The 117,272-nt window shown below is 42.4% G+C and overlaps 5 protein-coding genes across 6 annotated transcripts; 3 read left to right on the top strand and 2 right to left on the bottom strand.

Moving 5' to 3' along the window:
* The first annotated feature begins 2,467 nt into the window (after positions 1-2,467).
* On the top strand, positions 2,468-7,269 carry LOC306915488 (somatostatin receptor type 5). Its single transcript, XM_079492831.1, has 3 exons — positions 2,468-2,538; positions 3,918-4,563; positions 4,824-7,269. The coding sequence occupies exons 2-3, from the start codon at positions 3,919-3,921 to the stop codon at positions 5,220-5,222; spliced, it is 1,044 nt and encodes a 347-aa protein (XP_079348957.1). The 5' UTR covers positions 2,468-2,538; position 3,918; the 3' UTR covers positions 5,223-7,269.
* Positions 7,270-29,092: 21,823 nt separating this feature from the next.
* LOC306915487 (somatostatin receptor type 2-like) lies at positions 29,093-32,131 on the top strand (the record flags this gene model as incomplete). Its single annotated transcript, XM_079492830.1, has 3 exons — positions 29,093-29,495; positions 30,757-31,082; positions 31,685-32,131. The coding sequence occupies 3 exons, from the start codon at positions 29,093-29,095 to the stop codon at positions 32,129-32,131; spliced, it is 1,176 nt and encodes a 391-aa protein (XP_079348956.1).
* A 21,351-nt stretch (positions 32,132-53,482) lies between these two features.
* usp22 (ubiquitin specific peptidase 22) lies at positions 53,483-83,475 on the bottom strand. 2 transcript variants are annotated; one of them, XM_079492827.1, is made up of 13 exons: positions 83,016-83,475; positions 78,862-78,994; positions 69,306-69,419; positions 68,951-69,058; positions 66,115-66,281; positions 65,422-65,569; positions 63,837-63,951; positions 61,882-62,040; positions 60,537-60,663; positions 60,126-60,217; positions 59,629-59,688; positions 58,984-59,133; positions 53,483-55,324 (listed from the first exon to the last, which is right to left on the bottom strand). In XM_079492827.1, exons 1-13 carry the CDS (start codon positions 83,136-83,138, stop codon positions 55,282-55,284), a joined length of 1,539 nt encoding a protein of 512 aa, XP_079348953.1. In that variant the 5' UTR covers positions 83,139-83,475; the 3' UTR covers positions 53,483-55,281. The 2 variants fall into 2 exon arrangements, with proteins under 2 accessions (XP_079348953.1, XP_079348954.1); XM_079492828.1 differs by having other exon boundaries at positions 68,951-69,052.
* Positions 83,476-83,765: 290 nt separating this feature from the next.
* On the bottom strand, positions 83,766-96,305 carry cops3 (COP9 signalosome subunit 3). Its single transcript, XM_079492829.1, has 12 exons — positions 96,116-96,305; positions 94,017-94,146; positions 91,729-91,841; positions 89,415-89,464; positions 89,064-89,156; positions 87,736-87,915; positions 87,499-87,639; positions 86,800-86,973; positions 86,262-86,348; positions 85,681-85,794; positions 85,296-85,376; positions 83,766-84,639 (listed from the first exon to the last, which is right to left on the bottom strand). Exons 1-12 carry the CDS (start codon positions 96,168-96,170, stop codon positions 84,586-84,588), a joined length of 1,272 nt encoding a protein of 423 aa, XP_079348955.1. The 5' UTR covers positions 96,171-96,305; the 3' UTR covers positions 83,766-84,585.
* A 159-nt stretch (positions 96,306-96,464) lies between these two features.
* nt5m (5',3'-nucleotidase, mitochondrial) lies at positions 96,465-104,048 on the top strand. The gene is made up of 5 exons (XM_079492841.1): positions 96,465-97,596; positions 98,206-98,306; positions 99,486-99,546; positions 99,790-99,904; positions 101,005-104,048. The coding sequence occupies exons 1-5, from the start codon at positions 97,330-97,332 to the stop codon at positions 101,145-101,147; spliced, it is 687 nt and encodes a 228-aa protein (XP_079348967.1). The 5' UTR covers positions 96,465-97,329; the 3' UTR covers positions 101,148-104,048.
* The last annotated feature ends 13,224 nt before the right edge of the window (positions 104,049-117,272 follow it).

The raw sequence follows: 117,272 nt of genomic DNA, 5'->3' as shown, positions 1-117,272 counted from the left end.
ATCATCTTGCTAACTATCCACCAATGGCGAATCAAGAACCCCAAAACCAAGAGTCCTTCTAGGTTAATGGTCACGAATCTCAAAGATATGTAGATCGGGGTCATCAGATCCAATGCTACCCAGATCAGGACAGTTAACCTGGCCAGTGCATCGAGTATCCATGTCACCTGACGCTTAGGACTTTTTCCCAGCTCAGTTTCAAATTTCATCCTTCCTAAGATAAAGCTCATAAATAATGTAACCGTATGGATATGCGCCGGCGGTTGTCCGCTGTCTAGCGCATCTGTTGTAGTGATCCAGAAATTTAGGCCAGTTTTAATCAGGCCTGCTATCAATGTGCATGATCGCAATCCGCGATTGACCACCCATGGTCCCATGGCACAATACATGATCCATGCGAATTGTATCATGCAAAACTCATAATGTGGGGAGACGTATCTCCTAAACCAGGGTAGACTCACCTGGCCTGGGGCTCCGCCAACGTCAGCTGGTGAGCCTGGCCCTGGATTTACTTCTGTGACCCCGTCCATTCTCGGGCCTTGGTGGTGCATAATAGAATACAAGTTTTATTATCCATTCTTTATTTCTATCATCAGTCAGATACCGCGTTGTTCTGACGGCCCCATACCCCCTGATCCCCTTAACTAGTTCTATTGTTGTATGCTAAGCAGGTGAGCAGTAGCCATGCTGGCTTCCGCACCCTGCAGTGTAAACAGGTGATCTCCAGGACTATCTATCTCTCCGTTGATTTTACATAGACATAGGGATATGGTGGTATTTGCAGCCGTCGCCCTTCGGTCTTCATACCCTGGTTTTAGCCTAGTCCCGAGGGTGACTGTACCCGTCGCTCCATGGGTATGGTTTCACACAGAATATGCTGGTCTCACTGGTTCGTAGCCAGTGGTCGCACCTGCGGTAGTAGTAATCTAACAGGCCTCTCACATATATATTCTGTAAATCTCGAAGGGTCTGATACGTGGGTTTGTTAGTCAAGCTGTCTGTACATGGTATATCGCTAATCCATACTTGCTGCTGATTCTGATTAAGTCCGTATATACACCCACATTTGTCTGTAAAATACCATGTGGGCGCTTCAAGTTTCGCTATTGACCTTTCCTCGTTTTCATTTAGGTTTCTGAAGGATGCGAAACGACGTTCGCTTTCCCCTAGGCCTTGGCTTAGTTTTACCCTCTCGGACATCTTTCATGTACACTATGAGTGCCTTCTCAGTCTGGGTTCCCACGTCAATGCCCTGTTTCTTAGTGTCCCGTGCCAGGGGCACGGTTCGTCCGGATACCTTAATTCTCAGTCCATAGATTATTATTATATTATATTATTATATTAAGGGAAAAGAAACATATACAGTGAGGGGAAAAGGGGGTGGGGGGGGGGGGGGGGGGGCAGCACTAGCAGCAACAACTCCACCAGTCTCATCAACACTGGACTTGATCAAACACAGTGGGCCAAACACAGATGACTATGGCACCCAAAAGAAAAAAATTCACTGTCAGTGAAAATGTCACACTGGTGTCAACACGGCCATTTACCAGAAGATGTTAGAGCACTTGATAAGCTTAAGGAGATTCTGATGCCACAGACTGATCCCTGCCACGCCCATTGATGAAAGAATTTGTTTAAAAGTAGCCCAGAACAAGTATTGAGTGCATAAATTAACGTACTTTTCAGATGGTCGACATTTCTGTATTTTAAATCTATAAATCTATGGCAATACCAGTCTTGGATTCAGTGGACCCCTCTGAACTGAGCTTGTGAAAAACAAAAAAGACTCTTGTAACCTGGAATGTACACTAACAGTCATGTCAAGACGGCGGTGTACTTGTTTGTCTTACTTTTTCTTTCTTTTTTATGTAATGTCTGTATTGTGGTACTTGTTTTTCTATATTGTGTTTAAAATAAAATGGGTGGTTCTATATGCACTGTATACTGCAATTGAACAAATCTCAGTACCTCAATAAAAATATTGCAAAATCTAAAAATCTTATGTAATATAAGCAAATATTTTGAGATGTTTTTGGATTTTCACAAGCTGTATGCAATAACTGTCACGTTCCGTGACATGTGTTGTTTTCTAGTGTTCCTTGTTCTTAGTTTTAGTTGGTGTTTTACTTTTCTGTTGTGCTCCTGTGATTTTTGAAGTATTGTGTGTTCTTGGTTTCCTAGTTCCAGTTTGAGTTTTACCTTACCCTTGTGTGCTTTTATTTTGTTCCTAGTGTTTCCTGTCTGCCCTGTTACTGTTTGCCTGCTTTGTCTAACCTGTACTGTATTAGTTTTTGTTCTCCACCTGTGTCCTCTTAGTCCCCCAGCCAATCCCTGTGTTGATTTTCAGTTGAGTTCACCTGTGTCCTCTTAGTCCCCCAGCCAATCCCTGTGTTGATTTTCAGTTGAATTCACCTGTGTCCTCTTAGTCCCCCAGCCAATCCCTGTGTTGATTTTCAGTTGAGTTCACCTGTGTCCTTATATATTTATACTCCCCTGGTTTTTCAGTTCTTTTGTCAGTTCATCAATCATCAAATCAATGTAAGTTGTTTATTCCTTCTCTCCTCGTGTATTCTTGCTGCTTAAAACCTCTTGCATTGTACTTAGCCTCCGTTTGTCTGTCCTGCACTTGGGTCCTATCTCTCCTTGTCTCAAACCATGACAATAACTGGTTTAAATATTTCACTTTAATAATGCACAATATCGAGAAAGTTTCACTTTCTGAATTATAATACGGAAAGAAAAGGAACTTTTCCATGATATATATATATAGCATGGGTTCCCAAAGTGGGGTCTGGGGAACCCTGGGGGTACCTAGCTCAATTATAGATAGTTAAGAGTGTACAAATGTACAAATGGACCCTAACGGGTCCATTTGGTTCCATTTGTACACTCTCAGAGTTAAAAACAGTGGTTTTACAATATAAATTGGGGTACCAGAGATAGAAATGCCATTAAACCGGGGGTCCGTAGCATAATGCGTGTGAAACTGGGGGGTCCATGAAATTAATATGTTTCGGAATCACTGCTAGAGCCGTAAGAATCCCCCCTCATCGGGGTCACTGGCATATGTTTTCAAATGGGGGTCCATGGCCTAATAAATGTTGTTTTGGGGGTCCTTGACACAAAAGTTTGGGAACCACTGATATATATAGGATCTCTGTGTTTGTGTGTATGTCCCCTCTGACTGTTTGTGTGCTCAGAGTAGTGCCCCCCCGAGAGAGACTTTGTAGAAGAGTAGGGAGTTATGAAAACAAAAGTATTGTAGCAGATGGGGCCAGGCACTACCTTGGAAACAGCCCAGGGAGTGAAGAGCCATTGAAGGGAGTGTGTGCGTGTATGTGGGGGCGTGGAGAGTCAAGCTGGAGCTTTTCACACTGTCTGGAGCCTGACACGAGGGAATGTCCACACTTGCACACCATCCAGCAGACGCACTCCTAAAGATGTTTGTGGGGATATAAAAGGACTCCCAGGGGGAGAGAGAGCGCTCAGGCAGACGTCCATTCGACCTACCGACCACCCGTCCAGCTCATTTTCAGTTCTGCTGTGTGTGTGTGCGCGCACAGGAGTCAGCCGGAGTCGGCATGCTTCTCAACAGAACATCACAGGCATCAACTTTTGAGAGGTTTTTAAGAGTGAGGGGAAAACAGGGGCTGTATGGTGAGGAAGAGGGACTTTGAAGTTGGTCTGATTCTGAACCTGGAGTGGTGGTGATTCCTCACTCAGTTTTCTTCTAGGCTAGGATTGTTTGATCTGTTTATCCTCTCTTCCTGGATACATTTTTAGTGTCAAGAGTAGTCTGCGAGTAGTCTTTTTCCAATATAAGTTCCCTTTTCACAAAATATTTTAATCACCTTTTCACTTTCTTTTTACTTTTAAATTAAAATGAACTACTTGGATCACGACGTGGATAACTACAGCATGTCTGTAGCTCCGGCAGCTCCAGCTTGGATGGCCATCCCCCTGGATGGCTTCGGCATCACCATGACGATCATCTATCTGGCCGTGTGCACGGTGGGCTTGGCCGGGAACATCCTGGTGATGGTCGCCATCCTGAAGTTGGACAAGATGGCGTCCGCCACCACAGTGTACATCTTCAACTTGGCGCTGGCTGACGGGCTGTTCATGGTGAGCCTCCCCTTCGTCGCCATCCAGAACTTCCGCCACGAGTGGGTGTTTGGTGAGCTGTTCTGCAAGCTGTTCATGGTCCTGGACGCCATGAACCAGTTCACCAGCGTGTTCATTCTCACCGCGATGAGCGTGGACCGCTACATGGCCCTGGTGGACCCGTTGCGCTTTGCCCACTGGCGGACACCCCGCAATGCCAAGGTGGTGTCTGCTGTCCTCTGGCTGTTCTCGCTGGTGCCCGTCCTCCCCATGGCACTCCACGTCTCTGTCTACCAGGGGGCCTGCACGCTGACCCCGCCCCCGGGCTCTGACCCTAGGATCTGGATGCTGGCGTTTATCAGCTACACGTTCGTGCTGGGCTTCCTGCTGCCGTTCACGTTGATGAGTGCCTCCTACGCGTCTCTGGTGTACACCATGCGCTCCCAGCGGCTCCGCCAGGTAGGCATATCACTATTACATCATCTAATCAGTTATTTGAGAAACGACGTGCGTTGTAAGCTTGTAGATCAGCTATTTTCTTAAGTATACAATTGTTTATTGATAACGCTAATTCGTAAGTTATGTCATATCTGCCCTGTGCAATTTTTGATTACGAAGCCAAAAAGACAGATTAAAGAAATATAATCGTAAAGATTCGTATGACAAATCATGAAAATCATTTGATGAAATCATTACTTAAACTTTGTAATCTGTAACAGCGCTACCGGCAGGTGGGGGCCGGCACCAGTCCCAGCCTGGAGAGTCACCGTCTGGAGAAGCAGGTCACCAAGATGGTGGTAGCGGTGGTGGTGGTGTTTGGTGTGTGCTGGATTCCCTTCTACACCTTCAACTTCTACTCGGTGTTCGCGAATGACGTCGCGAACTTCGCCCGGGCTTTTGAGTTTGCGGTCCTGCTGTCGTACGCCTGGAGCTGTGCTAACCCCATCCTCTACGCCTGCTTCTCTGACACCTTCAGATGTTACTTCCGCACTTTGCTATTGCCTGCCCAGCCCAATGTAGACCATCACAGCAACGCTGCCGTGACAGAGCGATACAACCTGACGGATGCAGATGGCAGGGATGGCAGTGTGGTCATGCGGCAGAGCAGAAGCCACTAAAGATTTTTTTTTAAATATATATATATATATATATATATATATATATATATATATATCCCCTTGTTAAAATGGGATAAGTGCTTTTTGAATTAGGATGCTCTCTGTATCTCTCAAGCCTGGAGGTTGCTCATTAGGAGATTTGCTGCTTAAAGGAGAATTCCATGCTAGAAGGCTTTCTTACCTTTATTTGTAGTTGTTACGTCCCCACCAAAGAGGTCCAGGTGTTATTTTGTGCAAAAGCTCCTTATTGGCTATTTCCCCTACCATAAGCCCTAAATGAATTGAATGGGGCTATGGGGTGTTGTGCTAATTCGCTTATTTCCATCGCTCAAAATTATTCTTTTGTATATATCCTCTCTTCATAATGTAAATAATATCCCAAGCAGCACACTTTACTACTTATTTCGATGGAAATAAGTGAATTAGCACAACACCCCATAGCCCCATTCAATTTCCATTCAATGCAATTCATTGAGGGCTTATGGTAGGGGAAATAGCCAATAAGGAGTTTTTGCACAAAAAAAACACCTGGACCTCTTTGGTGGGGACGTAACAACTACAAAGAAAGGTAAGAAAGCATTCTAGCATGGAATTCTCCTTTAACGCAGTGGGAACGAAGAACATGTGACATTTCGTCCCATCCAGAATAAGCAGACACAGGATTTCTATTAAAGATTCAAAAAAAATAAGCCATGAAGGATAAAGAGGGAAAAACTTTCCTTTTTCAAATGGGATATTTTAATTAGTCTCTGGAAAACACTCTCCCTCACGCTCCCTCTCTCTCCAGCTGAAGGACTTCACCTAATACTTGGACCAGAAAATGGACCAGAGGCTTTGTTATCTCCTGGACTCTGACTCGCTGCGTAAGGATAACACTTGTGATTTTAGACAAATGGGACGTTTTGCTGCTCTATCGCAACCATAGCTGCTGGATGTTTTCCTGGAACAGATTAAATGAAGCACACAAAGAAAAACAAGACTGATGAGGTGCGGACAGGTGGCATGTAAACATGATAATGTTGAATCCCCTGTCTCTGCTGTGCCAATACAAAGACAACTCCAGGGTACAACCTCTCTCTCACACACACACACACAAAGAGCAGTTGACTCAAGGATGGCTCATTTGCTCTGTGCTCACCCCGCAGCCAAACGACATCTAAAAGGGGCTAAAGTGTAATGGGGGGGGGGGGGGGGGGGGGGTGTTCTGTGTGTTTACATAGTACTTGCGTGTGTGCATGCTCATGCATCCAAGAAAACCTGCACATCGGCGCAGACTTGCGTATACATTCCAGTGTGCAGCAGGCATGTGTGCGCAGTTGTGCATGTGTCTGTATGTGCGTCCAATGATGTAATGCCTGTTCTGACTCCCATACAAGCTGCCTCAACTCAACTGTGGACATTTTGTCATCGTTGCCATGGTAGCCCACCTGAATGAGATTAATTCTTTAAGGGGAATAATAATGAAACGCTTTCAACAAGTGAGAGAAGAATAAAGATAGGCAGAAGGTAATGTAAAGTTGTGTTGCTGCAAATGTTCACAGTATAGTAGCCAATGTCAGTGTTTATCCAGTGATGCAGATGACTTTTTTTTTTATTTTTTACATTGGATGATAGAACTAAATCAGTATAGTGTGAAATGTAGCTAGCGTTATGTCAAGCAATGAATTACCAGGCCATTTGCATACAGAGTAGAACAAACAAAAACATGTCTTCCTTAGTGTCTAATTATCCAATAAGTTATTGCTTCAATGGGACACTGGATATTTTTGCAGTGGCTTTTTTCCCAATTGGCTTATTTTTCATTACACATGACCATGTCCATGGCAGAATATAATGATGACTTTGAATTTGATAACAGCAGCCTCTATTATTGTTAGGCTACTATACCTGTATGCAGTAGCCTATGTGACATTTCATTTTTTTTTTTAAACTTTTTATTTCCTATGTGACATTTCAAATGTCTCTGTATTGCAAAATTATTGTTTGTATGGATTTTATTATTGTTCACATGTCTTCTCAATACCATAAAGGAATACTGAATCACAAATATGTTTGTTTATTTGATATGGACATAACAATTACATTGCTCATTGCACAGTTGTACAAATTGTAGATGCATTGTTTACAGTGTGTTAGCACATACTGTGCTAGTTTTCACCACTTAAAAAATACAGTGACACTATAGTTTAAAAAACACCCAATCAAATACAAGAAATTATACATTCTAATATTTACAGCAAAATTACAATACCCATTACATAATCACTCAGTCAGAAGCTATACATGTGAACACAGTTGCTTTGATTTCAACCATATACTGTAGTTTGAGTCCTCTGTAGAACACGTTACCATCCGTCTCTACTTTTAGAACCGTAGGCAAAGAGTTCCATAGGTTTGCTTCCTTTACTGTGATTTTCTCTGTTAACCTTTGGCATATTATGATAATCCATACAGTATACCAATATATTTCAGTGTAAAGTGGTGTTTATTGGATTTGTGAGTGGTTGTTATTATAACTGCATTCATAACCGATCTACAGTAACACTACCTTCTTGAACATATCCGTATATTACTGTAGACACATTGGACTCGAGGTGCAGCAGTATTGTGGCTCAAAGTGGAATTTCACAAACATGTCAAGTGCCCCCAGATTGATATGTATTTGGCTGCGGACCCACATCTGAAAATATTGTGTCAGGGACCCCACAAAAGATTTGTATTAAAGATTTTCAAAGTTTAAAAGATTGTCAAATGTTTCAAAAATGGCAGATCTAGAAGCTCATGTGACACATTTTGAGCTTGTAGATGTCAAAGTGGCAGTGTTGCCATGTCATATTATAAGCAACTTCGGGCTGGTTTTTCTGTACTGTCCCTTATAAATGTTGGTAGTTTAGTTTCTAAAGTCTATGTGCTCATTTGGGCTTTCTTTGACATTGTTTATATGTACAGACTATGTGCACACATGGGTACATGACACAAAAGGCAGGAGGATAAACAATAGTATAAAGATACAGCATTCAATGTACAATACATTTTAAATAATAGTAAAGATAAAGATAAAAACATTACAATTAAACAGGACTGGGGAAATCGAAACAAAAGATATTGATTATTATTTTTTATTTCACAGTATGTAGAATGGGTACATTTCAAATGAAAGCACAGGTCAATACAAAAACTATTACTCTGGAGTCTGAACACGCCATGATTAAACTTGTTTACAACAGGGTCCAGCAATTTCAATTCATTTAACATTTAGAGATGTACAAATATACACTTCTATAAAAACAGGAAATCATCATAAGGAAAGTAAAAAAGGGAGAAAAAAACATGTATAGTATGGGGAAAAAGGGGTGGGGGTGGGGGGAACTCAGACTATATTTCTTTTTACGGGGGCCAGTTTCGAATTGCAGACGTAGGTGCTCTTTGAGAGCAGAGATATGGGTAGGATGTATCCTGCATGCTTAGTCGCTGAGGTTTAAGTTTAAGTTAGATCCAACTGCTTCAGCCATTCAGGGATGACTTAAATGTGATAGGGGAGCTGATAGGTTTAAGCTTGTTTCCTAATGTTTATAAACCAGTGGTTCTTAAACATTTTCTATGAAATCGTACATTTGTCGTCTGTCAGTCAGTGTATCACTCAAAATCCCCATACATGGGAAAGCCCCCCATATATGGTGCCCAGGTCTCGTGACATCACGTGACATAAGGATGGAGATCCATGATGTCATAGTAAATGCGATCTGCTGTCGCAATTAAGCCCATATATGGAGATCCCTGATGTCATCAATATTGGCCAGCAACTCTACATCTGACCTCAAACCTCAAACCCTTAGATCATGTCAGAATGTCAGAACCTGTTCTGACATTCCATATGTTGATCCTGGGGATCCAGGGGGTCATCAGAGATATACTGTAAGGCAATATAATATGCATGAGAAGGAATTGGCCCTTTTAACCTTTGTGTAAAATACAACATTATCATTGCAGCATCTTCTCATCTGGTGTTACATGGAAAATAAATCATCGGGCCTGACAGATTGACTATGTTTGTCATGGAAAATAAATTGTCAGGCCTGACAGCTTGACCATGTTTTTCTCTAAGATATCTTTTTTTTTGTATGTGGCACTGGTGCGGCAGTAGCTAGAAGTTTCTTCAATTGTGTTCATTGTGTGTGCGTGTGTACTGTATGTGGAAAGTGAACAAGCAGAGAGTAAGGCAGAGCCGTATTGTGCGTATATACGTAGTTATGTCCTATGTCCTATATGAAAACATCTAATAAATGTAGCCATGTTTACGGAATGTTTTAAAGGGAGCTGCAGGTCTGCTGGCCAACATTTGTCTCTTGCCAGAACTCAGGGGCTCGTTTCAGCGCCACGCTGGGTCACGCTGATGTTCCACACTTGTGCCAACTGTGAAACAACGATAAAAACCCCTTTTTTTCATGTGGAATCTCCACTTATTAAACTTTATTGTAACAATCCGTTGCCCTGGTTTTTCCTTGCAGAATGACGTTAGCTCACATGAGGGTCAACTGGCTGACTGCTTTAATTGGATCATGTTTTGATCAGAGTTGGACAGGTGTGTGCGTGCCCATGCATGCACTCGCAGACCACAGTGAGAAGGTTGAGGTTAGTAAGGTGACAGGTGCCCAGGCGGTGGCGTAACCGTCTGGGCACCCGACTGGTAATCCAGTCGCAGTGTGCCGCGGGTTCGACTCCCGAGCCCGACACGGCCTTTACTGCATGTCTTCCCCCATCTCTCTCCCGTTTCCTGTCAGCCTACTGTCTGTCCCTTCAAAAAACCAATAAAAGGCATAAGCCGCAAAAAAATATCTAAGAAAAAAAAAAAGTAAGGTGACAGGTCATTGACTCACTGGTTATTCAGACCACGGTGAGAAGGTTGAGGTTAGTAAGGTGACAGGTCATTGACTGTGTGGTTATTCAGACCACAGTGAGAAGGTTGAGGTTAGTAAGGTGACAGGTCATTGGTTGAGGTTAGTAAGGTGACAGGTCATTGGTTGAGGTTAGTAAGGTGACAGGTCATTGGCTGTGTGGTTATTCAGACCACAGTGAGAAGGTTGAGGTTAGTAAGGTGACAGGTCATTGGTTATTCAGACCACTGTGAGAAGGTTGAGGTTAGTAAGGTGACAGGTCATTGGTTATTCAGACCACAGTGAGAAGGTTGAGGTTAGTAAGGTGACAGGTCATTGGTTATTCAGACCACAGTGAGAAGGTTGAGGTCAGTAAGGTGACAGGTCATTGGCTGTGTGGTTATTCAGACCACTGTGAGAAGGTTGAGGTTAGTAAGGTGACAGGTCATTGACTGTGTGGTTATTCAGACCACAGTGAGGAGGTTGAGGTTAGTAAGGTGACAGGTCATTGGCTGTGTGGTTATTCAGACCACGGTGAGAAGGTTGAGGTTAGTAAGGTGACAGGTCATTGGTTATTCAGACCACAGTGAGAAGGTTGAGCTGGTTATTAAGGTGACAGGTCATTGACTCACTGGTTATTCTATCTCTCACTCTCTCTCTTTCTAGATTTTCTTTTTCCCCTTCTTCGCACTCCTTGCCTCATTCACTCTCTTCCACCATCTCTCCTATAATCCTTCTGCTTTTCTTTCTTTCAAACAGCGAAAGAGTGGAAATAGCAACCCACTGCTCTATTGCGACACGGATGCACGTGCGCTCGCTCGCACGCACGCACGCACGCACGCACGCACGCACGCACGCACGCACGCACGCACGCACGCACGCACGCACGCACGCACACACACACACACACACACACACACACAGCCATGTTTGATCAATCACATGGGGTCATGTTTGCTTGACTGTGTCATAATCCTGTGGTCTCCTGTTCTGACAACTAAAGACATAAAAGCTCAATAAGGTCAATAGAGCAGACGAAATCTATGGAGGGACATAGATCTGAGATGAGAACATCCCCAAGGGCACATTAAAAATTTAAAACAGATCAGTGTGTGTGCACGCATGCACGTGCGTGCGTGCGACACACACACACACACACACACACACACACACACACACACACACACACACACACACACACACACACACACACACACACAATACAGATCGAGATGAAAGTCTCTTTTACAAGCCAGAACTGCATAAAACTTAAGATGACTTCATGCTTATAGAGGAGAGTACAATACAAAGCAAAACTACATAAAACACTGACTACCGACTACCGATATTACTCACATGACACTAGGTGACATTTTAATGATAAAACACACTTGAAGATAAAAAGATAAAACTTGAAACAGGAACAGGTGCTGGTGAGAGCTTCAGCTGTAATCTTTTTGAATCATTCTTTGAAAGAATGAAGTCAATTTTAGTCAGGTCTGAATTTCCTTCCAGGACCAAGGGCCAAAATGTATTAAACGTTTGTTAAAACGTGATCATGCTAAAAGGAGCTAAAACAGCAGCGAAAAAGTGCCCATGTACGTACATTACTTGTCAAACTACTTGTAGACGGAGCTCTGACCTTGTTCCCCCTAGATTTGACATAGAGAAAGGTCACGATTCCTGATCCAAATTTAAAACTGACCTAAAAACAGGACTGTTCTCAATTGGACTAAACTTTCCCCCCTAGGTGTTTGCCAACACACTTTACGGAGTACTCCCTCAGCGAGCTCTACGGAAGGAGCCCGTGTTGGTAGCATATACTTCTAAGTTTGACATGCTGTGTCGAACAACGGACAACAGGAGTGCAGAACTGTGTGGTCCACATACTGCAGCGTACATGTGGTACACAGAGTGCTTGAACTGACTACATGAATGTGAGCAGTAGGGTAGATGTGTGTGTGTGTGTGTGTGTGTGTGTGTGTGTGTGTGTGTGTGTGTGTGTGTGTGTGTGTGTGTGTGTGTGTGTGTGTGTGAGCGCACATGTCCATGTGTTTGCACACGTGTAGCCTTATTATGTCGTGCTCCTGTGTCTGCATACTTGTGAGTGTCTGCATGCCTGTGTGTGTGTGTGTGTGTGTGTGTGTGTGTGTGTGTGTGTGTGTGTGTGTGTGTGTGTGTGTGTGTGTGTGTGTGTGTGTGTGTGTGTGTGTGTGTGTGTGTGTGTGTGTGTGTGTGTGTGTGTGTGTGTGTGTGTGTGTGTGTGTGTGTGTGTGCGTGCGTGTGTGCGTGCGTGTGTGTCCTCTGAGAGACAGCTTCGTCTCTGATCTAACATTCACCTTCTACATGTAATTAAGACCAGCTGCTAACTGCTGCAGGGCTCAGCAGTAAAGATTTACAATACCCTAGGCACTCTGTGTGTGAGTGTGGGTCGATACAGGTCAGCGAGACAATTTACATGGTTAGCTAACTATCTTGTATAGCTTTCTTTTCCCTCTCTCATTCTCTTTCTTTCTGCACACTCTTCACGCTCTCTCTCATGCTATCACTTCCCTTCCCCAACAAACACACAGGCAGTCAGTAGTGATGGGAGATTAATCGGCAAACACATCGGTATCGGACGATTCTAGTTGTTTTTAGATTAATCGGCATCGGTTAATCACTTTACAGATAAACGAGCCCAAAGTAACAGCTGGCTTGAACAGATCTACAAGTTCACAATATTAAATATAAAAGGTATTAAAGTTAAATCTGACTAAACAAAACAAACTTTAATGTTTGTTTTGTCTGTGTTTGTTTTGTCCTCGATGTTGTAAGCAGGCGCGGAGCCAGGAATTCTTTATGAGTAAGGCATAGCCAATACGAGGTAGGCAGGCACCCTGCGTCGACACAGATTGATAGACAGAAGTTACCGAAAGTCCGAAATACAATGTATATTTATGTTGTAGCTGTAGCTTATATTCTTATAGGCTACAAATGCCTACAATAGTTAGATGATTGCTAAATGATTTGTTTGTGCTTTCATGAACCACAAGCACTGCACCAATCTAATGGAGCCTAAAAAGCGTCAAAACAGAGTCTTGTTAAAAAAGAATTGCTATATTGAAGCCAAGATACCGCAGCTGCTTGTTATGCGTGTAAATTCCCTTTGATTTCTAATTGATTTCAGTAGCTAGGAATGTTGTTAGCTGTGTTGTTGGCAGCTCCTCCATTGCTGATAGAAACCCTGTAGCTCTACCGACAGGCAACAAATCATGCAAAAGCAGCAACAGGGACGAACCTCTGGTTCTTCCCCAGCGCGAGTGGTGGTGGTGAGCGGGGCTGGTGTGATTGCTGCCGGTCAGCCGATGTAAGCAGTGCCGTGGTGGTAGCCTATATACCCTACCGCACAGCCACATGCAGGTTTAGGCGTCCTCGCGTCTAAAATAAGTTTGCAAACTTTTTTCTTTCTCCGGTGCTATTGCTGTATCTCTGCTCTGCTTTCTCAACAATCAAATAAAGAATGAGGTGACGTCGGTCGGGACTCAAACCTCAAACCCCTCCAGAGACGCTGCGACGCAGGACACACAGAGAATAGATGTGTATTCTTCTGTCTGATACACTGTCTGTCCGCCTTGAGTAGCGGCTATAGGCGGCATATAATTTTAAATAAACTGTAATCAGAGGGGAGGCAGAAACGTAGCCATTGGAGGCGGCCTCCTGCTCTTGCCTTTAGTAGATCCGCCACTGGTTGTAAGATAAGAACGCCCCTCACTTCACACGGGTGGGATTTTTTAATACAGAATGAGATCATAACGACATCGGTAATATCGGTTATCGGCCATAACAGCAATTAATATAGGCCAAAATGTCTCATCGGCACATCCCTAGTGCTCAGTGGTGCAGTCTAGTGTTTTGCAGAGGGTACACACTGCCCCTCGTTTTGGCCTATGCCCATAAGGCCACAGATGCCCAGTCCACACTGACCCTCGTTTTGGCCTATGCCCATAGGCCACAGATGCCCAGTCCACACTGACCCAGTGTGCCAGCTGATTTCAGTTTCATCTTTGCTTTTCTTTTAATAATTTTCTAAACATCAGTGTATTGTTGAAATTCTGAATTTTAAAATGTATTTATTTTGCTGATAGTTTTGCCGTGTATAAATTGACTACACCAAAGGCCAAATGACCGTGTCCCTAAAACGATTAAATTACAGGCCTGGTAAATACCATAGATAACACGTAACTACCATAGTAAGTACCACTATGTATCCATACTTCTATCCATACTAAGTACAAGTATAATTGATAATAGCTAACTAGTCAATCTAAGAGTGATATGGTCAAGCTTCTTAGTATTTGTTAACAATCTTGTGAGAGAGTTCTGATAGTTGTAGACGGGATAAAACGTTTTTGCTAAGGGTGGGATCGAGTTGCAGTAGTCTGTGTGAATCAATAAAAGATTTAATGAGTTTTTCAAGGTCTGCAAGTTACAGGAAGGACTTAGGACTTTGGTGATTTTACCAGAGGTGGCCAGTGTCATCATGAGGAGCTGAATTTAGGCCAAAAATAAAATCCTCAAATATACTTAGGCCATTACTTTAAGAAGGTGACGATGTGGGTCCCTAAATTATTTTGTCAGGTCCCCAGGTGAATATCAACAATACATCACAAAACGTATCACAAATTCAGTCAATAATCATCTCGAACTATGGCTTTCTGCTAATAAATTGATCAACAAAACAAAAAGTAACACTCATTTCATTTCAGAATCTTGCATCCAAAACCAAACGTATAATAATTGTCTTGATGGCACGCAACTGAATAGAGTTCATCAAATACCTTGGCATAATATGCCAAGGTATTTGATGAACTCTATTCATCAAATTGACAGTTTGACAGTTCTGAATCAAGCCATATTATGGCTTGATTCAGAACTGTCAAACTGTCAATGTCACATTGATAACATTGTTAAGAAAATAAACTATACAGTATATAGTGCTGGTGTTCTCTACCATAACAGAACATTTTTGAGGGGCGCTAGGCCTCCTATGCCCAGCTTTGAGTGTACACAAACATGGTGTATACACAAACATTGAAGACAAAAATGAGGATCCAAATTGTGATTGGTCGGCGTGATTGGGTGGGAGATGTGCCATTGGTTGAGAATGAGATGTTGTATGATGATAAGAGCGCCCTTCACTTCACACAGGTGTGATTTTTATTTATTTTACAGTCAGAAAGAATCTGGTTCTTGAATTCATACGACCTATCATGGATTATGCTGATGTAGTCTATCAGATCTGCACCTAAAAATATCCTTCTTCCACTCAATACAATACAGTTTATGCAAATGTATTCTTGGCTGTCCATATATGATGTGACTCATCATTACACCATAAATCAAAACTATGAAACCCTTAACTTGCCATCTCCCTCAGTAAAACTGGTTACAGTTTATTTTTAAACGTATTTATTCACAGTTACAGTATCTCAAACGGTATAAGGATCATTTCACTTCTAGACATCAACTGAGACATTATGCACTGTTCCAACTATATCTGCATCCGTCACCAAATAATTCTTTAGACATTACCTCTGGCATCCTTATTTTATGCAGATTTGTAAAACAAAAAAATGAAATTAAATGAAATAAAATAAAATAAAGCAGCTCTATAAGCTCACAACGCAGACATACACACAAAGCCACACGTTGGAGCTGTTAGCACCGCTACAAAATAACAGCTGTACAAGCTCGCAGAGTGGCACGAAGACATTTTTTTTAAAAATCTTGAAAGTGTGAGTACTACTGATTTAGAAGCCATTTGTAGATCTGCCATTTACCTGTTAATGAGTTACCGGTAAATGGTTCATCTTTTACATATTTACAACCCTACTGTACAGTACATCCAAACGCAACCAATATGTGATCTCTTTTTGTGTGGTCGTGGTCTCTCTCTCTCTCTCTCTCTCTCTCTCTCTCTCGGCTGGCACTATCCTCTTCACATGCATCATCATTCCTCCCACGGTCACATATTTAGCTTCACTTTGCATTCCAATTTCCGACCCAAACAAACACACACACATGGCACAAATGTTTATCACAAAGACAAGTAGTCTAGTGGCCAAAAAGTGAACCCGGACATGTTGAGTACACCAACGTTTTATGTTAGAAATGTTTAGTATGGGTCCCCAGCATGTAGAAACTGCCGGATGCTAACTTGCATATGTTGAGCAATTTTCATAATTGGCATAATATGTGACCATACCATTAACAACCTATAGAAGGCAAAATATTCAAAATTTCATCATGCTTTATCTAGCATGTGATGTGTCAAACTAGGGGGTTTTCATGATGCTGAATCCATTCCAAGCATTAGTTTTGCAAAAAAAACACTCATTGGGCTTAAAACGGCCATGCCCACTTGCCCAAATGTGCTGGCATCATCAATTTGTGATGACGGCATTGGCCGTTTTTTAGCCCAATGAGTGTTTTTTTGCAAAACTAATGCTTGGAATGGATTCAGCATCATGAAAACCCCCTAGTTTTACATGTCACATGCTACATAAAGCATGATGAAATTTTGAATATTTTGCCTTCTATAGGTTGTAATTGGTATGGTCACATATTACAGTATGCCAATTATGAAAATTGCTCAACATATGCAAGTTAGCATCCGGCAGTTTCTACATGCTGGGGACCCATACTAAACATTTCTAACATAAAACCTTGGTGTACTCAACATGTCCGGGTTCACAATGGGGCTCTATGGGCTGGCTACTAGACTAAAGGTTAAGCACACAGTGATTTACAATTCACCTTCCAGTGTCTGTCTGACTCTGACCTGGTCAAGGATCCCCAGGAATGGAGTTGAGAGTCTATAGACAACAACAAAGGTGTGTTACATCAGCTGAAAATGACTATAGCAACCACCATACAGTGGATATACTGTACTGTATGTCAGAAAACACATCCTGGAGAAAAACATTCTTTATTGACATGGGGTCTGTCTGTATTATCATATTTACTGGATCTTTGTGGCATGTTCTCTTTCTGTATGTTAGATAGCTGTTGAGTGTTTATTTTATACTTATCTGTCTCTCTCATCAGCTTCACCATAGGAGCTATAGTTACACTTTCCCATAGAAACTAAGGAACATTCTCTTGGCTTCTGTCCAGAGTTTGAGAGTCTTGGCTCAACAGGAAACTAGAAAATAAACAAAGCGGACCGAAGACACTATTTTTGCGTGATTGTTTTTCCTATTGTAGCCTACTTGATGTCCTTGCTCTGCTGCATAACCCCTAGGGGCAGCGGTGGCCGCACGGTTTGAGGAGCGGTCTTGTTATCGGAAGGTCGCCAGTTCGAATCCCCAGACCGGCACGTTAAAATTACCACCGCTGAAGTGCCCTTGAGCAAGGCATTGAACCCCTACCATGAAATGTTCTATGAGCAGGGTCTGGCTGTAAACAAGCATCTCGAGCATAGTCCATTCACCCTGGGTAAACAAAGAACTTTGCTTTGCTTTGCTTTTGACCGTGGTTCATATCCAACAGAGGTTCATACCCACCCTGATGGCTCCCCGTTACTCCTCACGATTTTTGCCACAGGCTGTGAAACAGCCAAAGGCGGATAAATAGGAAAGGTGAAGGAAAGGTGGCGTTTGCGCGATCCTTTGCGGATTGGCCGAGTGAAAGGATGTGACATTGTCCTTGAACAGGCCGTTCAGAGCATTTATAGGGAAAATCACTGAATTGCCATAAACACTGGAGGAATTAAGTGGGGAGAATGGGGTCTGTGTTAATCTCGTGGAAAAGGTGGCAATTGTATTCCATCGGGAGAGAGAACTCATACAGGATACATATTAATCAGGTGAAATTGGAAGTGGAACACTATAGCATTTAAGCTGATACAGTAAGTGCTCTCTCAGTCTCCTGATTTGCTAAAATTCCTTAGCAGACCCATCAGCACTTTCCTTGATGTTTCAACTTTTGGTGTTACAGTTTAACAACACACTTTCAGAGCTTGTCCTGCACACCTAATGCAACAAATACTGCAGGTATTTATTATTTTCTTCAATATCAATTTCTTAGATTAATTTATTGTGTATCGAAAAAGAAGACTGGTAATATGAATTATCCTATGGCCAAACACTACACCGAAGCTCAACATGGGAATGATACAACTCTAAGAGTGCATAGATTAAAGCAAAATAAAAACTCACGACTGAAAATGTTTGCACGACCAAGTCCTAAATGTGCAATTTGTGAGACAGCATGAAAGGAGCCGCCCCACACACTAGTTCTGATTCCTAAACAATCAACACAATGTGTAAATGAATGATGTTTTTTAGTAATATTGTCCCTGCTGTGAGTGCTGTCTGTTGTAAACTCTAATTACTGGACCCTCGTCTGGTTCTGACAGACAGGTAGTGTGTGCAGGCTGGGTGGTGTGTGATAATCCGGTTGAAGTATTCCTTCGGCGGTGGGCCCGGGAGAACAATAACGCGACACGAGACAGTATCACGCTAAAGGTTCACAAAGTTTATTACACAACAGGGAACATATATAATGCTGGAGCATAATGACGTGACAATAAGATATGAGACAAAATAAAGTATGCTACAGTTCAGGCAGTACACAATACATCAAGTACACTGTATCTCAAGTTCAAGTACACAGACTTAGATGTACATGGGCAACTCATGATTATAACACTGTCAACCAGGTTAAATAAATCACAGATCGAGGCTTTAATCTTTGGTTTAATATGAGATATCCGACCGAGACTATTACAGATTTTATGGAAGATGCTTCAGAACATTTTGCTAGTTTGACCACATCGAATGCTCTAAAATGATAACCGAAAAAAGACAATCTACAAGCTCTCAATGTGCGACACATTGAGAGCATGTTTTTGCTGTTCAACATGCCTCCAAAGAAGACATGATGATGGCTTCTGGAATCAAAAAGACTAAAATCAGAGACTGAGAACTTTAATCCATCCAATCCAGTGTCGATGACAAATTTTGCACACACACTCCGTGGATGCCAACGATGAACCTCTGCCCCAAATTTTCCAGAGCGGCTTGTTATAGCGCCACCAGGAGGCCGACTTTTGAAAAACACATTTGTTGATATTACTCCTCCAGATTCTGTCCAAAAATCCCGCAAATCGTTACACACTATCTCTATAGTCATGTGTTCACGCAAGATCTGTCCGATATTTCATATTCCATCCTAATTGGCTAACATTGGCTTTCAAAGTTTGCAGGATTGCCTCAAAAAGGCTCAAATCATGAACGCAGCGTGCAATTTACGTGAAATCTTTCACGAACTTTCCTACTAGGCTGAGGAATATATCCCACCCTTTTCACATTGGCCTGTTATAGTGCCACCAATAGGTGGATTTTTGCAAAACACATTTTTGGAACAAATTAAATGCCTCAATTACAATTTACAATTGAATTTAGGCATCCAGAGCGACTACATTAAGCAATAACAAAAAGCATGGCAATACATCACATACATAAAAAGTAGTTATCATGAAAAATACGTAAGCTAAGAACGTAACAGTGGAATAATGAAACTATACATATAAACTAGATACATATACTATATGCTATACATATACAGGTATACTATAAAGTGCTGTGACTACATACAATGCAATTCTAGTGCTGTCTATACATAACATGCTATAAATCTGTAAATGCTCTAAGTCTACAAAAGTGCTATCTAAGGGTAGGTGCTACGGGCCATGATGGAGTCTGAAAAGGTGGGTCTTATAAGCCATCCAAGGCGTAAGAAGAAATGGCACCCTTTTCACATTGGCCTATTATAGCGCCACCAGGAGGCCACAAACCTGACCTGCCCTGGTGGAGACCTGTGCCCCGAGGGGCACTTTATCTAGTTGGGTTTTCTTTTCAACCAGTGAAGACTGCAGCTCCTCACTGGGGGACACCTGTGTAGTACTACATCTATAATTAAGCCTACCCTGTGTCTTCCTCATCACACTCTGAAGAAGGCGCAAGACGACACATGGTCGTGTTTTTTAAATTTCTGTAGCCCATGAAGTTTAATAAAGGCTTTCCGCTTTTTACATCCACCTTTTGCCTGGACCTGGATTTTTTGTATGCCTTTTTTTGGCATAATTACTTTTCCTCTCTCTTGAACTACAGTTATACTTTTTGACTAATGCTACTGTAAGCTATAGCTACATTTCCAATTGCATACAAGATACCATATCAAAATGGGGAAATTGTCATTCCTCACTTATGCCATGGGTGGGAACCAATGCTATGGACTTCTACCTGGCTGCTTATGTGGAAATGTAATATAAATCAGACAACTTCATAAACCAAACTATCCTTATGGTATGCAGAAACTCAGGCCTGATTCCAAGTATTAAAATAATGGCAAGAATATTGCAATATGATTGGTTAATAAATCAGCCCCATTTGTAAATTAATGTTGATGGAATCATTCACCCCCGTGTCTGCACTGCAGTGAATGGGTCTCATGGGGTCAAATTCACAAAACTCTTAAATCCTTGAAAGGTAATTTGGTAAAGGGTTAGGGTCGATCATACCAAACTTTGATTCTGCCAGAATCTGTCAGGCAGCTGCAGTCTTTTCACTGGTTGAAAAGAAAACCCAACTAGATAAAGTGCCCCTCGGGGCACAGGTCTCCACCAGGGCAGGTCAGGTTTGTGGCCTCCTGGTGGCGCTGAAAAGGGTGATTCTGACAATGCCTTTCAATGGCAATGGAACGTCTTTTAGGCTGCACTGGTTGCACAAAACAGGCGGCGACAGTAAGCTACATTATCAGCCTGCAGCCATAGTTCGGTGTGACTGGCCGTAACCTAACGGTAAGGCCAGTATTAGTCAGAACACCCCCATGCATAAAAATTGTCAGTCAGGAACCAAGGTAATAAATTGGCCTTATTAGGTAAGGCTCTTACTTTCCCTCAGAATCACTTGACACCAAACTTTGTGTCACAGTTCGCTGTGCTTCGAGCAGCGAGTCTGAATCTGTCACAGGCAAGCCACTGTGTGCTTAGAAAGCCAGGGGGTGGCAATGGAAACGCTGCGTGGCTCTGTTTGAGGAGAATGCACAAGAACAGCTTGTGAGGACAGAAGAGAGCAGAGATGACAGCAGCCAGAAACATCTTTCCTCATGCATTTATTGCAATTCCCATTGCTTTGGATATGATATGGCCAAATGACAAACCCCTAGGATTACTATGTGGATGGAGATGCATGCTGACGCATCTCCATCCATCCCATTGCTTTGGATATGATATGGCCAAATGACAAACCCCCTAGGATTACTATGTGGATGGAGATGCATGCTGACGCATCTCCATCCATCCCATTGCTTTGGATATGATATGGCCAAATGACAAACCCCCTAGGATTACTATGTGGATGGAGATGCATGCTGACGCATCTCCATCCATCCCATTGCTTTGGATATGATATGGCCAAATGACAAACCCCTAGGATTACTATGTGGATGGAGATGCATGCTGACGCATCTCCATCCATCCCATTGCTTTGGATATGATATGGCCAAATGACAAACCCCTAGGATTACTATGTGGATGGAGATGCATGCTGACGCATCTCCATCCATCCCATTGCTTTGGATATGATATGGCCAAATGACAAACCCCTAGGATTACTATGTGGATGGAGATGCATGCTGACGCATCTCCATCCATCCCATTGCTTTGGATATGATATGGCCAAATGACAAACCCCTAGGATTACTATGTGGATGGAGATGCATGCTGACGCATCTCCATCCATCCCATTGCTTTGGATATGATATGGCCAAATGACAAACCCCTAGGATTACTATGTGGATGGAGATGCATGCTGACGCATCTCCATCCATTTTGTTAATGGAGCCATTACGGCTCCATTAACAAAATAGAAAAACAACCACTGAATGATTAAATAGTGTGTGTGTGTGTGTGTGTGTGTGTGTGTGTGTGTGTGTGTGTGTGTGTGTGTGTGTGTGTGTGTGTGTGTGTGTGTGTGTCTTTCAAATGTACATCATTTTTGTTTTGATTGTATTGCTGTATTGTTGTATTGTACTTTGGCAATGTAAACGTATGTTTTCTCATGCCAATAAAGCCCTTTGAATTGAATTGAATTTTGTGTATGTGTGTGTGTGTGTGTGTGTGTGTGTGTGTGTGTGTGTGTGTGTGTGTGTGTGTGTGTGTGTGTGTGTGTGTGTGTGTGTGTGTGTGTGTGTGTGTGTGTGTGTACGTGTCTGTGTGTGCGTGTGTGAGATAAATGGAGCACAGCGTTAGTTCATACAGGAACATGTTAAGTCTGCATAGTTACCTCAGCTGTAATCAGCTGTAAGTCAGCCGATTGTATCAATCAGCCCATCCTATTCCTCATTCACATCTCAGCTGATCATTACGTCACGCATCCATACTCCAATCAGAGCTCACGCTCAAACATACTGTATAGGTCCCTTTAAAATTGAAAGGGACCTATTTAAAGTTTAAATAGGGCTTTTACACGCGTCTTCCATGTGTGAGTGAGGTCTATGAGTCATGTTTGGAGCAAAAGTTGGAGGCTAATTGGATGGAAAGTCAGTCATGAAGGCTATACAGAAAAAGAACAAGTCGGTCTTAATTGCATCCCACCACGTCATAGTGAAGTGAAATTCGAATGGTGAACATGCAGACCTGCTGTCCCGAGGCTATTATAGGCCACCTATAGAAGAAAACATCGTTCATCATTATGTCCGTAAACAGGACTAGGCAATTAATCTTCTGCATGGACAGCACTTGAGATTTCTATGTTGGTATATTATGCTTTGGTGGGGAGGGGGGTATGTTCTCATGAGTTCCCACCGTCCCACCATCAGGCGCCAGCACGTGCACTCCTATAAAAACACGCTCCTTCCTTCTAATAAAGATGGAAGAGGTCTGCGGGGACATTCATTACTGCATGCCGGGATCGTCTCGTCCTTAATTAGACCTACAGTTGGGTGCCACCGATATTGTCCCTTATCATTTGACCCATTTAGGCCTGACCTCAAAACTTTTAAAAATCCTTCTAAATCCTGAAAAAATCCTTCTAAATTTTCACGATTTTTCAAAAATAGCAGACCTACAAGCTCATAGCGCGCCACTCGGTGGCGCGCTATGAGCTTGTAGATCTGCTATTTTTCAATAGCTAAATTATAACATAATGTTTAAAACACCAAAAGGGGTTCCCGCCCAAAAATGGGTTAACTGTCCTTTTGCGCAGATCACGCAAACCTCAGCAAAAAGAAAAGGACAATATCGATGGCCTCCAACTGTACGGCCTGAGTCTTGCTGTCTGGGTGGGTATAACCTATGGATCCACTCTGACTTCCATCCATCATAAAGGAGAATAAACTGCTACGCATTCAGGCCTACAGCTACAGACTATGAGGCATCACTCTGCATGCATGGAGGGGGGCGTGAAGGAGGCACGGAGAGAAGGAGGAAAGGACCAGCCATCTGCATGCATGAAGGAGGCACGGAGAGAAGGAGGAAAGGACCAGCCATCTGCATGCAACAAGGAGGCACGGAGAGAAGGAGGAAAGGACCAGCCATCTGCATGCATGAAGGAGGCACGGAGAGAAGGAGGAAAGGACCAGCCATCTGCATGCATGAAGGAGGCACGGAGAGAAGGAGGAAAGGACCAGCCATCTGCATGCAACAAGTGGCAAGTATAGCCTTCTATACCACTGGCCCTCACTCATCATGCATCCAACTCCACTGAACACACATGAGCATCACGCTGTGTGTAGCATACCAAACTGCAGTCAGTTTGTCTCTCTCCACCTGTGTGGCTGCGTCCCCTACTTATCTTTCATTACCTCACCAGTCGCTCGATCCCTCTACCCCCCCCCCCCCCCCCCCCCCACTCTCTCTCTCTAGCCCCCCCCTCTCTCTCTCTCTCGCCCCCTCTCTCTAGCCCCCTCTCTCTCTCTCGCCCCCTCTCTCTCTAGCCCCCCCCTCTCTCTCTCTCCCCCTCTGAGTCCTGGATGACTGGATCTGACAGTTTTCGCACGCTGCTGTGGCTTTTGGTCACCATTTCGTAGCACTTAAAAAAAAGCAGTTATTTTTTCACTTTCGATAATAGGCTACATTGTTTCGGATTATACTGTGGGTAAATGACATAAATACAAATATATATAGCAGCAACAAGCAGTTCTGATTAAAAGGGGCGGTAAAGTAACAGCGCATCGCGTGCGTAATGGGAGAGCAGGTTCAATGACAGAGACTCCACGTCTCCACGGCATGCACAATATGCAGCGTTCTGGAGGCTTTCAAATGCCGCTGCCCGCGGGCTGGACTCACCGGAATATGCTTGCCATGATGGATATAGGCTACTACTATATCTATATAATAATTAACTGAAGAGTTTTACGGTAAGTAACCATGTCGATTTCACACAGGTGTTTCTTTGTTAGCCCTATACCTGTCCGTCAGCTACAATTTGCACTGTTCCGCGACGACTTATCTAATCGAGACTTGATTTTACATGTGACATTGAAAAACAAACAAACAAACAGTTTGTTTTTTGTAGAAGAGATGACACGGCCGGGTGTCAGTCCTTCGCCTATTACGCAAACCGTGCCTTAGTCCATTTGTCATGATTTTTGCCCGGACAACATGGACAATTTTCATGATTACCTGGACCTCAACCCAAACTCGACGACAAGACATGGGTTATATTGGCGTGGAGGGTTTGTTTTGGATTCTAAATGTCTAATATGAAATGCAATCAAATCATCTTTTGTGGTGTTTAAATGGCGTGGTAAATGAATCTTAATCAATTAACTCGTCACCGCGCGCAGGGTGGCCGTTCGCCCTCTCTCCAGGAGACGCGTGGTGCGCACACAGCGCAAAGCCAATGTAGCTATACCGCTGCAGCAGCGCTCCTTACCTGGCACGAATTCACCTAAACACCCTGAGCGCAACAAGACTGCTGGGGGAAACATTCACTGGTAATCCACTCTCACATGATGACTCTCTTGCCATGTGAGATATAGGGGGCTTATATACCTCACAAGTAGCCAATTTGAATTTAACTTTCCATTTGAGGGCTTGAGACTATACTCCATGGCATAACGTATTACCATTTTATTTTCTAATTAAACTCCAAGGATTGGCGCGCGCACGCACACGCACACACACACACACACACACACACACACACACACACACACACACACACACACACACACACACACACACACACACACACACACACACACACACACACACACACACACACACACACACACTCCTGTGTGTGCCTCCTGCATATATTACTTATGTAAAGCATATTTGTATAAGCATTTAATCACTTGAACATGTAGGCAACAGGCCGCTATATACTGGTCCAATCAGTATATCTGCACAAAACAGATGCAAATACTGCCTATAGGGAACTGTATAATGTAGACCCCACATGTACAGTTTGTACGCTATAAGCTTATTAAGCAATTGATAATTGGTGTAGCCATCATTTCAAACATTGTGCTGATCACTACTTATGTATTACTGGATAATGAACAACAATGCAGCTATTTCTATTTCAATCAATCAATCAATCAATCAATCAATCAATCATAGTTGACACTTTTGCAGGGAGTGTATCCAAAAATGGATTACATTACAACTTATAAGATAACTATAAGACATATTATGAGTGAGCGTTATAGCCATAGTGTCCAGACAATGCTTCTGAATGAGAAATATAGGCTGATTTATACTTTGTTGTATGCCGTAGTAGATCACAAATCTCACATTCCAGACAGTGCCAGGCCTTGAAATAGGTCCAGCGTATACAACACAGCTAAGAAGAGTGCTACAGTTATTATTATTCAAATCAAGACAATTGTGCATGTTAATTGTATTATCAATAATAAAATGACACATTCCCTATCCATTAATTCATTATTATTGCACCAGCTGTGATAAAAGGGGTCAGTGTAGCCGTAACAATGTCCTATACCAGCTGTTTGACGCACAGATCAATTGAATAAACATTTCCCTTCAGCACATGCAGCACACTGCCCTCGTCCTTCCCTGTCAGCAGCAGCAGTGCACTCGACGCACAGCCTATTGCTGGAGAAGGTTCATTCATTTGACTCAGAGAACACAATAAACTTTGACAGAGGAAAGGTGTGGAAAGGAGAGGAGTTGAAAAGCAACGGAAGAGCAGGAAAGGATGGGAGAGATGTTGGGGTGAGAGGAATGAAAAGAAAGAAAGAAAGAAAGAAAGGACTAACTCAACATTTGAAGGTTAAAGCGCACAGCCTATTGCTGGAGAAGGTTCATTCATTTGACTCAGAGAACACAATAAACTTTGACAGAGGAAAGGTGTGGAAAGGAGAGGAGTTGAAAAGGAATGGAAAGAAAGTATAGGAGTGGAGAAAGAAAAGAGGAGAGGAAAGGACTCAACATTTGAAGGTTAAAGCGTGATGCCAATAGCCTCACAACTGTTGCCATGGTTCTCGAAGGAATGTACATATAGTAAGTATAAGTATAGCCATGCCGAGCCATGAGGCCCATAGGGCAGGAGCCTATCTCCTGTTTCTGTAGTGAGGCAGCTTGATGTACAAGTACACCCCCTGGACATGACGCTAGTATGTCGCAGGGACTTACCCCCAATCCAACCCTTGATGCTGAGTGTCAAGCAGGGAGGCACTGGGTCCCATTTGGTATGACCCGGCCGGGGATTGAACCCCGACCTCCCAGTCTCAGGGCGGACACTCTAACCACAAGGCCACTGAGCTGGTGTACATATACTGAACGTATTTGTCAAATGAGCAATACTTACTCGCTGTGTCATCCACGCTCATCCTTTTTTTTCCCCCACTCGCTCTCTCCCTCTGTCAAGTGGAGTATAAGATTCTCAAGATATAATCTCACGCACGCACGCACACACGCACGCACGCACGCGCACGCACACACGCACGCACGCGCACGCGCACGCACACACACACACACACACACACACACACACACACACACACACACACACACACACACACACACACACACACACACACACACACCTCTACTCTTATCTATCTACAGGTGGTATCAGTATGTGATACTGTTCTAAGACAAATTCTTCCAAACCAAGTCCCTTACTATACGCTTGGATCCAATACAACTAAATTCAAGTAACCCTCAAGCATTAAAGGGGAATTTCTCCCTAAACCTTTTTTTTACAAAAGTAAGTTGATAATTATGTATATTGACAAAAAATATATATTAAAAAAATAATAAAGATATAGGGGAGCTGGAGCTGGGGCTGGAGCTGGGGCTGCTGCTGGGGGGTCTAACATCAGCTCACGTAGACCAGGAAGAGTGCAGTGTCAACAATGCATGGAGTGTTGCTGTCACATCATCTAGAACAGATGTGAACAAAAAATAAAAACCAATTGCGCGATTGAATAGGAGTTCTAGCGTTAGACCCCTCCAGCCCCAGCTTCATCTCCAGCTGCAGCCCCAGCTCCCCTATATCTTTATTTTTATTTTATTTATTTTTTGGTCAATATACATAATTATCAACTTACTTTTGTAAAAAAAAAGTTTAGGGAGAAATTCCCCTTTAAGGTTACCCCAAACCCTCTAATCTCCCTCCCCTTCTCCCATTGATACCCCAAGACCTACAACCCTCAGCTGGAACCCCAAATTGTTTTCTTTACAACCTAGAACACTCAAATACTGTATGTATTTTGAGCCAAACAACATATCTGCCCTCAGTATAGGATTTTATTAGGTTCAAATTATTCTCTTAGAGAACCATAACTCAAACTATTCATGAATAAAATAACCATCCAGCACGTGAATGAAACTAAGCGGGCATCACCCTTGACAAATGAACAAACTGTCCTGGTCAAAACACATAGATTATGTTGTAAAGAAAATGTGTAAGTCATTAGCAGTGGTAAGGCGATGCAGAATCTGATCTAATTAAACTGCTACCAAACAGCTTGATTACTGCCAAATAATATGTTTGAATGCTCCAAAGAAAGATTTAAGCAAATTCCTGCTAGTGCAGAACAAGGCACCACGCCTTGTTATGTCCATGTATAACTAACTCTATGTCTTATAATCAACTCCATGAACTGTCATGAATGGCTAAAATTACTGCTGCATTTCTACTTTTACAATCCAAAACCCCCATAATTTTTTGTCAGCTAAAACACAATTTTGAGTCAGGGCCATTCCATTCCCTGTCAAATCTAGTTGGCAAATCATTTATTATAATTCATGCTTACAGGGAATGAATGAAATGGGACAGAGCCGCCACGGCCAAATATGCTTAAATATTTATGATCTATACATTTATGCTAAATAAATATATTTATTCAATCCAAGAGTCTGACTGAAATGTGTTAACTTTATTTGACATTCTCACTATGTGCACTAGATTGTTTTAATGCATTTAAATTTACGTACATGGACTATAAAGTGTAATGAAAATTATTGTAATTTATATATGTGGTCCCCAGGAAGACTAGCTGTACTTTAGGGCACAGCCAGTGGCGTGCACAGATAGACACTAGGGGGTGCTAGAGCACCCCCTGCCCTTTTGGCAATGTGCCCTTTTGAAAAAAAAGGGGAAGACCTACAAGCTCATAGCGCGCCACTCAGTGGCGCGCTATGAGCTTGTAGATCTGCTATTTTTCAATAGCTAAAGCATAACATAATGCTAACACCAAAAGGGGTTCCCGCCCAAAATGGATTAAGGCAACCGGCCGGTTCCACGCGCTGCACAAGGTGCCCTTTTTTAACTTGAGCACCTGCCCCTCTAAATGTCTGTGCACGCCACTGGGCACAGCTATGGGGATCCTAAAAAAATAAACAAATCATATGTCCATAACATTCCCCTAACTTGTGCTTTGACACCTAGAACCCTTGGATGAGTTTCTTGGACATCATTGTCTTGGAGTCCAGAGTCCATCAACACCTCCAGATCTCACCTTCCTATCATCATGGCACTGGATCAGTGGTCCTTCCTCCCAGCCCCTCCCAACTTCTCTGTCCCTGAGCCCCTGTCTTACGAAAGCTACTATCCCGGGTCGTTGATCGGGAACGAGTCGGACCCAGAACTCCAAAATGGCACAGTACCGAGCGAGCATCACCAGGACCACGCCAGCTCGGTGGTCATCACCATCATCTACTTCCTCGTGTGTGCTGTGGGACTGATTGGCAACACACTGGTCATCTACGTGATTCTGCGCTACGCCAAGATGAAGACAGTGACCAACATCTACATCCTGAACCTGGCCGTAGCTGATGTCCTGTGCATGATGAGTCTGCCATTCATTGCCATGCAGTTGGCTCTGGTCCACTGGCCCTTCGGACAGGCGCTGTGCAAGGTCATCTGGACCGTAGGTGGGTGGAGAAACCATTGCTAAAACCACTAATGATTATAGTATCGTATAGTTATCTAATATTGTGATAACAGAGGAAACTGGAGACATTTGGAGAGGTACGTACCATCCAGTGTCACTGTGACTGTACCTAGGGCTTGTGGACGACTAGGATCTGCACTGCATTCATTGCTACTATGTACAATAGGTCACAGGGAATTGGGTAAGTGTTAACAGACACTTTATTTTTTTTGCACTTTCAAAGGCTTGGAATTTGAGACGCAAAAACTGTGGAAATTCTGAGCACGACATCACTAGTGATCATGTTTAAATTGATTGAATTGATTTTATTTTTCCAGTGGTGGAAAAAGTACCGTATTAAAAATTTACTCAAGTAAAAGTACAAACGTATTGGCATAAAAATGTACTTAAGTAGGCTACCAAAAGCAGAAAGTACAATATGAAGATAAGGTTGCCTAATTGTCCCCAACTGTGACATTTAATTATTTTGAAGCAAGCAGCATATTAACCCACCATGCTAATGAATGCAGCGGTTCTCACTGGCAAATTAAGTTGAGCGATGGGGGGGAACGGAGCGGGGGGGTGGGGGATTGTGGGCGAATGAGTGAGCGAGACAACAGCCCCCTGGAGCGAGGAGCGTCGCCACGCGGCTCACATGCTCCGGTCATAATGTTCTCACAAACCCAGGAGAGGCATTAAACAAACCCATAAAAAAACCAAATCACACTTCAGTTAATTGTTTTGGGATTTTATTGAGACTGGGGCAGCAATACATCGCTTAATTATTCTCTTCTTATTCCACCTTGCCCTCATTTCCATGTCTCCCCTCTGCTTCACTCCCCTCTCCTGTTTCCGCCCTCTCGTCTGCACGGTAACAGGTCAGGTCGCCCCAATTCCATCTCGCCGACAGCTCGGTGCGGCGGTTCTTGTATTCTTTATTTTGTTTTACTGAGAATAAGGTTAGAAATAAGTTTAGGGTTAGGCATAGTTTTACTGGGGTTAAGTTTAGGAATAGGGTTAGGTTTAGGCATAGTTTTACTGAGGTTAAGGTTAGGAATAAGGTTAGGTTTAACCGTTTAAGCATAATCTACTTAGATTACTTTAGGAATACCAGGCCGTGCTGTTCCGCCGGCTGTACGCCCGGGGCGAGTTGGTAAAGGGGCGAGCAGTCTCGCATTCGTCTACACTATGCTAACTTTCTCCGACCATTTTTTTTTCTCTCTCTCCTACATTCTGTCACTCTCTGCTTGTCATGCTCCCAGACTCCCTGAACCAGTTCACCAGCATCTTTTCTCTGACGGTAATGAGCATCGATCGATACCTGGCGGTGGTCCACCCAATCAAATCTACGAAATGGCGGAAGCCCCGGATGGCCAAGCTCACCAACCTCACGGTGTGGATTGTATCACTGCTCATCAACCTCCCCACCATGGTCTTCAGCGGCCTGAACCAGGTTCCCGTGTGTGGCATCATGTGGCCTGAGCCCGAGGAGGTCTACTACAAGGCCTTCATATTCTACACCTTCATCGTTGGATTCTTCATGCCCCTGGTTGTAATAATCCTGTGCTACCTGCTCATTATATTCAAGGTGAGCACATGTAAAATGTGTGCAATGGCAGCTCTAATGCGATGCGATCTGAGCTTGAAGATGTGCTATTTTCATTATTCATTGTACATAGTATGTAGGACTTATAACCACTTAAACCCTATACTGTATATTCTGAGTTGACCAAGAGTCCCCCAGGGCTTTATAGGACCGCTGATTTCTACCCCAAATCTCTTTGCAGAAAATATCTGATCTTTAAGCTCACTGAGCCGAGGTTGTGAATCTGTTATTTTTGAGTGGTGCAACCACTCCAAGGAACAGCAATGTCTGTGACTCGTGTTAACCTATGTGTGTGACTCATGAGTACCAGTAGGGGCGCCGTCGTGCCAGAAACAGAGAGAGAGAGATAGTGTTGCACTGTTGCCTGCTAATGAGAGAGAGAGGGGGGGGGGGGGGGGGGGGGGGGGGGGGGGGGGGTGTAAGGGGGGGAGTTGCACCACTCAGTTCACACCGGTGTGATTTTTAGTAAATGTACGCTTCTTCCATGATGTCCCACACAGTCTGGAATGTCTTGAATTCATTCAGTTCATCTGTCCCTTTTACACCACTGGACATAAAACCTGTTCCATTTCGCTCTCCTCCAGGTTAAGTCCTCAGGCATTCGAGTCGGCTCCAGCAAGCGCAAGCGCTCGGAGCGGAAGGTGACGCGCATGGTCTCCATCGTAGTGGCGGTGTTCGTGTTGTGCTGGCTGCCCTTCTACATCTTCAACGTGGCCTCCGTCACCAGCTCCATCAGGCCCACGCCCGCCTTGAAGAGCATGTTTGACTTCGTGGTGGTCCTGGGCTATGCCAACAGCTGTGCCAACCCCATCCTGTATGCCTTCCTGTCAAACAACTTCAAGAAGAGTTTCCAGAACGTCCTGTGTCTCCAGAAGGTGGCAGGCCTGGACGAGGTGGATCGCAGCGACAGCCGCGCCGACCGCACCAGGATGGTGCTCAACCACGACACCGGCGCTATGGGGGTCACCAATGACACCGTGGATGCGCACAACACTGCCTTGCTCAACGGCGAGCTGCAGACCAGCATATGATGAGAGGACGGATTTTTGGGGATGGAAATGCTGGAAGGAGCGGTTTGGGGTTTCAAGAACGAGAACAGCCAGTCTAGAATCCCACTGTCTGCTGTGTGAATGTGATGGAAGCCACATGGTGAAAAACCGGTGGTTGGACATCGTTTCTCCTGGAATGGTGACATGGAGACCTTGCGAGACCCAGTTAGACCAAAGGTGGACCTCAACTGAGCATGCTAATGGCCACCATTGAATCCCAACAATGACAGTGATGGAAAATGAACAAGAACACAGTTCACCCTTGCCAGACTGAGCGCTTGCTCCGGTCGAATTGGACCAGTGGTACATTTTTGTGTTGTTTCTTGCTACCCTGAGGCAGGGAACTGTCCCCCCCCCCCCCCTTCTATGGAAGCATGAAGGGGTTTTGGTAGATTGGCACTGCTTTTATTATTATTATTATTATTAGTCAAGCCCAAAGGGTGTAGACCCCTTATTGTTTATTATTAATTATAATTATTATTATGTAAGAATATTGTAATTATGTTATTGGGACAAACAATCTGACAACGCAGTATAAAATAGAGGGACCGTGGTTTCTCTTCAAAGCAGAACAAAATTGCTATTGAGCCCAGTAGATTAAATAAATAAATAAAATGAACTGCAAAGATACACTCATGTTTTATTTAAAGAGTGATACCGTGTTAAAATACACAAAAGAGCACTTTTTAGATACGAGGTGCTCTCCTGGCCACTGGACACTTGAATAACTGTCGATGAGGGCAGAAACAGCATTGCTTTCAAGCGCTCCTGGATTATCTATTCACAACTAGGATGGAAACATTGTATCTTCCCAAGGACTTTTCACACTTAAGAGTGGATATGTACAAATTGTTTAGTCTTTGTGTTTTTGTGACAAGCTGTCCTAATGTTTTTTTGTTTGTTTTGTAAACAGACTAAATGTCGCTCTGGACTCAAAAGATGTTATGTCAATTTATACAAAAGGTTTCACTCCGAAATGCTACTGTATGACCACATTCTTTGTAGTGGAAAATGCTTGCATGAAATTAACATTTGGAAAGGATTTAGGATTTGGAAAACACAATAATTAGAACACCAATTAACTATAATTGCGAGGAACAATTTACAGTAACTTAAGTAAGTTGTTTTCTTCATTCAACTTTTCTTCATTAGTATTTTGGAGTGGACTGTCTTTCCTAAAGATAAAAGACAACAGATGAGGCTCAGAATCAGAAATGCATCTCGACATATTGCAAGCTTGTAGATCAGCTATTTTTCAATAGGGTTTGAATATTCATGAATAGGGCTTAAAGATGGAATGTCGTGATCCCCCCAGACCTTAAAACAGGATCATCAGGTACTATGATTATACCAGGAGAAAGATCTTTTTCAAAAAAAGTGTAGTGTTAAAATTATGTTTTTATGGGGCCACACCAGTTCATTAAGTATGCATGGTTTTCAGGTGGGTGGTGATCCACCTGAACTGAAGCTGCACCCACAGCTGTAGTATGATAAAGACACCCCATTCGACTGGTATCATACCATCTTATAGGGCCAGTATGTCCCGTTATCATACCTTCTTATGGGGCCAGTATGGCCATACTGGCATACTCACTGTCTCAGTATGTCATTATCACCTATTGTCATTATCACTGATGTCCTGACGGAGGACCAGGCTATGGTGAGTATGCCAGTATGGACATACTGGCCCTATAAGATCGTATGATAACGGTCGAATCGGCTGATAAAGAAGGAGGGGATGATATTGTGATGTCACTAACGTGGTGTTTTTCACTTTTGACTCAAAGGAATAAACCAAAAATACACAGGGAAGACATTTAAATAGGTATTCTAACCACACCTGGGGGTCTATTAGAGCAATGTTAACTCCATAGACACGGCAAAAAATCATGGCACTCCATCTTTATTCTTTAACTGGTAAAAACCCTAGGTGAAACGAATCCCAGCAAGCAAAATTACATCATGACGACGTTATGATGACGTCCTCCGGTGACTCCGGTGATGTTCAGGACTAGGCCAGATCACAGCCCATATGGGGATGATCTTTACGTCATTTCCAGGACGTCTTCACCAGTTAAAATAAATAGCTTATTCTGGGCTAGATCTGACTAGTTATGATATGACTTAAGTTGATCTGGCCTCTATCGGACTCCCTCTGATTCATCCAGGGACGTCTGTCTTAGTGGGCAGAATTTATGTTCGTTGAAATAAGGTGATATTCTGGGCCAGATCAGACTAGTCTTGGTTTGACTTGATCTGGCCCCAATAGAGACGTCACTAATACACCCAGGTCCTGATCATGCTTGCTGGGATCCTTTACGTGTACTTTATGGAAATATGAACCTGTTGTTATCAATTCTGGTCCTGAGGACAAGACAATTGCAAATTGTCTACTCTACCGGGTAGATAAATACATCCAGCTGTTGTCCCAGTGTAAATTACTCCCTGAATACAGTAGATGGCTATGGAATGAACCCCGGAAGCAGTCGTGGGTCAGTGTTAATTATGACAGACAACTTTGATGTAGTTTTGATTTGTGTTTTAGTAATACTATCTCTTCTCACCTAGTCCCTCCTTAACAGGTTTTTGTCAATGAAAATAGGCAGACGAACATTTTTCGTCATAGTTTAGCCGACAAAAATAACACTGGTTTGGGTCCACAGTATCAAAGTTGAGAACCACTGTCTTATGGTGTCTTGGTCATAACATGACAACATAGCTTCTCACTGTATTGTACACATTTGTAACCAGTTCCAATTGGGCTATCTCCCATGCCGAGATGCTGTCACTGCCCCTGGACTCAAGGGGTCACTCAAAGGGTAGGTTCGCCAGCCCAGAATAACTACCGACGAAGAAGGAAAGAAGAGTGAGACAATAAAACTAACTCAATCACCATAGTAAAAATGCTACCATTGGACATTATGCAAACCACAGATATGTTGAATCTCATTGCCATCAGCGGTGGGCTTGAGCGCCCATGAGGCTAGCTTACACGAGGCGCTAGCCGAGTGAGTGCCTGTGCTGCTGAGCAGTGCGATTCCCGCTGCCGCCGACCGAATCACTGGATCCAATTGTAGTTATTTAGTCAAAAATTCGTTAATTATTTTCATTGGTTCAATATTTCTAAAACCCACAGACACATGTAACCACTTTACACATAGCAGATCGGCCGTTGTGACACACCACTATGACAAAGTAGCCTAGTATTAGGGAATTCACAAGATTAATTTATTTGACTTGGAAATCTAAGATTGAATTGAGATGGTCTGCATCTGGAAATGTTGATATCCAATATATATAATATTCAACATATCTTGTGGTTTAAATGGTTTAAAGTAATGCCAACTTTTTCACTGGAAACCAGGCTGAACAAAGAGAACATAGGGAGACAGCTCACAGAGAGGGCAACAGAATATAGATAACAGTATATTGAGTTCTAGTAGTAATAGTAGTGTGCGCGTGTGTGTGTGTGTGCGCGCGTTCGTGTGTGCGAGAAAGAGAGTGAGAGAGCATCACTGATCTCCATCATTCAGAAGTTTGAGAAACTTAAACCTTAAAATAGCGTGGCACGGTGGCACAGTCGGTAGTGCTGTCGCCTCACAGCTAGAAGGTCAGGTTTGCAGAGGAAGTGTAGCGCCCAGGATTACATTAGATTGACATAGAATTGACACTGGGTGATATCGTGATGAAATCGTGGGATAAATATATATAAAAAAATAAGAAGTTTGAGAACAAAGAGAACAGGGCATGTGTAGTTGGTACTTGGTAGCACATGCACAGATGTACGTCATTTTACTGTAGTATATGTGACACCTAAGAGGGCTAGAGAGAGGGGGGGATAGAGAGACAGACAGACAGACAGACAAACAGAGACAGTATGTGTGGGTGACATTAATGCAAATGAGTGTTACCATTGCATGCGCTGTGCTCAAACTGTCATAGCTTATTACAATACAAATCCTACATACTTTGTTGACCGGGGTCCCCCAGGGATCTATACTCAAGAGTCAGCCCTCAATTTTCACTCTACACCAAATTGATTGCATGTGTGTCGCAACACTGTGAGCTTGTAGATGGGCTATTTTCAGAGCAAGACACTGTTGTGCAAGAAAAATTGGGCTGTTCGGGATCTGCTGTAAAAAAATTACTTTTCCTCTTTCTCACATGTACACGTATGCGTGGGCATGCTTATACACAAATAGAGTGTGTATGTGGGAGGGCAAGCTGGGATGCTATGTGGGAAGACTCAGCACACATGGAGTGAACACACACACACACACACACACACACACACACACACACACACACACACACACACACACACACACACACACACACACACACACACACACACACACACACACACACACACACACACACACACACACACACACACACACACACACACACACACACACCATCAGTGTCGCCTGAAGAAAAGAACGTTATGTTTTCAGTGCATGACACCATTGGTCTCATCGCAAATCTTGTGTCTGACCTATAGGCTCCAGGGCAGTGGTTCTCAAACGTCCTCATAGGACCCCCAGATGAATATGTATTGGGCTACAGAACCAAGGACCCCCAGATGAATATGTATTGGGCTACAGAACCTCGTCTGAAAAACATTTAGCGCCAGGGACAACCCATACAACATTTGTGTTGTTAAAATGAGTAAAACAATCATGTACTTGTATATAGGAACTGATTTTGAAGCTATCAAATGTAGCTGGGGAACCAATGGTACCTATAAAGACAAATCTGGTCCACATACTGGGAGAACAGGCTCCACTGTTTTTATTATGCTCAACATTTTGATCAACAGACGAATCTACAGTATGTGCAACTGTTTATGTGTCATGATGCACCTGCATGGGCATTCAATGATAACCTCATAGAATTCCCCCAAATAATCCCCTCAAGGATTTGTATTGCCATTTCCTTTCACTCTCTGTTTCTGTGTGCGGGGGGCTTGTCAGTTTGTGTCTGTCACACACACACACACACACACACACACACACACACACACACACACACACACACACACACACACACACACACACACACACACACACACACACACACACACACACACACACACACACACACACACACACACACACACACACACACACACACACACACACACACACTCTCTGGCCATACTAATATCACACTGCCGCGGGCATTTTCTTTTGCACCGGCAGATTCGCGTCTGGCGACAGTGAGGCTAACAATCACATTCAATCACACACACTCTTGGACTCTCGTTGTGTCAGATGATGATCTGTAACATCTGCTGCAATTCAAATTACAAGTGTGCGTGTGTGTGTTTGTGTGTGTGCGCGTACGTGTGTGTGCGTGCGTCACTGAGTATACAGTAGTAGTAGTAGTGACGCAAAGTGTGTGTGTGTGTGTGTGTGTGTGTGTGTGTCACTGAGTATACGCAAGTGGCTGAGAAAGACGACGTGGGTATGTGTGTGCATGCATGCACGTGCGCACCCATCTGTATGTGTGTTTATACAGTTAAGTGTCATGGTCCAAGGCCAGAGGCGATGGTTGAACCATGGCTGTCCTATTTACACTAATATAACCCAGTGTGGATGGGAGCTCCAGGGCCATTGACCTGCTTCTCAAACAGCACAGCAGGCAGACAGGCCTCCTCCCAGTGAAAAAAAAAGGATAGGAGAGTATACACCGTTTCCGAAACAGTGGGTCGGGACTCAGGACCCATTTGTGGGCCGTGGCCCAATTTGTATGGCACCCTTGTTGTTTAATGTTTAAGTTAGGAGTGAAAATAGCCGATCTACAAGATGAGCTTGAAGATCTGCTATTTTCACTAGTTTGGGTCCTGGGAAAACATTAAATGTTTTGGGTCTTGAGCTAAAATATTTGGGAACCACTGGGATAATATATGCAGATCTCTATTCTGTTTGGGAGTCACTGGGATAATATATGCACATCTCTATTCTGTTTGGGAACCACTGGGATAATATATGCACATCTCTATTCTGTTTGGGAACCACTGGGATAATATATGCACATCTCTATTCTGTTTGGGAACCACTGGGATAATATATGCACATCTCTATTCTGTTTGGGACCCACTGGGATAATATATGCACATCTCTATTCTGTTTGGGAACCACTGGGATAATATATGCGGTTCTCTACGGTTCTGCTGGACCAAAAATACTCAAGTTAAAAGAAGGGAAAGTCCGCGCCCCATAGATCACTGCTTTCCCATTTTTTTTAATTTAACTCACACAAGCTAAGTTTGGCCCATATAAGGGCTTTGATGGAGAGCCTGATAAAGCCTAATGTAGAGAAGGCACGGGAGCTGCAGCTTGGACAATTGTATCCTCTTTTTTTAAATACCTTTTTGGGGACAGTAGGCGGACAGGGAATGGGGAGAGAGAGAGATGGGGAGTGACACGCAGCAAAGGCCGTTGGGATCGGGACTCGAACCAGCGACACGCTGTCAGGCTACATGGTAGCCTAGGTGCCTAGCGGTCCGGTCTTGTTGTAGCCTCTTTTATTAAAGTGCCAAGTACAAAGAATCTACTCACGTTTCGAGGCTACTGCATCTCACCTCAGAGTCATGAATGATGAAGCTCTTGCATGGGCCAAACGTTGCTTTTGCTGGTTAAATATTCAGATGTTGAACATGATATGTGGCTATGATATTTAGCTTGCAGTTTTAATAGTCACAGTTTCATTATAACACAGTTAAAACATAACACAACCTTAACTGAACACACATAGTGGTCGTACAAATGCATTGGTCTGGATTTGAGGACATTTGTGAATCTGTATGCTATCAACGTGTGTGTGTGTATGTGTGTGTGTGTGTGTCTTAGAGTATAATACTCTAAGACAGGGCTGCCTAAAAGGTAGATCGTGATCTACCAGTAGATCACACAGGCTGTGCAGGTAGACCACATGACCATGGCCCTAAAAATATACAATTTAAATAAATTATAAACTATTTTTGGCAACTGCCACTTGAATTAAGGTGACTGCACTTGATTGATTGACATCAAAAAGGGCAGCAGAAATCCACAATGCAATATGCCTACCATGTGTTCAAAAGTGTTTCGCACAAACATCAGTATTACAAAAAAGAAAAAGAAGTGCATTTGTCTAATACGTAACTATTTTCAGCAATGGGATAATATATATATTTTTGGTGGGTAGATCTGGTTGAGCTGGTCATTTTGAAAGTAGCTCTCAAGTCTAAAAAGTGTGGGCACCCCTGCTCTAAGATGTGTGTGTGTGTGTGTGTCATCCTGTGTACTTATGGTAGTGGGTGAGCTACAATAGAATGAAACGTGTGTGTGTGTGACAGTGTGTGTGTGTGTGTGTGCATGCGTGCGCACTGCGCATGCGTGTAATCTTCATTTCACACCCCACTGCGGTGAAGCCAGCCGTTGCAATTAATGGCAATAAGCTGCAGGCACCAACGATGACTCTTTTCTTACTCACAGTGTTATGTCCCTCTCTCTATCGATGTGTCACTTCATCTTTCTTCAGTGTTATGTCCCTCTCTCTATCGATGTGTCACTTCATCTTTCTTCAGTGTTATGTCCCTCTCTCTATCGATGTGTCACTTCATCTTTACTCACAGTGTTATGTCCCTCTCTCTATCGATGTGTCACTTCATCTTTCTCTTTTCTTACTCAGTGTTATGTCCCTCTCTCTATCGATGTGTCACTTCATCTTTACTCACAGTGTTATGTCCCTCTCTCTATCGATGTGTCACTTCATCTTTACTCACAGTGTTATGTCCCTCTCTCTATCGATGTGTCACTTCATCTTTCTCTCCGTGTTATGTCCCTCTCTCTATCGATGTGTCACTTCATCTTTCTCTCCGTGTTATGTCCCTCTCTCTATCGATGTGTCACTTCATCTTTCTCTTTTCTTACTCAGTGTTATGTCCCTCTCTCTATCGATGTGTCACTTCATCTTTCTCTTTTCTTACTCAGTGTTATGTCCCTCTCTCTATCGATGCGTCACTTCATCTTTCTCTCTGTGTCACTCTCATGCATAGCTGACAGAATCTGATACTGTACGTTTGAATTATGTAGCCTGAATTGAACTGAGCCACACTGAGAGAACACACTAAATGTTCATTCATTACATTGTAGAGTAAATTCTAGAAGTCCCCCTTTGTGAGTCTAGTGCGGTGAGCATTATATCATTATAAAGAAGAACCACAGTACATACATATAACAACATATAAGAAAATTACTAACTAGGTAAAACAGTAATCGTTTTTTTAGACAGTGGCCAACAGAAGAAGAGTGTGGTTGTACTGGGCAGCTCCCATGTGTGGAATAACATATGTAGAACTGCCTGAGGATGGCTAGCCTAGGGCTACTGTGCTATGTGCTTTAGATAGATAGAAGAGCATCCATGCTCTTGTCAATGTTGCATGATTAAATAATAAATGGGTTAAATAACCATGCTAGAGTGCAAGAAGAGAGAGGGGGAGGGTGAGAGAAGAGAGGATGATTACATCTTGAGAATCTTATTTTGTACTTGACAGATGGAGAGAGCGAGAAGAATTAATACGTACAACATTCCTTCGAGAACCATGGCAACAGTTGCGACGCCGTACGCCGACGCGTATTACACCTCAAATGTTCAGTTAGTGTTAATGAACAGGGTGCAGGTTGTTACTAGTTCAGGTACAGTTCTTCCATGTCATCCGCCGCTCATTCACAATGGAACACACATACATAATGCGTTCCACTCTTTCAGCCAAGTACTCATTATGCAAAATGTTCCATTCAATGTATAAATATGTAAAATGTAAAATAGCAGATCTACAAGCTCTCAATTGCAGTGGAGTAAAAGTACAACATTTGCCTCTAAGATGTAGTGGAGTATAAGTAAAAGTATTGGAAATTGGGAATACTCCAGTAAAGTAAAACTACACTACTTGAGTACAGTACTTAGTTACTTTCCACCACTGTGTAGAAGTCACACATTTATGCATTTAGCCATTTACCCTGCATCTGTCCTGTATGGACTATAACTGTATCGGTCTGTAAAGTGTGGAAACAAGTTCTCTCAAATGCATATTTTATTTAGACCAATTCCGAAACCAATAATTGTGCAACAATGTTTCCGAAAACATAGAGTAACAATAAACAAAAATTGGAACTCAGGATGAAAGGGAGGCAGATAAGGAGCCAGTGGAGAAACAGATCCTGAGGAGAAAGTAGGGATGGATCGGTCACACCCTGAGCAAACCGGCAGGTAGTACCGGTACTACACGCCATGAGGCCCTGACTTGGAACCCTCAGGGGAAGCAGAAGAGAGGGCGGCCTAAGAACACCTGGAGGTGAGACACTGAGGCGGAGCTGAGACACTGAGGCGGATGTGAGACACTGAGGCGGAGGTGAGACACTGAGGTGGAGGTGAGACACTGAGGCGGAGGTGAGACACTGAGGCGGAGGTGAGACACTGAGGCGGAGGTGAGACACTGAGGCGGATGTGAGACACTGAGGCGGAGGTGAGACACTGAGGTGGAGGTGAGACACTGAGGCGGAGGTGAGACACTGAGGCGGAGGTGAGACACTGAGGTGGAGGTGAGACACTGAGGCGGAGGTGAGACACTGAGGCGGAGGTGAGACACTGAGGCGGAGGTGAGACACTGAGGCGGAGGTGAGACACTGAGGCGGAGGTGAGACACTGAGGCGGAGCTGAAGTGACAGGGAGAGGCAGAAAGGACAGCCCACAGCCGCGTTGGATGGAGAAGAGTCGTCGATGGCCTACGTACCTACAGAATGCTGCACTGGGAGCGATGGGCCCAAGCAAGTATAGGCCCAAGTAAGAGTCAAAGTCAAAGTCAAAGTCGTACGATTTGTCACAGACGTTACCGCAGTGAAATTTGTTCTCCGCATTTGACCCATCTCTTGGAGCGGTGAGCCGCAGCGTGCGCCGCGCTCGGGAATCATTTGATTAGTAGATTTGACCCCCAATCCAACCCTTTGATGCTGAGTGCCAAGCAGGGAGGAATTGGGTCCCATTTACATTACAGTCTTTGGTATGACCCGGCCGGGGATCGAACCCCGACCTCCCAGTTTCAGGGCGGACACTCTAACCACAAGGCCACTGTCTGGTCAATAGGCCACTGTCTGGTCAATCGACTGTCTGGTCAATCGTAAGAGTTACAATAATAAGTAGGGCTTCTGCAGCGCCCATATCTAAATGAGCGGTGGCTACAATATGCTTCGCTAGGAGGTTACAGTTAATCAGTGTGCCTTGGGAATCAATATATGTTAAAATGATACCATAACACAAACACCATGCACACTCAACATAGCTACTATGTGTTACTATAGCGTGTACTATAGTTACCAGCACAGACAGGCAGGCCCCTCCTGTAGGAGTTATTTAAAGCACTGACTGACCTCTGTCTCCATCTACTGGCCTAGACAATAGACATGATACTCACAAGAACAGGCCCCACAGTTCAGAATAACTAACTCAAACTCAGGGACATCTTCAGCAGAGTGTGTGTGTGTGTGTGTGTGTGTGTGTGTGTCCAATCCTTATGTTAATACAATATGGTGGTTGTGTTATGTCTCCCTGCTCGTCTATTGAAATATTTAGATCGTGTCTCACTTAGACACAAGATCTGACATGAATGTTGACCTGATGGTCAAGATTCAATTCATGTCCGGAGCAAGCATAGCAGGCAGGCTCTATTAAAAGCTCTATTAAAAATGTCAGCACTTGTTCAAATCTGGGGTAGAAGAGGAAAGTTACATGGTGCAGCTTAAAATTAATTTCAAGAAGAAGAATGATGAGAAGTTTCTGCTGAGCTGTCAATAGCAATTCATAAGCCGAGTAAAAAAAGCGGCAAAAATGCAAGACTGGCTCAGATGCAATTTCTCATGTGTATTGGCGAACGCCGACGCGTTTCAGCAGAGCCTTCTTTAGAGTCTATATAGTCTGCTCTCAATTTTGGAGTGCCGCTTTTTCCATTTAGTTGGCTTATGAGTGAAGTTATTGTCAAAGCTGAGCACCCACTGCCTCAACCAAGGGCAGTTTCCAGAGGAAGCGCACCTGTTTCTCTTTCTTTATCTGTCAATAGCAATTTAGTAATAGTATAGTAGTCATAAACTGAACATTATGTTTGTTTCTTTCTTGCAGTAAGTCGTTTTCCATTTCCATTCACTGACATTCTAGGCTTAATAATAAGCACAGTGTGGACAAGACAGGTAACAGCCAACGAGGGCAGACAGGCAGCACAATGAATGCACCGATGAATGCAATGAATGCAACATTACTATACTAAAGACACCTACAGTAGGGATGAACAGACTACAACACAGTACTACAAGACCTTGAAGACACTGAAAAAAACTGAACATAGAGCTACACAAACTAAAGTAAACAATCAGGAAGTGTATGACTAAACCTTGAGCACTCTGACTTTTGACTTCTTAATTTAATAATTTAGCTATCAAGGAAGACAAGTCAAGTCACCTTTATTTATATAGCACGTTTAAAAACAACAGAAGTTGACCCAAAGTGCTTTCCATATAAAAATTACATCATACAATACAAAATTAAAATAAACGTTTAGCAATACTTCATATAAGAACAAATACAATATAACAACATCTTAAGGAACATGAAACAAAAATGGCCTACTAATTACAATTACAAAGAGGTTTAAAACGTTCACAGAACTAGGAACTGATGATTTGAAACTTTCAATGGTTGGGCTTTTTTTATTGAATTTATGTTGGATTTGATGTATTTGAAGTAATCTATAATCGAACATCCAATTAGGTGGGCATTGCATTCTAGACATTTAGCGGTGACGCTGTGCCAGGTGCAGAGGCTTCATTTACATAATGGGAACACCGGAACAGACAGTATTGTGAAACTACACTAAACATTGTGAAACTGTGAAATGTCAGTCTTAGCCGATTCCGATTACACTGGCACTCACCATTCCCACATTTCATACATACACATGTCAGTATTTGATATGCATGTGCTGTCTTTATTTGCACAAGAGATTGAGGATCTGCCTATCTTTTGTACAATCTTGAAGTACATTTCATATTGTGGTATTGTAATAACCACAGTAAAATGCTCAGTAAGTTGAACTGGGGGCCTAAAACATGCTGCTCTAGATATTACTGTACTGTTAAATATTCTGAGACCGTGTCTAAACACCCTGTCTTCTGAGCTATCAAATGATAAGCAATTAACTACTGCAATCAAGGTCATAATTATATGCAGAAGGAAACATGTGGCTGCTGCTTCACAAGCCATGTCTTCACACAACAAGCTCAGGAAAAAGACCACATTGGTGTGTGCAGGCATGTGTGTGTGTGAGAGAGAGACGGGGGTCCTCTTCAGCCTCAGTAGAGAAGGGGGAAGTCCCATGGTAGACTGTGTGCAGCCTCCATGTAAAACACATCCCTGCATCACTCTAACAGGACTGTTCAACTTCACGTCTCCACTGAGTCCACTCGCATCCCACCAGGTAAGTGACTATAGGCTCATCATAGGACAGACACATGAAAGTCAAGGGTGATTTATACTTACTAGTTGCGCAACGGTGTTATGCACCACAAATAACCGGAAAAGTACAGAGGTACAGTTACACTATAATGCTAAAAGGATAACACAAAAAACCCTGAGGGCTTGTTTGCATTGTCATCCTATGTATTCTGAGGATTATTTTGATGTCTGATGCATGTCTGACATTTGAGACAAAAGCACTCTGGGGGGGGGGGGGGTTATCCCAGCGTAATGACTTTGCCGAAAATACCTGATGTTAACTGATCAGTGTGTGCGCGCGCATGAGTGCGTGCACGCACACACACACACACACACACACACACACACACACACACACACACACACACACACACACACACACACACACACACACACACACACACACACACACACACACACACACACACACACACACACACACACACACACACACACACACACACACACACACACACACACAAGTAAATCAGTACACATAGACACCGACTTAGAACAAGTGCAAACACAGAATAATATGTCTGTTTCTACGAACACTAGTTGGCAGATGTTCCTAGAGCACTGTTAGGACGACTAGTGAACATAGACTTATCATAGAACACTGCAGGGATCAGATGAGACGGAAGGAAGAACAGCTAAGACAGTTTGGTTCGTGTTCAATTTACAGTACAGTACAGTACAGTACAGTACAGTACAGTACAGTACAGTACAGTACAGTACAGTACAGTACAGTACAGTACAGTATTTACCATTTACAGTACACTACCATTTTGACCTGAGATCAGATTCTAAAAATGTCTTCTACATCCTGACAGTTTTCTGAAAAAGCTATGTTTCTATGTCAGTCGTTCTTCGATTTTTCAAAAATAGCAGACCTACAAGCTCGTAGCGCGCCACTCGGTGGCGCGCTATGAGCTTGTAGATCTGCTATTTTTCAATAGCTAAAGCATAACATAATGCTAACACCAAAAGGGGTTAAATTAGATCCCTGCTAGTAAAATAACATGAAACAAAAGCATAATAAAGAACATGTTATTAGGCTTTGTTAGGTCTTATGCGATTTCGTATAAGACCATAATGTAGGGATAATTGTGTATAATTATTAGGGTATAACTTCTGTCTAATAACAAACACATTATTTCTAATTACGCCTTATCAGGTCTAATTAGGAAATTGTGCTGCGACCGAGATGGGTCGGTTTCTAAAATTGAGACAAGTCATGTTTCAGGGAGGTGATGATGAGCCAGAACAATACTATGACTCAAACCCAGGCCTTGTGTGTGAAACCAGATGACGGTTTCACATGAGACAAAGTGTAGTTTTTGTCTCACCGTGTGTGTGTGTGTGTGTGTGTGTGTGTGTGTGTGTGTGTGTGTGTGTGTGGGGAGGGGGTGCTCAGTGGAGCAAGGCAGAGTCTTGCCGAGTCCAGAGATATGATTTTGGATGAAGAATAGAGAAAGTGCAACAGAGCCTGTGTTTTTTTCCTAGGAATATCCTCTGTAGGCCTAACAGAAACCTATGCGGAAAACAATCTGTACACACTATAGGATTCCAGGTCTACAATAAGGTGAGTCTACAGATTATGGCGGAAGATTGGGGGGGTATAAATCAGCCTACTGTACATCTGTAGTTTAGTGGTTTTCAACCCTTTTCATATTAAGACCAATTATTTATCCTGCATTTGAGCCACGACCACCATTTGATGAGATTTAGCATCTCCGACCCAAGACGTAGAATATTAGTTTTCGTTGGATACGATTTTGTCCACATTTCCATTGATGTAGTACCATAGGAGAGATAACAGGCAAACGTTGATCAAAACAACAATTCTTCTACATTCTATAATTGTGTAGACTTCTTGTAAATTAAGTAATGCAGATGTTTAACAATAATCTAACTCTTGAGAGTGTAAAATGAAACCAGTTGGGGTCCAGTTTGTTTTCATTTCACACTCTTAATGATCTATAAGGGTCCATTTGGTCATTTAGCTGTGGACCACCTGGATTCCCTTCAAGGACCATGTGGTCCCCAGACCACTGGCTGAGAACCACTGGTCTATACCAAGAAAGAACTGCATGTGGAACAGGTTTTCTACATTACTGTGCCTTGGCTCATTTTACCTTCTCGCTTCATTTTCTAGATTCAGCCCATTGATTTTAATATTCATTTAACAGTTGGAATCTGTCTGTCTCGGTGTGAGTTCTAAAAGGGCCAGATGGGAGGGCGTTGCTCAGGGGGACAGTACTGGGATGTTCTGCTCAGAAGCTGCCTGGTCTGTCGCCTGGTCTGTAAGCAGAGAGACACGCCGGCCAGGTGTGCCGAGTACTGTGGTGAGTTTAACATAAGATAATACTATATGTATGTACGGTATATGCATGTGTCATACAATGGTCGCATGACAATATATCACATGGAGCCCACCACACAACCCCTGTCAACCACACTCTAATCCAGGGGTTCTCAACCCGTGGGTCGCGACCCCTCGGGGGGGTCGCCAATTATTTTAGGGGGTCCCCAAATTATTTTCCAAAAAAAAAATATATATATATATTTTTTAATTTTATTTTCACGATTTTTCAAAAATAGCAGACCTACAAGCTCGTAGCGCGCCACTCGGTGGCGCGCTATGAGCTTGTAGATCTGCTATTTTTCAATAGCTAAATTATAACAATGCTTAAAACACCAAAATGGGTTCCCGCCCAAAATGGTTTAAGGTTATTGTAGCAGTCAATTTATATTGGGGGTCGGGAGGGGGCGGGGCGGGGGTCCCGAGACATTGCCAAAGCATTTCCGGGGGTCCCCGGCCAAAAACGTTGAGAACCCCTGCTCTAATCTCATGTCCAGAACCTAATCATTGACCCATTCCACACAAAACTGCATGCAAATCTTACAGCTCTCTTGCAGTCCAATAGTTTTAAGTCTTCCACTGAAGTGCTGCATGGCAGCACATTACATCATGTACACAAAGGGGCATTTTTATTACCAATCAATCAAGAGGGAATTGTGTGCTTTTACGAAGATGAAATTTTGGTTTGCTTTATCAATATGGTGGACAAGTCACTCTGCTGGATAAAATAATGATCTGGGGAACACACTAGTACTAAGAAGATATCCGAGTTTCAAAGAGACAGCTGAGCCTGTCCCAGAGAAAGATAGCCTGGATTTGAAGGATATAGCCTGAGTTCTTTCCACACATAATTAATTGTAACTGACGGTCATACAAGAAAATAATGCTCACCTGTCCTCTTCTTCAGCAGGAGATAGGTATGGGTCCATAGGTATCGGGTGACATGGTGGCTGCAGATGGTGAATCTGCAGGATGTGGCACAAGTGACATTTTATTTAGCATGAATAGCTTGCTAAAATGTATTTGATTAATTACATTTAGAATAAGAAGTATATCAATTACCTAGCTGTATCTGTGCCATCTGTATGATCTGTAGTCAGCTGGATAACTATGGATAGTAAGTTACAAAAGTATAGACTAACATGAGCTTAGCAAGTTACCAGCACAAGATGAGCTGTGATGTCATAGCAGGGCTCATCTGAGCCGTGTTGGTGTCTAATGATGTGGGGAATGTGATGGTGTACGATGTAACACAGCTGTGTAGTTTGCTGTGAGCCTACTTTTTGTGGGGATTACATTACAGTATGTAGGCCTACATGGGCAGATTATACCCCAGGTGTGTTTTGGACCGAAATGCCAAATCTCATCTCAAAGTGCACACTGGAAACCAAGGAGGACAGTTTACAACGACTTTACTTAAATAAATAAATAAATAAGTAAATAAGTAAATAAGTAAATAAATAAATAAATAAATAAATAAATAAATAAATAAATAAATAAATAATAACAGAAGTACACCACACAGGGCGAAACTCAAGACACCGGGGGAATACAAGGACACTCACAGGAAGCAGACATGAGTACAGTGATCCCGTGCACTGCAGAGAGCAATCACAGGCAGTCTTAAATAGTCTCTGAGGCTCGTTAGCGTCTGGCCCCTGGGCAGCGAGGCTTAATGACAATTTACTATGCATATAGGTTAATTAATGCTCAAATAAGTAGGCCCCTCAGTTTATACAGTACAAGGGTACCGGTAGATTGTAAAGTTCTCTACATGTGCTTTCTTGACACAGTAAATGTCTTTAATACAACCCAAGTAGGCCTACTGTTTGCATGCCCAGATTGCCCACCCGACTGTCCATTTTTGGTAGTCAAAAGATAAATGGTCCACGGGCCCCTGCAAGGCTTAATCCGTCTAAATCCAGAGGTGGATTTTGCTATCTAATAAAGATGCATTAATGGTTGATGGAAACACTGCCCTCTGTGGGTCCAACTGAACATGTACTAGTAGGCTACAGGTAGTGCCCCAAGTCACCTAACCAATTTGTACCAATGTGTCCTGCTGATTGTGTGGCAGTGGCAGAGAAGTGCAAGGCATTCACCGGCCAGTACTATGACAGTCTCCTGAGGAAATGTCTGAGCTGTGCAGAAGTGTGTGGAAGTCACCCGTCACATTGCTCCCAACACTGCAAGAGTGAGTGCACATGCACCACACACACACACACACACACACACATGCACCACACACACCCTAACAGGCAAGCAACACAGCAGGTGTTTAAGTGTATGCGTGTAGTGTGGTGGAGTTAGGAGAGAAGAGGGTAAAGAAAACAAGGCAGTGTCAAGGTTCAGTTCAGTGTACAGCAAGATAATGCATGAATGCATGATAACAGACTTTGACTTACCTACAGGAAAGCTGGAGCCTTCAAGTCTGCATTCACAGCATAGGCAACCATGGAGACAATTTGAATATTTTCATTCAAATTGAAGTGTCTTGGATTCTTAATCAGTCACCAATGTGGGCGTTCAATTGGCAACTGCAGAGCTAGGCTTCTAATAACAAACTCATTTAAAACCAGGCCACCACGTCAGAAAACTAGCAGTAGTACCACTTACTATATTTACACCATGCATCGCCATGGGAACAAAATGAACCCATGCGGCTTCAAACACCTGTCAGGCAGAGGAAGCTTCCTGCAGAGAGGATTGAATGGTAGGAGTCAGCAGAGACACGTTGGGTTGAGCGAAACACATTAACCACTTAAAGGAGAATTCCATACTAAAAGGCTTTCTTACCTTTCTTTGTAGTTGTTACATCCCCACCAAAGAGGTCCAGGTGTTATTTTGTGCAAAAGCTCCTTATTGGCTATTTCCCCTACCATAAGCCCTAAATGAATTGCATTGAATGGGAATTGATGGGGTGTTGTGCTAATTCACTTATTTCCATCGCTCAAAATTTAAAAACAATTGTATATATCCTCTCTTCATAATGTAAATAATATCCCAAGCGGCACACTTTACTACTTATTTCGATGGAAATAAGCGAATTAGCATAACACCCCATAGCCCCATTCAATGCAATTCATTGAGGGCTTATGGTAGGGGAAATAGCCAATAAGGAGTTTTTGTACAAAAAACACCTGGACCTCTTTGGTGGGGACGTAACGACTACAAAGAAAGGTAAGAAAGGTAAAAAAGCCTTCTAGCATGGAATTATCCTTTAAGCCTAGAACACATTTTTTGATTATTAAATTAAATTACCAGAGTGAAAATGGTTATTAAAAATGTAGTTATGCAAGTGCAACTTGAAGCACATTAATACACGGTACATAATTCAAATAGAAAGGGACACAAATGCAGGCTAAATAGTAAATACACCTATTCATTGTCAGAAGCTACAACTATGTTTTCATTCTCCCTCCATCCTGTCATCCAGCCCGGCCACCTGCCTTGGCTTCCTCCACTCAGAACCCTGCAATTGAAGAGACCATACGCACAACAACCTCCAGGGGACACTCCACTCCACCCACAGTCTTACACGGCCCCACTATTCTTCTCTACTCTCTACTGGCTCTGAGCACGGTGCTGCTGGTGTCTGCCTTGTCTGTAGCCCTGCTGGTGCTTCTCAGGACGGCCAGGACCAGAGCTCACAGACCAGCGCTCACAGAGGTGTTCTGTGCCCAGGAGGCTGAGGCCGGGCACGGCCAGGAGGTCAAGCAGCGTGGGCAGGACTCTCAAGGTCAGTGTTACTGGAGTGAGCTGTGAGCCAGGATCTCGTCAGGTGCAGCCTGTTACTGTTGGTTTGTCAACCAGGGCATTTCTTTCATTTTGAAATTGTCAGTGTAAAATTTTGTCTACTGGCCTCTATTATCACATTCCAGATTCCCTCATGGACTCTAGCGGTTTCCCCCCTCGAACAAGTTCCTCCAGCCCCACGGAGACCTGCGAGTGTGTCCACTGCTTCTGTGACCTCAGAGTGCCTCCTATATCGCATGGGGACATGAAGCCGCAGAGACCCCATTTTTTCTCCGCCCCCCAGGAACCACCTGCCATCCAGCAAAACTGTTCCCAAAGAGACACCGTTTTGGGTAAGCAGGGACTCAAACTCCCCCGGCAAGGAGATCCAAGAGGAGCTAGATGTGGAGGGACTGAAAGACCCTGTGGACACAATGCTGTTGGTGCTGTGATGGAAAACTTCTGAACTTAGTTGTTCCACAAATAGCGGAAATAACCCTTCTACAAGCTCATAACGTGGCGTATCATTCTCATCTGAGCGTGTAGATCTGCTATTTTCTTTTGGTGCAAATTTACACCAAAAGAAAATAGCAGAATTTTCTAAACATGATTTATTTTGTCGAAACCTTTCGCCCAGGGTTTATTTAGACAGACAGTAAAGCCAGTACATCTGTCCACAGCTTCAGACTCAGGATGAGTCACCCACCAGCTTTAGACCATGACTGTGACTTATAAACATTAAAGCTGAAGAGCTTCAACTCTGCATTCACGGCATCTGCAACCATGGAGAATATTTGCATTCAAATTGAAGTGTCTTGGTTGGATTCTTAATCAGTCACCAATGCACCATTATGCGAGCCATCGATTGTCAACTCCAGAGCTGGGTTTTCTAATTACAAACTAATTTAAAACCAGGACACCAGGTAGATGGAAGTTTCTGACTACCTAATAATCAGTGGTTCCCAAACTGTGGTGCGTTCACCCCTTGTGGTGCGCAAGCACCTTCTAGGGGGTGCGTGACATGAAAAGACTAATGGTGGTGCTATGGTTTTATTGTAAATATATGAACATACTATGCCAATATATGGCAAGTATGCAGCCTATGCTGCATATATATGCCATATTCAGGTTCATACAGTATGTGCATATATGTGGATAAATAGGAAATATATGTCTCTATATAGCTTATCCAATTTATATTTCCATGTGGGGGGGGGGGGGGGGGGGGGGGGGGGTGCGTCAGCTAGGCCAGGAGGTAACAGGGGGTGCATGGCCAAAAAGGTTTGGGAACCGCTGAAGTCCTAGTTGAACAGAAAACTAGCAGGAGTCAGGATGTGAGCTGAGAACCACTGAGGTCCTAGTTGAACAGAACACTAGCAGGAGTCAGGATGTGAGCTGAGAACCACTGAGGTCCTAGTTGAACAGAAAACTAGCAGGAGTCAGGATGTGAGCTGAGAACCACTGAGGTCCTAGTTGAACAGAAAACTAGCAGGAGTCAGGATGTGAGCTGAGAACCACTGAGGTCCTAGTTGAACAGAAAACTAGCAGGAGTCAGGATGTGAGCTGAGAACCACTGAGGTCCTAGTTGAACAGAAAACTAGCAGGAGTCAGGATGTGAGCTGAGAACCACTGAGGTCCTAGTTGAACAGAAAACTAGCAGGAGTCAGGATGTGAGCTGAGAACCACTGAGGTCCTAGTTGAACAGAAAACTAGCAGGAGTCAGGATGTGAGCTGAGAACCACTGAGGTCCTAGTTGAACAGAAAACTAGCAGGAATCAGGATGTGAGCTGAGAACCACTGAGGTCCTAGTTGAACAGAAAACTAGCAGGAATCAGGATGTGAGCTGAGAACCACTGAGGTCCTAGTTGAACAGAAAACTAGCAGGAATCAGGATGTGAGCTGAGAACCACTGAGGTCCTAGTTGAACAGAAAACTAGCAGGAGTCAGGATGTGAGCTGAGAACCACTGAGGTCCTAGTTGAACAGAAAACTAGCAGGAGTCAGGATGTGAGCTGAGAACCACTGAGGTCCTAGTTGAACAGAAAACTAGCAGGAGTCAGGATGTGAGCTGAGAACCACTGAGGTCCTAGTTGAACAGAAAACTAGCAGGAGTCAGGATGTGAGCTGAGAACCACTGAGGTCCTAGTTGAACAGAAAACTAGCAGGAGTCAGGATGTGAGCTGAGAACCACTGAGGTCCTAGTTGAACAGAAAACTAGCAGGAGTCAGGATGTGAGCTGAGAACCACTGAGGTCCTAGTTGAACAGAAAACTAGCAGGAGTCAGGATGTGAGCTGAGAACCACTGAGGTCCTAGTTGAACAGAAAACTAGCAGGAGTCAGGATGTGAGCTGAGAACCACTGAGGTCCTAGTTGAACAGAAAACTAGCAGGAGTCAGGATGTGAGCTGAGAACCACTGAGGTCCTAGTTGAACAGAAAACTAGCAGGAGTCAGGATGTGAGCTGAGAACCACTGCCACTTACTATATTTACACCATGCATCAGCATCACCATGGGAACAAAATGAAATGAACCCAAACACCTGCTAGGCAGAGGAAGCATCCTGCAGAAGACTGAATGGTAGAAGAAGTCAGCAGACACTTTAGGTTGAGTGAAAAAAGAATAATAAAAAAATAAAATAGAATAGAATAAAATAAAAATAGAATAAAAGTGCAGCACACAGGAGACTTTAAAGATATAGATATATTTAATGTTATTCTATTTGTGTGTCTCACCAAGATTATTGTGTCCAGTTTTATTTTTTGCAGCAGCAATTGTATGTGCATTGAATGTTTTGATCTAAATGATTCAAACAGGTTCGCAGTTGAGGCCTAACTGTACTACTGAAATAATATGCATGAACCAAACCACCGTTTCACTATTAGTTTGAACTCTTTTTCACTTACATACAAACTGTACATACATACATTACATACATACAACTCGTCAACGTTTCGGGGGGAAAAAAAGGGGGGATTTGAAAACTAAAAAATAAATTTCCTCTGGAAACTGTAAGAAACAGCTCTGACAGCATGCCGAATGCAAGTACTGATTCAGTACACGAAACATGCGCACACGCACGACACATGTGCATAACACACAGGAATACATACACGCATTTACACCAATGCACCATTTACACCAATGCACATACACTGGGGTTGTGGTTGTTTTTTTTTGCTCTCTTTGCTCACACATGCAAACACACGTTCACACACAAACTCGCGCAATTTGAGCGACATGCCGCAAGCACTGTGGGAGTGAGCCGAGAGACTATTGGACAGACAGACGCACGCACGCACGCACACACACACACACACACACACACAACAGTACTGTCCCCCTTCGTCTTGTTTTCACAATTTCACCGTTTTAAGTCTGAAACACTGCTCACAACAACATATCCAGAACTATGCACAAATATGGCAATATAATGTCACCATGGTAAAATAAAATAAAAAACAAAACAAAACATTTCAGACAATCAGACCCACAAGCGTGCCATGAACAAACAAACAAAAACCAAACCGATTTCACAACAGCAGGCTTGTGGAAATGTTCACCACCATTTTTGTTTTCCTTGTGTAAAAAAGTGACTGCATAATATAATGACACAGGCAAGCTTCAAGGGGGATGGGTTGAGGGTGCAAAACCGTAAACAAACGTTTGGATTATGTAGAAAAATATACTTGCTATGCTTTTCTTGTTTTTCCTCCTTTTTTGCCACCCTTTTATTGTATGGATGAATCGAGAGAGAGAGAGAGAGAGAGAGAGAGAGAGAGAGAGAGAGAGAGAGAGAGAGAGAGAGAGAGAGAGAGAGAAGAATCCTAACAGAACCCGTTAAGTTCAAAAGAACTTCTGGAGAGAGAGAAAAAAAAAGACCGTTGCTCATGTCCTACAGACCTACAGTATCTGAGGAATGAGGATTACAAATAAAGTTATAAATGATCAGTTTCTCATTACTATTTTTGCATTCAGAGGGAATATACATAGAAATGCACAAGCTAGGACAACGGACCTCCCAGATATATACACTCACTGTATATACAGTATATATATATATATATATATACACACACACACACACAACCAGTGGCTATATACATTATATATATAGCGACTGTAGCCGAGTGGGTAGAGGAAAGTCACTGGTCCTGGAAGGTGGTGGATCCGCCTATAGTCTGGACTGGACTACTAGATGCTATGTCTTTCTCTCTTCGTCTCATACCTTTATCACATCCACCCTCTTTCTGGAGTGTCTCCCGCCCCGTCCTCACTTCACGCCATCATCATTCATGATTCATGTGCCCCATCTTTGTTGAGTGTTTCCCCTATGCGCTCACTTTTGTTTCCCGCCATCATCTCTCCCGTCTTCCGATTGGTGCCACCATGCCAGCACTGTCTGCTTCTCTCTCTCCCTCTCGCTCTGTCTTTGTTCATCCCCTCCCCATCCTCTCTTCTCTCCTCCACCACCGGTGTGGATCCAGTGAGCAGACAAAGGGGAATTATTCATACTCCAGGAACTGTTTGTGGTAGAACAAAAGGTACCTAGTGGAGAGACAAAAAATACCAGATGGGACACTTTTTTTAAAACACTGACTAATTGTACTGACTAAATGTACTGTATTGCACTGTAGTCTAGGACCTGGCTAAGATATGTATGCACTTCATTTAGGAGAGAATATCTCAATTGTTCTTGGCTAATATGACCCCCGCGAACAACTTGGGAACTGTGAAAAATTCTCTATCCGGGGCGAAATACCCGAAAATGACCACGCCCTTTTTAAATTGACCGCTAGTTCAAACATGGCTCTATTTTCGAAACTGTTGGAGCTACAGATTTTCTGAGGTGCTCAAAATGTTTGTTGAATCCGTGCCCGAGGCAGCAACCCTCCAGGTCATCATTGTGGCCAAATCCAATATGGCCGCCAGTCCGCCACCTGAAAAAGGTTTTGTCTACAACTTTTGAACCAGATGAGCTATGAATGCAAACTTGGTGTCTAAATCATGTTTTTTGACAATTAGAAACATTTTGGAATGCTTATCTGTATGACTGGGTGTGGCTGAACCTCTATTTTACCAGAGGAGTACTCGACCCCAGTACTTGAGTACAAATACGACCTGTTGCATATAGTGCAGCAGGTAATTGCAAAATATAGCAAGAATCGTTCAAATGGTGATACAAGCATGACATTTGGTACATATACCCACTCTTTTCAAAAATATCGGTAGCCACGCAAAATTTCAAGATGGCGACCCCAAAAATCCAAGATGTCCGAAACTTGAAATGCATTGATTTTAAGCCCCATAACTAGGGATGGAGCCCGAAAATCGGGTCCATTACAAACCCGGTTCGGCATTTATCGAGACCCGAGTATCTATAAGCTTTTGGCTTGTCGAGCCTCTTATCGGGTATAGCCGCAGCAGCTGACGTCATAGGCAACTCGCTATAAGGGGCAGGCGCGTAGCGTGGATTAAATGATTGACGGGTGGTGGCAGCGCACATCCGACCGAGGTGTGAAAGTTTTTTGCCGACGTGCGAATGGGGGACAATTTAAAACAAAGGCGGATTACATGCTGTAGTTTGCTACTAACAGACATTTCCATGCACGAGGGCTGCCAAAGTAAGTCTTTTGCTTTTTTTTTGCCCCCTCTCTTTGAAGTTAAACTGGGCAAGCTCTTGACTGGGCCACGTTGGTAAGGGGGCCGAGACGCGACGGATGGTTGCGTTATGGTTGTGCCGTATGGTGGAACGGCTGAAAAAGTTTTGATTACATGTTTAAAAAGACAAGAGGGGAGCTAAATGCAATAATGAACTAGCTCGGGAGTGCATTTCACATGGGGTTGGGGCAGACCATTGTCTGACCACGGACTTCCACGCTTTCTGCTTCGCATCGAAGACAGCTTGACAGCTTCGTGCTGTGGTGAAATCACCGCCAGCCTCCGGTGTCCTCTGTGAGACATGTTAAGCTGAAGCAGCTAGCGTGGAAGCTAACGTTGGTCATAAGGATTATGCACACAACCATGCTGTTATCCACGCGTCCATCCGATAGCTTTTAAATGTAAATGTTCCATCCACGGAGCAAAAACGATATAAGCGGCTTCTTCATTCATTGATTCGTTTGGGCTTTGTTGTCTGTCTGACTGACTGACGGAGCTGTCTATCATAAGGCAGATCTACAAGCTCACAACGCGGTGCAACCAGACGCAGTGTGAGCTTGTAGATTGGCTATTTTTGGTGCGTGACACCGTTGTACGATGACGTATACATTGCGTTTTTAAAGTGACGGTACACCCTAGTAAAATGTAGTGCAAGGGATGGTTAAAATAAAAAGATTATAGAAAAGATATGCATAGTGTGTGTGTGTGTGTGTGTCATTGCAATAAAAATAAGGTGTTCAGAATGTATTATCTCCCAGCTTTCCACAAATTAATAGCAAATGCTTGATAGTGGGCTCGATAAGGACCCGGCTCGATAATGTGAATGTTATCAATAAAAATGAACGAGCTCCATCCCTACCCATAACTGTATTGAACATGAATATAAAGTTGGGCATTATTGCTGATATTTTGGTACCAAGGCTACCCAATGAATGGGCCGCTCCATCCATTCCTTTTCTCCATTCCATTTCCTTTTTGACCCTGTCCACGCACGCACGCACGCACACACACACAGACCTTTTCATGGTACAAAGAAAAGAAACAGCCAGACATGTTGTGTACTTCTCTTTCCTTTCAGAATAATGCAGTACCGGTACTTCAGCTGTTTTTGTAGCTATTTCTGAGTTTTGAGTGGCTGCTGTCCATAGACCAAAGAAAGAATTCTCCTTCTACCTTTTTTCTCCATTATTGATTATAATGAAGAACATCATAAGAGCGCTCTTATAAGCCGGATGCTTAGGGGGAAGAAAGGGAAAAAAATACTATTCCTTAATACGAACATGTCTCCAATATTTCAATTCAATTCAATTCAATTCAAAGGGCTTCATTGAAAGGGCTCTTTCACTACATCCATACATCTTCTCTTTGGTCTTCCTCTAGGCCTCCTGCCTGGCAGTTCCAACCTCAGCGTCCTGCCGTCCTTCTACTTCTTCTTCTTCTTTATCTCCAAAACATCTGACATGTGCTGTCCCTCTGATGTACTCATTAATGATCCTATCCATCCTTGTTACTCCCAGAGAGAACCTCAACATTTTAGTCTCTGCTACCTCCAGCTCTGCTTCCTGTCTTTCTGACTATCTCTAAAACATAAATGTGTAAACTACAGATGTAATTTTATTGAAACAAGAGAATAATAGCATAAGAGCATAATAATTTATGCTGAGCATTAGTCAAAGGTATGTTTAAATTGGAAACACGTGCGAGCGCGCACACACACACACACACACACACACACACACACACACACACACACACACACACACACACACACACACACACACACACACACACACACACACACACACACACACACACACACACACACACACACACACACACACACACACACACGCTCCGTCCTTTAGATTCCTCACGGAGAAGACCTTTTTTGTCCTGATCATACAAAAAGGACAAAGTTAAAGGAAGTAAAACTAATTGTCAGATAGTCGCCATCTTTGAAATATGCAAAATAGAGGTTCAGCCACACCCAGTCATAAAGATGATCATTCCAAAATGTTTCTAATTGTCAAAAAACTTAGACACCACGTTTGCATTCATAGCTCATGTGGTTCAAAAGTTCTAGATAAAACCTTTTTCAGGTGGCGGACTGGCGGCCATATTTGATTTGGCCACTATGATGACCTGGAGGGTTGCTGGCTTCGGCACGGATTCAACAAACATGAGTATTCTGAAAATGTTGAGCACCTCAGAAAATCTGTAGCTCCAACGGTTTAGAAGATAGAGTCATGTTCGAAGTAGTGGTCATTTAAGGAAGGGCGTGGTCATTTCCGGGTATTTCGCCCCGGATAGAGAATTTTTCACAGTTCCCAAGTTGTTTGCGGGAGTCATACATGCATACATATCTTAGCCAGGTCCTCTACTACTGTATCGTATTGTTTTTCTTTGACCTGTGAAGCACTTTGGTACGATGAGTCGTTTTTAAATGTGCTATACAAATAAAATTGATTTGATTTGATGAATTGTATCCTTTGTTGGGAGGGGGGGGGGGGGGGCACACACACACACACACACACACGTTGTCTCACCCTTCACTGTCCAGTACGTCCTTGATGCTAGCCTTGGTGATGATGGCGTCGTCACATTTGAACCACTGGTCCTTGTGCTGGCGGATGAAGGTGGTGTAGTGTCCGCTCTCCAGTGTCCCCTGGTGGTTGACCACTGCAAACAGACTGTACCTGCAAGAGTCAGGGAACAGGAGGGAAGGATGAGAGAGAGGAAGGGGTAGAAGAAAGGAAAGGAAAGGAAAGAAGGAAAGGAAAGAGACAAAGAGAGAAGGGAGGTGGAAGATCTACAAGCTCACAACGCTGCGATGTGTTATGAGCTTGTAGATGGGATTTTCTTTTCAGCCAACACTCAAGAGATTTGGGAGGGCAGGCGACTCCGGACAAAGTATAGAGGGTTTAACCCATTTTGGGCGGGAACCCCTTTTGGTGTTAGCATTATGTTATGCTTTAGCTATTGAAAAATAGCAGATCTACAAGCTCACTATTTTTGAAAAATCGCAGAACGACTGACATAGAAACATAGCTTTTTCAGAAAACTGTCAGGATGTAGAAGACATTTTTAGAATCTGATCTCAGGTCAAAATGGGTTAAGAGAGCAAAGAAATCAAACGCTGCCTGAGACTTCCTCTAGCGCAGTAAAGAAACCATATAGGAGTGTTGTCTTACTTGTTGTCGTTGTTGAGGTCTGAGGTTTGTTGATACTGTCCATTCATCCTGCTCTCCTTACTGAAACACCAAAGCACATTGAATACAGAAACACACATTCATACGTGTACAGTATATACACTGGATATATAGTTGAGACACATTCATACGTGTACAGTATATACACTGGATATATAGCTGAGACAAGTGGCCCGTAGCACTTGCCCTATAGCCCCTTAGATAGCACTTTATGTAGACTTAGATAGCATTTTTACAGACGTATAGCATGTTACGTAGACAGCACTAGAATTGCATTTTATGTAGTCAAAGCACTTTATAGTATATATGTATAGTTTCATTATAGATATTCCACTGTTACGTTCTTAGCTTACGTACGTTTCATAACTACTTTTTATGTATGTGATGTATTGCCATGCTTTTGTTCTTGCTTAATGTAAGTCACTCTGGATTAAGAGCGCTGCTAAATGACTAAATTGTAGACAAACAGACAGACAGACCTGGAGGCCATGAAGGGGGTCATGTCCAGCTCTAAGGGGAAAGACACATAGGTGGTGATCTTTCTGCGTAGCTTGGCTGAGTGTTCAAACCTCTAAAAACCGAGAGGCAGAGAGATAGAGATAGAGAGAGGCAATAGAGAGATAGGGGAGGGACAAAGATGAAAAGAAAGAAGGGGAGAGATGGCAGGGAAGGAAAATAGAGATGAAGACAGAGAGAAATCAAGGGAGTGAGAGAAGGATAGAGAGAGAGGTGGAAGAAGGAGATGTCAGCAAAGTTGTTATTAATCAATAATCATTGATTATTTCATGAAAAATAATTCCAAAGGGTCTGGTCAATGCATTATTGATGATTTAAAAGTTGAAGACCCCCCCCCCCCCACACACACACACACACACACACACACACACTACCTTGAGATGAAAGCAAGCGACGATGGGGAGTTTCTTCATGGTCAGTTGTTTGGTGGACTCCTGGTAACTATGGCAACCACTACACTTGATCTTAGCACTGCTGCCTAAGTGCTCAGGTCTGGTAAACCTGCAGAGAACACAGGAATGGTTGGTTGGAATAATTGTGTGTGTGTGTGTGTGTGTGTGTGTGTGTGTGTGTGTGTGTGTGTGTGTGTGTGTGTGTGTGTGTGTGTGTGTGTCATGTGCATGTGTTGTATGCGTGCATGCACAGGTGTTGTGACTACAGAGAGATGGCAACATTACATTTGATTTTGTATGGAAATGATTGAATATTCTGGTTTAGAAAATTATATAATTTATGCAGGGTCACAAGGGTGATGTGATAATACATGAGTCTCACAAAGCTACATATCTGTGTGCGACTGAGTAACTCATATAAAAATATGAGTAATAGTAAAAATATAAGAAATATAAGTTATTAGACTTTGACTGGACAAACAATATTAATTTCCCCAAATTGGTGAAAAACTGGACAGCTCAGAGGTGTCGCCTAGGAATTTATTCACTTCAAACCAAATGTAAATAGCATTTATGACAAAAACATTTAACTGGAGCAGACCGGAGAAAGATTTCCTGAGGACAGGAGTTCAATTTGAATGATGGTTTTAAATCTCTGGAAACCCAAAACATTGAAGCTGCCATTGTGCACCACTGAAGATGGAAATTGAAATCCTCCTCCATCAAATGGCAAGTATAAAAGTGGTGGCTGGGATTTTTAAATCTGGTAGTCACACAAATGCACACTAGATGATACTCATCAGCTTATTTTAAACATGCACACACTACACAATTTTAAACAATGAGGCATCACAGATTACAGGTCATGATTCTATTCATATTCTCGGGGTTGCCACAATGCTGCACCTCGCGTCATTTAATCACGCGTGATCAGCAGATGTAAACAGTGGCCGTTTATGTGACGAGAAGAGAATGACAAATGGTTGGATTATGTCTGAAAAGAAACATTATGGACAGTGTTCTTCCCACATATCTACAAGCCTCAGCTGTCCAACGCACAACGAGTTGTTTTGACTGGTGCTCCGACACACACATCTGTCTGCTTGTGTAGTAGACACTCTTTCTCTCAGTTGCAAGCGACTCGCACTGTGCCGTTCCACTCGGACAATACCGATACAGATAAATATCAAACACGTTCCAACATTCTCAGGACAGGGGGCTTAAGATTGGATCTTTGTACCACTCACACAAATATGACATAATTATGCCTGAGATTCTCTCCCAATCTAGGCTGGGGGTATCTGTGATTGATGTCCAGTGCCGGTACCTGCGGAGGCAGTCGGTGAGCGTGGTGGACCCGGCGGTGTGAGTCTCTCCGTTAAGGGCTGAGCCGTCTCCTCCCGGGCTGAGGGGCCAGAAGGGCGTGGAAGAACCCGGCAAGTCCAGGCTGATGTCCCAGAACGGGTCGATGGTTGTTGACACACCGCTAGGGGGGAGAGAGAGAGAGAGAGAGAGAGACAGAGAGAGAGGGCAAGAGAAGATGTGAGCATTAAGTGTACGTGAGGGGAAGGCGTGCGTGTTCTATCGCAATGCCAAAGTACTCAAGTACTGTACTGTACTAGAATTACTATACTTTTACTTCTTCTACTCCACTACATCTCACTCAGAGACAAATATTGTACTTTTACTGCACTACAATTATTTGAAAACTTTAGTTACATTGTAGATTTTGATTATTACTACAAAACATACATTTCAGCCATTTGCAAATAGCCGATCTACAAGCTCGACAGAGCTTGTAGCTCTGCTATTTTCAAAAGATTTTGTAGACATTTTACACATGTGAAAATATACTGCATAATAAGTACTTTTACTTTTATACTTAACCCATTTTGGGCAGGAACCCCTTTTGGTGTTAGCATTATGTTATGCTTTAGCTATTGAAAAATAGCAGATCTACAAGCTCATAGCGCGCCACCGAGTGGCGCGCTACGAGCTTGTAGGTCTGCTATTTTTGAAAAATCGAAGAACGACTGACATAGAAACATAGCTTTTTCAGAAAACTGTCAGGATGTAGAAGACATTTTTAGAATCTGATCTCAGGTCAAAATGGGTTAAAGTATGTATACCATCTCTGTGATTCAGTGTGCGTTGTGTGCAGTAGAACAGCATAGTGGAAGAACTGGCAGAGAGCTGGACTAATGGAGACATATAGCACTGTGGTATGTTGTCACTATGATGTGGAGTAGATGATGACAGTAGCAGCAGAGAAGAATAAACACAAATGTATGATATAAATGTGTGAAATTGCAGTTTATAATAATATAATTATGCAGGTTTCTAACACTTTTTTCCAAGATTGTAACAGTTTGATTGAAAAATAATAATAATAATCACACCTGTGTGATGTGAGGGGCGCTCATCATATATACATCATCAGACATCTCATCATACATCATCTCATTCCGGCCAATCACAATTTGCGTCCTCACCTTCGTCTTCAATGTTTGTGTTTACACAAACCCTCAACCCTCCAAGTGGTTGGAACAAACCAAAGCCGTTTAGTCTTCTGAATTATTGCTATTTATGGATGACTCTACCTGTTGAGTACTGTTACCAATGGCTACATAGAAACTGAGGGCCTGCCCCTCTATTGTAATCATACTGATGATGATGATTATTATTGTTATTATTTAGCCTGCATTCCTATTATGAATTAATAAATGTATTGGAGTGATAAAAGGAAAGAGCACATCAGCACTTCCACAACATATAACAGTCACAATATCACCGAGGATAAAAACACAATGAAGCCCTGAGGTTGCAACCAAAGTAATGTGTGCCACATTTCCCAATATTGTTAATTTACTGACCTTCAAATATTGCTGGTTGACCCACATTCGATTGTCTCCAAAACGGAAAGAAAGAAGAAACATGCAGTATGCAAACTGACCACCAGGTGGAACTAGAGTTCAGCTTTAGAGGTCCTCTGTTCTGAGACCTCATGTTGCTGCAGTGGATGAGGCAGCTGGATAGTGTGTGCGTGTGTGTGTGTGTGACTGTGTGTGTGGATTGTCAGCATTTGGTTTTCGTGCATGACTGCAGGACTGAGAGGAGGAGAGAGTATGAGTCATTTCAGGACAGAATTGATCGTTTGAGGATAGTGGGAGACAGATAGCATCTCTGCTTCTGTCAACTACATGGTATTTCTCAGCTGCTGTTTGGAGGAGATAAGATAACAAACCAACACACACACACACACACACACATACACACACTTACTGGCAGACTTGACAGGTGACGTCCGACTGCAGCCCTCCAGTGAAGATTTGGTCGATGATGCAGTTACAGTGATTTGGGTTGTTGGCTTTCCCATTTTCCCATTTCCCATTGTCGTCTGTATCGCAGGCACGCACGCACACACACGCACACATGCACACACACACACAAATTCTATTTATCACATTAAATCACGACATCAACGGTCATCACTGTCCAGGGGTTTTACTCATGTTTCTATGCCTGTGAAGACACACAAGCAGTACTGCGTAACAGCCCCTCCCTCCCATATCACCACCGTTCTCTCTGCCCCCTCAACCGCAGTATCAGAGAGAGGAGCAGAGAGAGAGATAATCAATGCAAGCGGCACCTCTCAAACAGTTCTGTCAATTACTGTCCTCTCCTCTCTTTCATTCATCACTACAGAGCGACCCCCATCTCCGCCTCTACCCTCAACCGTGTCTTCCGCATAATGCTTCTTTATTAATTTCCCCGTCTCCCTTTGTCTCCATTCCTCCGTCCCTCCGTCCCTCTATTGGATCTGCCCATCTCAATTCCAAGTTCCATTCGCCATGCTCTGTTGGCATAGATGTTGCATCATCCACTTCAAAACACCGGTGACGACCTACAAGGCGACCAAGGGCATGGCAGGCACCCCCCCCTCCTGCGGGATACGATCAGCATTACAACCCTTCCTGCAAGCTTACATCAGCTAGCACACGTGTGTCTGTCCTGTCCCTAGGACACCCTGTCTGTCCCTATGACACCCTGTCCTGTCCCTATGACACCCTGTCTGTCCCTATGACACCCTGTCCTGCCCCTAGGACACCCTGTCCTGCCCCTAGGACAGGTGGTCTCCCTCCTGGTAGGCCTGTTACAAAATATCATAATTGCCTAATCGCAATAATTTGAGATAATCGCAATTATTTTTTGCATAATCGCCAATCATTTAAAAAAAAAAGAAAAGCTCACATATTTTCAAACATTTAAAAAAAATAGTGGAAATACACAATAGATCTGCCTTTTCCATTATTCATGTTGGTATGTATAAAGTTATTGAATTATTTAAGGCCATTTGTCATATCTGGCATCTGCCCTGTGCAACTTTTGTTTACGAAGCCTAAAAGCCAAACAGAAATGCAATTTTTATTGATATGTTCCAATGTTCAACAGAAATACAATTAAACCGCAATTATTTGAGCGACAATTAATCGTCAAGTAAAATGTCATAATCGTGACAGCCCTACTCCCAAGTGGAGATCACTTTGCATGCAAAGCACCTGACGAAGCCTACACGGCAAAACGCGTCATGCAAATAAAGCAATGAAGCAAAAATAATCTTGTCCTGAGCGTCTGCAGTCGTGTGTAGTCCCTTCCTCTTCTAAAGAAGTTTTCCCTGGTCTACATTTTAGGTCTACATTTTATGCCTTGCCTACCAGCACCTCCCCCACTTGGATGTAAATATATATATTGTGTGTGTGTGTGTGTGGGTGAGTGGGTGGGTGCGTCTGCAGTATGTCTATGACTAATATACTGTATGTGTGTGCACCTGCAGTGTGTCTAGTATGTCTGTGTGCGTGTGGGAGACCTTTGCAGTGTCTGTGCAGGACGTCCAGGGCTGCTATGAGAAACTCGTGAGCATCTTGCTGTTCGTAGCCAGCCAGGTGTCTGGCATGAGTCCACACCAGGTGTAACAGACGAAAGGGAATGTGGGGAGAACGATGGCCCGAGTAAAACTGGACACACACAGAGAGAGACAGAGAGAGAGAGTGCAGATGATACATACGTAGTCCAGTGAAAACGGAACACTCATTGTGTCCAAAACTGTTTCAAACAAACTTGTAGAATAGGGGCTCTATTTTCATCCATGCTAAACCCCGTATCCCTAAAATTCTTTGCCTTTTTTTTAAACTATTTTGAAAAACATTTTTGAATAGTTAAAATAGCCAATCTACAAGCTCACAACGTGTCGATGTAGATCGACACGCAGACATCTCTGACGTTTATAACAAACCAAACTGTAAAAAATGCCCCATAGACACAATGTGATGCTGCACCCCAGTAAGATGGCCGCCACGTAGCGACGTCGGTCTCTATTGGCCAGCAGCGTGGGTGAGTCATCTAGCCTTTCTTATATATATCTATGGGCTCTACAATACAGGGGGAGTACTTCTTTACTTAAGTTGTGCATGATTCCTTCATTATTAACTATAGATTAACAACAGACACGTTTATATATTTTATACTTTTCCAAGTCAATCCCCCCAACACACGCACGCACCTCTTGGAAGAGCTGTGACATCTCACACACCAGACAGGAGTCGCTCTGCATCACACACTTATGTCTGTCAGAAAGGAAGAAGTCCCTGAGCAGGGGTGTGTGTGTCAGTGCCTGAACGATGCAGTTCATGAAACATGTGTTACCCAGGTTTATTAGCCCACGCAGACCTGTGCAAGAGAGACACAATAGTATTTATTGTCACAGCGTAGTATTTATTGTCACAGCGTACCAGAGATACAAAGACATCCACTGCAGACACACACTACCAGGTCTGAGGACTCACCTCTTCAGACTCCACCTCAACCCCTAGAATTCATTGATTGAATACTTTTATTTTTTTATATAGTTTTTTATTGGGGAGAGTCAAGCAGTATATCTGACAGGAAAATCTTTGCACATAGTCACCCATTTTTTTTCTTTTTTAAAATCATCACAAACATCAACAGACAACATACACCCCCCCAACGAAACAAGGACAAACAGGACAAAATAAAATAAAAATAAAAACACAGGTCACATCATGGGTCACAGTCAAGAGTATTGTACACTTGTAAGAGAGGCACTGTCTGTTAATTCTGAAATCCACAGTCCGCTATATTCGGGTCACACCGAGCAGTCTAATCCAGGGAGGTACGATTATTGAAGTATTCTATAAAGGGTCTCCATGCCTTAGTGAAGCCTTCGACGGTTCCTCCGAGAGAGAATTTGATTGATTGAATACTAGCTCTGGTCCATAGCTCTAATGCGTTGCATTTAGAGCTATGTTACTCTCAACTTCCGCCGCTCGCATGAATGCAGACCAGCCTCTCCTCTTTAGCGTAAATAAAAAAAAACGTTTTTGCTACTCACCAAAACAAAGGCGGGTTGTGTCATTAGAAAGCCTACTTTCCTTAGTGGACGCACTCTGAGCCTCCCACCACATGTATAAACGGTACTTTTTTGCCAAAAGGGGATTTTGTTTCCACCGGGGAAAAAAATACTTTTAGTTACTCCACTGCGCCTTCTACCGATATTGCCCAGAGAATTGCCTCATAGAGAATATTTTTCCTCCGGTGAAAATAAATCGCTTTCTGGCCAAAAAGTACCGTTTATACGTGTGGTGGTCAGAGTGTTTCCACTAAGGAAAGTAGGCTTTCTAATGTCACAACCCGCCTTTGTTTTGGTGAGTAGCAAAAACGTAATTTTTATTTACGCTAAAGAGGAGAGGCTGATCTGCATCCATGCGAGCGGCGGAAGTTGAGAGTAACATAGCTCTAAATGCAACACATTAGAGTTATGGACCAGAGCTAATTGAATACTACAAGTTTGTTAATAGTACATGTAGTGTAGTACAGTCAAAGGTTATGCTAAAAGGATAATCTACTATCCCTTTTTGATTCTACTTATATCTTGGTTACTTGTTCATGTTGTTTCTTATATTTGTTTTTTCTCTATCACAAATGTTAAACATGATTTAGAATGATAGCATGTAGTTTAGACGAATGCTGGGTTTATCGTTTACCTGGTATCCAAGCGTCTTCGAGGCACTACATAGTTATCTCGCCCTTTGCTTATGTGACTATTTAGCTTGTTGTTTACTGACTAAAGCTCATGATTACTCTGTATATTCCGTTTATTTTACACTTTGAAAATCACACTGGATAAGTGCGTCTTCTAAATGCCTGAAGTGTAAATAGTAATTTAAATGAGAGTGTGTATGAGAAATAAAAGGATGGAGGGAGAAAAGGGGTGAGGCTAGTATGCGGTGCTTTCACTAAAAACAACCAATCTCCATTTCCATACCATTGAAATGCTTCCATTATGTCTATTAACCTAGGACGGTTTCGGACTGGGGGCAGGGGGGAGAGGGACAGAAAAAGGAAAAAATCGTCGTAAACTTCGCCTTGAGTTATATCACTGTTCCTTGCTCTGTCCTCTCTGAACATCTAAATACCAGATTATTTTCATCGTCTCCGCCGTGGCCATACTGATTTGGCTAAGATTGGCTTCCAAAGTCTGCAGGATTGGCCGTTTTGTACAAAATGCCTCAAATCATGAACACAGTTTGCCATGAAACATTGCTGGCTCACAATAAGTAATCTGCCCTGGCGAAGACCTGTGCTCAGAGGATCACATTTTTCTAGTTCTCTCTCTTCCTCTACTCTCTCTCCCTCTACTCTCTCTCTCTCCCTCTACTCTCTCGCCCTCTACAACTGCCTACTAACTCTCTCCGTCTCTCCACCTTTCTGTATTTCTCCATCTCATCTTCTTTTTCCCAAATGCCCAGTTCCTATCCTCCTCACACTCTCTCTAAACTCCTTTGCATCTCTCTCTCCCTCCCACCCTTCCATCGCTTTCTGCTGTCATCTTTTCTTCCTCTCTTCGCCATCACTTTCCCCTGTTCTTTCACTCCTCTCCCTTCCCTTTCTCTCTCACCCTCCCTCCATCTGTCTGTCTTCCTGACAGCTCAGAGATGGTAAACAAGATAGATGCAAGCTACTACTGGATGCTAAACGCCTAATCGGTCTCCCTCTGTCTTTTCTCTCTCCACCTCCATCTCCTACCTCTCTCTCTGTCCCTCCCTCCTTCCGCACACCCATGCTCATTTCTCCCTCACTCTTCCAGCCATTGTTCACTCTCTTTCTCCAGCACCATTTGAGACGGGGAAATAGTCACATGACTAAATCCAAGTTGTCCTGTTGTACTAAAAATATGTTAGTGTGAGGATGCTGTGCCAGCACAACAGCATTATCCCCCCCCCCCCCCCCCCCCCCCTCCGTACTACACCATCCTACGCATGCAGACAGAAAGATTAATAGAAAAATGTAATGGTAATATTAACATTTTATTTGGTTACCTATAGTACAGTTGGAGGTGATTCTCCGCCTCTTGGGGTTGTGTCTCAATAGCTCTAACTCTTTCTTAGTGGGCTCCCACGATGCATACTTCTCACCTGCACCTGCACCTGACACACACACACACACACACACACACACACACACACACACACACACACACACACACACACACACACACACACACACACACACACACACACACACACACACACACACACACACACACACACACACACACACACACACACACACACACACACACACACACACACACGGTGTTATGCCTACTGCACAGTCTGTGCTATGCCCACTGCTACTTCGATGTTGTTGCACAGTGTGCATGTTCTCCAATACCTTGCATTTTCCAGGATTTCCTCTGCTCCTCTTTGGCAATCTGTTCCATGTCTTTGTCGTAAACGTAGTCTTGGCACACAAAGCAGTATATTCCCCCATACAACAAGTCTATGGCTAGAGAGAGAGAGAGAGAGAGAGAGAGAGAGAGAGAGAGAGAGAGAGAGAGAGAGAAAGTGGGGGAGAGATTAAAATTCAAAATTACTTTATTCAGTGTGAAATGGATGTGCTATAAATGTGTGTTTTTGTCCTGATCACATAATTTAATAATTTCACTACTTTAGGTCCTGGGCTAACGTCTGTCTCTTAACCCATTTTGGGGCGGGAACCCCTTTTAACCCATTTTGGGGCGGGAACCCCCATGGCTAACAGAGAGACAGAGAAAGCCTAGGTAACGCTTCTCAACATTCAGACAGACATGTGCCTGAATGTGTGAGTGTGTATGTGTGTGTGTGTGTGTGCGTGTGTGTGTGAGAGAGCGGTTAAGAGTGTTAACAGGTGAGATAGGTGGGAAAGTGAAGGATCATATCCTCTCTCAAATTACACACAGATGAAGGGATAAGGTGGTGAAAGATGGATCACCTCCACTGCTGAGTGTAAACAGAAACCGTGAAGACGGATGCACCAGGCAGACACTGTAACCATGTGCACTTGTGTGTGTGTGTGTGTGTGTGTGTGTGTGTGTGTGTGTACTTATATATCCTCAATGTTCTAGTGGGATTTAACTGCCTCCGTTCTTCTGATTCCCTCCTTCCTCTCCTCCGTCCATATACCTTCCGTTTCTCTCAGAATCTCCCTCTCATCCCATCTCTCCACCTCCTCCTATCTTTCATTGCGTCCTGCGGCTAAGTGTTTGCTGTTGCCATGACAGCCTGACTCTGTCATCCTGCGCAGGTGTGTGGAGAGGAGAGAGAAGAGGAGAGGAGAGGCCAGCGGGGCTGGCAAGGAGGAGAGGTGAGGAGGAGGAAGTGAGAGGAGAGGATAGGAGACAAGAGAGAAGTGCTGAAAAGAGAAGAGAAAGGCTGATTGGGAAGGAGAAGAGAGAGAGGACGAAAGGTGAAGCAAGGAAAGGAGAGAATATAGGAGGGCTTTTTCACCTTTTACAATTACGTAGTTCAAACATCGTATTTGGTCTCCTCACCATTAATAAAGGGTTAATAACCACAGCAGCAACAACCCATTGAGGACATTACATACTACTACAGCAGTGGAGTGGTTCTTAAACTATTTCATGACAGGGACCCCCAAACTGATATGCTATTGGTCACAGCCAGACTCTCATCTGAAAATATTTTGTATTGTTAAAATTATTCTACAATATTCCCAATTTTCCCACTTTTGTATTTGAAAATAGCAGATCTACAAGCTCTCAATGAGCCACATTGCGATGTGTTGAGAGCTTGTAGATGTAGCCATTATGCCATATATGCGCATAACATGGACACAAACAGGTACAATGGGTACTCTGAAACGAACTAATGGGTAATGCAGAACTAGGTGAGGCATGCATTCCAAGCGTGCATCGTTCCCAACTTGCATCGCTCCTGAATTTTTGAAAATAGCAGATTACATCATGCCGTATTGTGATGCGTTGTGTGAGCTTGTAGAGTATAAAATTAGGCTTAAGTGATTCAAACCAGGAAAAGGCAACACATGCCCAATGCCATAACACGATTATACAACATCCACAATCCCAGACTACATCACAGAATTGATATAATAGTTTTTTTAATTAACCTTTATTTAACCAGTAAAAAGTCAGTAACAGCAAATACAGGACAATAATAACACTGAGACATAACAGCCGTAAAGGAGAAACAGAGAATCTAACAAAGTGACCAATACAAAACTAAGAAAGAAAATATCCAAGACACTAAGTTTGAGCAAAGGAATTTTGAGAGCAGACTGCAGTGTATGTAGTGTGTGTGTGTGTGTGTGCGCCCCGAGTGCGAATGTAAATGCCTACATGAACGTACTTGGGCGTGCGTGTGTGTGTGCATGCTCATGAAGGCACAGTATGCCTGGCTTACAGTTCATTTATTTTTTACAGAGTGACAGTCATATGGCAAAGCACAAATTATGGCTTTGAGCTCAACCTGCACACGATCCCTGCACGCTACAGCATCGTCATGACAGACATAAGCTCATAATCCATTGGTTTCGGACTTTCGGGCAGTAACATTGTAACTCCATGTTGAAGCAGCAACAATATTTCAGACTATATTTGAACTCCTGCCACCGGCCTTCAGGGCCCTGCTTCTCAGAGCGGTGTGAGACAGCAGCGAGGGAGTGTGTCAGATGTGACTTCAACTGCCTCATTATGACATGACATCCACTTAAACACAGACTTAAAGTGGCAGAAATTCGGTCTTAATATTGCTGTATCTCAGTGCTGCATTCAACATGGTCAACTGCACCGAAGCAGACAGAAATTATATGACATACCATACCACTATAGGCTCCATTCCGGGGCCTCTTCTGCTCCCACTGGCTCACATTATGGAAAACAGCTAAATATGTTACCATAATTATGCAGGCAACACACACATTTACGTAACTATACCACAGGGGAATATGGTCCAATACAGGCACTCTTTGCACTAACCAAATAGCCCCAGGCTTTAATTTCGTCTGCGCGAAAAATGAAAGCCTGGATTTACGCATGGGCTGCACTGGCCTAAACGTGGGAGTCAACCCTTCCGCGTAGGCGTCGCTTCAAATATGTGACGTCAGGGCTCTGAGCGGTGTGCACCCATCAAAATAACACCGTGAGGAAATCATTACCAGTGGAACTTCAAACGAGGCTATGCGAGGAAAATGAGGAGAATGGCTAAAGAACCTAACCTGACTCCGCCAGATGGGGCAGCAGAGAGTACACTGGGTTCCCCCCTCCTGCTCCCATCTGGGAACTCTCAGGCAGACTTGATGCCCGGCCACAAAACGGCCTGGCCAATCAGCAGCAGCTAGAAGCTAGAAGCTGCTGCTAGAAGCTGCTGCTGATTGGCCAGGCCGTTTTGTGGCCGGGCATCAAGTCTGCCTGAGAGTTCCCAGATGGGAGCAGGAGGGGGAACCCAGTGTACTCTCTGCTGCCCCATCTGGCGGAGTCAGGTCATAAAGAACCCACCACACCGTCTAAGAACCAATGGTGGGGGTGTGTAAATCTGAGCCGTGGCCCTCCCATCTAGGCCAGAAAGGTCTAGCGTTAGCTCAGGCTACTAACCAAATAAACCATTGGATGTGCAAAAACCGTCGGAGACAAAACAAACGTTTTTTTGGGAGGCAAGAGAGAACGACTAGGTCAAGAGAGAACACTCTTCACACGCTTCAATCGGTGATATTAAAAACCTAAACCTAAGCCAGAATTCTTGGTGTGATCATGGAATCTGACCTGGATTTCAACAGTTTACAAAGTCAGCCTACTATCACATTAAGAATATATCAAGGATTAAGAACTTATGCTTCAGCAAACATGTACATGCAGCATTCATCTTCAGTAGCCTCGACAACAGCAAAGGTTTCTTTACAAGTCTCCATAACAAAATCGATCAGACAGCTGCAGGTCGATTCAGAGCGCTGCTGCTCGACACCAAGCAAGTGGACCATATCATTCCAGTTCTCAGATAATTACACTGGCTTCCTGTCTGTTAAATCAGGGGTGGGCAACTTTGAAGACGCAGAGGGCCACTATAGTTCCACACTCACTCCACTCCAGAGGGCCACTATAGTTCCACACTCACTCCAGAGGGCCACATTGCATATACTGTCGTATCAAAAATAGCAGATCTACAAGCTCAAAATGTGTCGCAGTGCGGCATTTTGAGCTAATATCATAGAGTTATAAAGGATAGCGAAGCTTCACAGTTGGACAGCCGTTCTGGAGGCTTGGTTAATATAGATGAAAACAACCAGCAAGAGGCAGCAAGAGACAACAACAACAACAGCACAAGAGGGTGGCAAGGAAAGAAGAAAACATGAGAGAGCTAGAGAGGAAGTGAAGACTCCACCTGCTGAGGCCGGAGCTAAAACATTGTTTTTTAATGGGATGATTCAAAACAAAACAAAACAAAACAAAAACACAGAGGGAAGGGTAGACGAAGGAGGGTGGAGTCTGATGTAGGTCAATTCCACTGGGGTCATGAAGACGACTTAATTATGCCTACACTTGTCTGTTGAGATCGTTCCCTTTTCCTTCGAGCGCGCACACGCACGCGCACACGCACACACACACGTGTCAGTTGTGTCATTTAGCTGCTAATCTCATTAATACTCATAACTGCTCACCAGGGAGGAAGAAAAGAGACGACACACAGCATGTCTGTTCTGGAGCGAAGTTATATTCTTCCACTTCAAATTTCCCCGGAAGTGCCGTTCTGCTGAATTCCACTGTTTAAAATCCAATTCTGTTGCATTCTGAACCCGGTTCCCCATAAAAAAAATGGGACTGAATATTCTCAGCAAGGAGATCGACACTTGAAACTGCGACCTGCAGTCACAATAATAATATCCTTTTGATTATGGTGAGTGATGTATGTCATTGTGAATCTGTGACATACGTTTATTTAATGATCAATAAAGATTTGCTTGTAGAAGAAGTATACAATGTATACATTACAACCAGTGCAAGTTTCAGACAAGCCGTGGCTACTGCCTAAAGCCCAGAAGTATAATAGTGTTCTTGGTAAACGGGGGATTCCCCTTTGTCTGAATTAAAGATGTTTGGTTTCCCTGCAGGAAACCCCGGGGGATTCAGGTGTTTACATCAGGGGCATGTCTGGGATCATGTTTCCCCGTGAGGGGTAGAGGTCAATGGGGGTGACTGTACTACAGCAGACTAGCTGAGCCTGAAGACCACAAGTTTAATATCTCCCGCTGGGCCGCTTGTAAACACAAATTTGCAACAATTGAAACAATTACTTTTACTTTCATCATCCTCCCTTTCAATTCTTGCCAAAGGGGAAAAGACAATCCCAGATGTATTTTTGTTTTCTTGCCACTGTGTCCACCATCGTTACATCCTCTCAACTGACACACTGAAAGAGGAACTCTTGCTTCTAAGTGCGGAGTGCTGATGACATTTGGTGGTTTTCTGACACAGTGCAGATACAGTATAAAGATGTGCATCTACTAGTGGAAGCTGTATACTTCTTCCACCAGCAAATCTTTATTGATCATTAAATAAACGTATGTCACAGATTTACAATAACATACATCAGACTCACCATAGTCAAAAGGATATTATATTATTATTATTTAGAACTGTGCAGTTTCCCAATGTACTTACTTTTCAAGTGTCGGATCTCCTTGCTGAGAATATCTAGTCCCATTTTTTTATTATGGGGAACCGGGTTCAGAATGCAACTGATTTTAAGCAGAACGGCACTTCCGGGGGAAATTTGCAGTGGAAGAATATAACTTTGCTCCAAAACCCAAGCCCTAAGAACCGTTTCAATCACGATTGGTTCTCCAGTGATACTATGCGTGTGTGTGTGTGTGTGAGTTCAGACATGCTGTGTGCATAGTGTGTGTAGTCTCATTTCTTACCCCCTGGTGTGCAGTTATGAGTTTAATGAGATTAGCAGCTAAATGAAGTGACACAACTGACACTAGTGTGACAGTGATAAAAGTGTCATGGTGATAAAATTGTGGTAAGATGTGGTTTGCATAAAAGTAAAGTGATATAAGCTAGTACATTGGCTTCAACCTGACATTCACACACCAACAGCAAAGGAAACCATCCAAGGTACCAACTAGCGTCTGACATTTAGGATGGCCGAATGCCCGGGGTAAAAATAATAATAATAAAAAAAGAACTGCTGTGAGCAAGTAAAACCTGTCTAGACCTGCCCGGTCAGGCAAGTAGGCCTACCAATTGAGCACAAAGTCCGTTTTCCTTTCCTCCATCAGCTGCGGGCTGACCACACCTTTAAGGTCCTTTCAGATAAGCAGCGATTAACGCACTTAGTAATTAATTTCAATGAGACCTGCGTTTTGTTTTCTGTATGTCCAGGGGCGACCATGCAGGGGTGCATACTTAGTTTAGACTCTTTTCTGATGATACGGTGGGTTACCACTCTCATCTAATCTGTTGGACAGCACCTGATAACCACATGTAGTCTCACCATGGCTAGAAATGTCATTGTACTGGATCATTCATCGCGATAGATGTTGGATACTCAAAATGACACTATTCATTCTCAGAATAAACTGGATTACTGCTTGTACTTGTTTTTGTGTAGTCATTTTCTATAAAGTGTTAAAATATAAAAGAGCAAAGCGTACATGCATGATGGAGGCATGCACATGTAACTCCTACTGTGATCCAATCTCCCTCACACACACACACACACACACACACACACACACACACACACACACACACACACACACACACACACACACACACACACACACACACACACACACACACACACACACACACACACACACACACACACACACACACACACACACACACACACACACACACACACACCTCTGTGCTATAAGTGTCAGAGGCTGGCTCTTCATTAAAACTCTCTCCTGTATAATTAGCTTTTCAGCTGCCTTTGTTTTGGAAGAGAAGGAATTACTGATGGCATATTGTGTACGTGCGTGTGTGCGTGTGTTGAATTAACCCGCAGAGGGTATTCATTACATCTCTTTTGATGTTTGGTTTTAAAGACGTAGGGAAATGAAAAAACGTTTTTTCAAACATTCCGCTTGTGTGTATTTTTTACATCAAAAGTCCATAAAAATCTAAATTGTATTCCTTTGAACAGAAATGTGCTAGCTGGGTCTGAATTCGTCCAAAATCAACAAGATCGTGCACTTGGTGACAAGTTTTTGATTTTTGGTATGATGGTAGGTATGGTTATAAGGTTTTCAAAAACCATCGCAAACAAGTTGGGAGCGCCCCCTAGTGGCCTGTTTGCAATGAATTTAATATTAAATGGTTCAGTATATGGCTAAAAATCAAAATAATTGATAAAAGAGATTTTCCAATGGATTCTATTAGTATTGGGTGTGCTAAATAACATACTAAAAAAATAGGAAAAAATAACTTCTGGAAAGGCATCATTTTCAAGATGGCGTCCACGATGGCTGCCAGGAGCTTAAAATGCCTATAAACTGGGATTTAATACATACAAAATCATAACAATTATACTCTTGGTGACAAGTTTTTGATTTTTGGCATGATGTTAGGTATGGGTATAAGGTTTTCAAAAACCATCGCAAACAAGTCGGGCTCGCCCCCTAGTGGTCTGTTTGCAATGAATCTAATATCAAATGGGCCAGTATATGGTTAAAAACCATAATAATTGATAAGAGATTTTTCAATGGATTCTATTAGTATTGGGTGTGCTAAATAACATACTAAAGAATTAGGAAAAAATAACGTCTGGAAAGGCATCATTTTCAAGAAATGTATCAAAATAATTGATAAAATATATTTTCCAATGGATTCTATTAGTATTGGGTATGCTAAATAACATATTAAAATTTTGGGTGAAAATAACTTCTGGAAAGGCATCATTTTCAAGATGGCGTCCACGGTGGCCTCAGTAAGCTTAAAATGCCTATAAACTGGGATTTAATACATACAAAATCATAACAATTATGCACTTGGTGACAAGTTTTAGATATTTGGCATGATGCTAGGTATGGGCATAATGTTTTCAAAAACCATCGCAAACAAGTTGGGCTCGCCCCCTAGTGGTCTGTTTGCAATGAATCCAATGCTGGCCTATTTAACATTGGATTCATTGCAAACAGACCACTAGGGGGCGAGCCCAACTCGTTTTCGATGGTTTTTGAAAACCTCATGCCCATACCTAACACCATGCCAAAAATCTAAAACTTGTCACCAAGTGCATAATTGTTATGGTTTTTTATGTATTAAATCCCAGTTTAAAGGCATTTTAAGCTTACTGAGGCCACCGTGGACGCCATCTTGAAAATGATGCCTTTCTAGAAGTTATTTTCACCCAAAATGTGTATATGTTATTTAGCATACCCAATACTAATAGAATCCATTGGAAAATCTATTTTATCAATTATTTTATTTTTTTTTACATATTAAATCCCAGCTTTATAGGCATTTTGCAGCTATTGTGGACGCAATCTTGAAAATGATGCCTTTCCAGAAGTAATTTTTTCCTACATTTTTAGTATGTTATTTAGCACACCCAATACTAATAGAATCCATTGAATTTTTTATTTTATCCATTATTATGGTTTTTAACCATATACTGGCCCATTTAATATTAGATTCATTGCAAACGGACCACTAGGGGGCGAGCCCAACTCGTTTGCGATGGTTTTTGAAAACCTTATGCCCATCCCTAACACCATACCAAAAATCAAGAACTTGTCACCAACTGCATAATTGTTATGATTTTTTATATATTAAATCCCAGTTTATAGGCATTTTAAGCTCCCGGCAGCCATCGTGGACGCCATCTTGAAAATGATGCCTTTCCAGAAGTTATTTTTTCCTATTTTTTTAGTATTTTATTTAGCACACCCAATACTAATAGAATCCATTGGAAAATCTCTTATCAATTATTTTGATTTATAACCATATACTGACCCATTTAATATTAGATTCATTGCAAACGGACCACTAGGGGGCGCTCCCAACTCGTTTGCGATGGTTTTTGAAAACCTTATAACCATACCTACCACCATACCAAAAATCAAAAACTTGTCACCAAGTGCACGATTTTAACGAATTCAGACCCAGCTATGCTGCGTGATGACATTTTGAGGCCCGCATGAATAAAAATTCATCTTGATTTCATTCACTGGTTTATTCCCATTGCTGCACGTTCCTCCAAACACACCTGGTTTTGATTACAGCACTACTCCAGTTTAAATCTCATTCAAGATGACATAAAGACATTACTCGTTTAAAACGTAATCAGCACGCTAAAATGTATCTGAAAACATTAGTTTAGAAATAAGTCACAAGCTTTGCTGCCCGTCTCTCCGTCACTCTAGGCATCATGCATGTAGTGGAGCTACGTCCCATAGCCTGAAGGGATGCGACGCTCCGATTGGTTCTGAAACACAGCTTACCATTACAGTGAAACTTCTAAATAAAATGCCCCAAAAGGCCATTGTTGCACCCCGTCTTTAAAGCACACACACATAATGGAGTTGCAGCACCAACACACACCTGCTCTCTGAGAACTCTTTGTGTGTTTCTGGTTTTCATGGTATATATTCTATTGATTTTGTATGTACTGTACTTTTTAATGTATTTTTAATGCATATAACTTTCGCATTTAAGATAATTGTTTTTGTCCTTGGTATGTACATGAATGTGCATACTGTATAGGCTATTTGCTCTTTAATTGTTGTTTTAATATTTGCTCAAAATGTTTTGCTATTTTTTGTGTTGCTAAACTTTGTATTTATTTTAATGTATTGTAAACGTTTTTTTTTTGTTTGTAATCTGACCCCAGGAAGAATAGTCTCTGCTGAGGCAGTGACTAATGGGGATCTAAAATAAACATAAACTCTACTCCTGTAGAGGGTGTGTGTGTGTGTGTGTTACCCAGGTTGTGGCGTTTGCTCTTGGCATGATCGTGGATGTGTTTCTTGTTGAAGCAGCCAAAGAAGACGCAGTGGAGACACGAATGCAGACGACTAAGGTGAGCCCCGCACATGTGACAGATACATGACTTAGCCTGGAGAGAGAGAGAAAGAGACACACACACACACACACACACACACACACACACACACACACACACACACACACACACACACACACACACACACACACACACACACACACACACACACACACACACACACACACACACACACACACACACACACACACACACACACACACACACACACACACACACACACACACACACACACACACACACACACACACACACACACACACACACACATTGAATTTCCCTCCGGGTCCATCTATAACATAAAATGCTATAATAAAATAAAATAATACAAAATGCATCATGTATTATTAGTTAAACATTTACAGTATTGTACCATTTCAGAAATAGGCATGTTTCGTAGTTAAAAAATAGAATATGAAATAGAATAGAATATGATACGGCTGCATACGCCAATACACAGCCACAGGATGCGATGTAGCAACAATCTATGGTGTGCTTGCTACTAAGGCTAAGTAGCTCGAAAAGTCAATTATTGTTCTGGTGGAATAAAAGCACTTTATCATTGGAGCCAAGCGTTTTAATTTTATTATTATTTTCATAATACATTTGAATTATTTCCTGAATAAAACATCCTCTCCTACACACCATGTTTAGCTAAACTAGGTCTACCGCACCTCCATACATTTGTTTGTTATCACATCACATATTCTTCAGAGTTTGTCTCTGTATTCTACACATTTCTATGCATAAGGGGTTTAGCTCATTTTGGTATCCATTTTATGCAGGCTGATGACACACACAGAAGCAAAATGTCACAAAACAGTGCACACTGTGCACCGGTTTTGGAGTAACTCAAAGTATCAGCAGAAAATGCTGCTAATGACCCAAACAGAATTACATTAAACCGACGACCGTCTGTGTTCTCTCCCCATCCATGCATCCATCCATCCCTGCATCCATATAACCGACACCCATCCCTCATGTCTATCCAGTTGCACTCCATTTATCCTGACTCCCCAAAGAAGCCATGGTTCCAGGATAAAATAACGGGCAGCGGTGGCTAAGGGGTAGAGTGCCTGGGTGGGAACCGCTAGGTTGCCAGTTCGAACCCGGGCTCCCCCAGAGTTACTGTCGAAGTGTCCTTGAGCAAGACACTGAACCCCTAATTGCTCCCCATGTGCTAGTTGGTGCCTTGCATGGTTTCCGCTGCCATCGGTGTATGAATGGTGAATGTAATGCACAATCTATGTAAAGCGCCTTGGATAAAGGCGCTATATAAATGCACCATTTACCATTTTATTTGACCAGAGATGGAAAGAGGGATAGAGAGGGACTGTAGGCGGAATAACATTGAATCATTGTGATCCACATGGGAAAGGCATGGCTCCATTGTGGATCTCTAGCTTGAGTTCAATGTGGATCTCAGACTTCATGTTGCCAGCCTGTGAGTGACAGTCATTCGAGCTGTCCATCATGACATATCTATGACGTATGAATCATGATGACTCCAAATGTGGCCAAGGTTTAAATAAGTGCATGCAGACATTGCATTACATGGTAATACAACCAATTTGTTTGGGATGTTTTTAAAGTCGATGAGTGATTCTGTTAAGTAAATATTTATCTTAATACTGACCAAAATTATTGATTTAGTCATAATCGAGCAACCCCACATGAACCCCAAATGTACATGCAGCTATGCACTTGCACTGTGTACACAAGAGCATATCTGCCATCAACCATATGCCGGATGTGGAGCCACGCAGCATAGTACACATAGTTTAGAGACTATAGACATATAGGCTATAACTACAGTACCCGCTTGAATAACCGCACGCACGCGCGCGCGCGCGCGCACGCACGCACGCAGATGGTGCATGTTCCATGATGTTGTGGTGTGGCAATACAGACTGAAGTCAGACTGCCTCTTATTTTAAACAGCTGGTGGTGCCAGGTGGACGCTGAGCTCAGCTCTGGAAATTCATCTAGCAAACCTTCTGTTTCCAGCCAGCATCACAGGGTTTATGATCCGTGGTGGGGCCGCTCTCACAGACAACTTTAATGTGGTTTTACTGACGCCACACGTCAGCGTTGGCGCAGGGTGAGTGAAGGACTGCTGTTGTGTTTATTGTTGGACAGCATAGCCTCCTTGGTCCGTTTTCTTCATTTAGATAGACAGCAGTGTCTGCAGTGTGTGTATAGACGGAAGGACAATGCATCTCCTCCTGAACATGTACATAAGCTCACACATAGCCACATTCCTGTGCGTGCATCACTGTAAAATAATCCTTTATTCTTTTTTCACCCAGTGTCAATTGTCTACTAGTGTAATCCTGGGCGCTACATTCCCTCTGGCAACCTGGGGAGAGCAACGGACTGACCTCAAGCTTCCTTCAATGTATGAGGAGTCCAAGCCGCTTCATTTCACCTGACAGGAGGGAGTTTCCAACCAGTTTGTGTATCGCCTCAGCTGATAATTATCATATTATACTGGAATTTCACATGGTCGATGAGTAGTCTAAAAATGTATGACCCCTTTGTTTAATTTCTAAATTTGTATTTGAAGCTTGATTAATGGAATGATATTTTTCATATTGATATTTTTTATATATCAATGAATCGATTAATCACTTACACAACAATATCATGCACAAACGGCAGAGCTTGTAGATCCGATATTTTCTGTACTATTTTTTTATACCGACATGGTCAAAATAGGGACACCAGGTTGAAAGAGGTCACAGTCCAGTTATGCTACTGTATTTAAAAAAGGGAAGAATTGATATGAATAATCTCCACCTAAATTGATTATTTTATGGAATTAGCAATATTTTCATGATTAATTCAATTAACTGTTGCACCGCCCTAGTAGACATCAACCTGCTCATCAGGAGCAATTAGCGGTTCAGTGTGATATATAACTCCATTGGTTCAGTGTCTTGTCTTGCTCAAGGACCCTTGACACCGGAGGAGCCAATTTGCTGAAAATGTTTTTACTATGTTTTTACTATTTTACCATCAAGCCAATTAGCTTAAAAGTATTGGGTCTTCACCTATTGAAATCACAATGATGTACAGATTGGTTAGAGATTATTCTGGTGATGTACACTAGTACTTAAACTGGAATATATACACATTTTGTATTAATGTTATTTATTTAAATTTGCATTGTTCATAGCTAAACTATATTACACAACTGAAGGAATTTGATAGCTTGATAGATTGTGTCAAGAATAACTCAAGTCAAACTTGAACATTTCCCCTTTTTACTCATCTGCATGGTAGAATATGTTGCAATAACAAGCACACCTGCAGAGATGGTCTCACTTATATTAGCCATGGCCCATGACCCCAGACCCCTCTTTTGGATTGTCCCATGGAGTGAAAAAGTCAGTGAGTCAATGGGACCACAATTAATGAAAATAAGCTTTTAGCTTTTTGTGTTAACCTTTTGACGTTTTAGCTGTGAACATTGCTTCTGTACATAACTACATACTGTAAAGTGTAAATAAATTTGAATCAATTAATCGAAGTCAGTCTGGATTCCAGGTTAAGTCTCCCTACTCTGACTCCTCATTGAGTGGGTCGGACACCCACTGGTTGGCAGGGAGTATAGTTATGCCCTGAGCTCATAAGCGACAAGTGCATTATCTCCCCTGAGGCAGAATGGTCTCTAGTGCGCAGACACGGGTTCAAATCCCGGATACGACATAAAAGTTACGGATTTGTGACTGACCAGCAAGTTAACACTGACAATGTTCCTGTAATATATGAAGTACATTTTGATTCAGTTCCTAATTAGACCGGTATGGTGATTGATGAATATGATGTAGGGGGGAAAACGAGCACTTTCTAGTATAGTGCGTATGTGCGTTGAATGTCGGATGTTATTATGGGAGGCGTCATTGTCAACAAACACACACACGCACGCGGCGCGCGTGCAGTCTTTCGCTGCATCTATTTGAAGAGCTTCATTCCCCCCCCCCACCACCACCCTCCCCGCCCCTCCGGGCCGTGCGTGAAATGATGGATCACGTTTTTGTTTTCATGTTACCTTGCGTTTTCTCGTCTCGACTGAGCCGCTCCAAACGAAACACTGACAGATGAGCCGGAGGTTCTGCTTCCAGTTGTTGTCCACTTTGAAGGCGTTCACATGCGGGCAACCTGCGGGACCCATGATGGCAGACTGACACACAGCATCGGGGATCACAACCGTTCCTTCAGGCAGAAGCGTTGTGCTCCAGTCCAGACCCCATGAGAGACCCTCAGCCAGTCCGGTCTGGTTCAATAACAGAACCTAATGATTGTTCCTATGATGTGGTTGAGTTCGACATGTCCTGGTTACAGTAGCAGAGAGAGGCACGCAGCAGCAAACATCAAGGCGATTCTGTGCGTAATCCCGCCCCACGGATGCACTCATTTCATTTGCATGTAAAATCCACACTCGTGCTGCATCCACAATATTCCTCTCAAATACACGGGTTAGCAATTAGCTCAAATGTTTTAGCATTGGAATTTCAACAGTAGCTTACACGGCGAGCTTCCAAAGTCCCGCCTCATTGGACAACACTTAGCCAATGACAATCGAGCGTTGCATTTGATTGACGTTCGTTAAGCTTTCTTTAGTTGCTTTTAGTCCCGCCCATACATTGTGGGAGCTGCATCGGGATTGGCCTGTAGTCACTGCACACAATATCCGCCCGTCGGACGCCGTTGATAGGCTGGAATAATATAGCTTCATAACATTCACATCTAATTCACTGTTTAATGTGATGCCGTCTGCACAAACTTAAGATTCCAGAACAATATTCTTAAACAATTTATTACAACAGATCTGACAATCGTAAAGCTCAAGCTCCCAAACAACAGTTATTGACAGTTTGGTTTTCATTTAAGTACTTTTACTTGTTGAAATAACAGCCCGTCAAAGCAATTTACTGTACAGTGTACGAGCGACCTCTAGCGGAACAAACTTACAAAAACAGTGCACCAGAGTGAGCCACCCACCCACGATCTGCGTATTAGTCTCAAGGGCAACGACTCACGAGTGCGTGCATATACACTGGCTATTTTAGATATATACATTGTGACTGAAAAAGGAGTGAAAGGGGAACATTTTACAACAGTAGAACTTATCAGATTTATTCCGTTGCCAAGCCATAAGATGAGTTACCTCGACCGCCCTCTATATGAATGTCCATCATGCAGCAGAACGGAGAAGAAAAACAACAAAACAAAACAAAAACAGTGCTAATTCACACATATTTGAACAAATAAGTCCAGTTTTTATTATTGTGGTTTCTGTTAATGCAGCAGTGGTGCCCCCACCTGAACATTGATAAATAAAACACTGACAAAAATGTATTTCTTTTTCTCTCTTGTAAAGCATCTTGTTTTGAATGATATCCTCAAGATACTGAAGAAAGGAAAGCAGAACCAATTTCGTCATCATCATTCCACACATTTAGATTTTTTTCCTTGACCGATGTCCATATGCATTAGAAAGTTTGTTGGTTTGTTTGTTTTTGCCCTTTAAAAAAAAAAGCCAAGTCTTCCCAGGGAGAATGCATTGGGTGGCGATGGCATTCTCTCTTCTAGCCCCCCCTCTGCCCCAGTCACGCCTCTCAGGAGTAACTTGATGTTTTGCTACCGACATCGTCCTCCGCTGTCCCCATACTCTGAAAAATGCAGAGGGGGACATGTTAGTCACACATTCATAATCCTTATCCTTCCCTTACGTTTCCATTTGTTTGTATGTTAAAGAACTCTTTGTACTTTTATTGCTATTGCAACATTGCTTCTTAATGTACTTTAGTGTTTAAAATGCCGCACATGTGTAATAAAAATCAATGATTATTTCTGCTTTTAAAGTAAAAATTAATGGCCACAGCTCTAACGTAAATGTAGGTACAGAATCTATTAGTTCAGCCTAGTCTAAATCAGATGCATGTAGTAACCCAGGAAAACACATTATTTTACAGAGAATCTTGCACAATATAGAGAGATTTCCCCAGTGCAACCATATACAAACCCGAGTCCCACTACCAGCACAGCAACATACTGTATGAGTTTAGTTCCAAAAGACATATCCTTCATGAAAATAAAAACTGGCATAGCATTGGCCCTTCTTGGAATGTTATATAGAATAAAGCCAAGGGACAATGACAACATAAGACCTTCACAAAAAAATATGACGACTTTCTGGACCATCAGACCCATTATATTTTTTACATTACATATTTAAGAATAATGCAATAGAACTGTTCATCTGTGTATTATAAACAATGCTGTGTAAAGAATTGTGTAATAGAACTGTTGGTAAGAATGTCCCTACCTTCTGCACAAATTGTGGGTTTACTGTGATTTCCTGATCCATAGACTTTAGCTTCTCATCCAACTCTATACACTTTAACATCTGTGGAGAGAAAGCAAAAGTAAAAAAAAAAACACTTTACTACATTAGCAGTATTACGTCGCTGTCGGGTGTCCATAACTATTACTTTTCAGGAAATAACCTGCTTTCCATTGGATCCAATGTAGTTTGTTTAGTCACAAGCCATTGTTAATATTTGTATTGGTTAAACATTTATAAAACTCAGACATTAACTACTTTCAATTCCCCCAAAATAGTGAAAATGTCCGATCTACAAGCTCACAATGCGTCTCGATGCATTGCGAGCTTGTAGATTTGCTATTATCAATGACCGGCCCCTCCTCACCTCTTGGTCGATTTTGTGGAGCATTGCTGGATTATTGTACTTTTCGGGGTTGTCGTGGAAACAGACCATACCATCCTTTTGGTTGATGCTGGCATAGATCTCGCCGTCTTCAATCTGCACGCAAAAGTTCCAAATGTTTAAACATAGAAAATGTGTTTATTTTCTGACTGAACAAAACAATCCCTTTGGTAGTCACTTGTGTGTGTGGCTTTTTACCCCTTTCTCCCCAATTTAGTCGTTATGCCAAGTGTTGTCATTGCTGTTGTATCCTACTGCCTCACCTTCCAGTGAGGAGCCCCCACCGGAAGGATGTCGAACCTCTGTCTTACTCCGTCTGCCCAACAATCTCTGCTGACAGGTCCCCCCACCAGAGTACCGGAGTACATGCAGTACACTGTGCTACTTAAGTTCCACAAACGGAATATGCCCAGTGTAGCCCGAGCATCATTTACTTTATATTTACCCCCTGTACTGTCAGTTGAATATTACTGTCAGCCTTGAGTTACTTGCTCATACAACCAAGATTATGATCATATATAATGTGTTTGCATGCAGTGCTCCTTCAGGGCCCGTTCACTCACCATGTGTAAGACATATTTCTCAGCCTCCTGCGGGCCTGACAGCTGCACTCGACTCGCCATGTCTTGCAAGGAGAGCGTCAGGAAAGTCTGTTGAACAAAGATAAGAGGGAGGAAAATCAGAGAAGAGATTTTAAGATGCATTTCTGCTTCCCAGAATCAAAAGGATCTCCCCACTATCACATCCCAACTTCTCCCAGTATAAGAGTAGAAATTAAGTTGGGATAAAAATCTGATGATCCAACTACAATAAGATTTCACCCTTTCACTGAAAAGCACCCCAACTGCGTATGGTAGAGGTAATTAGGCATGGCTGAATGTTTAACGTCATACATATATACTCTCATGCATGTGTAGGTAATGAGTAGTAATTTGGCACGACTAGATAAATTACTCTACACAATAAGTAGACAGTTACTCAATGCCTTGCTATAGGACACTTTAAAAAGCCCCATGCATACGGGGACTGACCTCTGTTGCAGTATGGCAACTCTCACACAAACAGAAACATCCTCAAACTCCACTCCCAGTCATCACCCACCTTCGTTAGCCTCTGGATGTTCTTCTTATAGAGGGAGGAGAGACACTGCTTGACCAGGCCTGTGTTGTTGTCTCGTGTGAACTGCTCACTGTGTTTGTTGACCAGATTGCGAAGCTCGGCGGGGTTGTTGGTGGCGTACACCTGGGCCAACTCATGATACGCGTTGCTTAAGGGCTGAGGGCGCAGATCATGAACAGAGAGATGGACAATTGGGATAGTGATCACCATTATGAAGTAAAACATTTATGCACACAAACATCCAAATACTTCTAATACTAAAAAAGCGACACCTGTTTTGATATTAGATAGATAGATGGATAGATATTTTTAATTCTTAACACTCCATCCCACATTTATGATGTTATTCATACCTTGATGAACCTCCCTACTATCTGTGAATAAAACATTTATGCACACAAACATCCAAATACTTCTAATACTAAGAAAGCGACACCTGTTTTGATATTAGATAGATAGATAGATATAGATATATTTTTAATTCTTAACACTCCATCCCACATTTATGATTGTATTCCTACCTTGATGAACCTCCCTACTATCTGTGAATAAAACATTTATGCACACAAACATCCAAATACTTCTAATACTAAGAAAGCGACACCTGTTTTGATATTAGATAGATAGATAGATATTTTTAATTCTTAACACTCCATCCCACATTTATGATTTTATTCCTACCTTGATGAACCTCCCTACTATCTGTGAGGTGTATTTGGGCAGCTGCTGCACTTTGCCGTGGAGTATGAGTGACACTAGGATGTACTTTTTATAGGCTTCCAACATGATGTGGCTCACTGCCATGGCTGGAGTGGTTATTGCCTAGAGGAGAGGAGAGGAATTTGATTATCCAAATATCCACTGCAGAACAAATATAATATAGGCAGAATTATAACGATACAAGTAAGCAAGCCCTACCTGTTCATAAAAATACAGTGCTCTTTCAAAGTTTTTCAGACCCGTGTAGATCATGCCACCGTAGTAGTAATAACATAGAAAGTGCTTGGCGTCGTATGCTCCGTTCTCCTTGCAGATGTCCATCATATCCAGCTCTAGGAAGGGTAGGACCGGCTTGAAACACTTTGCTAACAAGCACAGCTATATGGGAGAGAGCGCAAATTAGAAGGGAAAGAAATACGACATGAAATAAGCCTTTTGCCATCTACGGAAAGGTTGCGTTCAAGCTTCTGGAGTTTAGACCAGATTGAATGAACCTACTGTGCAGTGTACATCATCAACCAAACATTGAATGAACAAGACAAAACACGACACAAAACATGAAATATAGTTGCATGCTTGCATTTGTCTGCTTCCTCGTGGACAGGTATCTATGGAAATTGTAGTGATGTGGATTAGGCTAGATTAATTATTAATTCATATGGTCCACAAATCTACAGCAACACTTGATTCGAACCCTCTTGTTCACCCTCCTCAGGGTGTTCCTTGAACTCATTTGCAAATGTAAACAGACTGGGGGGATGTGGAAAGTTGAGAATGTGAATGGACTGAATTAATGTCAGTCATAAAGGATCAGCAGGCAAGCCTAATAATTTAACATCAAACAATAAATATTTTCAGAGCAATGTCTATGTAATTGGCAAGTGTTGTGAATGAAAAGGGATAAACTTGAATGGGAATCGAGAATCATTTAAAACTGAAAATAAACTTTGAATTGAGAATGTTTTTTTAATCAAATCGTGACCCCAAGAATTGGAATACAATCATGGGATACAATACATAGATTCCTGTAAGATTTGTAATAATCTACTAAAATCCTGAAGAAGTTAGTAGGTTGTTCAGAGGACATTTACCATCAAGGTTACAAATGGCAACCTCCTATCACAGATGTTCCATTGGATCAGGTTGTAACAGCAAAGTGGTGTTATGTGCACAACCGAAATATGGTGTTAAAGAACTCACGTCTAAAACGATAAATGCTCAGTACTGGACAGCGTAACACCATCAAAAGAAAAGAGCAACGTCTGAACTTTAGAAAATGATCCCATAGTAATTTAATATAATTCATAGGACCATGTGATGTTTCAAGCTCTTCAAATACCCTAACAAGAAAATCACAATCACAATTTGCGTCCTCACTTTTCCATCTTCAATTGTCTCAATGTTTGCGTTTACGCAAACCCGGAAAGCTGGACATAGGAGGGGCTAGCGCCTCTCAAAAACAAACAGGATGTTTGGCAGAATTGTTCATTGTGAGGTGAGGCGGAGGCCCCTGAGCGGAGACTCACCTGACACAGGTCTGCATGAACTGAGGTAAGTTGGTTTGTGTTCATCTGCATTTTGTCGATTGCCTGTTTTAGGACGACAACACCCCGCAACGGCTGAGATGACAAAGAAGATGACAAAAAGACAATTAGTTACAGCTTCAGCTTCTGCTTTGAACAACAGTCCAAACACAAATGAAACGGGCAAGACATTGGCCCCACTTTAAAATGCAGTAAAATATTTAAAGAATGCAAGAGTGGTGAATTCTTCCAGCACCAGCCATTAGAGCAGATTCATTTTATGTTACTGCACAAAATGTGCCGAGTCAGAATAGAAGCTGCCATCTCATGTCACGGCTTTCTGTCCACACCCACCTGTTTCCGCTCTACGAGGGCATTTGTCAACTGGTGGCAGAGACCAGCAACTGTGAAGAGAGGAAGACAATTACCTTCAACTTGCACACATGGGATGATATTTGCAGCAAGAATACACCTTTTATTACTTGCGCAAGAAGAGCGAGTAATAGTTTTCGTCCATGTCGCCGTTTGATGTGTATGTGCCGTGCCAGCGTATGACGTAATGACTACTTGTGCTTGATATGGCAGTGGTGTCAGATTACATACATGTATACATAGGGGCATTACCTTTAATCCTCCCGACACTAAAACATATCGTCATTACGTCATCATCGAAAACCAATTACACCCTGGAATTGAGTCCTTTAATCCACATCTTTATTAAGTCATCATTGAAAGCTAGTTGTACCAGTTATACCCCGACGTCATATGCTGCTACGATACATACACATCAAACGGGGCATACGCAAAGTAACCACAGTATACCGCTAATCAACTTACAAATTACATATACATAGAGGCATTTCCTTTAATCCACCCGATACTGATCGACATATAGTACTTGCGCGCTCTGCTTGCGCACTAGTAGGCCATTTATGGCTACTATCAAAAACATCTGATAAAAACTGATTTGAATAAAGCACAAATCATGAATTGGCAATTAATTTAATTGATTTACATTATTTGATTCTAATTTCTAATAATGTATGGTTTGATAAACTCTTACAATTTACAATTTACAATTTAGGCATTTAGCAGACGCTCTTAATCCAGAGCGACTTACATTAAGCAATAACAAAAAGCATGGCATACATCACATGTATAAAAAGTAGTTATCATGAATCATGCGTAAACTAAGAACGTAACAGTGGAGTATCTATGTAAACTATACATACTATACTATATAATATATTATACATGTGTACTATAAAGTGCTATGACTACATAAAGTGCAATTCTAGAGCTGTCTACATAACAAGCTATAAGTCTGTTTAAAATACTATCTAAGTCTACATAATGTGCTATCTAAGGGGCTAGGCTAGGGCAAGTGCTACGGGCCATGGTGGAGTCTGAAGAGGTGGGTTTTCAGACTACGGCGGAAGATTGGGAGTGAGGCTGCAGTTCTGACTGCAATGGGAAGTGCATTCCATAGTTTTGGAGCCAGAAGGGAGAAGAGTTTGGGACGTGTGGAGCGTTGTCCCGGCGTTTTTAGTGAAGGTACCTCCAGCTTCCCTGCGTTGGCTGATCTGAGTGAGCGGAACACTGAACACTACTGCTCTCTGCAACCTTTAACCTTTAAACCGATTTCCAACCCTGTACTCCTAAAACAAATGTTCGGAAACTTAATTTTAGCCAATTATTTGTCCCCTTCAATAATACCAATTGGTATGTATTTTATATTGTTGTTGGGACCTGAGAATGGGACCTGAGAATGGGTACTGCAACTTTGTTGACTTTGTGTATGCTCCAAGCATCAAGTGCAGTCCCAGGTACAGACCAAGAAGACCGGTTCCTCACCCTCGCTGAGGAACCATAGGCTTTCTTTCATACATTAATTTTACAGGCAAGATTTGCACAACGGTATCACAGACGGATCACTGTCAAAGTTGCAGGACTCATGCTGAGGTGCCAGTCACACACGCCTGCTTGTGCTGGCAGGTCGTTCAAAACGAGAGGAATTACCAACAGAAGCATATTGAGGGATTTTGGAAATCTTCGGGGGGTGCCACGTTTAGCTTATTCCATGATTGCACGATCCTTACAAATTATACCTTGCTGTAAAAGGTGACTAATAGACGACAATATAAAATACAATACAAATTGTTATTATTGATAATCGACCAAAGTTAAGTTTCTGAATTATTTCCAGTATCCAATGGTATCTGTATCATTATTTTGTGAATACAGTAAATACCAGCTTGTTGTTGCCATGTTTATTAACCACTTATACCCTACTTTGTCGTGAGACAAATAGCACCAATAGCCGATCTACAAGCTTCGTGAGCCGCGTGAGCTTTTAGAGCTGCTATTTTTTTAAGGTTAATGTGGTAAACCCATTTGACCTGTGATCAGATTCTAAAAATGTCTTCTACATCCTGACAGTTTTCTGAAAAAGCTATGTTTCTATGGCAGTCGTTCTTCGATTTTTCAAAAATAGCAGACCTACAAGCTCGTAGCGCGCCACTCGGTGGCGAGATATGAGCTTGTAGATCTGCTATTTTTCAATAGCTAAAGCATAACATAATGCTAACACCAAAAGGGGTTCCCGCCCCAAAATGGGTTAAACCAGGTGGAAGGAGCTTGCAAAGCTTCTGCAGGTGCTCACACTTACAAGTGTCTGTTGCATATCTGATGTGCTCCCCATTGCAGGTACTGATAAAGAGCTGGACTTGGGAGAAGAGCGTTTCAAAGTCAGGGATGTTTGGCATGGAGAACTTCACAAATCTGCAGTGATAGAGAGAAGACCGGCATTGAAACAAAATAAAGCAGGGAGGTGTAAATTACTTTATATATGGGTGGGTTGGTGGGTTAAAAAATAAATCATATGGTGTTATAACCCTATAATTGGCTAAACAAATGTGGCAAATTAAAAACGTTAACATCATGATTTATTAGCCAGAAAATTATCATTTGTGTCTTTCTACACACAAAAAGAAGGAAATTAAGAAACAAACAAACTATATCTTGCTGCTGAATAATTTTACTATCAGCTTGTCAGTGGCATTGCTTGATTTAGAGCAGTGGTTCTCAACATGTCAAGGACCCAAAAACTGATGTGGATTTGGCGGAGGACCACCATAAGTTCAAATCCAATGTTTTTGCGCCAGGGTCCCCCCCATGAAAGAAGTTTTTATCAACATTTGTGATACTTTTTCAATACAATTATTGTGTTTTTAAATTATATTGTATATTCTCCCATCCCTAGCCACTTACAGTGCATATTGCATAACATTAGTTAGCCTATTTCTTAAGCATTTGTAGAATTTGCTGGATGTTTAGCTTTAACCCATTCAGAACAGGAACCCCTTTTGGGGTTCTTGTTGCTATGTACATGCTAATGTATCTATCACCCTCAGTCCTAAATGGGTTCAATTTGACCAGAGTAACCTGGGTCAATGTTTTTTTTTTCCTATTCAGATGCGTTTCCTAGCGATGTGAATTAGACTGGGATCAATTTAGTTTGCTGTTAACAGATCTGGTCTAGAGCAGATACAGAAAGAAGAAGGCATCAGGGAACATCTAAATTAAACTAAATTATGGGCTAGAACAGCGGCAAGAACTACCACTGACAAGCCTAAGCCAAAAATAAATGTCCTGACCCCAGGTTCAACATAAAATGAACGACAGTTCCTATGTAAATCTGGTTTAAAAACTATTATGGAAGGGGCAGCAAGCAGTGGAGACAAAGCTACAAGACAGCGAAGCATGGCCGCTACATTATTTCCAAGTTGCAGCTGAAGTGATGCTCTAAAGAAGACATTTGTAATTGATGGTAGGTTTAAATAGCACAGCGAACTAGTTAAGAATGAGCCTTTCTTCCATTTCAGTTCTTCCAAGAACAGGAATAGTGGAGAGAGAGAAGGGGGGTGGAAATGGTGAAACAAAACTGTGATTGGTTGACGCTTTCACCATGTCTCTTTGAGGTGATGAAAAACGTTGAGCTGGTCTCAACTTTTATTTGAAGCAAGTACCACCACCCATCATGCAGGGTGTCAGTTTGTAGTAGGGATGCACCGAAAGGGAAATTCTTGGCCGAAACCGAATACCGAATATAGGAAACAGTTGGCCGAAAACCGAATGCCAAATATCCGAATATGATTAATATTATGTATCTTTTTTCCTACCATTGCTGTCATGGCCGTACCTTAAAGCTACCCGATTTATGGCAAAATAAATGGTTATGGCAAAACTTAACTTAAATAATAATCACTATTATGGGTCCATAAAACATTTATTCTGCTCTTTTGAATGCATTAATTGCATACACTATTCGGTGATATATTTTCTGCCTATTCGGGCCGAAACCGAATAGGCCGAAAATGCATTTTTAGCCATTTTCTGCCGAATATTTTCTGTGGCCGAATATTCGGTGCATCACTAGTTTGTAGCTTAATTTTGCTGCCTGTCTTCGATTGAAAATGATAGGGACAGTAGCCTGTTGCTTTGTTCGCTGGTGGTCTGAACTGAACACAGCATGAGGCTGCACAATATATTTAACACACTAATAGGTGTGTTCACAAATCATAATGTTGCCTTCTAACATTACCAAGTAGCAAGAAGCTCAAGCTACCATTTCTTTAGACACCTAAACCATATAGTATTACTCTTTGCTGATCTACAAAGCCTGCCATAGGCTTCTTTCCTGTGCCTGTCCTATGCCGTTTATCTTGTGATTTATACTCCGGTGCACAGCGGTTTTTCTTGGTGACAAGAGCAGATCTACAAGCAAGCTCAAAGCTTTTATACAAATTAACAAAAATGTTGGCATGAAGAAGATGGTATGTATTGGCAGTGGATTGACCACTAAAAAAAATATATATATATTATATATATATAAAAGAATAGCAGAATAAATACCTGTGTGTGTGTACTGTGTGTGTGTGGGGGAGGGATACTTACAGCACAGCCAGCACTCCTAGGGAGTGCTCCTGGATATCCAGGGCCCCCAGCACAGTGTCCAGGTGGGACAGGTTTTTGGCCAGCAGCTCCCCGCTCTTGTTGATCAACTCACACAGCTGAGTCATCTGGCCTGTAAGGCAGGGAAAAAGAAATCTGATGAAAAATACAGACTGGAGACACTAAATCATCCTTTTGTTTGTGTCTGACTGACCATGTACCTGTATAATCACAGATGAGCCCTAAGCAGGCAGTACCTTTATTGCCCATCTTATTAGTAATACTAACTAGACGCCACCCGGCCTACTCTGGGGCCATGCAAGTCAGGAACGATTCAAGTTTGGAATACACGCACCACCCGTTGTGCAATACTCTTGTTGTCTGATGTTCTCGTATCAACTGTCAACTTCACACGCATAGTATTTTTTCTTCAATAATGTCACAATATTGTTGTTGATCTGTTCCTAGAATCCTGACCCAAAAAGTGACTTTTAAATAATGGAAAGACCAATCGATAAATTGCCTGACAGCAATGGTAAGTTCCTTTGTTTTCATAACTCAGGTTCAATCAGCATATTCCCATAGGTTAATAACTACAACATTTAAATACATGCCAGACCATGAAGTGCTTTAAAGTACCAGGTCAAATCAATCCTAAAATAGACAGGCAACCAGTGTAGTAAAGTTTAAATGAGTAAGATATTCTCTTCTCCTGGTTTTAGTTCAAAGTCTAGCATCACATAGGCTCTGGCCTGGCTTGTGTGTTCGAGTCCCGTTCATGACGACCTTTGCTGCATGTCTTTCCCCCTCTTTCCGTCTTCACTGTAACTATCAATAAACTAAAAGGCACAAAAAGTCTAGCATCAACATTCTGTAAAATTTGGAGCCTATTGGGTGTTTTTGCAGACACCAATAAAATAGTAAAGGCCCGAATAAATAAAAGCATCATGTATTAATGTATGGTGAGTTTGGTTTCTTTAAAACTCAAAATTGATCTGATGATGCTGGATATATTCCTAGATGATGTAATGTGTCTGAAAAAGTTTGTTAATGTGGTTCTCAAAGTTTGGGCTGATTTCAAATGAGACACCCAACGTTTTGGGCAAATGCCAACAGACCTGACAATATTTAATCTGAAAATGTAGTTATATGGCACAATTATGCTCATTTCTATTTTGTCAGAGACAGAGGAAATACATTTCCATCAATTCTTTATGCTAGACGGTTAACTAAACAGGAAATAATTGAAGCGTTGTTGACCTGCCATGGAAGATAGGCATAACTGTGTATCTGACTGTGTATCTGCATAACAATGGAAAAATAATGTGTATTGTTTATGATGTAAACCACTCAGATATGCCATCCCATATTAAGAATATATATGATCAGTACTGCCATCATCATGTCCAACAAAACTGTGGTAGTACTAGTCATACTGAGATGTACCATCAACATGTAATAGAAGAACTAAATTGGGACTAAATGGGTAAGTTTTGAACCGTTTCAGTGATCAAATGAGTGATGAAAGAATGATGTTTTGCGAATGGGAGCATTGGTACTATAGAATGGTACAAAATGATTTGAGGGTTTTGTATCATGATGGTTTGTCTGTGGCAGACTCAGAGTATAAACAGACTTCAGTAAAAATAAATCGGGCGGTCAAGTGTCCTGTCAAGGCCTTGCAACATTAGCGAAAAGAGGCGATGCATTAGGTTTGACAGACTACACATTAGACCAATAACATTCGCTAATAATTCTCCCTAGCCAATGGCGTACGGCTAGGGCGGGACTACCGGTAGGCAGTTATTTTCTAGATAAAAAAAATAAAAGTATGATTTATAAGTATTTTCAATAATTTACGTTGTCCAGCGTATAGCATGACACACCCGTGTAATAACGCATCCTTTGGGGATACTTTGGCGAAGTCTCGCGTCCCGAAAATGCATTTTAATCAGTCTGTTTACATGATAAAGCAAAAAAGAAGGATCTGTGTAGTTTGGCTGCCTAGCATCGGCAAGGCACTGGTTAGCATATGGCTAGCTAGCATGCTAGCTAGTACTTCCAGCTCGTCTGACAACTTAGGTCAAGTTTAGTGTCCCTACCTTGAGCGGAGAGCTGCCGCACATTGTTCACAAACTGCTCCAAGGCTGAAGCCATTATTTCATCGGTGCGAAGTGGAGGTAATGCACACTGTTTTTCATTCAAACGTCAGAAACAACTCCGTGCGGACTAAGACAGGGGGCCACACAGCCGCCACTGGGAGTAAGGTATCGCGAGACTGTTCGGGACTAGAACGGGGTGCAACGTTTACGATCGGAACATTAGATTCTTAAAGAGCCACAGTTTATTAGATCAATGAACCAACCCGTGTTATAATAATAATAATAGTAGTATTTACTTCAGACTAAGTCCGTAGTGCGAAATGAACGGCAGCGCACAACATAAATTAGACATGCACTGTTGCACAACAAGTTTAAAAGACAAATCCGCCTGCTACAGAACTGAATCTTGGAAGATAATCTCTATCCCTTTAAGACGGAATAAATACAGGAAGTGATGTTTTCAGCTCAGTAAAGATCATAACTATGGTAAAGATGTTGTAAAAATACAACACATCTCAGGGGGTGAGCAGTTGACAACGTGCAGGAGAAAATTGCAGAATAAACACTTTTTTTACATGATTTTTTTTACTTTTTATTTTATTTGAATAATTAACATTCTATTTTAACATCAGCCAAATGCAGAACAACCGAGAACAGTGGGGTGAGTGAGGGATCTTGTTTCCCATGCCATCTTTGGTGCAGCTTGGAATGTACAGGCTGTTCCTGGGGGTTCCTTGCCCAGCTGACAGTTACAGGAGGAGTAGGTGTCGTGGCGGTGCTGGGTGGACAGGGAGTCAGAGTGAGACACCCGCTGTGACATCTATTATTACATAACAGGACTGCCAGGAGCGTTGTCCTAATGTCCTGGCTGGATGACATGCTCGGACACCTAGAAACACACAGAGAAGTGAGAACCATGTAAACAACCCCCACCCCACCCTTACAGTGTGCTTCAAATACACATTGGTGACACATTTGACCTGCTAGCCTGACAGCTAAAACCCTCTCTGCTGTACAGCACCTTGGTTGCAATGACTAGTACAACTTCCACTTGCATTGCAAAGGAAATTGTTGTATGACAAACGACAAAAAGAAACTCCGTAATGCTTCACAATCTGTGGCCAATTTAAACTTTGATGCGGACTTTCAACGGGCCGTTTTGACAGAGTTGACATTTCAGTACTCTGTTCGAACAAAACGAGGAGTCAACCAGTATGTCATCCCTACTACTGCCAAGGATCACGCGCCTACTCAGCAGAGAGAAGAACAGCTCCTTCAAGTGGATTTGCGCCAACATGTCCTCTTCGGGTAAGAAGAAGCTGCGGGTGTTGGTGGACATGGACGGGGTTCTGGCAGACTTCGAGGGGGGTTTCCTGAAGAAGTACCAGGCCAGGTACCCCGAGGATCCCTACATCCCTCTGGAGGACAGGAGAGGCTTCTGGGTGTCAACTCAGTATGGGCAACTCAGGACCGACCTGTGTGTAAGTTACTGACACGACACTATGTACCCTTCAAATAGATTATTATTAGTACTACTACTACTACTAGTGGTAATAATAAACACATTGCTTTCTGTTGTGTTGAGCATAATGTATCGTGAGCCAATGGAATAATTCCCATAGTTTAAGTAGTAAAACAAGTTAATTTCACTGGTTCAAAGTGGTATCTATAGCAGCTGTCATAAGTAGCCTACTGGTTAATGTACACTGGTTAATGTACTCAGAAATGACAGATCACAGGATGCTGTAATAATTACAGCATTTTATTTGTATTTAGTTGGTTTGTTGGTCTTGTTGGTCAATTACTTGACCAACAAGAAACAAATAAAAGTCATGTAACAAGAATGAATTATTAGTGTTATGCAGTTGGTTCAGTCGTGTCACATAATCTTTCTGGGTGGATAACTTATGTCCTTGGGTATCTCCTTATCTCTCTCTCTATCTCTATCTCTCTCTCTCTACACACACACACACCTAATCATCAACATGAACTCTGGACTTGTGTCTCCCGACTCTATCTGAAGGACATTTGCATACAACCGCACATATCTCCATTACAAATACTGTATTTGTGTATAATGTTGACTCTAGGCGAAGGCCATTAGCATCTGGGAGTCCAAAGATTTCTTTTCAGAGCTGGACCCTCTGCCAGGAGGTGTGGATGCTGTCAAAGAGATGGCCTGTATGGACAAGTAAGTCTGTACATGTTGTTTACCTTTGACAATTTTACCTGGGCTGGAGAAGAACTACTGCTGAAATGTCAGCTGTAGGGCAAGCTAGAATTTTGTGCAGGTGATTATATTTCTAAGTGTTGGAGTTTGGAAGCGCTCGTCGGAAGTCACTGAACGCATCATTGGTGGCGATTACCGGCCATCGGTGGCCCGTCGGCTTCTCGTTCGCCGTCGTTTTTTGAGGGGCCCTCCTATGCCCAGCTTTCTGGGTTTGTGTAAACAAAACACAAACATGGAAGACAAAAGTGAAGACGGAAAAGTGAGGACGCAAATTGTGATTGGCCGGAATTAGATGATGTATGATGATAAGAGTGCTCCTCACTTCACGCAGGTGTGATTTTTTATTTTTGCCAGGGCCTTGAAAAGCAGCCTGGACAACATTTGCTACTTCTCACAGTTTTGTTTATTCAAGATTTCAGGGTATACAGTAAATCAAATAATATGACAATATATGTGACACACCCATACGGAACATACCAAAGAGATAACATGTACATATAAATGTCGTGACCACTATATGCAAAATATTGTGGTAGCATAAAAGAAAAATAAATGGTATAGTCCTATGCTAACAGGGAAGTGACACTGATAGTTACAAACCACATAACCTGAATCAAGTTTTGAAACAAAAACAAGACAAACGTACGACAAGACAAGACAAGGCAAGACAAGACAAGACAAGACACAACATGGCATGGTCATTGGTCACCCCTCCAAAACATAATGGACATGGCAGTGCACCCACACATGGTTCCTAATAATAAATATACTGGACAACCCAGCTGCGTCGGGATTAAACAAATCAATCTGGAATAGTTTGGAACTGCAAGTCATTTACCAGTGCGAGGAAGGGGCCCCATGTGTCTTCAAATTTGGATACAGAGCCTTTCAGGGTACATCTATTTTTTTCTAATTTAATAAAGTGGAGACATTTGCTACTTCTCTATTAGCGACCATAAATACGACCTTATTTAGTGGACACTTTTTCATGATTGGCTGTGGAGACTTGCCCATAAAACCCATAGTCTGAACGGCATAAAACCCATACTTTGAACGCCGCAACATGAAGTTATGATGAGTCATTATTTTTTTTATTTCTTTTCATGCAATTAATTATTTTTTTTCCTGTTCTTTCTCCAGCACAGATGTCTTCATTTGCACCAGCCCTATAAAATATTACAAACACTGTCCCCATGAGAAGGTAAGCTCCAATACATTCTGTTCCCTTTGCAAACTGAAGTGTGTGTGTGTGTGTGTGTGTGTGTGTGTGTGTGTGTGTGTGTGTGTGTGTGTGTGTGTGTGTGTGTGTGTGTGTGTGTGTGTGTGTGTGTGTGTGTGTGTGTGTGTGTGTGTGTGTGTGTGTGTGTGTGTGTGTGTGTGTGTGTGTGTGTGTGTGTGTGTGTGTGTGTAATTAAAGTCTAAACATGCATGTGTTTCCCTCTAGTATGCCTGGGTGGAGAAGCATTTGGGTCCTGAATTTCTGGAACAGGTCATTCTCACTAGAGACAAGACTGTAGTGACTGGAGACATCCTCATAGATGATAAACCAGACATCTTGGGTAAGTGTGTGCACACTGTTGAGCTCATAGAACTTACAGATTTAATGTATAGAATGGCAGGCAAACCCAAGCATTTCAATAGTTTAGGGCGCGGCATTGGCTCAGGGGTAGAGTGGCCGGTAGAGCAGTCGGATGGGAACCCCAGTTCGATCCCGGGCTCCCCCAGAGTTAGTGTTGAAGTGTCCTTGAGCAAGACTCTGAACCCCTAATTGCTCCCGATGTGCAGGTTGGTGCATTTCATGGTTTCCTCTGCCATCGGTGTGTGAATGTGTGTGTGAATGGGTGAATGTAATGCACAATCTATGTAAAGCGATTTGGATCTATATATAAATGCACCAGTTACCCATAGGAACCTCTGATGACTTGGGATTTAATCCAAAGTGTGAGTGAATGTAAAATAACAAGACAGGGTTTATTATGCCATATGGTTTTACCGTATTCAATTCTTGACCTGGATTTTCACTTTTTACCTGCGATCACACAGCTAAGCCATTTATTAACCAAGAGCCGTTCACACAGTATAGTCACAATTATTACCTAATCGTCTAATCACAATTATTTGAGATAATCACAAATATTTGGCACAATCGTGCCAACACAAATGTTGAAAAATGTTCATATATTTTAAAACAAATTAATGTTTTTATGTCAATCATTTCTTTAGGTTATTTGTCATGTCTGCCCTGTGCAGCCTAAAAGCCAAACAGAATTGTTCAGCAACAAAAACGCAATTGAATGGTTAATTGCAATTATTTGTGACTATTAATCATCATGTAAAATGCGTATATTTCGTGACAGCACTAGGTAGGTGTCACACCTTGTGGTGTTGTCTTGTATTTGGTGATTTGGGGTTTTCGTGTGGAGATTTTGTGTGAGATCTGCCTTTGGCGGTAGACTGGCTCCAGCCCCTGAATCGCTAGCCACGGCCATTAAAAAAATATATGTTCTTATGAATAATGAAGTGAAACAAAATGAAAATTCAGGCTGAACGTCAGGCTACTTTGGTGGGAGAGTAATAGGTCTATTCTCCTCTGCTCTCCTGTTCTATCAGGTGTGGATCAGTAATAGGTCTATTCTCCTCTGCTCTCCTGTTCTCTCAGGTGTGGATCCCTCACCAACATGGGAGCATGTGCTGTTCTCAGCCTGCCACAACAAGCACCGTCCCCCCTGCCCGTCCCAGAGACGCCTGCTCTCCTGGCACGACGACTGGAAAGCCATCCTGGACAGCAAGAGGCAGCAGTGAGGGACAGCGACTCCATTTCCCACAACCCACTGTGTTAGTAGCTTGACTTTGCAAATTCTTATGCTACTAAGGCAGGGAGGGGCCTTTGTGAGGACCATGGAGGATGAGCGTTACAAGAGGGAGTGAAGTCTTCACTAAGAAACAATTTGTTTGGGACGAAGGGGGATACAAAAAAAAGTACAATCAAGGAAGCCAAATTAGTATGAAGAATACTTAAGTTGAGGAAATCACAAAATAATTCAACTATGATGATGATCTTCGGATTCAGATGGGAGAGGACATTCAAACACCTGTCTGACAACTATACTGATGCATGAAGCAGGTAGAACTAAACGGACACAAGCAATGCAAAGAGAGACCTGAAGCAACAACAAAATAAGTATAATAATTTTGTCTGTTCACACTTTCAGGTATAAAAGAGTATGTTAGTTTTCTCATTTGGTCATATAAGCTGCATATAAATTCTTGTTATTGTTTTGAACGTCATCGAGTTCTAGATAATGCAGATTAGCCTGTTTTGAGTGGTGTGCATCAGTGCATGTGAGTTGACTAAATAGTTTACAGCGCTGCACTCAAAGACAAAGGGTGCATTCGGAAATACGCTCTGAGAGTGCTGGAGCCCACCCGGGGTGCTATTTGGTCTTCAGAAATGCAGAGCAGCATCGTACGAAAATTCGGAGCACTTTGCTCAGTCTGAGTGAAAAGCTGCGTTGTCTTAAGACAACTTTGTTTTTGTTTTTCAACCAAGGTTCATGTTTTAGGAATTTAGGTTGTTATTAGAGAAAGTAAAAGAAAGCGGCAAATGAAAAAAAAATGAACACTCATCTTTTACTTTCTAATACAACCTAAAACATGAACCTTGGTTGAAAAAGTTGTCCTTCTGAACAAATGGCGCCGGAAGTAATTGAAAATGTCTGGTACTACAGACAGATTTATCACACATCTATGTACAGAAAACTGGTAATAATATTTTTTATCCATGGGATGAACGAATGTTGATTTGAATTAATTTTAAAAGATGAACATGGGAACATTAGTTGATGAGTAATTAACTGATATCAGAGCAGTCTGACACTAAATGACACTACTTCCAGAGAACTCTGAAATCCAAGCAAATTCTCAGAGCACATTTACAAACTCTATATTGTGTATTTTTTTAATTGTCAATGGTCATTATTTCATACCACTAAATCTAAGACCCATATTATAAATGCTACAATACTGTCCATCAATGTGCCACATAGATTTAAAGGAATGAAAGAAAATAGTATATTTTTAAATTTTATTTTTCAAGTCATACAGTTAGGGCAGGGCTTAAAGTTCTCAGTCCTGGGGACTGATTTCAGTCCTGATGATCTCATAGGGGTCATTTATTGAGATCAGTGCAGATTTGCAAAAAAAACATTTTCAGTCTTGGGATTGTTTTTGGCTTTAAGCCCTGAGTTAGGGACTATAAAGCCTGATTTATACTTTGTCATACAATGTTTTAGTTTGCAACACCATCATACTACAGAAGATAAATTAGGCATTATTAAGCTTTGTGGGGCAATATTTGCCCACAGTGCACACAGATTTGAATCTGGGAACCTTCTGTTAATTAAAGAATGGTCATATATATCACAGGCGTGGTCTTTAGATAAATAAAATGCTTGTGTCTCTAGGGTTTTAAGATATGGTCATATTGGTGTACATATTAGTGTGGGGTTCATTTAAAATCTTAGGGGCGATTCATACTCCTATTTTACCGCTGTTTCGGCGCTGTAGTGCCGAAATGATTTCGGCTCGTCAGACATTTTCAGTAGCAGCGAAGAGCCGACTTTAGGACGGTACCCGCCCCCCCGAACCTCAAATGACGTCACATTGTAGGCTCTACAGAGCCGAACCGACTTTTATTCGGCTCTAAAATAGGAGTATGAATTGGCCCTTACTGTGTAATATTCATTTTAATAATGTGTATATATATTTAGTTTTTCTTTCAGTTCGAAACAAAATCACATACTGCTCCAAAAGAATTGTATAGGGTCCTAGTTTCGAGGTAGGCCTATGTGCAAATGCATGCCATGCATGCTGCATGTACAATGATCTGTATCAGCTAGTGAAAGATGATATCAACAATACGAGTTATACAGTATCACTTTAATATTAATAAGTGTCCTGACCTAATGTATGTTTGCTCGGATCTATCTATATAGGCTAAGGACTGCACATAAAATAATGCATGCAAAACATTGCCAAAACCATCTGTCTTAAACACAAGATTTAAAATTGTGATGCACTATATTGTGGATGGAAAAACATTGATTGAAACATACAGGTTAAGCAGTCATACTGTATTTACATCTAAATAAGAATATTGTATCATTAGTATAAATGCCATAACAAATATGAATGTGCCCTTGTTAATGCCCATTTCTTGACCTTTGTGTTTACCACAAAACACTGTATTTGTCAGAAAATGTACGAAAGATCACTGCAGTTAATTTTAAAGTTCTAAATTATTTAAAAATGTTGCTCATAAAATTGTCTTATAGATAATGGGTGATGAATCCCAAAATAGTGCAATTTTATTTTTGAAGAATCAATTCATAGAGAAGAAACCTGAACTTCAGTGTTTCTCTTCTCTTAAACACAGAATACCCAGAATTCTGCTGTTTTCTCTCCAAGCCACACTCATTAGCCCAGACATGGGAGACCAGCTGAATGTTATAATACCATAGAGAATAGAGGACTAGCAGTAATAATTCCTTAATTTTGTGTTTTAGTTATGTTGAAATCTTACGATCAACTTCCAATTGTTGTGGTGTAGCAACTGCCATTTTGACAGGAACAGGTATTACTTTAAAATTGTGTCGACAAGCAAACAAACTGTGTTTGTGCCTCATAAATCTTATATTACAACAAGGGCTGAGTTGAAATCCATTGTCTCATGAATATGTTATGTAATATTGAAGAAGTGTTTTAATGACATCACACTGAATTACATACAAGGTGCTACTATTAGTTAATAGTGGAGTGGTTGACTATATGTGAAAAATCTTAGTAATACACAATGTAGGAAGCCAAACCAAAATAAGTGTTACTCTTATGTACCTGTACACAAGATATAACAAAGTACAACATTGAACCTTGAATGTAATACAAAGTCGTAACAATACAAATGTATGTCATTCTTATTCTTTGTTTTCCAAAGAATACACAGGCCAATACACTAGGAATTAAGCTAATTTAAACTTTAAGACGGGACCGTGTTGTGTGACAAAACAACTCAAAATGTAAATTGTATGGAAATACAATTTAATGTATAAGTCATTCAGTGACGTATGCATTATGCTTGACACTGTTGTTGTGTCAATGATTCAGTCTTTGGTGCTAATTTCTGTCCATAGGATACTGTGTCTCCCAACATTACACAGCTTCTGACAAGTCTGTAACTTTCTTCACATACATTTATTAAAAATAATAATTTGTGCCACGCCTCGTCTTATGTCCTAGATCAGCTAGAAATACACCCATTTGCTTCCTTAGGATGCATCCTTTAACATTCTGAACTTTCAGAAGTAGAGTGAGAGAGAGAGAGAGAGAGAGAGAGAGAGAGACAGACTAAGAAGATGTACAGTAGGAAGTAGTTTTGCCTTGTGTGATGTTATTTATAGTACTACTGTAAATGTCCATTATAAGGAGGATAATGTATTGTCAGCTGTTGTAAAGGTTTGTCAGGGAAGAAACAGGTGATGTTGTCACCTCCCTGTAGAGTACAGTAGCACTACTAACTTTGACAAGTACGTTAAATTAATCATTGCCATAACGTAAACCATGATGACTCTTATATGGATTTCCACCACCACGGTGCCTATGCCATTTTGGCTTGAGTGTCAGGGACAGACTTGTGACTAAAAATAGTATTTAGAGACGTCCAAAAAGAAAAGAGAAAAAAGTGGCGTCGAGCATGCTAAATATACCATTGCAAGATTATATAAAAAATAAAGTTTAATTGAACTTTAACTTCAGTAGGTCTGAAGGAACCTAATGGGTACTGATGCTAGAAGAAACCTTTTCGTTCAGAGGATCTGTGCCACTTCTTCGTTCACTGAGGCCCCTTTTCCACCAGGGTTGAACCGGTTCAGTTTTTTTCCCCCACCTAATATTGAACCAGTACAGAGTGTTTCCACTGAACATGAATTAAATTTTTGATTCGGAACTGGAACAAAAAAATGTCCGCCGGTTCCGTGAAAGCACCGAGGTTCCAATAATCTAGAACGGAACCAGTTCTATTCTAGAACCTTTTTGTGGAAAAGGGGCCTCAGTGAATGTAGGCCTACAACAGATATCTCCCTGTTGTTATTTTCCATGTCATGATTATGAATTGAATACCCAGGACCTGAATGGAAACAAGACTGCAAGGACTTTTTCGGTGATATCCTTTTATCCTTTCTGATGTTATAGCCTTCAATACATTGTTTGATATTTGAGAGGAACTTAACCAGAGATACAACAAGTAAGTTATATGTATGTATCATATTATTGAGATGTGTGCTAATAAAGAGCAGAGAGGGCATTTGCACTCCAACTAGTGTGGTTATCATAAGCATTTTCTTACTACGTCTGTAAGCATAGCTTAACACAGGGGGGCAGTCTTACCTCATGTTTGTGCCATACAGCTCCTAACGATTTCTCTGCTAGTGCACTTCTCCTGCATGCTGTTGACAAGCACTCCCACACTGTTAATATGAGCATATATATATATATATATATATATATATATATATATATATATATATATTTTAGATATATCCTTATGCGCTATATATCCTTATCAGGCAGATTGTATGTATGCAGCATGCACGTATTATGTTTGTGCCATACAGCTCCTAACGATTTCTCTGCTAGTTCTGGAATCTGGCCTGGGTTTTCACTGTTAATATGAGCACATATATATATATATATATATATATATATAGTACCACAGACGAAAAACAGTCTAAGTCCAAATTTCATTCTGACCCCTCCACGAAAAGGCCTCGTTGTCCTGAACCCTTATCTATCATTTATACATTATGGATCAATAGTGTGGACTTAGACTGTTTTTCGTCTGTGGCATTCATATATATATATATATATATATATATATATCTTTTAGATATATCCTTATGCGCTTGTATATTCAGGCAGATCGTATGTATGCAGCATGCACGTATTTGCATACAGGCTGCATACCATTCAATGTATGCTGCATTGTGATTGTGAATGGTTTGGACTCACAGATATTCTGTATCTGGTCATTCATCTGATCAGTGTTATGAGCCTCTACCATCAGATTTAAGTTTGCAATTCTTTATTTTCTGTATTTTGGGACCTATTTCTGTTTTGTCTTATCTTAACAGTTAATGTATCATCAATTTGTAACCCTGCCTGCAGCACAAATGACCTGGTAATGTTGGTTTCACTAATAGTGACCGAGTAGGCTACAATCAACACTGATTTACAAGGTATTCTCTGCTACTGTGTCTTACTCTTGATAGGTTATAGCTATTAAAACAAACAATCAGTCTTTCTCATCATACCCACACGTCTGGCACACATGGATGTTGGGAACATCCAATGACACATCTCTTATCCTTTAACTAACAAAGATACAGAACCTTGCCATGGAAAAAGGTCCGTTTTAGTAGGAGCTTTGTCCCCTCAGCCATCGCGGCTTTAAACAAACTGCCCCGCCGATAGGATGGTTCTGTACACAGTGGGGACCTCATGTTTTTGTTTTTGTATTGTCTTGGTGTTATGTGCTCTGTGTTGTTTTTGATGTGGGTGTTGAACAGATTGTGAAGACAAATATCCTTCGGGACAATAAAGATTATTATTATTATTAACTACATGGCAGTGGGCCATACTACACACGCACACACACACACACACATTGCACACACACCATGCACACACATGCACATACACATACACTTGCATTCATGTAAGTTGTAAGTTTATATCCTTTACTAACACATTTCAACAAGGCCATTCAAATTGCTTTACAGTACACAAAACACTAAAAGCATTAAGACAAACAAAAAAATAATGATATAAGGAAATTGAAATGTAATGGAAAAGAACACTGACTTGAAGTCAACACCACAATGTTCTATTTTCAACTGTAAGTGGAACTACAGTGCACATGCATAGGCTACACAGAACACAAACAATATTAACCCAACACACCTGCATCTCAACAGGATTTCAGAGCTTCTGCTGTTCTTTTTCCATGCCCCTCTAAAGTCCTACACTATATATATATAAAAAAAAATCACACCTGTGTGAAGTGAGCGGTGCTACTGTACCGTGTGGGGGTCCCCGCAACATCGAGACCCCCAGGAACGGTTTCCGACGAGCCGCCCCGCATCCGGACAGAGACAGAGTAATTACGGCCGGGCTCCACCGGGCGCGTTGCGTCTCCGTCGCGTGCGTCAAAAAACGCACCGGTTCAATTTGAATGCACGCGTCGCGTCTCCGTCAACGCAACGCAACGCGGGCAGTGGAGCCACCCTTCATTGATTAAAAAGGGAACATTCCCTGACGGTGACGGAGACGCGACGCTGACGCGCCCGGTGGACCGTGTTGCAGCTTTCCGTGCTAGGACGGACGGACGGACGGACAGACAGACAGACAGAGCTGCGTATTGGAGCGGAGGCACCGCTCAACAACTGAAACTCATTTAAAAGGTATCATGACGGTGTGTTTCTTGTGACATCAACAAAGTGAACGTTTAGGCTTCGTACAGACATATCAGACCAACATGCTCTGTGCTGTCCGTGTTTCATGGCCGCCTCAATGCTTTTCCAATGGAAGTCACGTGGTTTGACCAAACAGTTGTGTGTGATGGGGGGAGGGGGGGGCAATCAAACAAGTGTTTGGTGAAACCACGTGACTTCCATTGGAAAAGCATTGGGGCGGCCATGAAACACAGGCAGAGCACAGCACAGTTGTTCTTTATGTGTGTACGAAGCCTTAGGCTATTCCTTCAGTCACTGACATGAATGACTAACCCCTTTGACAAGAAATTCAAAGTTAATAAAATAATAACAGCAGGAATTCACATAAAGGTTCTGGTTTATAGGACCCCCCTGAGCTCTTGGGCCAGCCATGTGCGCTAATCCACCCGTCTGGGGGACTCAGGGGAGCCTTGGGGTTATGCGTCTCTTTGTGTGTTCTCTCTGCTGTTCTGCCATCTTCTATGAGTTTATTTATCTGCTTTGCCTCAAGCTAGCTTACTGTGCTGTGTAGCTTACTGTGTTTGAAGATCCCCTCCAGTCAAAGTCACTCAAATTCCCAAAAGGGAGCCCTTTGTTGTTGATGTTTTGTAGTTTTTAAAATGTTTTTAGATCACTTGAGCTTCATTGATCAGCGTGGGAAAGAATGACGGGAAGGCCAGGCAGTGTAAAGGGGAAGAGATAAGTAGGAAGTCATGAGCCAGATTTCAACCCATGATGCACATAGGTGCATCATGCTGTGTCTGAATCTTTGTATTGTTTCGCTGTAGCTGGTGGAGTGTGATGTCTTAATGGGAAAAACAAGCCTTGGATGGCAGTGTAATTAGGCCTAATTTATGGGATGGGTGCAGCTAGGTGAGGTTCTTCTATCTGTCTGTTCTCGCTGCTGCATCTGACTTCTGTCTTGTCATGTAAGCTTGCATTTGTCCACCCAATTACTGAGATTCAGTTATTGTACTGTGTGTGTGTGTGTGTGTGTGTGTGTGTGCGTGCGTGCGTGCGTGCGTGCGTGCGTGCGTGCGTGCGTGCGTGCGTGCGTGCGTGCGCAAGCGTGCGCAAGCGTGCGTGCGTGTGTTGGTGTGTGCATGCGCACATGCGTGCATGTGTGCTTATGACAGCTCAAGCAGCTCAGGTCACCCCCACATGTTACACACCGCCACACCGTACGTACGGACACAACAAACCCAGTAGGCCTATAGCATAAAAAACATTTTCCCACATCAGCCGGTTTATTTTCAAACTATAAGATCAACACAGCTTGTATCAAAGACTGGGGTCAGAGTAATAATGGTGCTTACGGTATGGATGCTTCCATACAAATTTAAAACATAAAACTAGACAAAGTGCCTCTCGGGGCACAGGTCTCCACCAGGGCAGGTCAGGTTGTGGCCTCCTGGTGTGAAAAGGGTGCCATTTGTTCTTATGCCTTTGATGGCAATTGGATGATTTGAGGCATTTTGTTCCAAAAATGTGTTTTGCAAAAATCCACCTGTGGAAAGGGTGGGATATATTCGTCAGCCTAGTAGGAACGTGTGTGAAAGATTTCACGTAAATTGCACGCTGCGTTCATGATTTGAGGCTTTTTGTTCAAAACAGGCCAACGGTGCCGGAGATTAGCTGGTAACGGATACACACACACACAGACGGACGGAGTGCAAAACATACTCTCTCCCCATGCCTTCGGCACGGACGGACACACACACAGACGGACACACACACACGGATGGACGGAGTGCAAAACATACTCTCTCCCCATGCCTTCGGCCTGGTGGAGACAATAACAGTGACACAAATGTGACTCTACATTGGAAACAGAAATTACACAAAGGCAAAGGTCTTTGAATAAGTGGAAAATGAAGACTTGACCTATAAACACTGCTTTTATACCATTTACAGGACGGATGTTTCAGGTTTCAATGTCACATGGCTGCTTCTTCAGAGTCCATTATTGGATGTTTTTGTCACTGTACAATTTAATATCTCACTTTAGTCTGTTATGAAAAGGCACAGTTCAAATTTTAAATATCGGCTTTCGGACCCTGACGAAGGCTGAGTGCCGAAACGCGTTGGTCCTCCTTTTTTGTAATGTTCTTTGCCAAATAAAAAGGCTTTTCTTCACCTCACTGGAACAGAGTGTCTTGGATCCTCTTCTTTATTGTTATGATTTAACCTCGCCAACGAGCACCTGTATTCAGTTCAACAAACAAAGGACCACGGCAGCGCTCCCTTCCTCTATTCAACGTTTAAATATCGGCTGTTTGAAAGTAGCCTACAAGGTCAGATAATGTTGCATTAAGATGCATTGTGAACTTCTTTTTTCTTGAAAACATTTTTGAATATTTAAAAAAACATGTTAACACAAATCTTGCAACTGAAATATCTTCATTTGGAGGTTGACGGCCAACTACATTCATTTGGTGGTCCTTGACATATGGTTTGAGAACCACTGATCCAAAAGATGACACTGAATTCTTATGGCAATGGCGTTTCACAGTCTTGGAGCTCTCAAGGCCAAAAGCATCTTGAGTAGCCAGCCTACTTTAGGCTGGTGCTGGTGGGATTTGAGGCCTTCTGGGAGTGTCCTGAACCAAACACAATCAAAGCCTTGTGATGCTCGGAGTCCACTTGACTTATTGGTTTTACTGTACCTTGGAGTGCATGAGCAACCTCTGAAGAGAGTGTAATTACTATCAGACGACCAAGTTGACCCTAGTTACCCTGGTTAGAATATAACTAGGCCTGAAGAAGAACCATTTTTAAAGCCCCCGCCCCACATTGTTTCAATGATGAAAGGTTTCCAGTCCACTTGCCCTCTTTTGTTTCACAACACGCTGCCTACACTTTCTAAATGTTCTTTCTTTCTTTTTAGACGGGACACATTAGTGAACATTCCATACATGAAAGTGAAATGAATCAGCTATAATCATGTAAACATGCCAGATTTAGCTAGAAGCTCATTTCCATTCGCAGTCCCCACATAAAACTCAACAATACTAACATAACAAAAAAACAAATAACTACCAAGAGTTGATGTAAGAATACCACGTCTAAAAAACCCAACTACTTACTATCAAGTCATTGAAGTCAAATATCTAAAACAGCACAATATGTAAGACATGAAATATCTAAGAAATATGGTTTATCAATGTTCACATATTTGAGACGTTTTTGACCATTGTTTATGTGTTTTAAAGGTACACAGGGTGGGGCTTTCCCGGCTTAGACTTGACTGGGAGTGTGTTCCGTCGCACATTTCCCCTGATGGACAGAACATTCTGTCCAAAAGTGGTGAGGTCTGCCTACGATTCATCTCCCAAGACAGATTCAGCTCAGCAGCTGAAATCATTTTTCTTAATTCTTTTGGCCGATGGGTTCAGATTACTTCCCATATTGGCCGATGATAGACCTCACAGTCCCCTCTGGTGTCTGACCTTTTGACACGTCTATCGGCTATTTTTGCTACGACAGTAATATATGGCCCTAGGGAGTGAGTGTGGAAATATAGTGGCCCTCTCCATCGTCAAAGTTGCCCACCCCTGATGTAGACTCTTGCAAACACAGCATAGACTTTTAAAAGCCTTGCAATTATCAAAACGTAAAACATTATGCTTTTCCATGGTATGGGTTTGTACAATAATATTCGATGTGCGATAAAATCATGCAGTCCACCACTGTTCCCCTGCTGTTGCCATCTCATCTGGAGAGAGCTAGTAAAATAACAACACAAACACAGATGAAAAACATAAGTGTATTTGGTCTGCAGTATCAAAGTGAAGGTGAACAGTGACGTGTATACTGAAGTACACTTCATTATTTCACAAAGTACGTCTAGCAGTCAGCCTGACTGCCTGACTGTATATTGTGTCTGTTTGTGTATGTGTTTTTTCCCTTATTTTAATCAATTTTGTCTTTACTCAGGGAAGTGAATGTGGGTGATCAGCTATGCCCTGCAGACAAACACAGACACACGCGCACACACACACACACGCATGCACGCACATGTGCACGCACACACACACTTCTCTCTTGTGTTTGTTTGTGTATGTGTGATATTGTCTCTTGTGTAAATGTAGGCTACACTATGTGTATGTTGGCATGTCTCTTTTGTGTATATGTGTCCAATCCGTGCATGCATCATGCGTGTGTGTGTGTGTGTGTGTGTGTGTGTGTGTGTGTGTGTGTGTGTGTGTGTGTGTGTGTGTGTGTGTGTGTGTGTGTGTGTGTGTGTAGAAAGTAAAGTATTGACATCAAAATGTAGTTAAAGTACCCAAAGGAAAAGTACTTACTCATTATGCAGAATGTCCCATTTCAAGTTTTCATAAAAAATATTTTGAAAATAGCAGATCTACAAGTACTACTTGTAGATGACTATTTTCAAATTATCGAAATGTCTATAGGGCTGAAGTGGTTAATATTTGTTTTGTAATAATAATCTAAAGTAAGTAAAATTACAATATTTGGATCCGAGATGTAGTGGAGTAGAAGTAATGGAAATTGGAATTACTCAAGTAAAGTACAAATACCTACAGCAGGGGTTCTCAACCTGTGGGTCGCAAAAAAATGCAACTGAATGGCTGGGAAATGGAAATTAAGAGTTTACATAGTACACATAGTACATGCATAAACTTTCCTTAATGATTAGATCTGGTTTCATTCATCATTTCATGATATATTTTCTCTATTATTAAGGTTATTTTTGCAGTCAGTTTGTATTGGGGGTGGGGAAGGGGGGCAGGGCGGGGGTCGCGAGACATGGCCAAAGCATTTCCGGGGGTCCCCAGACAAAAACGTTGAGTACCTCGGGGCTACAGTACTTAAGTACGTACTTAGTTTCCACCACTGTGTATTTGCTGATGCGTACAGTGGTATTTGGCTCAGTCTACTCAGTGAAAAGTGACCATGCAGTGCCATGGGGCTTGGAGGTCTTGTGAGGGGGAATGCGTCACAGCCCAGAGAGGTCTCTCTGGAGCAGACTACACTACAGTGTGTCTCTGCTCTAACGCACACTGGAGGACTCGTGAGAGTCCTGCAAACATGCAGGATGGGGTTTTGTTTTCCTTTTACCACGCCGAGGACAGGATGTGCGTTACTGCCCCCTTCTTTTTTCTTCCACTCTGTACATAGTGTTTTATATTTTGTGATGATATTTTGAATTTTGTTGGACAACACCCAACATTCTGTTGTTGACAATAGTGATTATATCATCTGTATATGTATTACAAATTGTAAATGCAACAATCCTTTAATCTTGTGTTTGACTGTTTTACATCTCTGTCTAATAATCAATCAATCAAACTACTGGCTATGTTGTGCCTATACTTACTGTATGCACGCACGCACGCACGCACGCACGCACGCACGCACGCAAGTGGGCTCTGTCCACAAACCCTGCATCACAGCAGTCAAGTGTTTATTTTGTGTCACTTAATGTACCCAAATTACTGGGTCACTTACCGTCAAATTACCGTCACTGTCCTGTTCTCGGCTTTCCCGCCGTTTACAGACTTCTCTTTCCGTTGGTACCAACGTTTAGACATGAGGATGTTTTCCATATCGACAACTGGACTGATGTAAGGTACGATAGTTCAGTACGGTTCAGTGTTCCGATCAGTGCCTGAATGACTGGAAATGTGCTCATAATGATCGTTGCATGTCCCTTTCCATTTCCTGCTTTCCATTATACTGTGTGTGTGTGTGTGTGTGTGTGTGTGTGTGTGTGTGTGTGTGTGTGTGTGTGTGTGTGTGTGTTGTCCAAGATCATGTTTACTCTGTGCCTCAAAGGCTTGTGTGTTTGGACATGTGTGTGCGTGCGTGCGTGCGTGCGTGCGTGCGTGCGTGCGTGCGTGCGTGCGTGCGTACGTCATTTTACTCATTCCTAAGGAACAGTGCTCTCAATGAGGACATTATCAGCTTTACAGTACCGTAAAAGCCAGATTACAGATCCTTCCCACCAAACTCAACCTTTCCCTCTGGTTTCCCTCCACACATGCACCTCATTGCTTGCATCACACCACAGGGCTTGTTACAGAAACCATGTCACACATTCTGAATGGCTGTTATGCCTATAAAGGGCTAGCACACCACGACAAAATAGTTGATCTCATAACAAAAGACATATCTAAACATTTTACACTGTCTGTGAGAATGTACAAACATTCCTGTGTCAAACCTTCCATGTTTCAACTCTGTACTGAAAATCCTGATCTTGAAGTGGCCTGCACCTTTGATTCTATCTTAGAAGAAGCCTTTATGACCAAAGTCATTAAATACCTGCCGCTCCTCCAGACCATCACAGAGCAAGGCTATATAGGCGCAACATGTGTTTATCTTTGGCAGCCTAGGACATGTACATAGGTTGGTTGTAAGAGGCTTCCAACAACTTGGGATGCCAAAAAAAGCAGCTAAAGGCTTGCAAAATTCTGTGCAATCTCTTCTACTATCGGTAGCCGGCCGCCAAATATAGCGAAGACACTGTTACTTGTACACCTGAAGTCCGAGATTTGCTGGCTGCATTCTGTACAGCACCTTGTGTCCTTGTATTGTATCTCTTATGTGGACATAAATAAATGATTAAATGTGTGTGTGTGTGTGTGTGTGTGTGTGTGTGTGTGTGTGTGTGTGTGTGTGTGTGTGTGTGTGTGTGTGTGTGTGTGTGTGCGTGCGTGCGTGCGTGCGTGCGTGCGTGCGTGCGTGCGTGCGTGCGTGCGTGCGTGCGTGCGTGCGTGCGTGCGTGTGTATTTAAACCAACCAGAACACACACAATAGGAAGACAGTAGGATGAAATACCCGTATTGGTAAACATTACAGAGGAGCGTGTGTGTGTGTGCATGAGAGAGAGAGAGAGAGAGAGAGAGAGAGCGAGAGAGAGAGAGAGAGAGAGAGAGAGAGATGGAAGATGGAGAGTAAGAAGAATGGTCTATTTGATATTTGAATCAATGTGACCATAGTCTCTTGAGTCAGACTGCTGAATCACACCATTTTCAAGTCCTTCCGTCACCACTTCCATTTCGTCTTTGGAGTTGAAGAAGTCTATATAGCTTGTTGCTTAGAAATGAAAATTCAACAGATGACAACTTCCGTTATCGTCATTCAGGGGGTGTATAGTTCCACACAGCATCAGAATGTTGCATAATTGCCTGGCTAAGGTGACCTGCATGACATCTTTATTTGTTTCTTCAGGAACTAGTTTCCTTGGGGGTCTTCACCAATATAACATTTGCTTCCCAATAATTGTGTGGGAAAAATAAAATATGTATGGTCGGCATGTACTTTTCTAATTCAAAAGTCATTTGAGTGTTGTTTCCGTGTACTATACAGCCTCTTAAACGTATTTTTCAAATACTGTAGTAGTACAGTATGAGTTGACCATGAGCAAACATTAAACAGTCTTTATTATTTCATCAAAAATAGAATATAATGGGTTATTAGCTGGATATTATCTAATATAATGGGTTATTAGCTGGATATTATCTTCAGAGCTAATATTTACCCAGCTTAGGCAAACGCTAGGCCTACAGTAAATGTGTGAATGTTATATCTGCCTGTCACCCTATTTGTCTGTCTGTCTGTCTGTCTGTCTGTCCGTCCGTCCGTCCGTCCGTCCGTCCGTCCGTCCGTCCGTCCGTCTGTCTGTCTTATAGCTTCCATCAGCATGTTTTGTAAGTCATATGTAAGTAATTACTTCTGTCCTTTTGCACACACACACACACACACACACACGCGCGCGCGCATGAACGCGCACACGCATACACACACATGCACGTTGAAGTATAGTCACACAGCTTTTTGTCACACCAGGACAGTTCATAATAATCTAGTCAACAACACACATAGAAATGACCAAACTGTGTCAATCACATTACATAAGTATATTTTGTAGTAAATTGCACAGGAGTAGGTCAACAGTCTGTCATGACAACAATAAAAAAGTTGAAAGAGGGAAAGTAGGTCTGATTTATACATGGTTGCCCGGTGGTGTTGCACACCGGAAATAGCGATCTACCAGCTCACAAAATATTGCGGTGTGACATGTTGTGAGCTTGTAGATTAGCTGTTTTTGGTGTGCAGCACTCAAAGCTCATAAATCAGGTGTTAGATAACGCTGGCATCGGAGAGACAAAACGGATGTTTGAAGAGTCATCACATGGGACTCGTGGCATGGAAGCACGTTATGAGGGCTGCCCTGGTGTGTATACTGTGCGGTATGTGTTCTAATGCCTCAGGATCAACTGTGCAAACATCTTCTTATAATGCCTCAGGCTTGTGTGATGATGCGGGCGATGATGCGGGCGTATGCGGGCGTACTGGCCATATATGGAGCGTGTCTTGAGTGTACAGGGTTTGTGACGGAACGACAACAAGGTTTTGCAAGTTTTCATATAGTAATCTGCAAAATCTACATTCGCAATTGCCAGTACAAGACGCCAGACACCCTGAGGGCGCGAAGCAATCTCGCCCTAAAGGGTGAGTTTGCGCTGAAACAACAGAGCTTCTTAATACGGCACAGTTGAGAAGCAGGAGTTAAACTATTAATCTGAGGTCAGATGTATAGTTGCTGGGGGCACGGTGGCACAGTCGGTATAGTGCTGTTGCCTCACAGCTAGAAGGTCCTGGGTTCGATTCCCGCTCGGGACGCTGTGGGTGCTGGCGGCGTGTCCTCTCCTCCGATTCATCACTGCCCATACCCGAAGCGGGGTTGGCGAAAGGGCCTTTCTGTGTGGAGTTTGCATGTTCTCCCTATGTGTCCCCTAGGGTAGGTACCCTCACAAAAACATGCAGTAATCCTGGTCTCTAAACTACCTCCCCGTGGCCAGCCGGGGCGCCTGATGGAGGGGAAAGGAACTGGTTGGAATAACGTGTTCCTTCCACGCGCTACGTCCAACCAGAGAAACTCCCCCCTGTCAGGTGTAAAGGAGCAACTTGGACACTTATGCATGAAGGAAGCATGAGTTCATGCATGAAGGAAGCATGAGTTCAAGTCCGTTGCTCTCCCCAGGTTGGCGGAGGGTGTGTAGAGCCTGCAGGATCACATTCAATAATTGACACAGGGGTGAAAAATGGGTTACAAAATCGTGGGATAAAAATTATATATATAAAAAAAAAGGTTTGTAGTTGCTGGCCGGCTCCATATGCAGATCTAATATGTCAAACCATATATGGCTATCCAGGGTTTGATGAGGTCAGTGTCGTGATCTTCATATATGGAGATCTAGGTGATGATAATCAGCTCCACATATGGAGATCCATGTGTCCGAGGGGCACTTTTTTCTAGTTAGGCATGTGAGAGCTTGTGATGATCAACAATATCACACAGTAGCACAGTAGTCAAAACACAAGTGAAATGTCACTGTTTTATTTATAACTTGTT

Source organism: Electrona antarctica (genome assembly GCF_951216825.1).
Source record: "Electrona antarctica genome assembly, chromosome: 22".
In the NCBI taxonomy this organism is placed as follows: domain Eukaryota; kingdom Metazoa; phylum Chordata; class Actinopteri; order Myctophiformes; family Myctophidae; genus Electrona; species Electrona antarctica.
Note: the sequence above shows the minus strand (reverse complement) of the source record. Positions and strands in the feature narration are given on the sequence as shown.

Excerpts from the sequence above, each read along its gene's own strand:
- LOC306915488 (XM_079492831.1), top strand. The coding sequence starts at position 3,919 with ATGTCTGTAGCTCCGGCAGCTCCAGCTTGGATGGCCATCCCCCTGGAT. Across the intron at positions 4,564-4,823 it reads GCTCCCAGCGGCTCCGCCAG|CGCTACCGGCAGGTGGGGGC; the intron begins GTAGGCATATCA and ends AATCTGTAACAG.
- usp22 (XM_079492827.1), bottom strand. The coding sequence starts at position 83,138 with ATGGGTCCCGCAGGTTGCCCGCATGTGAACGCCTTCAAAGTGGACAAC. Across the intron at positions 60,218-60,536 it reads TCGCTTGCTTTCATCTCAAG|AGGTTTGAACACTCAGCCAA; the intron begins GTAGTGTGTGTG and ends CTCGGTTTTTAG. Across the intron at positions 55,325-58,983 it reads GACGTACTGGACAGTGAAGG|GTACCTTTTGTTCTACCACA; the intron begins GTGAGACAACGT and ends TCTCTCCACTAG.
- cops3 (XM_079492829.1), bottom strand. The coding sequence starts at position 96,170 with ATGGCTTCAGCCTTGGAGCAGTTTGTGAACAATGTGCGGCAGCTCTCC. Across the intron at positions 94,147-96,115 it reads GCGGCAGCTCTCCGCTCAAG|GCCAGATGACTCAGCTGTGT; the intron begins GTAGGGACACTA and ends CCTGCCTTACAG. Across the intron at positions 89,465-91,728 it reads CAGATATGCAACAGACACTT|TTGCTGGTCTCTGCCACCAG; the intron begins GTAAGTGTGAGC and ends CTCTCTTCACAG.
- nt5m (XM_079492841.1), top strand. The coding sequence starts at position 97,330 with ATGTCATCCCTACTACTGCCAAGGATCACGCGCCTACTCAGCAGAGAG. Across the intron at positions 98,307-99,485 it reads GAGATGGCCTGTATGGACAA|CACAGATGTCTTCATTTGCA; the intron begins GTAAGTCTGTAC and ends TTCTTTCTCCAG. Across the intron at positions 99,547-99,789 it reads AACACTGTCCCCATGAGAAG|TATGCCTGGGTGGAGAAGCA; the intron begins GTAAGCTCCAAT and ends GTTTCCCTCTAG.